Below are 121,896 nucleotides of genomic sequence, written 5' to 3'. Positions count from 1 at the left end.
TTCAATTAAAAAATGGGCAAAGGTCTTGAACAGACATCTTTTCAAAAGAAGCCACAAAAAAACGATCAACGGGTATAGGAAAATATACTCAACAGGGTATATAATCATCAGGGAGCTGCAAATAAAACCATGAGTTAGCACTTCAAACCCATTAGCCTGGTCATTATCTAAAAGATAGAGGTTAGTACTGGTGAGAGTTTGGGGGGGGGGGGACACACCATTGGAGGCCATGTACATGTAAGGACACTACGGAAAATAGTATGGAGGCCTCTAGAAAATCAAAAAGAACATAATTATGACCCAGACGTTCTTCTTCTAGGTATGCATCCAAAAGAATTAAACCAGTATGTTGAAGAGACACCTGTGCCAATATTCATTTCAGCATTATTCACAAAGGCAAAGGTATGAACTCTGCCTATTGTCTAGTGTCTATCCATGGCTGAATCAATAAAGAAAACAGAAGGTGCATGTGTGTACCATTTGTGGCAATATGGGTGAACCTTATGGGTATTATGTTAAATGAAAAAGCCACACACAAAAGAAAAATCACCGCAGTCTCACTATGTCTAAACAGCTCTCAAACAGCGTGGGGATGGATGATTTATAGTCTGTGGCATTTTGTTACAGCAACCTGGGCAGAACAAGGCACTCCATGAAATAATTCCAGTTATGAAGATGAGTGAACAGATTTCAGGACACCAAGAAGCCATGATTTGCTCCTGGAGGCTGCTGCTGCGACCAAGGCAGAAGGACCCTTCTGGTCTCCTGCTCACCAACAGGCAGCTCACTCGTGGCTCCACGACATCCCCTCTGTGTCTGCAGTCCAGATGCAGTGGTAGAAACAGCAGGCATGAAGGCCCCTCAGGGCTCCTATGGCTCAGTGTCACAGCACTGTGGCCACATTCCCAACAGAGCTCAATTCCAAAGCCAACACATTTTCATGAAAATATATTTAATCTTATTCAAATTAGGAATCCCGTCTCTCTCCCCAGTTACTTTCAAACAAAGGCCCCTTTCTCAAATGTTGAAAATGGTAAGAGACGATCTCTCTCCTGTTGATTGGAAGGTACATAATCACACACTTCTGATGGCTGACCACCCACCAGGTCTTTGCTCACCAAGGAGGGAGGACATCACTGCTATGGTTGGAAGCGTGAAGAAGTTCTTACCTATGGCAGTTAACACTGGTGTAATGGATAGAGGAGCGGACTCTCGGGGGAGGGTTTCATTGAGCAGAGACGAACAGAGAGTAATAAAAAGGGGAGGAGACACTTCTGAGAATACTGGCTAGTGTTCAGCTGAAGATTAGTCGGTGAAAATCAATGTCCGGTGATCAGTAACTCAAAGACAAGGTAGTTCTCTTTTTGGTACTACTAACTTCCCCATGATCCTAGATTCCAAATTATAGAAAAGGATAAAAAGATTAACAAATGAAGAATGTAGGAACTCCTGGCTCCGTGCCTCCAGCAATGGCAGTGCCCACTTGCTCATCTTGGCAGCACCCTCATTAGAGGTTCAGGTGGCTGCTTTACCAGGCCTCTGCCAGCTGGGGCCTGGTACCTCGTTGGGTCTAGCACCAACGGTGGGTCTCCGGTGAGGCCAGCACCTACTGGGCCATCTTGCGGATCATGTAGTTCAGGATGCCTCCATTACGGAAGTAAGTGAGTTCCACATCAGTGTCGAACCTCATCACGGCCTGGAAGGTCTTCCCAGTGTCCAGCTGTAACGGCAAGGAGGCAGAGTGCTGCTGAAGGAGGGGCCCAGACACCTGCCTCCGGGAGATTCCACCTGGCTGCCCACTAGCTTCAGGGACGGTGTGGTCCATATGCCCAGGGCCAGCAGCATATGGAACCCGTGGTCTCTGCACTCAGCCAGACCTCCTGGATTAGCATGTGTGTTTCAACAAGACCCCCGGGGACTGATGTGCCCACTGAAGGCTGAGAAGCACTGCAGAATTAATGATGTGGGTAAGAGGCATGTGGGAACAAGTAGTCTCCCAGGACAGCAGCTTGAGTGACACCGTGATGCTTTCTCCTAAGTCGTTTCTGGACATGCTCTAGGCAGCAGAGGTCTCACTGAGGCTGCTCCTTAGGCAGCTGATTCAGCTGCTCACTGGGGTCATCCTGGGCTCTCAGCCGCTGCCTCTGCAATGCTGTACCCTTGGGACTCTGGTGTCTGGCACTTTATTCCTGCCTCCCTAAGGACGTGTCATCACCTCCATATTAGTTACTTCCGGTTGCTGGGTCAAACGCCATGACCAAAGCAACTCAGGGAAGAAAGAGTTTGTCTTGGGTTGTGGCTCCAGAGGGATAAGACATCGTGGTGGGGAGGCATGGCAGCAGGTGGCAGGCATGGCTGCGGGAGCAGGAAGCTGGGAGCTCATCTCCTCGACCACCCAAGTGCCAAGCAGAGAGAGGGAACTGTAATTGTGAGACTCTGAACTCTCTGCCCCCAGGAACACACTTCCTCCGCGAGGCTGCACACCTGAGCTGCCCAGGCACCATTGGTTACCCAGAGTTCCAGTGAGGGAGACTGGGGGACACTTCTCACTTAAACCACAACCGCTGTGCTAATTACAGCTTGGGGCCTCAGATGAGGCTCATGGAAAGAGTGCATACAGGATCTGCTGATCATATTTTCATTAAAAAAAGAAAAAAAGGGAAACTTTTAGATAACAGGAAAGTGTTACCTCTGAACTTTGATGACTATTTGGGCTGAAAGAGACTGAGAGAATGGGGCCAGCCAGGGACAGGAGTTCAGAGGGGATCGATGAATACTACGAACTACGACATAAGCAAACTATGATAATCAGCAGGTGTTACCTATGCCGTGAGGAGGTGGACAGTACCAGTAGGCTTCACATCTAATGCCATGCCCAGTTAACCCCTCTCCCTCCACTGATTTCTTCCTATCGAGGGATTATGAACAACAGGCTCTTGCTTCACGTCCTACCTACAGAAGCTCTGCTTACCTTTATCTGAACCTTCATGCGCGGCTTAAGGTTTTCAGGAATGTCGATAGTATACCGTTCCCGACCCGTGAGGCCCAGTGAGTCCGCAGTTTCACCGGGGAGATACTCAAGGGGGATCACCCCCATCCCGACCAGGTTACTGCGGTGAATGCGCTCATAGCTCTCTGCCAGGACAGCTTTGATTCCCTGAGGAGCCAAGAGAGAAGTTTGGACATAGCTCCAACTTTTTCTTTAAGAGATACACAGAAACTTGACAAATTCTTCAGAAATACTCACAGCTAGATTCTCAGTACCTGCCAGTTGTTCATCTAAAACGCTATCTTCTAGTTATCAATAACTTAGTAGCGAGTCTTACCCGATTGCCTACAATATACCAGCCCTCTATAAGCACTTCCTTGAATTCTCTCCTGCCCTCCACCAACTTGGAGGCCAGCAGATGTGGTTACTGTCCCCTCTTGCTAAGGGAGTTTTACCGTGGGATCTAGTATTTGAACCCACATGGTCGGATCATGCACTTAACCACTTTGAGATACAAGAGTCCTCAGCTAATTTGTATCTGCAGCATATATCCCAAAGCAATATAAAAATTCATTTTCTTTCCCTTGGGTTTTCTTTGACTGTGGGCACATATCAGCAGATACCAAGGGTTTAATCAAGAGAGAATAATGCACTACCAAGCAAATGATTAGTGTGTGTTACTTTCACAGTTCCTGTTCCAGGACCAAACTGCACTGAACAGCTTTGCTATGAAACTTCCTATGAAGGATCTTTTATTGTTAGGGTGTAATTGGCAAAATACAGCAGTAACCAATAGAGCAGAGAACTGGATTAACTACATTTTCCTACTAGTTATAAATTCCTGGATACCACCTCAGATCTACTGCACCAGAACCTTGCAGGGGTGTGAGGTGCAGAAATGTGAGTGTGTAAGTGTGTGTGTGTGTGTGTGTGTGTGTGTGTGTGTGTGTGATTTCATCTAAGTTTCAAGAACCTGGTTGTTAAGTGGTAGGTATTGATGCTGCTGCATACTGGAATCACCAGGGGAGGTTTTTAAAATCCCAGTGTCCAGACCTTTACTAACTGAAGTGGGCTTTCCCAGGAGAACACCTAAAATGTCCCCACACGTATTTCAAAGTCAAGAAACACTGGCAGAATAGGGTTTTTTGATATAAACTGTGCAGCCCCTCTGGTGGTGAGACAGTTCAATGGGTAAAGGTGCTTCCATCAAGCCTGAGGTCCCACAAGGCTAGAATCAACTGCAAGTTATCCTTCCTTTGACCCGTGGCTGTGTGGGTACTCATGTGTATGCACTTGCATATATGTGCACATGAGTGAACATACTAGATACATGTAATTTAGAATAAAAGCACCTACTCTTACTTTAACCCAACTCCCCGCCCCCCCACCCCCCACCCCCCCAGACAGGGTTTCTCTGTGTAGCGCTGGAGCCTGTCCTGGAACTCACAGAGAACTTTGTAGACCAGGCTGGCCTCGAACTCACAGAGATCCGCCTGCCTCTGCCTCCCAAGTGCTGGGATTAAAGGCGTGTGCCACAGCTGCCCGGCTTAACCACATTTCTAAAGAAGCCCAACTCCTCACTGCTCCCTAGAGTTTACATTTACTCTTTACATTCACAGAAGACACTAATCTTAATAAATTATGTGTCAGAACATGGTCCAGGGATGGAGTCATGTGAGGAGAGTTCTGAGTGCTTGTGAGAACACTCCAAGAAACAAGAGCCTTGTGACCTCAATTTCTGCTTTGGACTGTGTTTTCGTGCTCTTTTCAGGTGTATCAGACAGGAGTGAGTTTATTTTGGATTACTCGTCATTGCTTGTTCTTATTATTCAATTCAATCAAATGTTTAAATTATCCTTTGTCTATCTCTGTAGAAAAACATGTTTTTCCACATGCAGTTTGTCCTTGTGATTGTACACAGCGTGAACTCATGAGAGCTCTACTCATGTGACCTTTCTTAACCTTCACAGGTTAAACTGTCTGAAGCTCTCAGTAAGGTTGGCTACTGCATGAGACTTTAGTCCACCTCACTTACTGGCTTCTATTCTCCCAGGTCCCACTGCCTCTAGAGCAGTGACAATTATGAACGTCATGCTATTTTTTCCTATATATTAAAAAAAAGAAAACTGCATATACATTTCTGAATGTGTTAGGCCTCAAAGGCTTTCCTCCAATGTTATCTACAGATACCCTTGGAGCTAATGGCTGCCGGTCCCAAGCCCACCTGGTGAGCCAGTTCTTCTTGGGTTTGCCCTTTAACAGGAAGAAGTCTAGATCCACAGAGAAGCAGGCTGGGTGAATATCACAAGCTTTCCACAATCTGCTCTTTCATAATGTCTTGGAAATAAAGCCATGGCATTTCTTCCCAAGTACCCTCCCTGCTCCCGCCCCAGTTGAGAGGCGGCCCGACCAGGAAGCCTCTGCTCCATCATACCAGCAGGAAAGGGCCTTTGGCTGCCCAGTCTCGGGAGCTGCCTGAACCGTATTCTTTGCCAGCCAGAACAATCAGGGGAAGTCCAGCCTGCTGGTACCGCTCCGCAGCATCGAACACATCGAGCTGAGAAAGAGGAAAGACAGCTCAGTCAATGAAAAACTAAAATCCTGCCCATGTGCTTGGTCTCTTGGTTCCCAGTTGACTCTCATTTCTACCCAACTGAACTTTACTTCTGACTAAACATAACTGCTGTCCAATTTTATAGATTCAAATCCTAGAGCACCAGAAGCAAAAGGGGAAGTACATCAGATTTTCTTTTTCTTCTCTTCCACTGACTAAACCATTTGAAAGTTAAAAGACAAACCCATGAAGCCTGGGTTTGGGCCCAGCACTAGAGGCCCAACAGTGGTCTGTTCTGAAAGGTAGCAAAAATGCAAGGTGCTATGTCTAGAAATGATGTCAAATGCAAAGTCTTCTTGCCCCTCCAGGTGCAGGCCAAGGCAGGGGCAGCAGAAGGCAAGCACAGAGGCATGCACAGAGGCATGCACAGAAGCTTGCAGCCACGGGCCAGGAGAGGTCTGTTAGTTTAATAAACGAGAAACATCTTCCACAAACACATTTGCTTCCCACAGGACATTCTGCCGAGTTGAGAGTTCCCCAGACATCTGATGGGATCACCAGTGACTATGAACAATTATTTATTCGCAGCTAAGTGGATCATAAAATAAAGCCTCTTAAGAGGGAGTCAATTGAAAGGGGCTCAAGACAAGACTTTAGTTAAACTCTAAACTAGGGTTTAACTCAACATGTTAATATTCTGGGGATGGGTGCGACTGGGGTTCATTTCACGTTACCACCTAAATCTGGAAAGATGCTGTATGACATGATTAGCTAGGACTCATGAATATGGAAACTGCTATGTAACAGGAAGTGCCTTCCTCTGCCCAAGCAAACTGGTGGGATCCGAAGGAAACAACCTGCCTGCCACTGCAGAGACAGTCATCTGTGTGAACTAACTGTGGGAGTCTGTGTCTTAAAGTCAAGACTGCAGCCTCAGAATCCCGCAGGAAGCAGCCTCCGTTACTGTAGGCTGCTGCTCCCTCTACAAGTTTGTACAACTTTTCCTAATTTCTATCTTCATTACGAATGCTGTGACTTGACAAGGTCTTTGCAATCACGTGGCTAGTGTTCGGTGTGCCTTTTCAAAATACACTCCTTGTGTTGTTTCTTAAGGAATTTCCTTCCTCTCTCTCTTTTCAAAGACTTAATTTGTGTGTATGGGCCCAAATGTATGTCTACCACCTGTGTAGAGGGACCTGTGGTGGCCAGAGAGGCGCCTGGCCCCCTGGAAGTGTTGCTGCAGGCGGTTGTGAGCAGCCTGATGTGGGTGCTGGGAACATCCCGGGGAGCAGCAAGTGACATCTCTCCAGCTCCCGTCTCCTTTGTAGGACCTCCCGTTAATCAGATGTGTGAGTTCAGTCCACCTTCTTGAACTTTCCCTTTCTCACTCTTCTGTATCTCCAGAGATTTTCTAAAGAGATCAGCCTTGCCTTTGAATCCTTTAATGTTTTTTGTCTTTCTTTTTCTTTAATGAACAGAGATCTTGGCTTGTGATTGCTTTTGCTAAAAAAAAACAAAAAACAAACAAACAAACAAAAAACAAACAAACAAACAAAAAACAAACAAAACAAAAAACCCACAAAAACCCTCTTCTTGGGGATAATTGTTTTTCTTAACATTTTCTACTTTTTGCAGAGTCCCTGTGTCCTGCCTCCTTTCCATCCCATTTGCTTGCTACACTCTGTTTAGGACTGTTGTGCTGGTTAATTTTACATCAACTTGACACAAGATAAAGTCCTGTTAGAAGAGGGAACCTCAGTGGAGAAAATGCCCCCACCAGACTGGCCTGTGGGCAAGGTTGTGGTGATTTTGATTCATGATTGATGTGGGAGGGTCAAGTTCACTGTGGGTGGAGCCACCCCTGGGCAGGAGGGGGCCTGGGTTGGATAAGACAGCAGGCTGAGCAAGCCAGGAGGAGCAAGCCAGTAAGCAATATTCCACCATGCCTCTGCATCAGCAGCTCCTGCCTCCAGGTTCCTGCCTTGGCTTCCCTGATGATGATTTATAACCAGTAAGTCAGAAAAACTCTTTCCTCCCCAAGTTGTTTTTGGCCATGATGATTTATCACAATCATAGGAAACAAAGTAAGACAGTTATTGAATGGGCCTGTCTCCCTTTCATGTAATGCTTTCCCCCTGGTCTTCAATGTGTTATCTTTCTCATATAATAGCTTATTATCCCCATTTATTGTTCATCTGCTGTCAAGGTCTCTCCACTCTCAGCAGAAGATGGACACCCACTCCTACCCCTGAAATAGTGCCTTTTCACCTTTAACTTAGGAAATTAATCTTTCATTATCTGATAAACAAGCACTGTGACTTTCTCTGAAGATGCCAGGTAAGACAATACTGATGTCCCTCAGGGCCCAGCAATAGTTCCCTCTAGACCTATAATCAGACTAAAAGCTAAGCAGGCCCCTAGAGAGGAGATAGAAAATGCAGAACAGATGTAAGAGCTCCTTCTCCAGCGCCTTGCCTGCCTGCATGCTGCCATGCTCTCCACCATGATGATAATGGACTAAACCTCTGAAACTGGGGGCAGGAACGGCGAGCTGGCCTCACCGGCCCCTGAACAGATATCTCCAACCTAGAGAACATGTTGCTGCTGGTGGTGCTCCAGGAATTCTCAGCTGCTGGGTGAGTGTGCAGCCCTGACGACTGCTTCCATTCCATACAGCTGAAGGAAAAAATAACATCATCCTATCACACAAGAATGGGACATCATGGACAAGTTATGTGTCCTAGATAAGTGTCCTACCAACTACACCTCTAAACTCAGGAACAGGAGTTTTTGAGTTTCATCAGAAATTTCTGCTGCAACACAGGCCTGCTGAGGTGGCCTGAGGACCCCCATGACAGATGAGCATCCATGAGATTAGCAGGAATAAGGAAGAGGTGAGCTGGCTGTTGGCAAGTACATCTCATCCCTCTATCTCAAGTGAAGTCTTCGAGGCATTCTTTATCCCTTCCCCAGGGAGCTAGGAAATGACTGGACTCCCCTGTCTGTGTGTAGTTTAATATAAGTGCCCGTTAAATTTCTTCTGCAATTTAGGGAACTCTTATCTGATTGGTTGTTTTGGTCAGCTTTAGGATATTGGTCTGAAAAGGGGCCATAAATTTTGTTTTCAATTTTGTTTCTGTGCCTTTTATGCTTTAATATGCCCCTGCAGACTTGCTGAGCCTGATGCTCAAGCTGGGGAGAGAAATGGTTCCAGAGAAGAGTCATCCAACCTCTGAACGAATTTCAACCCAAGCAAGAGTCTTGACCTTTAAAGACCTGAAGCCTAGCTGGGACTTAACTAGTATGTGGTGTCGTGTTGAAGGTTCACATGTCTCATCCGACCCCTTTCTTCAGCAGATTCCTTCTGCATGCCCCCCATCAGGGCTCACCCCACTCTAGCTGCAGGGTTTGACATTTGATTCAGAACAGACTATTAGAGAACTCACTTTCTTGGGGTGAGAAGGGACCACTGAAGCTGAGCCAATCATAACCATCCCATGGGTCCAGCTATGCCTGCAGCCCAAGATTCCCCTGGAAGTTCCCATTACACAAGACAGACCCCACAGTTAAGAGACTTTGGATTTTAAAGATAACTTGGACTTTGAAAGTGTTGAAAAATGTAAAACCGGGATTTTTAACATTGGACTGTGTTTTATATTGTGATATTAACATGAGATTTGGGGAGTAAGCAAGGAAGGAAAGGTTATGGCTGAATAGTGTATGTTTGTAAATGTGTGAAAGGTGACAAGGGGTGAAATGTCTTAATTTTTGCCAACTCGACACAACATACTTGGAAAGAGGGAATCTCCATCAGACTGGCCTGTGGACCTGTCTATGAGACATTCGTTGATATGGGGAGGCCCAGCCAACTGGGGATGATGCCATCTCCAGGCAGGTGGTCCAGGGTGTATACAGAAGCAAACTGATCAAGCCATGGGGAGCAAGCCAGTAAGCAGCACTCCTCTATGGTCTCTGTTTCAGTTCCTGCCTCCAAGTTCCTGCCTTGAGTTCCTGTCCTGACTTCCCTCAGTGATGAACTGTTTGTTACCTGGATTTGTAAAATGAAATAAACCCTTTCCTCTCCAAAAAGAAAGAAAGAAAAAAAAAAGAAAGAAAGTGCAGAACAGAATGTAGATACAAAGTATAGATAGAATACTTATAATAGATATTTAGAAGTTGGAAGAATTCTCACATTGGTCCCCAACCTGTGTGAGAGGGCTATTGTGGTTGGAAAGACTAAATGGAAGCCTTTAGAGTTGCCTCTGTCAGGAAAAACAGTGACTCAAAAACAGTATCACACCTCTAGAAAAATTAAAGAAATTAGTGCCACCATCAAGGACTTGAAAGATGCTGGGACGGTGGATCCCACCACATCTCCCATTAATTCTCCTATCTAGCCAGTGCAGAAGACAGATGGATCATGGAGAATGATAGCTGACTATCAAAACTCAATCAAGTAGTGACTCCAGTTGTAGCTGCTGTACCAGATGTGGTGTGTCCTTACTTGAGCAGATGAACACATCTCCTGGTACATGGTATGCAGCTATTGATCTAGCAAAAGCCTTTATCTTGGTACCTGACCATTAGAACCACCAGAAGCAATTTCCTTTCAGTTGGCAAGGCCAGCAGTATACCTTCACAGTTTACTTCAAGGATATATTACTCTCCAGCTCTGTGTCATAACTTAGTTAGAGGGATCTTGAATGTCTGTGTCTTCAATGAACTATCACATTGGTTCACTGTATTGACAACATTTTGCTGATTGGACCAAGGAAGCAGGAGGCAGCAACCACTTTTGACTTGTGCCACCTGCATAGCATCCTGGACTTGTTGAAGAGCCTTCTTCTATTATTCTAGGCCCCACACAAAGCTAGCAGTACATATGCACATCAGAGGATGGGAAATGAATTCAACCAAAATATGAGGGCCTTCCACCTCGGGGAAATTCTTAGGAGTCCTGGTGTGGGGCAGGCAGGGATTCCTTCTAAGGTGAAGGATAAGTTATTGCACCTGGCCTCTCCCACCACCAAGAAAGCAGCCCGATGTCTAGTGGGTCTGTTTGGATTCTGGAGACAGCACTTGGGTGTGTCACTCCGGCCCATAGACCAAGTGACTCGGAAAGCTGCTAGTTTGTGTGGGGGCTGGGAGAGGAGGAGGATCTTCCACAGTCCCGGCTGCTGAGGGGCTGGGAGAGGAGGAGGATCTTCCACAGTCCCGGCTGCTGAGGGGCTGGAAGAGGAGGAGGAGGATCTTCCACAGTCCCGGCTGCTGAGGGGCTGGGAGAGGAGGAGGAGGTTCTTCCACAGTCCCGGCTGCTGTGGGGCCGCTCTACCACTTGGACCATGTGACCTAGCAGACCTGATGGTACTTGAGGCGTCAGTGGCAGATAGGGATGCTGCTTGGAGCCTTTGGCAGGCCCTGGTGGGTGAATCACAGAAGAGACCTTTGGGATTTTGGAGCAAGGCTCTCTCATCATCTGTAGACAGCCATTTTCTCTTTGAAAAACAGCTCCAAGCCTGCTATTGGGCCTTAGTAGAAACTGAATGTTTGACAATGGGCCACCAAATTACCATGTGACCTGAGCTGCCCATCGTGAGCTAGCTGGGTGTTATCTGACTCACCAAGTCATAAAGCAGGACACGCACAGCAGCAATCCATTAATAAATGGAAGTGGTATATACATGTTTGGGCCTGAGTAGGTCTTGAAGGCACAGGCAAGTTACATGAAGAAGTTGCACAAATGCCTTTGGTTTCTACTCCCATTTCAATGTCATTTGCTGCCAAGCATGCACCTATAGTCCTATAATTGGTTGACCTGTAGCCCTAGAGAAGACTAGGGCCTGGTTTACTGATGGTTCTGCATGTTAGACACCACCCAGAAGTGGACAGCTGCAGCCTTATAACCCCCTTCTGGAACAACCATGAAAGACACTGGAGAAGGGAAATCTTCACAGTGGGCAGATCCTTGGGCAGTACACACGGTCATACATTTTGTCTGGTAGGAGAATTGGCTAGATGTGCGGTTGTTCACTGATTCATGGGCAGTAGCCAATGGAGTGGCTGGATGGTCAGAGACTTGGAAAGAACATGATAAAAATTGGTGAGAAAGACATCTGGGGAAGAAGTATGTGAACAGATCTCTCCAAAAGGGGCAAAGTATGTGAAGATACTCGTGTCTCATATGAAAATGTTCATCAAAAGGTGACTTCAGCTGAGAAAGTTCAGTAATAAAGTAGACAGAATGACCTGTTCTGTGGACAGTCAGCCTCTTTCCTTAGTTATCCCTGTCATTGCCCAGTGGGCCCATGAACAGCGTGGCCACGGTGGCAGAGATGGGGGTTAGGCATGGGCTCGACAGCTTGGATTGTACTCACCAAGGCTGACTTGGCTACAGCTGCTGCTGAGTGCCAGATCTGCCTATAGCAGAGACCACTCACATATGGCACTGTTCCCTGGGGTGACCAGCCAGCAACCTGGTGGCAGATTGATGACTACACTGGACCACTTTGTTTGTAGAAAGGACAGGAGTAGATGTTTATTCTGGTTAGGGATTTGCCTGTGCTGCATGTAATGCTTCTGCCATAGTCACCATCCTTGGATTTACAGAATGCCTTATCCACTGTCATGGTATTCCACACAGCATTGCTGCTGACCAAAGACCTCGCTTCACAGCTAGAGAAGCATGACAGGGGATCCATGATCATGGAATCCAGTGGTTTTACCATGTTTCTCACTGTCCTGAAGCAGATGGCCTTATAGAAAGATGGATGGCCTTTGAAGACACAGTTACAGTGTCAATCAGCTGGCAGCAGCCTGGAGAGCTGGGACAGGGTTCCCCAGCAGGTGGCATATGTTTTGAATCAGTGTCCAATATATGGTACAATTTCTCCGATAGCCACAATCCATGGAATCAGGAGTGGAAAAAAGAATAGTTCCACTCATTATCACCCTAGTGATCCACTAGGAAAAATTTTGCTTCCTGTTCCCTTGAACTTAAGTTCTGCTGACTTAGAAGTTTTGGCTCCAGATAGGGGAGTGTTCCTGCAGGAGCCACAACAAATACTTTATTCAACTGGAAGCTCAGACTTCAGCCTGGTCACTTTGGGCTTCTGATGCCTTTAAGCCATCAGGCTAAGAAAGAAATAACAGTGTTAGGAGGGGTGGTAGATCCAGATTACCATGGGGAAATTGGATTGCCTCTCCACATGGAGGTAAGAAGGGTTAAGTCTGTAACTCAGGAGATCCTTTAGGGTGTCTCTTGGTGCTACCATGTCCTGTGATTAAAGTCAATGGGCAACCACAACAGCCTGATCCAGGCAGGATGACAAAGACCCTTCAGGAATGAAGGTGTGGGTCATTCCTCCAGGAAAAGAGCCAAGACCTGTTGAGGTACTTGCTGAGGGTGGTGCAAAGACAGACTGGGTAATAGAGAAAGGTAGTTATAAATACAGGCGGAGGTTAGGTGGCCAGCTGCAGAAGAGAGTATTATAAATGACAGTGTTTCTGTTACATTTTGTTAAGAATGTGTTTGTACAGATATTTGTGTTTTCTTCCCTTGACTTTTTTTTATATGATGTAATGTAAAATCAATTAAAAGAATATCAGTGGTTGTCATGTTTAAGTTTGAGATACTAAAAGAATGCCCCTCAAGGGAAATGCTACCTATTCTAAATATGCATGTTTGCAATTTTGGGTGGGATAGTTATATAATGTTAGGCGTAATCATGACTGGTCATTGCTTTCATTTGGAATTTAAGCATGGCATAAGGTGATATTACTGTATGTCAAGCTGACCTGGGCTGGACTTGGGATGGGTGTTCTCATGATGGGTGTTCTTGTGATTGGTGTTCTTGGTTGTCAACTTGACTACATCTGGAGTCAACTAAAACCCAAATGGCTGGATGCACCTGTGAGGGATTTTTTTTCTTAATTAAGTAATTTGAAGTGGGAAGATCCTCTTTTAATCTGGATCTGTGAGATGGGAAGATCCACCTTTAATCTGGACCACACGTTCTGCTGGCAGCCTGTATAAAGGGCATGGAAGAAGGAAGCTTGTTCTTGCTCTTATTGGCAAGTCCGTTCCTTCAGTGGCATTAGCGCCTATTCTTTGGGATTCTGGTGTATACTGAAGACCAGGTGACACATTCAGCCTTGTGGACTGAGTAACTACTGGATTCTTGGACCTTTCATAGACTGTAATTGTTGGACTAGCTGGACCACAGTCTGTAAGCCATTCTAATAAATCATATATATATATAAATTCTATAAGTTCTATTCCTCCAGGGAACCCTAATACAGCAACCAATATCTGATTTGATTTAAGACCCATTCCATGAGATGGAACTCATCCTTGACACCAGTTGGGTGACCAAGAACTTGAGACTAGATAGTTCAGGAACCTGGAGGAAAACCAAATAACACTGTTTTGCTAAAGAAATGAAACAATAAAATGACTCCTGATGACATTCTGCTGTCCTAATAGGTCAGTGCCTTGCTCAGGCATCATCGGAGAAGCTTCCTTCTGCAGCACATGGGAAGAAATACAGAGGCCCACAGCTGGACAATGTGCAGAGTGAGAGACCTTGGAACACTCAGTCCAATGGGATGTGTCCATCAGATCCCTCCCTCAGGGCTCAGGGAACTGTGCAGAAGAGGATCGAAAGAGTGTAAGAGCCAGAGAGGCTGGAGGACACCGAGGATTCAAGGCTTTGGAAACACAGCAGGAAGGAGGCACATAGGAACTCAGAGAGACCAGGAAGCACACACAGGCCTGCAGAGATGTGCAGCAGGTAGAGTCCCAGTGCTGAGAGAAGACGTGCACCTAAGTCCACATCCCTAACCCAGGATCTATCACAACTGATGACCACTTGCGAATGAAGGACTTGTTTTCTTCAGTGGAGTCTCACTGGGGATACAAACCAATTTTAAGGGCAGGTCCCATGTCTAGCAGTAGATGGCCAACACCAAAGTAACTCAATGGCATCTTTGGAGGCTGTTTTTTGTCTCATAATATTTTGTCAGGGCATTTTTTTTTTTTTTAAACTTACAGGGTCCTTTGTGTATATATTACAGCTTCCGTAATATAGGGTTTTATAGGGTTCATGGGTGTGCGAACATTTTTGGCTTTGCATCTGTATGTGTTTCTTTTGCTTTTTTTCTTCTGTTTGCTTGTTTTGTTTTCCTTTTTGGCTGCTTTGAGAAAGGGTTTCTCTGTGAAGTCTTGGATGTCCTGGAACTCACTCTGTAGACCAGGCTGGCCTCGAACTCAGAGATCCACCTGCCTCTGCCTCCCGAGTGTTGGGATCAAAGGCATGTGCTACCAATGCCCAGCCTGCTTTGTTCTATTCTAATTTGTCTGTTTTGTGGATCTGGATGCGAGGGGAAGTGGAGAGGAATGTAGAGATCTTGTTGTTGTTGGGGAATTGTAATCAGAATATATTGTATAAAAAAAATCTATTTTTAGTAAAAGAAAAAGAGAAGAAAAAAAAAAAGCGAAGCTGGCAGGCTACACTCCTTGGGGACCTGCAGATGTGCTACCATCCTAGATCTTATAGGCTATCCCATCTTGTTTGAAGCCTCAGAGCCACATAAGGCTGGTGTTATTCCTAGGTCACAAATTTATAGAAAGGGCCAGAGAAGTAAATACCTGGAGCTCAGTCCTCACCTCAGGTGGCTCTGAGTACAGACCCCACCCCACACACCCACATCTACAGACAAACAACTCCAGCATGTGCGCCAGCCTCAAGCAGCTCCTTCAGGACTGGGCAGGACCTCAGGGGGCTTCCATGGCCCTTCCTTTTGCTGTGGATGCAGTAAATTAAAACAAATACCAGTGCGGACACACCATAGCTCTTCTCGAGAAATACCCTGAATAATCTGGAACTTAGTCTTTAAGTACTTTAAATACATATGAAATTTCACCAGAGATTTTTTTTTTTGAGCTCAACTTCCACAAAATGAGACTTAGTTGAACTATGGTACCCAACTGCTAAGCAGCAAGAAACTGTAATCTCTACCAGGCTAAAAGGCACAGATATGGACACACGGCAAGAACTAGGGAGTCAGGCAGGCGCCGCTGAGAAGACAAGAAAAGGCACTGTGAAGAGTCAGGCTCCGAAGCCTGACAGACACTGGTTTCTGGAGGAAGAGAGACTGTACTCACTGTTTCTCCTGAAGGAAGATGCACAGTCTGAGGTGCCTGCTTGTTCAGAAACTTGTTCAGCAGGCGAATGTTGGCAAACGTCCCCCGGGCCATGATGGCGTCGTTTCCCCGACGGGAGCCGTAAGAGTTGAACTCTCGTGGCGTCAGGCTAAGGACAGAAGCAGAAGGAGCTCTTTAGTGACGTGAGAAAAGAGGAAACAGCTTACACATAGATGAGAGAGTGCCATAAAGCTAGCATGTTACTGAATCTGCCAGGGACGGCTCTGCAGGCTGCTCTCAAAGCCTCAACTGGGAGAGTGAACCAGGGGCAGAGAGGGGCAGGAATCAGTACTCTCCAGTGTCAACTCAAGAGGCTTTCAAATCTGGATAGAAAATTAGAAGGAGTTCTTCAAGGAGTGTTCATCCTCTTAACTCAGCAGGAAGTTCACACAGCAGGAAGTTTCACATATAGGGTGAAAACTGACTTAAAAATAACAGGGAGGCCAGTCAGATGGATGGGAGAATGGGAGATGACTAGATATGCTCCATAAACTAAGCTGAAATAGGCCTGAATCTGTCCCTGAATAATCAGGGCCCCAAGGCAAAGGGAAGCAACACAGTGGCAATACAACACACAACTTTGCAGAGGAAAAGAGTCACCGCAGGCCAGAGGCACAAGAGTGACGTCGGCTCCTGTATCTTATGCGTGAGAGCCAATGAAAGGAACTTTGTACGTCAAGAAGAGCATGGTTCAGCAGACCCAGCAGCCAGTTCGCTGGCCTGTTTCTCACAACACTGGGGTGGGTGTTAACGCGACTGAACTGTTGGACCTGCATTTGGTGGTTAAGAGAGCTTCCAGTTGGCTTTCGGGAGCAGGCAAACATGCCTCAGAACCCCTGAAATCCTAGCCAACATGTTTCGGGTTTGTGCGTTGGGGAAGAGGGGCATTATAATTGCTTACATTCACTTCCCTAAAGAGCTCCTATGTCAAGACAATCGCCCCCGGAGAAAAACGTGTTCTGCTTTTCAGATTTGCTCCGAGCCCCCTCTCCAAGAGAACTGATTCGGAAGGGAGGACAGAAATCAGGAAGTTTTTCCTCCTCACAGGAGTCTCACAGGAATCAGACCTGGGAACCTCCAAACTCATTATCTGTACTTAGCTGGCAGCAGATGACACCGAGGTTCCTACAGATATCGGGGTGACCGGGGGTGGGGGGTGAGCTGCACACTCTTGAGGCAGTTCTGTCCACACCGTCCCAACAGGACATGACAATGAATGTCTGGATATACCACTGCTGGGTTTCCAGCAGGCTCTCCGTGGCTTGGGAGAGGGCTGACGCTGGAGCCTAACGCATATGCTGGCTTAGGAAGCTGTCGCTCCTGGTCACTTGTGATTCACGGGCTCTCCTATGGTGCTAGCTAGGCAACAAAAGCTGGAAAATAACCTCAGTAAGGAAAGAACACAGTGTGATCCCACAGGCACCACGTGAGAGGAGAAACGCCAGCTTCATCAAGGTTCCTCCCTTGCCTTTGGCCTCCCTGCCTCACCCACACTCACCCTCGGTTGGTCAGGTAGCGAGCAGCAGGACTGTTCCTTGCAATATTCCCCGCCGGAGAGATATGGTCCGTTGTTACTGAATCGCCTAAATTTAGCAGCACATAGGCATCCACTATAGACTTGGGTGGCTGGAGATCTAACGTCTACGGAAGAATGCACAAGCCAGCATTTGCCCAGGTTTCCCAGACAGGTCACCAGGTGAGCTCAACCAGGTGAACCAGACTGAGAGCGCCACATCAATGCACGGAAAATTCCACTTTACTGGCTCACAGCAACACTGTTCACAATTAGAAGTAAGGTAAACTGAAAACAGTCACATCTGAACCTTGGATAGAAGGTGAAGTATTGGCATTGGCCCTCAAAGGCAATGGGAATGCAGATGTAAGAACATTCTTTCTGCACCTCTATATAATTCTTCAGGTGCCAAGGACAGCTGGGATGCTGACTTCTCCTCCCACCCATTCCAGAGCAATCCATCATGGAGTGTAAGATTTAAACACATTTGGCAAGTCTTGAGGATATTCTCCTGGACCAGTCCTGCAGACCTTAGCTGGTCTTCATCTGGGTGGCGTCTACTCACTAGGATGTCCTTGCACAGCCACACAGAACCTCTGGCCAGAGAAATGGTGCCTACAGCCAAACCTCCTAGCTTCCTACAGCTCTCCCAGCATTATCTGCTGGAGTATGCAAAGGTTTTGTTGTAATGGGCAGCCAGCACAGGGCTGTGGGGCAAGACTATACAAGGGAAAAATCCTTTAAAGAACTAATGCTAAAAAATAAAAAGCCAGGGGCCAGAGCGATGGCTCAGAGGTCAGGAGCACCAACTGCTCTTCAATTTCCAGCACCAAATGGTTGCTCACAACTGTGTAGGTCTAGGGGACCTGATGCCTTCTTCTGACCCCCTTCCCACTGTACACTTGTGGTGCACAGACATGCGTGCAAGCAAACTACTCGTACACACACACAAATGTGAGGCCAGTGAGATGGCTCCAGGTAAACATTCTTGCCACCAACACCAGGCCCGGTGACCTGAGTCTGACCCTGAGACCCACTGTGGAAGGAGAGAACTGATTCAACAAGCTGTCTTCTGACCTCCACACTATGTCATGGTACACCTTTGCCATGCTCACACACTAACATCATATACACAGAATAATAGATAAAATTTAAAAATATACTATCTAAAAATATAATAAAAATCATACCAAGTTTTGGAAGAAGGGTGGTGACTTAATGTATGTAGATTTGGGATTCCACGTGTACAGCTTTTCTGATGGGGCTGCCAAGGCATTCCAGCTTTTGTTTACAGTCTTAAATAAAAAAAGGGGGAGGGGGAGAATTAATCACATTCCAGGCTGGGAAAAACTTGATATATAAATACAAAACATTCAAAAGAGGTCTACTAAAAGCCACTTTGAGTGATAGGAGTCTTAAACAAGCCCTGGTAGAAAGGTAGGAACTTTCTATTCGCTCCATCCCCAGGACTCTTTCTCAGATGACGGCTCCCATGAAGACACGGCCTTCCCACCATTGCTCTGATGGTAACTGTCTACCAGGATGACCTGTGAAGACGCCATGGAGGCAGTACTGAGGGAAGCCTCCAGCCAAGAGCCGGTGGGGGTCTGGGGAACTCAGTCCACCCCCCAGGGTGGCCCTCAGTAGACCATGTCAGCCCAGGTGGGATGAGTTTTGCTTGTGCAGGCCGAGGCCCCTGTTGGGGAGTATTATTTTAAGGTGTGTTACTTTTGTTTATGTTGCATTTGTTTAACTCTGTGAAGCTGTGTTACTGTGCCTGTCTAAAACACCTGATGGTCTAATAAAGAACTGAACAGCCAACAGTGAGGCAGGAGAGAGAAATAGGTGGCGCTGGCAGGCAGAGAGGATGAACAGACCGAGAATCTGAGAGAAGAGAAGGACCAAGAGAGGAAGGAGGAGGACTTCAGGTGCCAGCCACCCAGCCACCCAGCCATACAACCAGCAATGGAGTAAGAAGGAAAGAAAAGGTATACAAGAACAGAGAAAGATAAAAGCCCCAAGGTCAAAGATAGACAGAATAAATTTAAGTTAAGTAAAGCTGGTTAGCAACAAGTCAAGCTAAGGCTGGGCATTTATAAGTAAGTATAAGTCTTCATGTGATGTATTTGGGAGCTGGATGGCAGGTCCCTCAAAAGAGTAAAAACAACCAACAACCGGCCCCTACTGGCTCTGCACCATAGACACAAAATGCTCTTGTTTCTAATTGCTAAGCTTTAGTTACTTTTATTTCCAATATATGTGTATATATCTTCTTTGTTTATGATTTCATATACATGGATACAATGTCTAGGGCGTATCCCTGTTATCCTCTCAGGTGTCCTCCAACTCTAATCACATTCCCTTCCTCCCCTCGACCACCCCTCATTTTCACGCCCTTTTCTTTTCCTGATGTGCTGAGTTTAATTAGCATTGCTTGTATGAACATGGGTCAGGAGGTGTACTGGAGCCCAGATACCTATCGGTGGCTACACAACTGAAGAAATGACTCCTCTTCCCTAGCAACCATTAATTGAGTGGATGGGGCCTCCTGAGTCCCTCCCCAGTTCATGACGGAACCAATGGATAATGAATATATACATTTAAAATTTGGACTTCCGGGTCACATGGACACTAGCGAGTAAAATGACAGCCACTGTGTATTTAAGTTGGCTTGGATTTTCTTCATAGATCCCTTAACTTGATCTTTGCAGAAACATTTTCAGTCAGAGGGCCGATAAGTTCCCAGATACTGTTTCCCAGTGAGTAGCTTGTGGAAGGGAGCAACGAGAGAATTCCATGCCCACGGCCTCTGTCCTATAGTCTTGTTCTCGTTTTAAACCACCACCCTGTCAGAAGACAGTGGCCAGAGGGACGAGGGTAACTGAGGCCTGGAAAAGGGGACTGAACACCATTCATTTTCTTCATTCATTCATTCATTTATAAAAGGAGACTGAACCCCACTCATTTTCTCCATTTATTTATTTGGAGGCAGGGTCTCACTATGTAACTCTGGCTGTCTTGGGACTCACTATGTGGAGCAGGCTAGTCTCCAGCTCCCAGAGATCCATCTGCCTCTGTTTCCCAGTGCTGTGCTGGGATTAAAGGCATGCGCCAACATGCCTGGCTTTCCTCCTATTTTAAAATGTACAACTTTTGTTCTCATTTCAACAAGTTGGCAATCCTGATTGTAATACTTTTTTTTTTAACCATTCAAATGATTCTTTGAGAGGTGCATTCAATCAACTGACTGCACTCCAGTGACTAAATCCAGTGACCATCACGGTGAAACTGCCAGAGAGATGGTCTGAAGACTGTTACTGAGGCTGTGCGTCACATCCCTGTCCCGATCTGTGGCTTGTAGGTTTTGTAAAAACGTGAATCATGGGAGAAGAGTACCCCGCAACCCTGCCCTGGTCAGAGGAAGAAATGCATGTCTCTCTCTGCTTCATGCTCCTGTGGCCTCAGGTCTGCAGCGATGGCACAAAGCTGACACTTAGCAGTGCGTGTGTGCACAGTGACGTGTCTCACCTCTATTTTCTGATAGACCTCCTTAAACATCCCCGGGATGACATACTGCCGTTCCACCGCCTGGATCTCATCTCGAGTTGGCCAGATATCCTTCAGAAACACTTGCTGGCCCTGTGCATTCACTCCTGGGGAAACACGTTACCATTTTCATTATCACACAGTCAGGTCTGTTCCTCCAGGAGCTGTGCAAACAGCGACTGCATCTCTTCTCATAGGTCACATTTCCATCAACTGATTAACACATAACCCGGTAGTACCTGCTCTCTTATTTAAAGACAATTACGGACAGTTTGGCCTCCAGCTTACAGGTTTTGTATTTGTTAATTCAGTGGACTATAGACTGAAACAGGCAAAGTGCCCGTGTGGAACATGCTCCCTCTCATCATTCCCTCACAGTGGGCGTGCAGCACCGACATCCTCACAGGTGTAGCGTGTCTTAGGGATGGTCTGTGCATAACTGAAATCTCTGTCATTTTCTGTTAGGCACTGAGTCACTGGCAGACTTCAGTACCCTCAGAGGTCCCTGAAGCCAATGGACATGGGGAAGGCTGTACAGTACTGTTCTTAACTGGGGACTCGAGGCCAACAGCACACTCATTCACAACTGAATGAAGCCTGTGTCAATGCCAGGGACATCATGGGCGTCTTGTGTATAGAACAGTGGACACTAATTCAGTATTATGCTCCAGGGCCATCTAAAAAAGCAAAATCATCACAAAAGAAACATAAAAGTGAAAAATGGCACTAAGTAGACTATGAAAAGGGCGTTTGTTTACTTACAGACTTACAGAACAAGAAGGCAGCGTGACTCCTGCCTGACTGCGTCACACTGAGCGTGTGATTCAGGGTGATTCAGCTTTCACCCTGTGCTCCTGTCCGCGAAGGGCCATGACAACACTAGGAATACTGACTGAGGGTCAAACACCTTTTAGGGAGTAGGCATAACCGTAAATGTAGAATCCAAAACCGACGAGGGTCAACGGTATGGCATGGCTAGAGTTCCATCTCTTAAAAGCAAGTCTAAGGATACCTCCACATTATCTAGTCTCCTTGGGCTGGAGTGAGGGAGGCATTGAGGGTGAAAGCCCAGGAGAAGCAGACAGAGCAGAGCTTTTAACTGAGAGAATCTGACTGAAGCGTGTTCCTCCAGGGCATACGGAAAAGCGAAGTCCATCCCAGGAGGCCAGAAGGAGGCAAAAGGCCTCTGAAGACTCCAGAATGGCAAGTTGCTAATATGTTTGGACCTTATATCCTGTTTGCCACCTGCTGCCCCAAAAAGAATCTTGCTTCTTTCCTTTGTGTTTTGGGTGTACACTGAAGAACAATTAAAAGACTTCTCTGTCTCCTCTTGTGAGAGCCAAAGTTACATTTTAAGTTTTAATTACTATGCCTAAGAGATCCATGAAACAAAAATGCCTCTGATCTGCAAGCCCCTTGCCCAAGGGCAATAGTTCCTGAAATGCTGGAGGCTATTGTTTATGGGAGATAACAAGCCACATGTTTTCACTTCCCTAAAGAAGTTTGTTTGACCCATCTGCATGAATGTGCTTGATCACATGTGGGCAGGAGGCTCACAGGTAGGAAATACATGAGGATGTATGCTTGCGCCTGATTGGATATAGGCTGGAAGTACATCAGGATGTATTGCCTGATTGAATCTAATACTTAAGTCATGGTAAACCATGACTCAGGGACAATCCCCCACACCCCCATGATACAGAGTTTCTCTGTGTAACAGTCCTGGCTGTCCTGTAACTCACTTTGTAAACCAGGCTGGCCTTGAACTCACTGAGATCTGCCTGCCTCTGCCTCCCAAGTGCTAAGATTAAAGGTATGCACCACCACCGCTTAGGGGCCATTTTTTCTGGGAAACCAGAGATGGGTCTGGCCAGAGCCCATCCATCTGTATTTAATTAAAGGTTGCTTCAAATTTGGCTCTAAATTGTGGTAATGGTCTTATTTTCGACCAGTGGGATTAATACTCTCTAGAGTCTTGTGTTTAGAGACAAGGTCTCACTATGTAGCTCTGGCTAGCCTAGAATTCACCTCTAGAGATCCTCCTGTCTCTGCTTTCTGAGTCTTGGGATTAAAGATATGTGCCACCATGCCCAACTTTCAAGATTCTGTACTTCATTTTGTATTAACAAAAGCAGCAAATCCTTCTAGTCCTATTTTTCAATTCATTGGAAAAAGATAGTTACAAAACCAAAACCTTACCCAAAGGCTCTTTCTCAAAGTCAATCCTGATGGTCCCTGCGATTGCGTACGCTATCACTAATGGGGGAGATGCTAAGTAGTTGGCCCGGGTGTTAGGATGGACTCGACCTTCGAAATTCCTGTTCCCAGACAGCACTCCAACAGCTACGAGGTCTCCCTGTGTGAGGCAAGAGTTCAGTTATCAACACTTATCAGTTCACAGAGAAGGCACTGCCTAGACTTCTCATGTCAGACCAGTTTCCACAGCATTCGGACAAAGCCTTCAGACACCCTTCCCTTACGTCTCCTGCTACAGGGAGGAGGGGAGGGAGGGGTATCCCAGGGGAGATGCTCCACAGGTCAGCATGTAACATCACAGCTTTTGCTGCTGGAGTCTAAGACCACGTGAGGCTACCCAGGAAGAGCAGAAGCTGACAGCTGAAGGAAGCCGTAGTGACAGATCCAGCAGGACTTTTCAGGGTTACAAATCTATGGCAACAGAAACCATGCCGACACCATGAAGTTTACGTTCATTTCTGAGGAGATGGGTCTGAGTTTGAACCAAGTTTCAAATGACCAGCAACACACAATTTTAGAGTCCTTTGCAGTCAAAAGCAGCATGCACTGACCTTTTGCCTGGGGCCAGGCACTGCTCAAAGCACTTTTTTATAATCGTAATTCTCAAAACCAGGTTCTGTCACTTCCAATTCACGGTTGTGGAAACCAAGGCACAAACCAGCTAATTTACTTACAGCTAGTGATTTCTCCTTGTGAAGTTTAGTTCTAAAGAGCATACCTCTGTTACCATATCCCGAATCTAAGGACTGTCATACACCTTCCAGAATTTGCCTTATGTAATAGAAACTCAAACAAGAGGTCTACAGAACGTAGGCTCCTCTGTCGTTACCTGAGTGATCGCCTCCACCACAGGCTCAGGAAGGGGTCCACTGTTGCCAATGCAGGTCATGCAGCCATAGCCCACCACGTCGAACCTGGGTATCAAACAAGGCACAGGCAAGGGCTGCTCTCAGTGAGCGCCTCTGCAGGAACACATCCCAGAGGCCACAGGTCGGGAACAATGGCAGCGGAGTGAGGTTAGGACAGGGCCGTTCTAGAGTTTTCCTTCCTAAGAAGGATGCCACTCACGTTTTTAAACTTGTAACACAAGGAGGTGAATGATCTAGACTATTTAAAAGCTGGAACTAGATGTGTCATTTAATATCCCCATCTCCTATTACTGTGCATTCCCAAAGGCTTTTGAATTTCATGAAACACATGGAGAAAACAGATGTTATACAAACTAGTAAATGACACCGGAATTGGAGGAACTGTTATGGTGACTAATCACTCATTCGCCTCAACGACTAGAATGTCTGCAGCCACGTAAGTAATTAGTTTCGCGCCAAAAGGCAGACTCAATTGCCCAGCCACGCCCAGCCCACGGTTCTTCTCAGTGCAAGTGAGGACCGGTGCCCTCTGCTGGGGAAAGAAGGGAATGCCACATGGAAGGAAGCACCATCCCAGGGGCCCAACCATCCCAGGGGCCCATGCACTCGGAAAGCTGGGGTTTAAGTCCATCTACTCAGTGATAAAAGGCTGTGAAAGTTCACAGGATCCGGTAGGGTGATAACCGGGACACAAGGACACAGGACTAGGACACAAACAAACACCCTCTCCCTCACCCTAGCTGGGACAGATAAGGCATGACTCCACTCTCTCGAAGGTAGTAGGTGACCACACCACTTCCAGGAGACAGGCTGGTTTTGACGTAAGGCTTCACATTCAGCCCCGCTTCCACAGCTTTCTTTGCTAACAATCCTGCGGGACAGTGAACAGAGACACAGCGTGGGTGGCTAGTTACTCTGATATGAAGAACACTTTAGGAAAAGGCCTGGTTTTTTCCAGTTACGTTTGTTGACCAATGGATCAAAAGCTCACTACCTAGAGACAGTTCATGCATGCAGCAAGCCCAGCTGAGTCATGGAGATGAAGCAAGAGGCAGGTGGACCTTTGTTCCTCTTAATAAACAAACCCCAGCCTGCCGTGGTGACTTACATCTTTAATTCCAGCAATTGGGAGGCAAAACCTCTGTGAGTTAGACCAGCCTGGGCTTATACAAACAAGTTCCCCCAAACCAAACCAAACCAAGCAACCAAACAAACAAAAGAAAGAAATCCCAAACCACTTAGGGATATCTTAGGAGTTTTTAATTTTTGGAGAAAAAAATGATCTAAAATTGTCTCTTTGGATTCAGATGAAAATTCTATCAGGAAAGGTCTTTTCTGAGATACACAAATTGTGTACTGATTGGAAGAGAACACTGGCAGCCAACGGCACATCTAGACCACAGATATTCCTAAAGCAGAGGATCAGAGGCCCTGGGCCCCATCAGGACCATAAGAGAATGGCGCATGCTCTGACTCAGGAAGTGTAACAGCGGAGAGGAAGAAATGAGGCAGAGAGAAGAAATGAGGCAGAGAGAAGAGGGGAGGTCATGAGGATACACAGGCCGTGGGCAGCTGCTGGTGTTCCCCAAGAAAACTGGCTTGTTCCAGATAAGTATGGAAAGTTGAGGTGGCAAAGATGACCTCTAAAAAGGTTTTCCTTACAGGCCCTTTAAGAAAGAACTATTGACCCTGGTCTCTGGACTCGAGGGAAGCTCTCAAGGTGGTGAAACATCAGAACTAAGGAGATCTTATAACACTGAACTCTACATTTAACTATTAACTACCTCACAGCATTGCACAACAGGCTGCTACACCGAGCTTCATCAGCCAGGGATCTGTGCCCTGGTCCAGCTGCAACTGCCAATGCACCAAAGTCTCCCTGCCAGGCTTACAGGGACAAAGTCCATGACAAGAGCTTCTTTTTCTGTTCTCAGGGAGGACTCAGAGGCTAGGCACTGGCAGAAATCCAGTTTCCTCTGCTTCCTTCTACTGATTTTCTGTGCTAATTACAAAAGGAAAGGCTGTCAAACACTATGAATTCCACTGCAAATATTTTGCTTTGGATGCTTTTTGCTGCATAGGAATTTTCTGGGCCAATCTGTCTGTGCATCTGTAAAATGTAAAATTCTACTCCCACACCCAGGAGACCCAGAGCATGGAAGCAGATGTGCTCACCTGCTCCCAACATCACGGATGGATTGCTGGTGTTGGTGCAGCTGGTGATGGCAGCAATGACCACAGAGCCATGAGCAAGAGTGAATTCGCTGTTGTTGTAGATAAAGGTCTTGTGGTCATCGTGATGGTCTGGAGCAACCTGAAAACCCTTAAATCCTTGCTGTGGGAAGGGAAGGTTGAAAATATTACATGCTAGAAGAAAGAAAACGGGGCACACACAATGTGCTATAATAAGAAAAAGTGCCAATTATTAACAAAACAAATACTTCTCTGAGTAAACTTTGAAATGACAGAAAATTTAAACTTCGCTTTATGCTTTTTAGATATGCACAAAGGCAGCCGTGAGTCCTGAATCTCGCTCAGCAATGAAGTGAGTAACAACCACTTCCCTCCCTCCCCAAGAATAGGAGACTAAATCTATTAATAGTTCAAAATTAGTCTGCAAAGTATATAGTGTAGTGGTCGTGGCCTGACGGAGACTACCGATTCTGATCTCATGGAAATCTGGAGAAAGGTGACTTGTATTAATATTGCTTTCAACTAATCTGATCAGTAATGTAAGATACAGCCGAACATCTGGTATCACGCTGATGCCTCATGGATAAACTCCATCTCAACCTCTCATTTGGGAGACACTCACTGAAAATCTGAACATCAGCCATCTTGCTGGGAGCTGTGCAGGGCAACAGTGGTTATGATGCAAATCTTATGGTCAAAGGTACAGATCAGTAAGGGAAATCACACATACTCAGAGAGTGCCATGGAGTTTCAAGTGAGGGAAAGATGAATTCCTGCTAGGAGATGCTCGGGGCCATGTTACAGAGAATAGTATCTGAACAGAACTTTAAGGATTGGACAGAATAGGATGTCAGGGGATGAAGCAGAGGCATGCACACAGAGAGAGGCATGAACAAAAGTCCAGGGACTTAGAGCCTGAGTCAACAGGGCGGACAACACTGCAGGAGGGGGCCTTTCACATCAAAAGGTCATATGCATAAACAGGGGTTGTTTTTAGTAGGCAGGCATGTGCTGTAGAGAAGCTGCTAGGCCCATAGCCAATGGGGGAATCATGAAGGGGTTTAGGAAGGAGAAGAAATGTCCTTGGTACCAGGCTTCAGGAAGATTCATAACAAGGTGGGGTGGAAGCCTGGGCACAAAGAAGCAAGGTACAGGGTAGAGTCCAGAGGCCCTACCTTGGCTCCAAGGCAGCTTTCAAAGTCCTTTTTCATGTCAGACACAGCAACTTTGTCTTGGGGTCTTTTTGGTCCACTGCAGCAAGGCACAACTGTTTTCAAATCTAACTCCACGACCTGTTCACCCAAACCAAAAGCAATTATAGAATTCATAAAGAAATAGCACAATCACACCAGAGACCTTAGAACATCCCAACAACCAACAGTCAAATAAACAAGCTGCCATGTTCTAAGTCAGGGGAGCCTGTGATCCTTTTATCAGGTCAAAAATTAATTTCCCAATATTAAGATGGGCATGGGAATAGCATGGGGCCGGCAGGGCTCTTTACTGCCTTAGAGAGACGGGGTAGACACCGGCTGCCTGGTCCTCCACTTGCTGCTCTGTAGAGTAGCTAACACGTGGCTCTTGCGGGGAGACGGCTTTCTACTGAGGGAAGGAGCCACAAGTCATCACTGCAGAAGACAGGCTGTCAACTCAACGAGTTCTTCCTTCCTGAATGATGCAGGAAAACTGGGACCCCAGATGGGTCTAGTTTACTCTCTAAACTTTGGCTGCTTATGGAAACATGGATTCAGTTTGTACCCCTAGAAAATAAAGCAAATCACTGGATAAACAGACCCACGGACGTGCTCACGCCTCCATTTCTCTCCAGGACTGTAATAATGATACCTAATAAGGTCTGCCATGCCTAAGTGTCAATCAGGAGTTGGGGGAGGGAACGCTCAACTCACGAAGGTTAGGTCAGCAGTCATATTAAGAAGTTACTTTGATATGTTATGTCCTTCACCTTTTCACTCTCCACTGTTGGCCACCCCATTCCCTTACCACGACAACACAGGCACTAACTTCCCACAATTCTGTCACCTGTGGAAAAACAGACACCCGCAACTGCTGCCTCAGAAAGCAGAACTGTGTTGTTTGGAGGGCGCTCTCATACCTGAGTGAAGTCTGGGTCTTGAGAGGGGTCGTTGAAATCTCGGAACATGCCTACAGCCTGAAGATACTGTTTAATGTGCTTTACTTTGTTCTCCTCTCGACCTAAATGGCGTTAGCAACAGATGAACACGTTACTATTTCCGGGTTAGAGATATGAACCGAGAGCCCATCTGCAGTTCTGAGGTCACGCCATCTACTGGGCACCTCCACCAACGTCTCTGCTCCTTCAGCTTCCGGGCTGCTGTTTATCAGGCACCATCCGCTATTCCTACCGAAGTGATGTGTACGGAACAGATTCTGGCTCTACTCACAGACGTGCTTCATCTTTTTGGTGACAGCCCTTACTCAAGAGGATCCTGAGCTGAAACCCACTGCTCGGGTGCACCCGTACATCTGCCCTCAATTTGCCACGGTCACTCTTGGCATTACCTTGTTAAAGTAATGACCCATCACCTCAGACTTTGGTGTGCCTGCCACTGTGTGCTAAATGTTTCAAATGAATTACTTCAAACCCTGTGCTTTTATCATGATCCCACCAGACAAGTACCGTTATTATTCTCATTTACTGATGAGGAAATGCTAGTGCAGGAAAATTATTAGGTAACTTCACTACAGAATACAGCTAGGAAATGGCAGGACTCACATTTGCATCCAAAGTCTAAAGTCTTAACTCCCAGTGCTCCATCACTAGAAACACAACCCAGAACCCACAGCTGTTCTGAGTATAACGGCCAGAGGCTATTTATTATTTAGCCTTGGGTGATTACACTTCTCTGATTCTAGGTTTTCCTTCCTATTATTTAAGCTAGTAATTTATCACTTTATACTACCAATGTATGAAGGGGAAGACAGTAAGTGAATGCCAGTGCCTGGTACCCGACAGGCACCCCAGAGACAACAGTTACCACCACTATGACCTTGTGTACCAATATAAAACAATTAGCATCTGAAAAGCAGTATACACATTTGGGTTCTGGGGTACCAGAGAGACTTGTTGTTCTTGGCTATCACAGGTCCAGTTCACATCTCCTTAAATCCACAACATACTTTGTCTCCATAGAGAGGAAATAAGTCTAACACAAGAGCATCATGTGAGCTGGAGGAGGCAGGGCTGGGATTCTCAGGGTCTCTGCTTTCAGCCCTCCCCTACCTGTCTGCAGTAGGTATGCGATGCTAACTTCATCGACCGGGAAGAAGGCCGCAGTCGCGCCGTACTCTGGGCACATGTTGGCAATCGTAGCTCGGTCAGCAATGGATAGCTGGGCCACTCCTGGTCCGAAAAACTCCACAAATTTGCCCACAACCCCAACTTGCCGGAGGTGCTATATGGTAGAAACAACAGGAACGTTTGAGGCTAGACAGCCGTGTTTAAAACACAGAACTATCTCTTTGCAATGCTCCCTAGAAGGACTGGATCCCAGGATGGCAAAGGACATCCCTGATCGTACTGTACCAACATTAAAAGGGCCACTGTGATGTGAACATTGGGGAACTGGGAAGAGGTGGGCAGGGACTCTACTAGTTCTCCACCAACCCTCCTGTAGATCTGAGATTGTACCAAATAATTCTTATTTTATAAAAAGAGAGAAAAGGAATGCCCAAACTATGAATTATACCAGATAAGTTGTTCTGAATGACATTCAGAAGGAAACACTGAAGGCATTCAAAAATGCCTTCTTTCAACCTAGATAAGTTTAGTTCTTATATAATCACAGTATTTAATAAATGATTTGTTTCTAAAGACATAATGCATAGCTCTTGCTACTACAAACCCCACAGACTGCCCATCTCCTGTCCTCTCTGCCCATCTCCTGTCCTCTCTGCCCATCTCCTGTCTTCTCTGCCCATCTCCTGTCTTGCTCACATAAGCCATCCCCCAGAGCTGAGGCTCCAGCACTGATCAGTTAACTGTACAAGGACGCCAGCCTCACAGGCAGCTGAGTGCATGGAAAAGTCCTTCAGCTACGTGCATTCTACCAAACTTTTGGGGTGAGCCCTGTTAGTCCATTTTTGAAAATGATTGTGACAATCTGTGGTATTCAATAAATCCAATTCTAAATTCCATAACGATTAAATTGAAGACAAACTTTTGGCTTTTTCAGCATGGGTTCTCTACAAAGACTCTATACTATATAGACCAGGAAAAAATTATTTAAAAACAAAGACCATGAAACTACTTTTTTTTTTTTTTTTTCCAAGACAGGGTTTCTCTGTGTGGCCCTGGCTGTCCTGGAACTTGCTCTGTAGACCAGGCTGGCCTCGAACTCAGAGATCTGCCTGCCTCTGCCTCCTGAGTGCTGGGGTTAAGGGTGTGCACCACACAGCCCAGGTGAAAGTACCTTTTTTTGTAAAGCAAGTGAGTTAAACACACACACACACACACACACACACACACACACACACACACACACACACACACACGATTCTTGTAAGAGTTTAAGAAAAAGCCCTAATAATAACTTCCAACTTGTAGCTACATCTGTTGCAATAAAGTAACTTACAATAAGAGAAGAAAGTGTAAAATTATTCATGGAACTAAGTTGCTATTTACATATAGAAAGATCCAGGTGGGGCCAGCAAGATGGTTCAGTTGGTAACTTGATACCAGGAATCCACAAGTGGAAGGACAGAACCAACTCCTAGAGGTCACCCTTGGTCCTCCACACATGCCATAGCCAGAGCTAAAAATGTAATAAAACTCAAGAGAAAAAGATCCATGTGGAAAAACTGTAGCAAAAGTGTAAAATATATGTGGGAATAATTTTCAACCTCAAGATTACTTCTGGGAAGGATAGGCTCTTCTGAACCACACATATATGCTAATTCTAGATAATCAGAAATTATAAATACACGCTAACCCATAAAAACAGCCTCTGAAGCAAATCTGACAAGACATTATTTAAAGTCTCTTTAAATCTTGGTGACAGGAGCTGGACAAGAGGCAGAGGCAGGTGGATCTCTGTGAATTTGAGGACAGCCTAGTCACATAGTAAGTTCTAGGACAGCTACCTACATAGGCTTGTCTCGGGGGGAAAAAAAGAAAAAAAAAAAGAAAAGAAAAAGAAGCATGACTTTAATTTCTGGGTATTTTATGTCACAACTTTAAAAATCAAGGAAAAGAATAAAGATAACCATCTAAACTTAACCACAAGAACCCTTTTTAATCTCATTTTATTTTTATAATTTTTCAACGTATTGTATCCTGGCGTCTCTAGAGCACACCCACTCCATTAAGTTTATTCTGTTTGTCATTGGTTTTCCAAGAGGCTTTGGCTTTGTGTGTGCGCATATGTGTGCGTGTACATGTGTGTGTGTGTGTGTGTGTGTGTGTGTGTGTGTGTGTGTGTCTATATAATCTCATTACCTTGGTAATGGTGAGCACGATGTCCGTGGATGTGACCAGAGGGTGGGGCTTCCCCATCAGCTTGTAGCCAATCACTTGAGGAAGCACCATGCTGATGGGCTGACCCAGCATGACAGCTTCTGCTTCGATACCACCTACACCTGCAGGGAAGGGCACAGCAGAACAACGGCGTTTCAAGCCCTCAGTATCCCTCAGGCACAGACTCAGGAAACCCAGGCGGCATGAGTACCTGGTACAGCTGTATTTCCCTAGGGAACACTCGTTTTTCTCTATTCCCTCTATAGACTGTGCCCTCCCCTAGTGCCCTGATTAAAATCTCTTCAGTGCCACACTTAATAGAGAGAAGATTTAGGAGGCTCCATTGTTAATGAACACCTAGCTGATATCACTTATGCAAATGTCCTCGAACTTAATTCAGTTTATTGTTCCAAATAGAGAGTGAATGTCTTGTTTTCTAGGCACTGAAAACCATGGCGGTCAACAAAAATGTGCCCTCCTCTGTGACCATGGGAACACAAGCAGTGAACGAGGTGTGTGCTCCAGAATGAGGTGCGTGCTCCAGAAGAGTGCCCTCCACAGGAATGTGGGAGAAGACTCACCCCAACCAAGAACTCCCAGACCATCAATCATGGTAGTGTGCGAATCTGTGCCCACGAGGCTGTCTGGGTAATAACATCCATCCTGATCAAATACGACTCTTGCCAAATACTCCAAATTCACCTGGTGAATGATTCCTGAGCCAGGAGGAATAATCCGCATATTGCAAAAGGCCTGGGAACCCCACTAGGATTGAACAACAGAAGGGACACAGTGAAGACATTTGTACTTGGTCATCGGCACACCTCTCCTCAAGCCCCACAAACATGAAAAACCAAACGGTGAAACCAAACTCTGGCCCATACCTTTAAGAATTCAAATCGTTCTCTATTTCTTTCAAATTCCAGGTCTTGATTCTTCTGTAAACTGTCTGTCCTGTCAGAGAGGAAAACTAAATGTATAAATTGTAAGGCTTCACATGGCATCCATCCAATCTGTTGTGATGAATCAACCAAGCAGCCACTGCATCTGCGAGCTTGCAGGCTGGTATACACTGTTACCAGCTGGAAAACTGAGGTAAGCCGCCAAAAACATGTAACAAATCACCTGCTTCAAGTGATTCCACCAAAGCCCTAAGACAGTAGAAAAACATGAGCTGAATTCCACTGAAACTTAATACCCAAGTCGCACTCTCAGGGGCAAACTCAACACCATGTATGGCAAGAGCAGCAGAGACACTTAAGGGGCCTTGCTTCTGCACCTGCTTCTCCTCTATGACCCCATCAGTCCTCTCTGCTGGGCCACATGGGGGTGGCATGCGCATGTGTTTATGCCGGAGACAGAGGACAGCAATGCCAAGGGCCCGTTGATGTCATAATCCCAGTCTCCTATCTTTCAGATGGGGGTTTTTGAAGATGGCTGCTCTCCATGAACAACTGCAAACCCAGATTACAGGCAGAGGTTTATTCAAGGTCATTCAGTAGAGTAAGTCACAGTCACAACTCTGCAGGTTTAGCAGAGAGAAGGCACATGTAATCTGTATATGATAGCTCGAGGAAACACTAACTATACAGCTAAGACCCAAGTCAAGCTCCACTCATTAGATAATCATTAACTATTGCCATTACTAGGAAACAGCTACTATTCTAACTACTTGATTGATTTTCTCATCGAGCCTCCATAATGATAGATCTTGAGTTGGGCACTACTAAAGCACACATTTTCATCCGAGCACAGTGAGATCCGCAGAAGTTAGGAAGGCTGTTGAGTGCTGCACAGCTAGGAACTGGTGAAAAGGGAACTGATGTCTGGGCATCTGGATCAGAGCTCACACTCTTTACCTCCTCCATTATTGCCTCCTGCAGGCAGTCATGGCGACCGTAACCACAGGAGGCGCTGAGCGCCCAGACTCCCAACTCTATACCCATCATCTCCCTGTGTCATCGTCACACCCCCTTCCCTCCACCTGCCGAAGCACCAGCAGTGGCACAGGAAAGCTGGATAACTTGTTGTGGTCGGATGACTGATCAGTTACAGAGCTGTCATCTGAACCCATGTCTGATTGTCCCGGAGCCTCCATTTCATACTCAACCCTTCTTTTCACTTCCAAATCAGCTATGGGAACGCAAAGGCTGCATTTTCATTACTTAGGTGGAGCTCAGGGCCTGGCAGGAAAGAGAAGGAACCAAGCAATAACCAAGTGCTATTATCAACTCTGGACATATAGCACCGGATGTCATAGGAGCAGGCAGAAAGGGCCATGAACTCAGATCGGCAGAGCTTCCAGAAGGAAATGACATCAATCCAGGCAGAAGGATGAAAGGAGCCAGCCAGGGAAAATCAGACAGACACTCTTTGGGAAGAAGATGTGAACTGAAGTTCCCTGAAAAAGGCCACCCCAATGCTGAAGGCTATGCTCAGTGACCACTGCTTAGAACTTTTGATTGGGCAGAGTTGGGATGTTGCAGACCTAGGGCTAAGATTATCTTAGGCCGCTGTTAGGTCTTTAACAGCTCTGCATCACCCACCTCTATTTCTAACCTGACATTCTTTTGACTATCAAGTAAAGCCTTTGGAATGTATTAACAGACCACTAGCTTACACCATCCAAGAAGCTAAGCACACCGGAGTTTCCTGCTTTCTGTTAGCTGCCTATCTGGTGTCCCTGCCAATGTATATGGCAGATGAACTGGCGGCTCATGAAGGTATTTATGGAACCATTTCCACAAGGCAGCATGCCAGTCAGGGGCAACCTGAATCTGTACTCCGAGGCACGGGAACTCATACCTGGCTCAGAAAAACTATCATAAACTATAACAATAAACTATACCTGGGCCAGAATAAACTATCATATTCCTTTTGAAGTGAGAGCTGTGTGTGTATAGAGGAAACAAAACAAACAAACAAAAAAAACCAGCCAGCTTGTATTACTTACCTGAAAACACATTTAGTGAATACACTGCCCCCTGCCCCCACTGTGACATGAATATTCTCCAAAAATAATTATTAGTTATTTTAATGGGATCAATTTCTGAGACACATTCGAGCATGGGGCAGGGGGTGTTCTAAAACTATAGCTCCAGAGCTGAATTCAGCTCAATATTTGTACATGCTTCATCCCCAAAGAATGGTTTTGCTTTAAAGATTGGGGATGGGTTATATGACAGAGATAGCATGTGGCTAGCAAAGCCTGAAATATTTAATTCTGAACTTTGCAGAAAAAAATGTATCGATTCTACTGAGAAAATGAATGTTGGAGAAAAGCAAAGAAAGACGCAGAGAAAGGGGCCCAGCTGAAGCAGACACCTCTATCAGCAGGTCCTCTGGATGCATGCAGCTACTCTGCATCTCCACTGTTCCTCTGTTCCTCCTGAGGACTCCAGCCCACCCCTCCTGCCTGTCTCTCCAGGCCCCGGTGCATCTGTGTCAAGGGGAAACCTGAGTGCCCTGACTTCCTTCCTAAATCATTTCCTCCATCCATTCCTCATCTAACAATCTCCCCTCCTTCTATTTAGCCCTACAGCTACCAAAGTATTTATCATAAACACAGCCCCCAGCTGGTTTCACATTCCCTTAAACTCACCTTTCATATCATCACTAGTTTGAGTTTTCTACATACACAGATTATTATCAGCTCACCATATTCTAATAAACTATAAACCCTTTGTTTCAAAAACCCAAGTTCTTCAGCCTGACGTAAACCTTGCTTTACCAGACCCTCCGTATTCTCCAGCCCAGCTCTCAGGGTCGCCACATGGCGGCTTTCATATGACTCTGACTCTGTCCTCTCCTAGGATGGACTTTTGGCTCCTTCCTCCTTGGTCTGTGTGCTTCAGGACCCTGACTGAGTGGCCTCTGAAGAGCCTTCTGGCTCCCAAGTCAGGGTTGTTTGCACCTTCCTGGAGTGACCACACTAAGCAATTGCATTGAAGTTATGTAGTCATTAAACTTCCTCTTTGAAATTGACTAGTTTATTGAATAAATACGGGTACAACACAGGTCTGTTAAACCTGTTTTACAGAGAAAAGAAAACCAAACACCAGAGAAGAGATCTCCAAGCATCGTTTCCACCAGTGCAGGCGAGACTCTGACTCATGTGGCTGCTGCCATCTATTCTGACACACAAGCACTTCTGGACTTTACCCTCCAGCATCAGGAGGCTGTGGGAGTCGAAGCAGGGAATGAACGAGAAGGCTTGCCCCAGAATATGGTGCGCAAAATGATAAGAAGCCAGAAATGCCCAGGCTGTTCCAAGCTATAGTGATTTCAGGTAAAAACCCAACACTATGAAAACAAAACCATATTGTGCTAAGTGTGGCTCAATTAGTCTTGTTGTGGTTATCAGAAAAAATGAACAGACCTAGAATTCAAATTTTTAAAATTTATTTTATTACCACTCAAAACTCTCCTAAATTGGCACAATCTAATGAGCCTTTTGTGTTTGGGGACAAGGTCTCCTGTAGACAGGCTGGCCTTGAGTTCTTGATCTTCCCATCTTGATATTCAAGGTACTAGGATTACAAAGGTGTCAACATGTAGCAGGTTTTCTTTGGGTGGCCAACCAGCTCCCAAATCATGTCATGGAAACATTAACTATGAATGCTCAGCCTTAGCTTACACTTGTTTCTACTAGCTTTTTTAAATTAACCCATTTCTTATTAATCTATGTGCTGCCCCAAGGCTCATTTACCTCATCTACATACTGTCCAGCCTGCTCTCCTGCCTCCTCCATGTCTGTGTATCTGCCTCCCTGCCCCAACCAAATGGCCACTGGCTGGTTGGGCCCCATTTTCTCTCTGCCCACCAGCCCCATCTATCTCTCCTCTGCCTAGCTATGGGTCATTCAGCTTTTTATTAGACCAATCAGGTGCCTTAGGCAGGCAAGGTGAAACAGCAACACACCTTTACATAGTTAAACAAATGCAGCATAAACAAAAGCAACACAGCTTTACATAGTTAAACAAAGATTCTATGATTCTATCCCATAACATCAACATGCCTTATTCCAATCTAGAGAACTTCTAAAGAGGTCTCTGAATGTGAATGGCCTCATAAACAGATGGGATGATTTCCCCATGATTATGTGATATAAATTCACATTTATAGTGTCTGAGACTTTCACAGAATAGAGCCTAGAAATTTATAAGTAGTATTTCCAGAAAAAAACAGCTTTCATGAAACCTGGTCATAAACTGTTGTGAAATTCTTGGGGAAAAGCCAGGGGCAGTTCTGAGATAAATGCAGGACACATGACAGCAACATGCTGGTTAGGTCCTCAGTAGCTGATGATGACAAGGAAAATGATATTCAGACTAGATAAAGAGCTCCCAACTATTGAAAATACACAACCCTGACATCTTTACCTGGCTTTCCCAGCTCATTTCAAGAATGGAGCTGGGAGTTAGCCCATAGCACTCACTTCCATAACAGTCAGCACATATCACATTTAATTCCTTTAGGGTTTTTTGTTTGTTTGTTTGTTTGCTTTTCGAGACAGGGTTTCTCTGTGTAGCTTTGTGCCTTTCCTGGACCTCACTCTGTAGACCAGGCTGGCCTCGTACTCACAGAGATCTGCCTGCCTCTGCCTCCTGAGTGCTGGGATTAAAGGCATGTGCCACCACCGCCCAGCCCATTTAATTCCTTTAAAGGATAAGGACTTCCAAAGCTGAAATTCAAAACAAACAAACAAACAAAACAAAACAAAAACCCATTAAAACCAACCAACAACCAACCAACCAACCAACCAACCAACCAATCTACCTACCTACCTAGCACAACTGGGGCTGGTGGTCTGACTCAGTATGTAAAGGCAGCTGCCACCAAGCTGACAACCAGAGTTCCACGCCTGAGGTGCACAGGGTAGGAGGTGACATGTCCCCTGATCTGCACGTTTGCACCACCCCCACCCCCACACAAATGCATGCAAAATAAATCATCCTAAACAGTTTTAAAAAACAGCTACTATGTGTGTGCACTAGATTTAAATGGGTATATGACATTCACCCTTGCATTTCTGTTTTCCTAATACCATTTCCATTAAGATCATGTAAATGAAAAAGGTCCATTAAAAAACAAAAAGGGTGGAAGTCAACACTTAAAGGGAAGAAAAAAATATCAAGTGATAGCCCAGAGGCATTGACAGCATGAGCACTTGGGATTTGAGGCCAGCGGGTCAGACATGAAATCACGGCATTCTGCCTCCAGTCCCTTCACCTTCCAGGAAGGAACAATGAAACCTTGCTGCTAAGGTGAAGTTGCTATGACTTTGGGAGGTGACTTTATTATTACTTATGAGGTAGGACTTTAGAAAATTCTTACTCAACTTCTTGTTTGCAGATCGGAACCATCAAGCTGGGCTCGTGTGATTTAAAGAAGGTACTGGAGAGAGAGAACACCTAAGGATGGTTCCAGGGCCAAGGGAAAGGTGAAGGTGGGGAATTCAGTCTCCGTGTCCAACATCTGTCAGTTCCAGGACAGGTCCTTTCTCTCCGTGTTGAATTTATCTGGTTTAAATATCTCAATATGAACTAGAGAATGGCTTATTCCTAATTTCCTTGGAGGGTATATGAAACCCACTGTGAGTCAAAGGGAAGAGGCAAAGAGTTTCTTTTTTCTCAGGCTTAACTTTTTCTTTGGGTTCATGATGCACCAAGTGCACTCCCTGGATTCTGCTGTGGTACAGGCTGACTTTCTGCACCTTCTAGTGCATCATAATGGGACTGGAAATGCACAGGAATGTTTACTATCTAGATGTCATTTAGCCCAAAGACTCACTCTCAACAACTCCAATTTAAGCAAAGACTTTTGGAGAATGAGGACTAAAAGTTCACTAAAAAATACTACAAACCTCAGTTATCTGTAAAACAAGTTAGGATTATAAATGCTACACATGTTTTGCTTAAGCAGCATTCACTTTTAAACATTTGTTAAGAAGTCATCGCTAAGTTGTGAGTTTGCAACTTTGTAAAGTCATATGTTCAATTTCTTTATAAAGACATTTTACTATCCACACCTTTGGATGCCGGGTGGAGGGACAGGTGAGAAGGAGAGATTTTGTTTGTCCCCATGGAAAGGGGGTATCTCAGTCATGTTAAGTTACCTTCTCTTTCCACCAAGGGATAATTTCAAGGTCACCAGCTTTAGTTATGTTAAGTGCCTATTACATGCATGCTCCAGTCCAGTGAACCAGCAACTCACTCGGCTGGACACGGGCTAGACGATGAGGGATTTCTGATGTGTGAATTTCAGCTGGCTAGGAAAGATGACATGGACCTTGGCAGGAGAGGGTGGGATGAGGATATAGCCCAGACAGAAGAGATGGAGGGCAGAACTAGTGTAGGCCTTATTTGCATGCACAGGGAGCCAGTCACAGAACAGTTTCTTGTGATAAAAACAGGAATAAAGCTGCAGTAGTTAAAAAACCCCTCAACTCTTCTAAAGCCAGACATGCACTTGCGTTGACAAGCTCTCATGGCAAAATGTACACGTGTGTTTTGATTCATTCTTCAAGCTAGAGTAAAGCCAGTAGATGCAGACCACTCCTTTTCAAAGCAAACAGACAGGCAATGATAGCATTTACATAATCCATTTCTCCCAGTATCATTCACTGGAAAGTCGATTTTCTGGCATCACCTTTAAAGATATTCTCAAATACGCATGCATGTTAAAGAATTGTCTTACATTTATTTATTTGTCTGTATGTGGGTATGTGTGGGCATGCGTGTGCCATGGCACTCATATGTACGTCAGGAAATGACTTGTGGGACTTGGTTCTCTCCTTCTGTCATGTGGATCCCAAGAATGGAACTCAGGTCCTCAGGCTTGGCAGCAAGTACCCTGACTCGCTGAGCTATCATGGGCCCAACATGTACACATATTTTTAAAACACGTGTATTCCAAGATTTTTCACAAAGAAGAAAACCAAGGAATCCCTTCTAACCCTCCTCACCTTCTGCTGAAATCAACCTGGATGGAATGATCAATTACAAGGTCAGCGGGACAGACAGGATTTATTTTCTCTGGATTTCCTCCCAATTTCTTCACAGCATCACGCATTGCAGCAAAATCAACCACAGCTGGCACACCCCTAGGGGGGAAAAAGCAAGCAGAAAACAGCCATGAGTGTGTGTGACTGGATTTTGCAGGTTTTGCCATTGTTAATACTGACAAGGGACTATGTCATCAGAGGCATTAGGAATAGGTGACTTAGAAAAGTGTAAGTTGTTCTAAGCATATTTCCTTGAGCAGAAATCACACAGGTGGTAAGTTGCATGACTGAGCAGAATGTCCTTGTAGAACTCCACCAGTAAATTAACTTGAACACAAGAAACTATGGGGAAGACGGGATGTTTGCATTCAAGAAGTCTGATGAGAGTGGACTGCTTCCCAGATCATTCCTTCAACTTTAGACCAGACTTGAAGGAGTGGATATATACCTTGGAATAAGACTAATCAAAAAAGTGAAAAGTCTTTTTAATGAAAACTTTAAAACACCAAAGAAAGAACTTGAAGGTACTAGAAGATGGACAGACGTCCATACTCATGGACTGGAAGAATCAATGTTGTAAAAGTGGCTATATTACCAAATCATCTACAGGTTCAATGCAATCCTCATCAAAATTCCAATGCTATTCTTCACAGAAATAGAAAAATATAATGTTAAAATCCACATGGTCAGACAAAAGACCCCAGGCTGCCAAAGCACCCCCCAGTGTCTTAGCTTCTTTTCTCATTGCTGTGATAAGTTATTGGCAATGTCACTTATTAAGGGAGAAAGGGCTTACTGTAACCCATGGTTCTCGGTACAGTCCTTCACAGTGGGGTACAGTGGGGAAGTCAAGGCAGGAGCCTGCAGCGGCTGATCAAGAAGACAGCAAAGAACACATGCTAAAGTGGAGAAAACACTTTAGGATGCAAGTGTGGGCAAGACATCTCTCAGCAGGATTCCAGTCTACCCAGGAGATAAGGCCAACAGCTGATAAATGAGGCCTCATAAAATGAAAAGGCTTCTGCACACTGAAGGAAACAGTCTATCAAGGGAAGAGACAGCTTACACAATGGGAGAAAGTCTTCACTGGCCATACAGCAGACAAAGAACTAACATCTAGAATATGCAAAGGTCTCAAAAACTAAACAAGCAAGCAACCCAATCAATAAACAGAATAACGAAACAAAAGGACAGCTCTTAAAAGAAGAAATATGGGGTTAGGGATTTAGCTCAGTGGTAGAGTGCTTGCCTAGCAAGCGCAAGGCCCTGGGTTCGGTCCTCAACTCCAGAAAAATAAATAAACAAATAAAATAAAATAAAATAAAAATAAATAAATAAATAAAAGAAGAAATACAAACTGCTAAGAAACACATAAAAGTGTTTAAGTCCTCACTAGCCAAAGTGAAGCAAGTTAAAATTACCCTGGGCTTCCATTTCACTCCAGCCAGACTGGAAGTCATTAAGAAAAAGAATGACTATATATTGAAAACATGGACAAAAGGGAACTGTGGACACTGGGTGGGAATGTGAATTAGTCCATCCACAATGGTAGTCAGTCCAGGGGTTCCTTTAAAAATGGAATGATTTTTAGATGTCCCATACAACCCAGCTCTGCCCTCCTGGTATTTACTCAAAGGCTCCAAGTCAACACGTCACAGAGACGCTGCACTTCAGTGTCCCAGCAGCTAAGTTATGCGAGCAACCAGATGTCTGAGAAAGAGCAGTGGATGAGAGCAGTAGTACACCACACAGTACCCATGTTTTCAAACCTGAAGTACACAATTAAATCGTGTGCAGGAAAATGAACACTACTGGAGATACTCTATGGAGTGAACTACGCCAGTCAGAAAGACAAATATCTGCGCTCTCTCATTTGTGGTTCCTAAATCTTATGTAGGTATATAAAGTTGTCTATGTGTAAATCACATGAAAGTAGATGTGAGGCTATTTAGGAGAGCAAAGGGATTACAGGACAGGGAGGGAAGAGAAAAGGGGCCATGGGAGGTATGGGGACAATATGCTTAATGGCCAGTACCTAGGCCAAAACCCCCCCACGTAACAATGTACCATATGTAAGGGTCGCACACAATTGAAAAGGAACAAAGTAGTAGTTAGAATTCAGGAAAATGGGCCGTCAATCAGATTTATACTGAGTCAGTCCTTCTCTCTTTAAAATACAAAATCTGGGGACTGGAGGGACGGCTCAGCAGTTAAGAGCACTGGCTGCTCTTCCAGATTTCAGTTCCTACATGGCAGCTCACACCTGTCTATAAGCCCACTTCCAGGGCTCTTGATACCCTCACACAGACATATATGCAGGCAAAACACCAATGATTGTAAAAAATATATATAAAAATAAATAATATGGTGATTTTCTTTTACATAAAGAAACTGGGTCCACTAAAGGAATCAGAATAACATCATTGCCAAATGAGAAGATTATGTCTGAGCAATTGTGCCGTCACTGGCAGCTGGAATTCCAGCATCAGTAGCAGGCTGCAGCCGAGGGTGGTAAGGCAGTGCCTCTTCTCTCCTCAAAGACAGCGCATCTGTGTGCAGGCACAACAGCCCGGAACTGGACCCTGCACGAAACTCCCCACACAGCTCTCCTGCATGCTCTCTTCTACCACCCCAGTGTGCTCGGCCCGGGGCCTCAGTTCTGAGGCTGGACGCCCCTGTCACTGGAGAGGTGGGATGACTGCTGGAGACTCAGCAGTCTGCACTTGTTCCAGGGGTTAGGGCCTCTGGCTTTCCTTTTGTCTCCCGGACACTGAGAGACAACGTTTTTGTTAAGTAAAGACTTTCTGGAGAGGCTGACGAGGGGGCGGAGGTGAGGGAAGTGGAGGCAGGCTCACGTAAAGTCTTGCAGGATGACGCGAGCCGGTCTAAACGGCACTTCTATGTTCTTATGCTGCATGACACTCCAGTTCAGAATGTTTTCAATGTCATGTCTCTTCACCAAAAACTCATCACAGTTCCGGACGGCTGCCTCCAGGAGAACTCTGATAGAAAACGGCAGGCGTCCTAGGAGTAGAGATAGAAAGCATTAAAATGAAAACTACAGGGCACCTTTTGTTCAGAGCTCTCTTTAAAGCCAATCTTTCGATAAACTTTATACAAGACATCGGATTATTCTTGCAACAGGGGAAGAGGGTAAAGTGATTGACAAGTTTAGGGCTGGAGAGATAGCTTAGTGGTTAAGAGCACTCTTCCAGAGGACCCAGGTTCAATTCTCCAGCACCCACGTGGCAGCTCACAACTGTCTGTAACTCTAGTTTCAGGGACCTGGCACCCATGGCAAAACACCAATGCACGTAAAATAAAAACAAATAAATAAATTTTTAAAAAGTGATTGACAAGTTTAAAATGGAAAATGGTGAAGACTATGTACAGGGAATGGATTTAAGAGACATTCAGTAATTGAAAATACTCAAAGACTAGGCTAAAACAATTCCCCGTTTACTTATTTATTTAAATGATTGCTTACTTTGAGTTCAGTAACACAAAGAAAAGTTCCCATTAAGTCATCACAGTTCACCATCAGTCTAGACTTTGTGTGGTATACAACAAGCAATATGAATTTTTATAGATACACAGAATAATATTTCTTGAGAAACTAATGCTCAAGAAGAGAGAAAATGACCCATTTACAATTAAACAAATAAACATTCAATAAGATGTTTATTTGAAAAAGTGTATGTGTGTGTGTGTGTTTGTCTGTTTAACCCACATTCACTCATTGTCTCCTCTGATCTCTTCCAACCCCCCCAAAGGCCAATTAGTTGCATAATCAATTATACAAACGTGAGACCAGTTGCTAACAGAGCAATTACATCATAGAGTGATGCACTCACCATATCTTGAGTCTTCCAATTTATTCAAATTGAAGAATCTCTTTCCTGGTTGTGCAGGGTCCAAGGGCTCAGCAAGGTGTGCAAATGGGTTCTTCATGATGATTGATGGTCACGTGTCCCTGATAAACAAAATAATTGGGAGGGATTAAGGGGAGAGTGAATATGATCAAAATATATTTTATTCATATATGAAATACTTATGACTTAATAAAAATTAAATTTTAAAATAGAAGATAATCTAATTTTTATTTTGGAAGCTGGGCTCTTTGTAGAAATGATGGCACACACTTACATAAATAAATCACTTATTAACTTTTCAAAGAGTGACAGTCTCAAAGTGTGTTTCTTGTGAGGCTACCATGTCTGAAAGCCAGCTTTGGCTTCTCCAAACAGCAAACGGTCCAAGTAGCTTCTCTCTTACTTCGACACCTTCCAACTCTTCCACAAACTTCGTGTAGGAAAAGGGGAAACGAAAGATGCATCTCACAGAAAGTCTTGGCCATATGAGCAGACCTTGAAGCTGGACTCATCTTTCAGTAGACGCCAGAAGGGCACACAGGTGAGTTCATGCTTCATATCAATCTTGTGATCCTTCTGCCTCTGTCTCAGGACAGCCACTACAGCTGGTGGAACTCTATCAAGCTTCAACTGTGGAAGTAGGGATTGGAGAGCCTGTTTTCTGAAACTGTCCTATGTGTTTCTATTCGGAAATCTCTGCAGCATTTTAATAAACTTGAATCCCACAGTTAGACGCCTTCCTGCTTTGCTCTGGCATCTGATGGTAAACAGTGTGCTGACAGGGGCGAACCCTCTCTTGCTCCCGCTATCTTTGGGGCTTCAGGTCAGGCTCCAACTCCCCACATGTGTTTGTGGGACCAGCTACCCCATCTCAGGAAGACACTATTCCCAGGTCCACCATACATATACATGGTGCTTTCATTCATCAACACAGCTGAGAGCAAAACACACTGAGGTGGGTCTCACCCTTCAATCAATCTAGCCTCCAATATTTTTTATTTTATTATATGTGTATGATGAACGCCCGCATGTATATTTATATACATATGTCCACCATGTGTGTCTGGTGCCAGAGTGGGTGTTTGATCCCCTGCAGTTGGAGTTGAGGCTGGCTGTGAGCTGCCATGTGGGTGCTGGGAACCAAATTTGGGTTCTCTGCAAGAATAGCAAGTAATCTTAACCTCTAAGCAATGTCTCCAGTCCCTCCCCAATATTTTTTTAACTTAAATGTAAAAGAGTGAGCATTTCCCCTGGTTCATCTCAAGGTTTATATGAGTAAATACTTTTTAATCAATACATTTCTAGAATGATCACTATGGCAGGATGGCATTACTGTACAGGATAGAACTGTTTGTGAGGATGCAAAGTGTGGTGTCTATAGACAGACGGTATCATTCTTCACTAGGGACACAAGAGCCCTTCTGTGCCGGGTTACCACAGGAGGAAGGCTCGGGTTTTATGTATCCTTTAGTATAATTTACATTTTAAACTGTGAGCACATACAAATTTTTAAAAAACTAGTTACAGATTTGAAGAGAAACAACTATGCACCTATCCAGAGTGCAGTACAGAACTAGTACGCAGAACCAAAAAAATCTTGAATTAAATTGACTGGAAACCTGTAACTCTTTGTGTACCCAGAGGATGCCATAAAGATAAGATTTCATATCTGAACTCATGTGACTAGGCACAACCAAAACACAGGTGTGCAAACAAATAGTGTCTAAGACTAGCTTTAGATTTATGCGTATAAAGGGCATATGAAGCATAAATTTCATATGGAGACTTCATTTCATAACTGAGAGATCTAATTGTGCACATGCAAATATTTCAAAAACCGAAATATTCTGAAAAGATATTTTGACACAGGGTCTCACTATGTAACCCTGGCTGGCCTGGTACTCGCTATGTAGCCAATGGTAGGTAGTTTTGCACTTACGCTAACAATCCTCCTTTTGACTCCTAGGTACTGGGACTACAAACTATGCACCACCCTGCCCAGGTATAATGTAAAATCTGGAACACTTCTGGTCTGAAGCATTTGATAACTGGCCTAGGTAGTCCCGGGAGAAGCTGTAAGAAGCACCAGTACGGCAGGGCCAAGGCACACTATCTTAGATTGGGTTTCTGTTGCTGTGACAAAACACTGAACAAATCCAGCGTGGGAGAAGAAAGAGTTCATTTCCTCTTACAACTCTGAGGTCACAATGCGTCATCCAGGGAGGTTAGTGCAGGAACCTGAAGGAAGGAATGGACAGACGGACGGACGTGGAGGACAAAGAGGAACACACGTGGCTTGCTCCCCATGGTGTGCTCAGCTTGCTCTTTATACAACCCAGGACCACCTGCCAAGGGATAGCATCGCCACAGCAGCCTGGGCCCTCCCACAACGGCGGGTTCTGTGCAATAGCCCTGGCTGTTCTGGAACTCACTCTGTAGCCCAGGCTGGCCTTGAACTCACAGAGACCACCCTTCTCTGCCTCCTGAGTGCTGGGATTAAAGGCGTGCGCCACCATCACCTGGCAACAGACTTGCATACAGGCCAATCTGATAGAGACATTTTCCTAATTAGGGTCCCTCTTCCCAGATGTGGTGGTTGAATGAGACTGTCCCCCAGAGGCTCAGATGCTTGAATACTTGGCCCCCAGTTGGTGGTACTGTTTGGGTAGGTTTAGGGGGTGTGGCCTTGCTGGAGAAAGTATGTCACTGTGGGAAAGCTTTGAGCTATAAAGCCACAGGTCATTCCCAGTCCCCCACAGCCACCTCTGCTTCCTGCTTATGGCTCAAGATGTAAGCTCTCAGCTTCCAGATCCAGCTGCCATGTCTCTAGACTGCCATCGTAGACTCTTATTCTTCTGGAGCCTTAAGCTCAAATAAACTTTTTTTGTCTTTAAGTTGATCTGGTTATGTGTTTTAGCAGATCATGAGAAAGTAACTAGTATACTAGCTAACTCTAGTTTATATGAAGCTGACAAAAAAAACGAGTGTGCACACCAAGGTACCTGTACAAGAAGAGCAGGCCGCACAGGGGGAGAGTGGCTTTAGTGTTTGTTCTGGTTTGCTCTTTCCGACAGGGTCTCGCTGTGTATCCCTTGCTGCCTGGAACTTGCTATGTAGCTAAGACTGGCTTGAACGCACAGAGATAGATCTACCCGCCTCTGCCTAAGAGCTTGAGTTAAAGGAGACGGGCACCAGCATGCCCAGCCTTGTGGCTTTAGTTTAGTGAGGGTTCATGTGAGATGAAACATCACACACATGCAAGAGATTTGTTAGCAAGTCCTTGTAAGTGGGGAACCACCAAGTCTAAAAAAGCATCCAACCACCAAATTCTAAAACACCATCAAACCACCCAAGTCTAAAAAAACCATCAATACTCTTTTTTAACAAGAAACACAGAAACTTGTCTATGGGAGTAGGTTGCAGATCTCTGGGCCTGGAAAATGAGATCAATCAATTTGAAGAAGGTATCATTTACAGACACCACACTGCCACATCCTTTTGGATTTGTCATCTACGCTATAGGCCTCACGTTTAAATGTTTCACCCCAAACAGTAGCAACTGCAACGGTAAAGCTGTTGTTTTTCCTGCCTAGCAAAAAAAAGGATCAACAGAAGAGCATCTCCAGGGGCTGCAGCTGGAGGAAGTGCTGGAAACACTCAAAGGACTGAGCGCAATGGGTCACTCATGTCTTCAGATGGTCATAAGTTCTGAATCATTTCTGTTTCCATGTCAAGTCCTAAAGGTGCCGGGTACCAGGAACCAACCAAAAATTTATAATAAAATCAGCTGCTACAATTACCAATACCTACCACCATTCGGCGAGGACCAATCAGCTGATTTCCTTAGCACTGCTCTCAGATGCCCTGGGTGCAACACCAGTCCCCACAGGATTCCTGCTACTCCACCCACCCTTCCTAGTCAGGTCCTGTTTTAGGATGGATGCAGTGACAAATATGGCTCCTTCGGAGAGTGGTTTGTATGAAGAGCTTTTACTGCCGGCCTCCCTTTTTCTCTAGGAAGCTGGTAACTCTAATAGTATTACCGCCACAGAGCAAACCCCACTTGCAGACATCAGAGGGGAAAGGAAGCACTTCCTACCACTGAGGAGAAGCAGGGACCAAGCCGAGTGCCCCCAGCTTCTCAAACAGTGGGCTGCAGCTCTGTATGGGGTCATATAACTGCATGTGGGGGTCAGGAAAAATTTAATGCAGTCACCAAAAATGAACTCGGAATCCAATGCGTAATGAATCTGAGGTGTTTCTGGCAGTCTTCACCCATGCGGCACAGAGTGACTTCTCTGCAGCCTTGGCTCTGAGCACACATGGGCACTGTGTATGTGATTACATCATGCCACACCAACCAACGTTGCCCAGGACCTCAGCTCAGATTCAAGACTACTACTGTACATTATGAACTGCAGTCAAATCTTTCTGTTCTTATGGAAACATAGTGGCTGAATTACGGAAAACAAAGACTTTTCATGTTTTTTTTTTTTTTAACCATCATTCTTGTAAGTATTAAATTAGTATATCTGAGTTATATTGTATTAAAATGTTTGACTTTAAAAAGTGCATTGATTGCTAACTTGAATTTGATTAAAAAAAACAACCATTAAATGAATTTTGGATTAGGATTTCAAGAGTTTCTAACAGTGTCTGAAATATCCCTAAGCATGTGTTTACCATTTTATACTACGCATTTATGTGAAGCAGCATTTTCAGCATTGATGGTTAAAAAAAATCAGGATACCAATGAACTCTGATTCTGCAGGACCAAGTATTCAGCCAAGATTTAATTCTTCATATAAAACAAAACATGAGTATCCATCCCATTAGTGTGAAAATTTGCTTTTTTCTTTAATAGATACCAATATATATATATATGTATATATATATATAATTATAATTACTATACATAACATTTGGAGTCTACGCCTTTTTCTACACCTATACTTGAGGTCATGTAAAATCCCCCCAGCCAAAAGGGACCTGGAGGTAGGGATAGGTAAAGCAGCCCTTATACTGTCTTCTACAGTCCTGGCAAGAACGATGTCTGTGGCGCACATGGGCATTCCCATGTCACAGCTGTAGGAAAGCAGCTGAGGGATGGCACACCATAGTTACCATAGGAAAAGGCAGGATGAGGTTTGAACTCAGGCTGCTTCCACCTCCCAACTCCACTTTATGGTACTTGGACTCCTGCTGTGACAGTGATGCTGGCATGACCAGGCTACCATCTGCCCCAGCTGAAGACAGCTATCAGAAACCTTCGAGGACCAGCTCAGTAGTGAATGGTGGAGTTACTCTTTCTTCTGGCACCAATTCTGAGCCATGTCTTATTACATGTCCCTGCCCATCTTTACTGAGCCACGGGTCAAAAACAATAGTAACTGTGTTAGAGCAGCTAAAAACTGGTTTTGCTTAGAGGTTGGGAAATAATGCCTCTCCATAAGTCTGGAGGACTTAAGAATCCAGGAGCACTCCAAGGCTCCACCCACATTATCACTCTTGGTGCAAACCTCCTCGAGGCCTCAGTGATTTGGTAATTTCACAAGAAATCCCCAAGTGACCACATTTCAAGGAGGAAGCGAGGGAGAAGACCTTTGGCTTGGGAATAGGTCCAGATCTAGCTCAGACTCTAGGCATGGTCAATGCCTTCTAGGTCAGCCCTTTCCCTGGTCAAACGCTAACCCATTCCTAATCCTTAAGTATTACCATACTCTCACAATCTCCCAAACTGCCCCGAGATCTGCAGCTTTGTCCAGGAAGCTGACTAGCCGGCTAGGGGGCCCTACCTACTTTTGAGCAAACACAGGCCCCAGCTTTCTGCTTCTCTGTCTGTGTTCTCTCCCCCGTGACTTTGCTCCAGCCTCCCTTCTCGGTTTGATCTAGCTAATCTGCATATAGTAACATTCTAAAGCAGGAATGGACCCAGACTGTGAACTGTGGATTTGGGGGCAAGACCAGCACATTATTCTAGTTTCTTCTGTTGGTAAAGTGGGAAGAGCCAGCACACAAGGCAGTAGGTTTAGGCTGCTGCCTTTTCCATTTCACAGAATGGGATGGTATTAGAGGCAAGAGGAAAAGCAAACAATTAAAAAGGTGAAAAGGAAAAAAAAAAAAACTTTATAACGCTATCTTAGGAATGAAGCTACAGCAATCATTTAGGGCCTGTCCTCCTTGGAGGCTTAGCTGAATCCTTGGGACTGTGGAACACTCACCTCTAGCTACTTAAGACAACAGAAAGCTCTAAGAGTTCTTCTACAACAGGATTGTATAAAGGGGTGCTTGCACTAAGTGGGAAACCTTCCCTGTACCTACGTTCTGAAAGTAAAGATAATTGTCTGGTAGGATGGTGGTTCAAAGCTAACCTACTGTGAAGTGATGACTGCATGAACCGAACCTCAGGATTCTCACAGTTCACTCTGCACAGGACAGGAGTGTACAAACACCGAGTTTTTAGAGGAAATCACAAAACAAACAAACAAAAACCTAAACACCAGGCACAAGGAGCTGAATCTGACTGAGGTAGATACCTAAGGGGGAGCCATGCAGGTGAGGAGTTCTGAGTCTGGGCTCCACAGTCTTGCTGGTAACTGTCCTCTGGTCTCAGTGCAGGATATGTGTGGGGATCTGGAGCTTTGCCTCGTGCATATCCAGCATGGGTTAACCTCCATCACACCCTAGGCACACCTTGGTTATTCGCACACATTGCCAAACAATGCTGCACCTTTGTACACAGAGCTCTAGCAGGCCCCTAATCTACTTAATAAATTGTTGGCTCTGAGTTTCTAGAAGCAGGGCAGCTAGGTGAAAGGATCTGTATGTCTCTACTTTTCCCCAGGCACTCAGGAAAGGCTATATTAGTGTAATGATCCTTCTCCGGAGCAGTGAATGGAGCTGCACAAACCAGGCAAGATAGTTTGTTCTTACATTTTACCACGTTGAGAGAAAAACAGGCAATCTTTACATTTCCTTAACAGCTAGTAAAGTTGAGTATTTCCTATTTGTCTGTTCTATGTGTGAATTTCTTCATTTGTAAACTGCTTATTCAGGCTGGGCGTGGTGGTGCGTGCCTTTAATCCCAGCACTTGGGAAGCAGAGGCAGGTAGATCCCTGTGAGTTTGAGGGCAGCCTGGTCTACAAAGTGAGTTCCAGGACAGCCAGGGCTACACACAGAGAAATCTTGCCCCGAAAAACCAAATGTAAATATAAATAAATAAATAAATAAATAAATAAATAAATAAATAATAAATAAATAAATAAATAATTCTAGCTGCTTATCTGCCAGTAAGGCCAAACTGAGTGACAAACTGAGGTTCGGTGACCAAATGCTCTCATCTCCAAGGAATGTGAGATACTAATGTGGGCAAGAGTCGGTTCTGCAACCTCAGAGAGAATGGGACTGCTCTTGCTCTCTCTCTCTGGCCTTGAGACCCAAGCTCTGTTAGATTTCCCCGGACATAAATGAAGCTCTAAAATGTGTTGCACAACTGACTCTGTGCTTGAAAACCCGAGAGCCTCACCGCCTAGAGCAGGGTAAGAGGCTCACCAGGTTAAAATGTGGGCGAAATGCCCGTCTAGGCGAAGGTGCTGTGCTCTGCGCGGCCCCAGACTCAGCTTCCACATCCAAGCAGCACTCTTACAAGAGGGCTGTATGAGAAAGACCGAGGGCTGCTTGTGAACGGAGGCCAGAGCATCTCTCTTGCTTGAAAAGCATGCTGAAGCCGGGCGGTGGTGGCGCACGCCTTTAATCCCAGCACTTGGGAGGCAGAGGCAGGAGGATCTCTGTGAGTTCGAGGCCAGCCTGGGCTACCAAGTGAGTTCCAGGAAAGGCGCAAAGCTACACAGAGAAACCCTGTCTTGAAAAACCAAAAAAAAAAAAAAAAAAAAAAAAAAAGAAAAGCATGCTGAGCCCTACTCTAGGGAGCATAAGTGCCAGAGGGTGCCTGCCTGCCGATTTTGTCCACCAAAGGCATATTTGTTTGGAACAGGTGATAAATGAGCTAACTGCCAGTGGTCAGGGTTAAAAAAAGAAAAAGCTGCCTCTTCTCGCTCTGACTCCAGCCTCCAGATTAATGAGGCCTATGTTATACGTCACTATCAGAGCTGAATCCTGTCAAGCTGCCTCACGTTTAAACAGGCCCTGCAGTCAACACTGCACTTGTACCCTTACAGGAAGAAGCAGAGGGGTGGTCCTGCCTCACAGAACCCCCACAGCACAGGGTGAGGGCAGAGTTTGGGGCTTTGGAGTTTGTTTGGGGCAGTGCGATCACTTCCTGGGAACTGCGTGTTCTGTCCAAGCCTGAGAGGGCAGGAATCACCCCTCTGGGGTCTGAAGCACAGACAGCGTACCTGAGGGATTGCTCACTTGGGACTTCCAGAGGAAAACAAGAGCAGATTACAGATTACTAACATCTGTGTGATGACAGGAAGCGGCTTCCTCAGCATGTCTCGCTGTGTGGCTCCTCTCTTCCTAACCCTTTCTAAACGCATACAGCCTGCATGTTCACAGCTCTCAACTCCAAGGTCAGAGTCACAATGCTTAGGGCTTGCTTCAGTTCACTGGACAGACAGCCATGATGCTGCTTCTTCTTCTTTCTATTTAAAGAGAGATGATTGGTCCTATTCCCAAACTGATGGTTCTGCTACTTATAAACAACTTTTTGTTGTTGTTGTTGTTAAAAGGAAGATTCCAAGGATGTCTATGTAAGAATTAGCAGAGGTCAGATGTCTCCAAGAAGGCAAAATTATCATGGTTTGTCCCCGGCTCTTCCGCAAGCAAAGCACTAGAAAGCTTTGCTGTTCCACGTGCCGTGGGTGCCTGTGGGAAATGGATTTTGTGAGATGGCAACTCTGACCCTTCCAGCCATTTGTAAAAGTGCTTTCAACCAAATAAAAACCTCTTAACTTACAACTAAAAAAAGGGGTCTTGTAGGACATTTATAACTAAGTAACTTAGAAAAAGAGGCCAACACAATTGTCTTCTTGGGAGAGAATAGAAGACCCCAGTGGAGCAGACAAGGTCTTGGAGAAAGCAATGGCTCCATAACAACAATCAGCTCTGAGGCAGGGCCGATGGCTCAGCGGTTAAGAGCACTGACTGCTCTTCCAGAGGTCCCGAGTTTGAGTCCCAGCAACCTCATCTCACAACCACCTGGAACTCCAGCTCCAGCTGACCCAATGCTCACTTCTGGTCTCTGCAGGCAATGTACACATTTGCACACCAACACACACACACACACACACACACACACACACACACACACACACTTAAAAATAAATCTTGAAAAAAAAATACTGGGTGTAGTGGTGCACACCTTTAATGTCAGCACTTGGAATGCAGAGGCAAGTGGATCTATATGAGTTCAAGACTGGCCTAATCTACACAGTGAGTTCCAGGACAGTCAAAGCTACATAGTGAGACCCTGTCCCTAAAAAAACCAACCAACCACCACCAACAAAACAGTCACCAGCTCCGGTAGCACCTTTCTCCTGAGCACTAACTATATGCTAGGTGCAGGGCGGCCAGAGAGGTGAAAGCATCCCTCTCAGAAAGCCTGCTCCACCCCCTTGCTTCTTGCTACATTCCGAAGTTAGTGCTCTATTTCCTCCAGTCTTCTGGCCTATTCTAGATACCTGACCAGATTGAGCCGTATATTTCTAGACTTCTCAGTAGATGTTAAAGAATTAGTTTTTATTTAGGTAGCTAACATTCCTGTGTTTCGCTTTCACATAAAATGCATAAAATAAGGTAGACTGCAGATCTAAAATAAGGTTGGCCAATAGGCTAAAAAGTAATCTCTAAGGAAAAAAAAACCAATTTCTGACTTGTGCATTCAGTGGATACTTCTTTTAATTATCTATTGCATGTCAGGGACTATTGCAGGTCCCAGGCAGACACCAGCGAAGAGACAGAGACAAAGCTCCCACCCTTATAGACCAGTACACACACAGACTGAACAAGTAAACAAGTGCACAAACAGAATGCGGGGTGGGGACCTGTTCTTGGTAGAGTAAAGCAAGGGCGGTAGGCAGCTCAGACAGAGGCAATGGAAGGAGGCTCAGGTGACCCAAGACTCCACGGAAGCCACGCAAGCAGAGAATTGAAGGCACAGCTTCTACATGCAATTCCCAGTTCAAGGTATGAGCAGTCTGCAAGAGGGTGAGAGCCCATGCAAAGGCCCTGTGAGAGGCCTCTGGTGGGGTGAGGGAACAGCATGGAGGCCATGGTGATCGAGGACAGAAGGAAGGCACAGAAGCTGGGACTGTGGCGGCGGCGGCGGCGGCGGCGGCGGCGGCGGTGGTGGGGCTACTTGAGGGTTTCCAGCCATTGCAAGGGTTTTGATAAAGACTTCACATTCCCGGCTGGCTACCTGGTTTAAATTATAGGCTTTCAACATAAGACTTCTTTAAAATTTGATGAGACACGAACTCAGTAAGAAAATATTAGATTATAATTAAGATGTGGCTATTTCCTAAATTGAACCTAAGTTCATTACTAAGTAACTCTGGAAATTCTTGGGACACATCACAGAAATGATCGTGTCTTACTTAGCAGATGTGCACAGGCTCACAAATAGGGTCAGGATTTGGAGGACAGGGACAAGCCACAGCAGTGCCTGACAAGCTCTCTCCTTTTGAGGGCTTCCCAATCCTGGAGGGAGCAGTGTTCATGCCCGGATCTCAAAGACATAGAATATAAATTAACCCAATTAATGTATTTTAAGTTAGTTGAAGCAAATCAAGACAACCGAAGACTCATTTTTCCTTTCAGTATCACTGGGTGGTACTAACAGTTTCTTTCACAACATGTTGCTGAATTTCAGCATTTATAGATTCCTGAGACACCTAGGAACAACAGCCACCTGGGACGTAGACCACTCATCCACAAAGTAGAGACTCTGAGGCAGAGCTCCTCAGGTTCTAGACAGCCTGCCTCATCCTCTGCTCGGGAAGGTCACCTTCAATCCCTCTGGGTATGTGGGTCTTCACCCTGTAGTTTCTGACGGTCATCAGTGGGCTTAGGAAGTGATGTCTGTAGAGACTCCAACCACGCTCTTCTGCATCTAAGTCGTGTGTGTGTGTGTGTGTGTGTGTGTGTGTGTGTGTGTGTGTGTGTGTGAGAGAGAGAGAGAGAGAGAGAGAGAGAGCAGAGAGAAAGAGAGAGCATGAGTGTACGTGTGTTGTTTTGTTTTTTTTTTAGACAGGGTCTTGATACACAGCCCAGGCTGGCCTTTCACTCTCAATCCTCTTGCCTCAGCTTCCCAAATGCTAGAATTTGAGCACCCCTGCCACCATGCCTGGCTTGCAGGTACGTTTTGAGGAGAGCAGAGGAGAGCACGACATATAGCAGGACCAGCTGAGGCGCATTCTTTAAGAAACCTGAATTCCTCAAGCCCCTGAGTTTATGTGGGGATGAACTTCTGACTTAAATTTTAGGATGAGAGAGGATGTCATCACAAAAGGCTGTATGTGCAGCCTTCAGCGATCTCCCAGGGCCACTTTTACCTTGGCATTCACCAGTTTTGGAGGCCCAAAGTGGTCTTGTCAGGGCCTCAGAACTGTCTGGACTCAGAGATGATGACTCATGCTAATGAAGTTCCCGGAAGCTCACTATCTATAAACCCCCATCTCAATGATTTTCCACGAGGCTTCTATCTCTTTGACCTTCGTATTCCTGCCCCAATGGCAGCATCACAGCGAGGGGGGTGGGTACCCTGAAGCCAGAGGCAGACATGTTGAGATAGGGACTGCCATGCAAAAGGTAGTCCCTCAGACTCTTGTTCCAGCTCAGTGAATCACATGTGGCATGGCTTACACACGACTCCCACTTCATTAGGTCAAAGATGTACTGTGGAATAACGTTTTTGAGCACTGTGAAGATGTGTCTTTGTGAAGGTGCCTTCTGATGGGTTTAATAAAGAGCTGATGGCCAATAGCTAGGCAGCAAGAGGTTAGGCAGGACTTCCAGGGAGAGAGAGAAGAGATGAATCTAAGCAGGAGAGACATGCCAGAGGACACGAAGAGGAAACAGGAGGTGCAAGATGGAAGAGAGGTAAAAAGTCATGAAGCAAAATATAGGTTAATATAAATGGGTTAATTTAAGTTATAAGAGCTAGTGAGACAATCCTAAGCTATAGACTGAGCTTTCATAATTAATAAGTCTTCATGTCATTTTTTATGAGCTGGAGGCCCAAAGAAAATCTACCTTCAAAGATGTAACAAGTAATAGAGTGACATTAAATCTTGGTAACTGTGCCTCTTTGGACTATCAAAGGAACATCTAACCTGTGGCCTATGGGTCACATGTGTCTTAGGATAGCTACGAATGTGACCTAATACATTTGGAGGTAACGCCACCATATTACAACATCTCCTGGTATGGGGACGGAACTGACAGGATTCACTCACGCATTTGCTATTTACAGGGGTGAGGAAGTCCCCACCCTCAGCTAGTCCTGGACTCAAAAAGAGGCTGGTGAATAACCACAGCAGCCAGAAAAGAATCTCACGCCTCCCACACGGCGGCAGTGGGCACAAGGTGATGAAGAAGCATCTAGGCAGAGCACCTCATCCATCATGGGAAAAGGCTCCAAGGGACACCACCATGCACCTTCCCGAATCACACCAAAGTAGCAGACTGATGAGAGAACACACTGGCAGAGAAACACTGGACTTAAAGACATAAAAAAGTGGTGTCGTCCGAATCACAAGTCCTTCTGGGTGAGTGGAGTATGGGGCACAGGAGGGAAAACTAGGAGAAAGGGATGGTCAAGGTTGAGGTCGTGAGGGACCCCACTCAAATTTACCCTGGAGACAAGGGGCAATGTTCGAGGCTTTTAGGCAGCTCCTCTCGGCCATGACGCTAGACTGGTGTCAGGGAGGCAGGTGCTTTTACAGTCACCATGCTTGGAAATGGGGGCGGGGTTGGTGAGGAAGTACAGGAAAGAAAGATCTAGGTGAGTTAAAAGTAGACCAGGGCAGGCGAGGTGGACCGAGGGGTCTAAGGTTATTACTGTCCCTTTTTTGGTTGAAGCATCAGAGTCAGCTTGGTAGGCCAGGAGCCCAGGGACGGGTGGGGTCAGGACCCAAGCTGGGAAGAACAGTAACAGCATGAGGCATTAGAGACCAGAAGTGGCTGCCCCCCAAGGATGTGTGGGTCACCACTGCAGCACCAGGCACCTCACGAGTACTGACAAAATCTTTAAGGAACCTATGCACAAAGACACCACTCTCTTATTTTATAGGTGACAAGACAGTAAGGAGGGGTAGGTCACCTGCTGAGGCCTCTGGGTGGTAACCTAGCTAGGAGTTAAACTCAGCTACAGTCAACTCTCTCACACCCAGGGTGCAACCTCTCCGACAGGCAGAGTCATTTCACATACAAATATCCAAATGAATAGTGCGTAAAAAATGAAACTCGCAAATAATAACGCCACCAGCACTAGGGCAGCTGGTGCAGGCAACACCATCCTGAGTGCCAAGGCTGGAGAATGGAACAGGACTCTCACCTTCCTTACATCTCCAGGGTGCAGCTCTCAGACATGGCAGATTCTGGGCAGTTCTTGACCAAGTCTATTCCCTGCTCTCTTCTCAACCAAAGACTCAAACTAGTGAATCAATCACGTAAGAGGCCAACTTAGGGTGACGCACCTTCTTGAACCACGCCACAACCTGTAACCTGTTCTGTAATTCTATCACGGTCCCAGGAAGGACGAGGAGGTCAATGAATAATTAAGTGTTCCATACAAGTCACTTGGAGCAACGGTCCAAGGCAAGCCATACAAAGACAAGCTTGCCCCAGTTGCTCAAAGGTCGGGAGAGAATGAGAGAGAACCGGAAGAGAGACATTCACATACATCTGCAAACTCGTCAGAGTGCTTGGGTACACTCTCGACTGCCAAGTCGTCAGAGTGCTTAGGTAAACTCTTGACAGCAAAGTCTGGGAAACAGTCGGCTCAGAGAATGAGCTGCCGTTCTGTAGTTAAAATGCATTCAGAGGTAAGAACCGTTGCTGGGTCGCTCTGACACACAGGGCCCAGCAAGACGGTTTCATGTCCATGCAAGTTGGTAACCTTTAATCCCCGATTCTTTGGTTTCTGATCTGCACTTTAGTCCAACTGCCCCTTAGGGCTATAGACAAGAATTCTTTCTAGCTTGTTAAACCCCACTTTGTTTCTTCGCATGTTTAAGGTCACAATGCCTGTCTGTACATCTTTGCCCACATGGCAAGGGGTGCTGGGATAACTGAGTTAACACAGTTAGCACAGTGCATTCTGGGAGCCCTATGACATAAGAGAATTGATGAGATTGTTACCCCCTTACTTTATAGGGCTTGGTAGGCTAGAAAAGTAAAGTAGATTATTTCTCTTACTAAGGATTTAAATCTATACCTTAAAACACATTTATTAAGCAAAGTCAAGAAGCACTTTTATCAAGTAAAAGTGACCCCATAAGATGTATTTTTAGGTATTTTTCCTGGGGTGGGAAGAAGCATTGTAAGGTTGGATAGACTTAAAGGCTCCAGATATATGTTAAAAAATAAACAAAAAAACAAAAACTCCTAAAAACAAGCAAAGCAAATAACTGGTCCATCACAACTCTTTAAAACTTTCAAAACTCTATGCAGATAAGGGAAACTTTACTTAGCCATGGGCAATGTACAAAAATGTATCTTTTATACTCATTGTTTCCCTCCAGTGATTCTTTCTAAAAATATTTATTTATTTATTTACTTACTTACTTACTTACTTACTTACTTACTTACTTACTTATTTAGAAGACAGGGTTTCTCTGTGTAGCCCTGGCTGTCCTGGAACTCCCTCTGTAGACCAAGCTGGCCTTGAACTCAGAGCTCTGCCTGCCACTGCCTCCCGAGTGCTGGGATTAGACGCCTATGCTTCCAATGCACTGCAAGAATACTTTTATTTAATGCATATGAGTGGTTTTGCCCGCCTGTATGTATGTGCACCATTTGGGTGCCTGGTACAGGTGGAGAGGCCAGAAGAAAGCATTGGAACTGGAGTTACAGATGGTTGAGAGCTATTATGTGGGTGCTGGAAACAACCCAGTCCTTTAGAAGGTCAGCTTGTGCTCTTAAACCGCTGAGCCATCTCTCCAGCACTTCCAAGGAGTCTTATCAACTCAGTCTGGCATGTATTTCTTGAGGATCTTCTTTGTGGTAATTACTAGGTACCACAGGAGAAAGAGAGATAAAAAGACACGCCTCTTGTACAAGGATTACAACCTAAGAGAAAAGACTAACATACGTGCACGTTTAATTACAGTAAGATAAGGGGAAGAAGAAAGATCAGCAGACAAAAATAGCTACAACTGGGATTTGAGGAAGGCTTTAGGAAAGCCAGAGTGGACTAGGGCAGAGGGAGAGCAAAGGCAGACACCGGGAAATGCAAGCAGGGCTCAAGGAGTCCCAGAGGCTCCACCTGGCTCACACTAGGCAGTTTAAAGAGAGTAACAAACAGAGGGCAACAAAACACAACAGAGGCATGTGTGTTTTTCTCCTGTTGTTAATTTAAGTAGCTGAAAATGGAGATGACCACTCCCAGCAGAGGAAAAGGAAGAGGGGCGGGTGGAAGGGGCCATGGATGAAAACGAGACTGGCCAGCAGGCCATGTTCGGATCCTGCGATGCCAAGTCACTCTCTTCTCCATGCGCTGTGTGCCCCAAATTTCTTAATAAAATAGTTAAATACGAGAGAGCGAGTTAATGGGGGCGGGGGGCGGGGAGAGGCAGAGGCAGAGACAGGGGTGGGGGATGGAAGGGAGGGAAGAGAGGCTGATTGACAGGAAGATGGTCAGCTGATGGCACTAAACCTAGGAAGAACCTTCTAGGTTCTCAGTCAAGAGGACAAAGGGTCACAGAAGACTCCAGGGGGAAGTCCACACAGCACATGTGACTCCAGCTGTCGGTGGGCCTGCTTTTAGTTCCCCTGCCTGGCTCTCTTAGTTCCCCTTTTCCCACTGGGAAAAAGATTGCAAAGCTCTGCTGCCAGGCAGGCTGTCGGTAACTCAGCCTAAGAATGGAGCAACTCTGTCCTCAGTGTTTGTGTTAAACAAGTGCCGAGGTTGGTTTAATCATAAGCAAGTCGAGAGTCTGTGCTGGAAAGCACTGATAAGCAGGGTTGAGGAAAATCCAAAACCCAAGTTAACCACACGACTAAAAGAAAACCACTAAACACTGTGGTGAACCTAGTTTCTTTACCCAGGTGTGTGTGCGTGCACACACCCACTTGAACACACACACACACACACACACACACACACACACACACACACATGTATGCACATGCACACACTCACATTTTCCCTCCTCAGAAACAAAGAATCAAAGGTAAATAGTCTTTTGAGACCTTTTATTTTAAAAACCACACATCAGATTTTTGCAACACCAGTACAAGGGTTTGTATAAGGGCCCATCAAGGAATAGTTTGATTTTGGGACCTCTAACCTCTGGCAAGAGCTTAAGTCAAACACTAGAAATGAATAATGAAATGTTTTGATTTGAGAGGGTTTGCTCTAAATATTTCGAGTTAATATATACTAGTATTACAGATACTAGTTCAGAAACGTGATGTGACAATGTCACTTGATGTGGTGGTTTGAATAAGAATGACCCCCATAAGCTCATATATCTGAATGCTTGGTTATCAGGGAGTGGCACTATTTGAGAAGGATTAGGAGGTGTGGCCTTGATGGTGGAAGTGTATCACTGGGGTTGGGCTTTGAGGTTTCAAAAGCACAACCCAGGCCCACTGTCTCTATCTTCCTGCTGCCAGAGGATCTGATGTAGAACTCTCAGCTACTTCTCCGGCACCATGTCTGCCTGAGTGTCATCATGTTTCCTGCCATGATGATAACAGACTGAACCTCTGAAGCTGCCAAAACAGTGTCTTTTCACAAGAATAGATATGAGGGGGCAGGGGTTGCCGCTCTCTTACCAAAGAAATCACCCATCTCCCTTTAAAGGCATAGGTTGTTGGGATTTAGTTTTTCTTTTTAAGTTGCAAAAACAACATATAAAGAATGTTATAAGATAGATGAGTATCTAATACAAAAAAAAAAAAAAAAGGAAAAGGTTCCAGGCTTGGTTTTACATGACTCCACTACTCAGAAATGGCTCCTCTTAACAGTTTAGTGTATCTGTTTTACATTTCTGAGGCAACTTCAAATTCACAGGTGTGAGATCACATATGAATACAACTTATGTATGTATACAGGTAACAAATATGCATGTATCTACAGTATGTGTACAAATATGTACATATATATCACATATAATAATAGTTATAATATACACATGTATAAGGAAGATTTGTCCCTGCCCCTGAAGTGAGGGTAACTGTTAGAGACGATACTGTTTTGTGCCTACAGTCAAAATCCACACTGTATTAGAAGGCAGGTCCATCCATCCCAGTGTAAACCTGAGATACCTCCAAGGAGTTGGGAGTAAGGATTTCCACTTATTGTGCATGCCAGATGGTCCTTCTGTGAACAACCTATTTTGGATTTTTCTATGATTGATTCTAAGCCCTCTGTAGTTCCTACTTCCATATATATCCAACTTGGAGATTCTAGTCCCAGAATTCCTGAAGAATCTTCTTTTCTTATAAAGAAGGTATCTTTGAAACAGGGTTCCTCTTTATATTCTAGTACAAGGGTTTATAAACTATGGCCCAGCACCTGTTTTTTGTAAATAAAGTTTTATTTAAACACAGCCATGCTCTTTGCTTGTATATTGCCTGTGGCTGCATGGTTGTAATTTTTGCTGTCTGCTCCTTTGCACAAGAAATCTGCTGATTCATATTAGTATATTCTAAACACAGTTTTTTTTGTTTTTCTTCCATCAAACATTTTGAAAGACTTGAATAACACACCCCATACCCTGTATCTTTGCTCAGGCTAAGGGGTCTGGTTTTGCTTAAAAAAGAAAACAGAAAAGAAGCCAAACAAATCAAATGCACCTTGGCTCTGACAACAGTAGCAGCGTGCTGGCCAATGTTTAGCAATTTGTTCCCCAGGTAGAAAAAGCTCAGAATGGAGCGCTGGATGATTTCCACAGTGTAAATATTCTCATCATGGCCCATTTCAAGCTACAGAACTGTAACACTGCTGAACACAGAGTTGAGAAGACATAGGCACAAATGCTAGCATAAATCCCTTTCAGGAAACCATGGGTGCTTGGGACATCTACTAACACTAGCTTAACTGTGAAGACAGAGACACTAAGGTTCTGAGAGATCAAGCATCCTCTACAAGGCTAGTCTAAGAACTGACGTCAGGTTGGAAGGGATTCTCCCATCCAGACTCTAGCTGCCTCATGAAGAAGTATTTCCTCCTAAAAGGCAGAGCAGGCAAAACATGACAAAAGATATTTGCCAGGCACATGGTAATAAATATTGGTTTTAACTGTCATCTTCACTGTGTGGGCCTCTGGTTTCCTTCACATATGCTTCTGAAGCACACTTTACTGGGGGTATTTCTCGTCTGATAGGACCATGTTTCATGTATACATGCAGACAGGGAATTGTCTCAACTGACCAGTCGTTACCTATGCTCTTGACCCAAAGTCCCAGACAGGCCCCACATCATTTACACTTGTTAATTTCCCAAAGTCCAGAAGAATTGGAAATGAGTTAAACACCTTCTCAAGGGATAATTAAGGGAGGCTCCACCATCACAGTGGAGTCATAGGCAAAGAATACAAGTGCTCAGAGTTTAGATCCTAACCCTCCTCTCCCATCTGTGGGAACAACAACACATGCACAGATCATTTCCATCAGCCAAAGGGCTTAAATTGCTCCATCAAAACATGCTAGAGATGTCTTTCTGTATAAATAAAATGCTGATTGGCTAGTAGCCAGGCAGGAAGTATAGTATAGGCAGGACAAAGAGAGAAGAGAAGGCTGGGAACTGGAAGGCTGAGTCAGGAGTCGCCAGCCAGATGAAGCAAGACGTAAAAGTACAAGTAAGCCACAAGCCACGTGGCAACTTATAGATTAATAGAAATGGGTTAATTTAAGATGTAAGAGCTAGTCAATAGTTAGCCTGAGCTAATGGCCGAGCAATTTTAACTAATATGAGCCTTTGAGTGATTATTTTATAAGTGGGCTGCGGAACTGTGGAAGCCGGAGAGGGACTGGAGAAAACTCCAGCTACAAAAACACGACAGCCTCTTTGGGTAGAGGATAGAGAAGTTTGTTTGCTTTGATATATGTAATTGATAATATGTGTACAATTTGTATTTCAAATTTGTATAGACAGAACATAAACCAAAGGAAACAATCTAATAAAGGATCCCATCTACTACATAAACACGATGGACGATTGCTTTCTAGTGGGGGGGCAGAAAATATTGTTGTGGAATATTAATTTAAGATGTATTACATTTGTTTATGCTATGGAGTATTTGTTTAATGGTGGTACATTTGCTTGATTAAATAAAACTAACCTGGGTCAGGAGACTGAGTCAGCAACTAGCTGACAGGAAGTGGCAGGGAGGAAAAGGTATAGTTAGGGTTCTTAAGTGGGGGCTGGGCAGAAGGACACCCTGTTTTGGGGGGAGACGTGAGCTGAGAGAGAAGGTTAGCTACTTGCTATTCAGCCTCTCTGAGAGAGCAGGATTGCACCTCAACCTTTGAATCCTGAGTTCTATAGAGGGACAGAGATTTAGACGACGTTTCCTTCAGCAGCCCTGACAGAGCCGGGGCCTGAGGGAACAGAATTCCTGCCTGGCTTTGGCCAGTGCAGCCGAACTGCTCCTGGTAGCTGTGGAGTTGCGACTGCCGATTAGGACAGCAGTTGCTTAAGGGGCAGCTACTCAATTTAATGAAAAAACAACAGAGGACCACTCGTAGTGATAGCCAGGGAGGTGGAAGTGAAAGAATTCAAAGCCGGGAAAGCAAATCTCAACAAATTCAGGTCTAGACAGAAACTACAAACAGAACTGAACATGGGGAGGCAGGAGGTAGGAGCATGCCACTCTGATATTCTACTTATTTATTTGTTGTTTATTTATTTATTTTGGTTTTTGAGACAGGGTTTCTCTGTGTAGCCCTGGCTGTCCTGGAACTCGCTCTGTAGATCAGAGCTGCTCTGGTATGTTGCCTGTGGCTGCTTTCACACAGCAGCGTAAGAACTGCATGGTTGTAACATTTGTTGTCTGCTCCTTTACACAAGAAATTTGCTGGTCCACATTAGTATATTCTAAAGACAGTTTTTTGTTTTTCCTCTCTCAAACATTTTGGAAGACTTGAATAACACATCCCGTACCTAGTATCTGGCCTCTAAGTCACAGAGATCCTCCTGCCTCTACCTCCCGAGTGCTGGGATTAAAGGTGTGCGCCACCACCACTGCCGCCACCTGGCTCACCACCCTGATATTTTAGAAATGACCTCTCAACTACTTGGTAATCTTACACCAATCCCTATACATTTGGCATGGTCTCTCTATACACACTTCTCAGAACCCACAGATCCGGTTTGTCACATCAATCCTGCAATCCTGATGCTTACATGGGTCAACTCAGCAGGCACAAAAACAACCAAGGCACACATGAACATTACTGAGTTTGCAGAAGGCTGCAGCCACCATCAAGGGTGGGGATCTAGGACTTAGTTCCCAAGTGAGGTCAAGAGTGGTCGTGCGTATCAGAAAAGTTAACACTTAACACTCTCCATGGTGCTGGGTGGAAGGTTCATAAAAAAGGCAGCGAACCCAGTGAACTATGCCTCCCAAGCACACGCTACCTCAATAGTTCTAAAGTGTGGTGCAGAGAACACCGAGGTATCTGCGAGGTCAAAAACACTTCCAAACAACACGAAGATGTTACATTTTCCGGAATATATTTGAAAGTCTCCAGAAGCGACACCACATGTCATACTGCAACAGACTGAATGCAGAAGCAGATGTAAGAATCCACCTGTCAGCCGGCGGTGGTGGCGCGCTCCTTTAATACCAGCACTCTGGAGGCAGAGGCAGGTGGATCTATGAGTTCGAAGCCAGCCTGGTCTACAAAGCGAGCGAGTTCTAGGACTGTTACACAAAGAAACCCTGTCTTGGGGGGAAAATGCACCTTCTTCTAAGCAGAGATTTGCAGAAATGTAAAACAATGCCACTATTAATAACTTTGTTTTGTAAAATATAAGACTTTAGAAAATGTTATGTTAAATATAATTGGTCTATTCTGAATTATTGAGCATATTCTCTGTCTATAAGTTTTATTTATACACGGCAAATATCAATAGGTACAACCCACATAACAAAGGTTCCTTAAGCACGCAAACGGTCCTAAAGTCCAAAAGTTCAGCAACTTCTTAGAGGCTGGGTTTCTCAATCAGTCACCATGGGCTCTGAGCCCAACCGTTCCACTGAGGGGGTCTCTCGCCCTCATCCCACTTCCCATCGGCTCTAGTGGAGACTCCCTAATCTGCCCGCCACAGTCGCAGCCTGCTCTATCCCGTAGGCCAGGCCTGGCCTCACAGGCAAGGCGAGAACTCCCGGGGCGCCGAGAAGAGCCACTCCCAGTCCAAAGCGTCGCAGGCTGAGGAGCGGGCGGAGAGGTCACCCCAGGAGCGAGCTCCGCGGCCTCCCCCAGCTCGTCCCGTGTCCCCGCGGTCTGCAGCGTGTAAAGGCCTGCACGGACGCCCCGGAGGCGCGTGGTACTCACCGCTCACTATGGGGCTCCGCGAGCACACAGCCGGGTGCTACCAAGGACCCTGGCCGAACTCCGCGATCCTCCCGATGAGCGGTCCTCCCGACACTCCTAAAGCGAGGCGGGACGGTGAGTGAGCGGGCCGGAACCAGCTGCAGCAGGAGAGGGGCGGGGCCTGAGCCTCACTATGCCCAGAGGGGCGGAGCCTGAACACCTCCTCCATTCAGAAGCGGCGGGCCATCGTCGAGGGGCGGAGCCTGGACCCCCCACCCTTCGGAACCTTCAAGCCAAGGCAGAGGGGCGGAGTCGAGGACCTATCCCGCCCCAAGGGCCTGAACTTGATGCTGCGGCCAAGGGGCAGAGCCTGGGACGCCTCCTCTTTTCTTTCCAGAACCTGAAGGCAGGCCATGATCGAGGGGCAGGGCCTGGGATCTACCCCGCCCCGAGGGCGGGCCCTGGAGGCGGAGGCTGAATAGCGGAGCCTGGGCTCTCCAGGCCCAATTCTTAGATCGGGAGAATCTGGGCCCCAAGCTGGGGCAGAGCCTAGCATCTGCTTTGTCTGGACGGCCCTGGCGGGAGTGCCTGAAGCTGAAGGCCTAGGAGCTTTGGCCCTAGATCCCCCTCGGCTCCGCCCCATAGGCGGGAGAAACTAGACTTGGGCTGCGACCAGCATTGCTAGTGGCTCAGTCCCAGGAAGTGGATAGCTGACTTGTAGGCTTTCCCTTGCACCGGAGAAGGCTGTCTCTCATGTGGCGCAGAGGGTGATGTGTAACTGCCTGACTGGTGCAGGGAGTCCGAAGAAGACAGGCATCCTTTCCCACCTTTCTTTAAAAAGCTTGACGGTATGTACAGGCTTCTTCTTCTGAGTGCCTCAGTACACTACACAATCAGCCATCTCCGTGCCTCCAGGTCTGCCCCTCCACCTTGTCCTTTTCTTCTTGTTCCCACCCCAATTATTGTTTTGTTTAGGGTCCTTCGTGGGGTTTTAGTTGTTTAGGGGTTTGGTATAGTTTTGAGAAAGAATCCCGTGGGGCCTGGGCAGGTTTAGAGCTCACTGTTCGGTGGAACTCAGTCTGACTTTGAACTCCCTGCACCCACCTTTCAGGTGCTGGGATTCAGGTGTGCCCCACCATGCCCAGCCTTTTTAAAAAGTCAGTTTCCCTGTTTTTACTTGGACAAGGCATGGGAAGTGGACATCAGGAATATTCTTTAGAAATAGACTCTCACCATTTCTATGGCTTACCTAGGCAAAAATTTCTATGTATAAAACTTTTTTTTTTAACCTATAGCGACCCTTTATAATACATGTCCACTGATCTAGTCCGAGCAACGAGGCTGGGTGGGCCTTCCGTATGTACTTTACATGCAGTTTAGCCTCTCAGGTCAATGTGAATTCAAAGACATGATTAGCTCTAGATGAAAGGTGGTAAGGTTTTCTTGTCCAAATTTGGAAAAATCAATGTAGATTTCTACTCATAGGCTAGGCTGCAGTTCCAAGCTGTCAAAGCCTGAGGCTTATTATTGCTCCAGGTACTCAAGGAAGAGGCCTATTGCTCAGGATTTAGAGTGCCCAGCATGCAGCAGGTAGAGTTACCACTCTTGAACCTAGGTGTAAGGACCCTTGCTGTTCAAGAGATCAAGCTCTTGGTCTACATTCTGTTCTCCAGAGCCCCTCCCTGTTCTGGAAATCCTTTAGCCACTCTCTGGGGTTACAGCTCGGAGCTCTTGGAAGGCTCTGGAACTCTTAGCTGCCTTCTGTGTTAGTGCTCTGAGCTTTGGTGGCTGGGTCCCTTGGCTCATGGTCTTTGGCGGCTGGGTCCCTTGGCTCATGGTCTTTGGTGGCTGGGTCCCTTGGCTCATGGTCTTTGGCGGCTGGGTCCCTTGGCTCATGGTCTTTGGCGGCTGGGTCCCTTGGCTCATGGTGACTCTCTGGAACTCTTCAGCTACCTCCTCTCAGCCAATGCCAATGCTGCTGCCATCGCTATCAGATATGGACATCTCAAAGTCTTATCTTCCCTCAGTACAACCTGCCTAGCTTGATAAAGACCGTAAGTAGGTAAAGAGATTATTTATGGGGTGCTGTTACTGTGCCTAGTATGGAAATCCCAGGAGGCAGGACACCGGAAAGAATCCTTCCAGACTAATGAGACAGTTAGGGGAAACAGCCTGCTTACATAACCAGAAGACCAGCATGGCCTGCTTGCGAATGGATTGTAATCCCACCAGTTACAGCCCTGCCTGTGCATAGCTCTACCAACCCCAAGTGCTGAATAAACAAAATCACAGGCTTCACTTGCAAACCAATCACAAGCCTCACAGTGCACCAATCACAGTGTTTTGTTTTGTTTTGTTTTGTTTTGTTTTGTTTTTTTTCCAGAGTCAGTAGAGAGTTACTCCCGTCTCTAGTATGGAGAAAGAACAGCTTCCCAATGAGCAGGATCACAGCGTTTACTGGCTTTGTCTTGCAGAGAGCACTCTTCCAAAGCCGGTGCAGTTCGCTGAAGAGGCCATGGCTGGAGCAGGGTCTCCCAGAGCAGAGGTTTTAGCTTAAGCCACAGTCAGTGGTTGCAGTGTTCTTCGATGCTGGGAATAGCTGCCTGTTGAGTAGCAGTATCCTCCCAATCTTGCATTTTGGGGTAACTTCTTAGCGTATGAGCTATAAAAAGGAAGGTGAAACAGCAGGGTATTTTAAGACAGGCTATTTCTCCACCCTGCAGGGACAGGAAGTACTCAAAATAACTTCAGGAAGTCTCTGAAACCGACCAGATTCTCTCTCTCTCTCTCTCTCTCTCTCTCTCTCTCTCTCTCTCTCTCTCTCTCTCTCTCTCTCTCTCTCTCTCTCTCACACACACACACACACACACACACACACACACACACACACACCAAACATACAGAAGCAGTAAAAACTGTTCAGAATCACTCTCAGACAAGCCAAGCTGCCTAGAAGAAACAGACCAGCAGAGCTGCCGGGAGGAGATTCAGACCAACCGTGCCACCTAGACACAACACTTTCCAAACCACTGAATCGCCTGTACACTGTGCATTGTATTTTAGGTCTCTAGCTTTTGTGAGTTGTCATCTGTGTTAGGGTGGGATTTGATGGTGCAGATGTCTTTGAGTCATTTCTGCTCCTGTAAGTGACCCCTCACACATATTTCTGTAAGTAACACAAATAAAACTCATGGGTTCACCAAGTTGGACTTTGACAGTATCTGTACTTTGTTTTCTCATCAATTTCCTGTCCGGAGTGAGTAGCCATTTGGTCACATCTCCCCAGGAATCGTGGCTCAGCATTTTCCCATGGCATCTGTGGTACATTTAAAGCAGCCACAGTGCCCTGATGACAGTCTTGCCAATTGCTAAGATGAGCTGCTTGATAGATAGATCCCCACCCAAGGCAGCTAGATACAAGGAACATATTTGACAGCTGTAAATCTAAAGACCAAACCTGTCTTGCCCCCAACAGCTTAATTTATTAGGAGGGACAGTAAGCATTTGAAATGTGTTTGCAATCAAGTCATAGTGTTTGTCTTTAACCATGCTTAGTCTCTAGCCTGAAGTCCATGGGGAAGAGCTGGTCTTTCTCATCTGCCTGGCCAGTCTACATAATAATTGAAAGGGACTCCTGCACAGTGGGAGCTCCCTTCTAGACCCCGGATTAGGCACAAGCCATACCCAAACACGTGTTCTCATGGAGAGATCCTTTATTAAGCAAGGAAGAAAAGTTAAAGTGGTTGCTTTTTGAGTCTGGCAGAAAATGACCTTGTAAGTGTAATTTATAAGAGTAGAAAAAAAAGAGGGGAGGTCTGTGTTAGAATGGACCAGGATGCAGAGGTAGAGGAGATAGGGGATGAGGGAGAAGGGGAAAAGGAAAAAGGAAAGGGGGAGGAGTGTTTGTCCTGGAGAGACAAAGGACCACCTCTGGATAGAGAGGAGACAGATGTGGTGCCTCTGGATAGAGAGGAGACAGATGTGGCACATGGGTAAATGACAGTTTATAAAGGTAAAGGGGGAAACCCTTTGTTAGGATGAGGTTGTAGCTGGAGTTTTCTCCAGTCCTGTCCAGCCCCACGGATCCTACAACTGCTTATAAAATAATCACTCAGGAGCTCATATTAAATTGCTCGGCCATTAGCTCAGGCCTACCACTGTCTAGCTCTTACACTTAAACTCAGCCCATTTCTATTAATCTATACCTTGCCACGTGGCTCATGGTTTACCGATAACTTACATCTTGCTACTCATCGTGGCAGCTGGCAGCATCTCCTCATTCAGTCTTCTTCCACCCAGCATTCTCCTCTCTTCTTGTCCTGCCTACACTATCCTTCCTGCCTGGCTACTGGCCAATCAGCATTTCATTTATCAATCAACCATAGCAACATATATTCACAGCATACAGGACATCCCACAGCATGAGGTGTTTAATTTTAATTGGGTATGTTAATTAGGTGTGCCAAAGGGGGCTTCTGATTGCTGGACCCCATGATAGCTGGCCCTTGGTAGTCAGCCTCAGGTGGAGGAAGTGGCCAAATAAGGGAATAGACCTTGGTGGCTAGATTTAGGAATGTAATCTAACAGTTTTTTAGCAAAGCAGAAGGAATTGGGGAGAAGGGCAAGGCCTGCCAGAGCCACGTGCTGGAGTGGGCTGGTGTCCCTTCAGTAACACTTTCCAATGGAATAGAGCCCTGGTGTTGAATCTTTATGTGTCATTCAATTCTTCTAACCATCAATGAAGAGTTGGCAGGTATGAAATATGCCACAGTGGATTCAGTCCTCAGTGTATCTGACTTTCATGCTTCAATATATGCCTCTCCCATCATGATAACCAATGTTACCCCATACTGTTTTTAATTTTGAAGGGGAGATATAATTTATTGTATTCCAACAGAAGAGGACACTTTCCACCCACTTCCCAAATTCTTGAGTGCCCACCATATTAGATGTTCACCATGAACCCTAAAAGAAAATGTTAGCGTCCTCCTGGGAGTTAAGACGACAGTGTGTGGAAGGCTGGGAGTAGGGTGAGGACAAGTCCAGCTGACTTGTCTCGAGGCAGCCCTGTCTTGAGGTTCAGTGACAACATGGACATAACTGATTACCAGTGAAGAAAATAATCACAGATATGAAGAGAAGGAGACAGATAAATATGCCTGGCGAAGCCTGAGAGGAAATCGTTCCCATACCCTTCTATTCGGCTGCTTGTTGACATGCCATCAATGACATCGTGTTTGGGGACAGAGTGGCTTCTCTTCCATTGCCATCCTTGTAGCTACTCTGTGGTATTTGACTGGGGTGATTAATCTTAGAAATTTTAATTTCCTATAGGCTTTTCCAACTCTGTGCTTTCATGATCCACATCTTCATTTTTGAATCCTTTTTTTTTTGAGGCTCATTCACTGTTCTCTTCTTCGCCTTGGGTCACATGTTACTGTGTAAGCTGGTAAGTTTTCCTTTGTTACTATGCAAGCTCCCTGCCACCTCCAGCTGGAGTCTGCTATGTCTCCACCATATTAAATGTATTATTGGAAATAAATTTCAACCCCCATACTCCCCATACAGGCTAGAGTCCCTACTCACTTATGTTACTCAACCTTCAGATCTCCACACTCTTTATTTCTAGTCATGCATAGCATCATCACCTGGATGTCCCAAAGGCGCCTGTCATTCATTATATCTCAAATGGGAGTTTAGTGTCCTCTCTACTCTCTGTTTATCCAGCCAGTTTCTATGTCATCCTGGATTTTATATATTGAATTTAAACTTCATGGTTGGTTGAGAAAGCTGAACATTCATGGGCTTGAGAACCTTGTGACCATTATTACATAGATTCTGCCTACTAAATATTTCTGTCATGGTGCAAAAAGTTCTAGTACCCTAGAAGAATGTGATGTTTTATGACTTTTCGAGATGAAACTACTGAAGTGGGGTGAGTGCTCAGTTCTGCTTTATTGGCCAGCAGTAGAAGGGCCTTAAGAGGTTACCATATTTGAGCTAGAAACCAGAGCCTTCTATATGAGAAGAGTAATAAAGATTTTGTTGGTGTCTTAGTTTGGTTTTTGTCACTGGGGGAAACACTGGCCAAAAGCAAGTTGGGCAGGCTAGAGTCTATTCCATCTTATACTTACAGGTAGAAGTCCATCCCTGAGGTGACAGGCAGGAATCTGAAGGTAGGAACTGAAGCAGAAGCTATGAAGAAATGCTGTTTATTGACTTGCTCCACATGGCTTGCTCAACTTGCTTTTTTTTATACAACTCAGGACCACCTGCCTAGGGCAGCTACAGTGGGCTGCTCCCTACCACCACATTGATCATTAATCAAGAAAATGCTCCCACAGCCTCGTCTAAAGACCAGTGTGATGGAGGCTTTTTCTCTCTTGAGATTCCCTCTTCCCAGATGAACCTCGCTTGTGTCCAGTTAACAAAAAACTAACTAGCACAGTTGGAGGCCTGTGAAGCTAGAAGGATTGCCTCTTTCTGTTCTACACTGATGTTGTAGAATATTAATGTGTTAAATTTGTTTATGCTATGGAACATTTATTTAATGGTGCAAGGATGTATTGTATACTTGTATGTTTCATTTGTTTAACTCTGTGAAGCTGTGTTACTTTGCCTGTCTAAAATACCTAATTGGTCTAATAAAGAGCTGAATGGCCAGTAGCAAGGCAGGAGAAAGGACAGGCGGGCTGTCAGGCAGAGAGAATAAATAGGAGGAGAAATCTGGGGGAAGTGAAGATCTAGGAACAAGAAAAAGAGGAGGAATCGAGGGGCCAGCCACCTAGCCACCCAGCCAGCCACTGAGTTAGAATGAAAGTAAGATATTCAGAAGTAAGAAAAGGAAAAAAACAAAACAAAACAAAAGGTAGACAGGATAATTTAAGAGAAGCTGACTAGAAATAAGCCAATCTAAGGCCAGACATTTATAGGATAGAAGAAGCCTCTGTGCGTATTTATTTGGGAGCTGGGTGGCAGGGCCCCCAAAAGGGCCAAAAGAGTGAAAAACAAACAACTATACACTGACTTCATTAGAGTGATGTGTGGCTTGGGGACACATCCTGAAAAATGCATCAAGATATCTTGAACATAAGTGCTAGAATGGTATGCAGCCATAGTTATATGGCAGCCTCTTGAGGATTAAAACATCACAAGGTGCATTACTGGTCATGTTTAACCTGGATTTACTCAGTTTGCCGAAGGAGCCTAAGAACTCTATCTAACTGACTTTGTATCATGCTTTGCCGTTTATAGTGTACTTTCCCATCCCTTTCATAGGAAAGAAGGGGCATCAGAGAAAGACAGTATACACAACTTCACAAGCCTCAGAGTGCCCTGAAAACATATACGCTACACTCATAAAGAGGCTGAGTTAGAAGTTCACACTAAAAATATAGTTTCCCAGGTACCCTGTCCTAATGCGTCTGACTCATTACCTTGGGGGTGGAATCTGTACTCAGATTCTGAGGAAGCTAAAATTTTGCCACACACAATTCTATTCTAGCATACATTTCTATAGATTGGCACCAGGGTCCAGCTACCTGGGAAGATATACTCCACGAGGGCAGGGAAGCATGCCAGTTTGGTCTTGTTCCTGGAGCAAGGAGCCTGACCTGTCACGAGGCAGCATGGGTCTGCTGACTCTGGCCTGCTGTCACCGGCTCTCCAGGGCTCGCTCTTTGACTCCTGTTGGCCTCTATGTTGTTCAAGTTTCTCTTGCATAACACAGAGGAATGAAATGTGCCAATGAATAAAGTATAAAGTCATCCTCCTGAATTCCTTATTTGAGGAGACTTATGTAGCTGGAGAATTTCTCTCCAGCTCCTGCCAAGCCCCACCAGTCCTGGAGCCTACTTATAAAATAAACACACCGACTCTTATATTATTTAAACTGCTCGGCCATTAGCTCAGGCCTACCATTGTCTAGCTCTTACTCTTACACTAAGCCCATTTCTGTTAATCTGTATGTTGCCACGTGTTCCATGGCTTTACCTGTTGCCTCTACATGATGCTCCCTTGATGGCAGGTTGGCGTCTCCTCCCTTTCCCAGGTACCCTGTCCTAATGTGTCTGACTCATTACCTTGGGGGTGGAATCTGTACTCAGATTTTGAGGAAGCTAAAATTTTGCCACACACAATTCTATTCTAGCATACATCTCTATAGATTGGCACCAGGGTCCGGCTACCTGGGAAGATATACTCCACGAGGGCAGGGAAGCATGCCTCTTCCCCTCTGCCTTCCTCTCCTTTTGCTCTCTACTCTCTGCTAGTTGGGGGTGGAAGAAAATATTAAACTCACTATTCTCCTTAAGAAAATAAAAAGTGTCTAAAAAAAAAAGAAAAGAAGAAATGGAATGGATAGGTATAAGGTATTATGGTAGATTATTATATATTCTAGTAAACAAATTTAGTAAAATGGCAGCCTTAAATAATTTGCACTGTTATGGATTCTTATATGTTGATACAAATGTAAACTATTTTTATATTCCTGTTTAAGATAATTTGTATATTGATACAAATACAGAACTATATTTGTTATAATGTACATATATTTCTACTCTTATTTGAGATATTTGTATATTGATACAAATGTAAATTTATATCTGTCATACTGTATGTATGTTCTACTTCTGTTTAGGATATTCTAGCTACTGATATATATTTAAGATTATTGTCATACTGCATATCACACTATATATACCTACCTCTGTTATATTTTGTGTATTTTCACAATTTTGAAGTCATTGTCCTTTACCGTAATTTGCTTATAGACTGTTTACCTTGTTTACATGAAGTGTTAGTCCTTAGGTTATTTCGGTAGATAAGACATAGATTTATAGTCGCCTATGCTTGTCATCTCTATAGTTATGGTAGTTAGGTTATCCAGATTTATAGATACATAGGTCGGATGGACAGGTAATCTTCAAACACTTCATGGACCTAGAGAATATGGCATTTAAATAAGTTAGAATTCTGTTGACATGAAACACAATTGCTCCTGGCAGCACCAATTTGATCCCAAGAGAACATTGGACTTCTAAGACATTTCCATTTAGAAGTTTGTCTTCTTGGCACAAAATGGCCTAGTGGGCAAAGAACTGCCCTTGCCTTGACTGCTGACAGTATGAATGCTGTCCTTTCTGGACAAGCAGGACACAAGGAAAGCGACCACTGTCGGGTAAGATGGTCTTTCAGAATTCCTGCTTCTAAAAATGGTCTGTCAGATACTCTAGGCCTGTAGCCAGTTTGAATGCACCAACAATGCTGAGAAACATTAGGTGACTGTCCAGGCTGCCAGCTGTCTTGGTCTACTCTTACAAGATTCCTGAAAGTTGCTTGCAGCCATCTACCATTTCTCATGTACCATTATATTCCTTCTCAGGTCTTTGATGGGAATGAAGATTAGCAGTTATAGTTACAACTTAGTATATATATATATGTGTGTGTGTGTGTGTGTGTGTGTGTGTGTGTACATATATATGTATATATATAATATCTTAGAACATATTAAGTATTAGATTCAGGCTCTTTAGGATAGGACACCTTTTGGAATGATCTTTGTAACATGCCATTTACCTATGCTCCAGACTTCTCTGGATTTTAGTATGTGTTTCTTGCTTGATATTGTTCGCATTGGTTGTAGTTCCATCTTATATAGGTCAATATCCCTCATTACTCCTGGACAATATTTGATAACCATTCCTTTGTATATAGTCTTGTATTAGGTTAGAACCTTCTTATTTAGACAAAAGGAGGAGATGTAGTGGGTAGCCATTCCAGCTTTGATCTGGAAGTTCCAACCCCCATCGAGGCTTCAGTAACTGTCACGCCTACAAGGCAGGGCCAGGAGGGGACCCTGAAGACCCAAGATCTGGATGCACTGCCTCGCTTGGTTCCTGGACCCTGGATGCTGGAGGTAGACCGAGCAGAGTTCTCCAGAGAACACCGCTGGACTGCGCTATGTCTTCCCTAGACCCTGCCACCTACCTATCCCTTTATTTGTAAGTTACGCCACTAAATAAACCTCCTTTTTTAACTACGTGGAGTGGCCTTAATAATTTCACCAATAGACTTAAATATCTAACTTTTTTCATTATATGTATGTTTTTTTCCATGCCAGAAAAAAATTGAAATGAATATTTGTTTATTCTTCTAAAACTCAAAAAGCTATAGTCATAAGGAAAGGCAGGGCTCAGTATCATCTTTGCACCATATAAAATTCAACCCTGTCCCCCATCTGCCATGTACTTAATTTCCTGTTCTTTCATACTGCATAAGTACCTCAAGAGGCCTCCCCAGAACCCTCAGTCAGCCACTGATAATAAAGCAGAATTTCCCTCAATATAGACAAAAAAATTCTTATTAAATGCCCATCCAAACAACAATTGTTTGTGCTCTGAAAGTTACCAGTACTGTTTCACAAGGAAAACTGAGGTTCAGAGTGGCCATGTTAGTTTCTTCAGGTCCCCAAATTCCTAATGGTGATCTTCGTTTGTGTGAAGACTCAGCTAACTACAGAACTCATGCTTTCAACCTTTATGAAACAAAAGAGTCAGATGCGCTGACATTATGAAGTATCACTATTGTTACTTACAGAAAGAGCAGGAATTCGATATTCTGGGAATGAACTGCAGTCCCCATGTGGCCTACAATGCCTTATGAAGCCGTTTTCAGGTCTGTTCTCTCTGATTGTCACACAGCACTCCTAGCCATAGTCCTGTCATTTAGAAGCACCAGGGTAAATAGTCCTTCTGGGTGGTGGGGTGTTGGAAACTAAGGGCAGCTCCCCTGTGAATCTCAGGATTGTTATATAATTACTAAATGTCCAGTGTCCTTCATGGATATTAATTTTCTAGATTCCTTTTAAATGCACTGCCTTTTTCTTTTTCTTTTTTTTTTTCAAGTGAATAGGAAAATGTCAGGATTGATCTACCAAATCTACACAGGCACTGAAATACAATGCTGTGACCCAAGGCAGCTGCTGCTGATTTATGTTTCCAATTAAATGATTTGGTAGCATTGACAAATGAAAAGAGAAAAAGCAGCAAATTTGTTGCTTACTTGGCTCCTTTCTATTTCCAGTTCATGAAAATGGCTTCCACATGTAGGTTTAAGTGCTGGGAAAAACTAGTTGTGGACTGGTAGTGTAGTTCAGTTAGCAGAGTGATTTTTAATGTGGAAGAGCCTCTGTCATCACTTTCCCCTCATTCTTGGTGACCAGCAGCAACAAATGACAATTCAGAATATAACATCTTGTCTATTCCAAGTTCATCCACGGAAGTACCAAGATTAAGTGAACAGGAGAGCGGTCGTCTGCTGCCCTCTGTTGACGGAATGTGAACATGTAAACACATTGTCGGGGAAAAGCTGAGTGTGGTTTTAGCATCAAGAGAGTAACAGTTAAACAAAACATTAATGGGAGTTGGAGGGATGCTTAAGAGTGTGTACTGCTCTTGCAGAGGACCTGAATTCAGTTCCTAGCACCCATATCAAGTAGCTCACAAACCCCTGTAACTCCAGCTCTTGGGAGGATCCAACATCTTTGGCCTCCATGGAGTACTGCACTCAAGCATACACACACACACACACACACACACACACACACACTAAAATAAAATAAATCTTTTTTTAAAGAATAAATATTAACAGATTAATGAACTTTCTGTCCCTTAAGTCTGTGTTCATTGACTGTCCCAAAGGTCAGAGTAGAGATAAAAACATTTGGTCAGCAAATAGACTTTGTTAAGAGCTTGGTATTATGTGTCCCAGAATGATTATGATTATATTAATTAGTACTTTGGGGTGCCTGTGGGATTTATTGCTGTTATTATCTTCCCAGAGCCCTTTGTTTATCATTTTAATGTTTACCCAAACTTGGAGAGTGCTCATCTTTGGCATATCAAAATCTACTGTTGATTGCGACTTTTGCTTTTTCCTGGTGATATCCGGTTCATAAAACACTAGCCACTTTACTCCTGCTTTCACTCCTATGCCACTATTGCCTTGTATTTTATGCTCCTAGATGCTGCTAACTCTTCAAGGCATTATTATTGTTCTATGTGGTTAGTATTTATTTGGACTTACACATACACTTTCTGGCTTTGTTGTTCTTCATTCATGCCCAGCTTTCTTCAGAGGTTCTGGGCTCCTCCTATTCAGTTAATCGTATTTCTGAATATTTTCTCTAATATCTGTTTGCTGCTGACAATCTTCCCACAAGATTCCTTTGAGGGGAAATGTCCTTCTGACTCTCTTCCTCTGCTCATCTTTGTTCTCCCTCTGCCCCTTCCTTTTTTTCTGTTCACAGGCTTTAGCCCAGGCTGGCCTTGTGCTCAACATGTAGCTGAGGATGGCTTTGAACTTCCAGCCCTGTATTTACTTCCCGAGTGCTGGAATCACAGGCGTGCACCACCATGCCCAGTATACGTGATGCTGGGGATCAAACCTAGGACTTCATGCATGCTCGGCAAGTGCTCTACGAACTGAACTACAGCTCCAGCCCTCAAATATTTTTTTTCCAGCTCTTAAAAATGGCCAGAGCTTTGGCTACCATAGTGTTTGTTGAGAAATCCTCTGTTAGTCTAAATCTCCCTTCTATGAGGGTTGATTTCTGTGGATATTTTTAATAATCTGTTATCTTATTTTTCTGTTTAATTTGATTTTTCTAAGGATTTATTAATTTTTCTGCTGGATTCCTGTCCTAGTTTGCTTTCTGTGGCTGTGGTTGAGCCCTGACCAAAAGCAGCTTTGGGGAGGAAGGTGTTTACTTGGCTTACACTTCCATAACATAGTTCATTCCTGAGGGAGGCCAGACAGGAGCCTGAAGCAGAAACCAGGGAGAAATGCTGTTTACTGACTTGCTTTTCTGGCTTGCTCAGCTACCTCTCTTATGCAGCCAAGGCCCAAGTGCCCAGGAATTGCCCTGCCCGTATGGTCTGGGCCTTACCACATCAATCAGCAATCATGAAAATGACCCACAGACATGCCCACAGGCCTCTCTGACGGGAGCAGTTTCTCAACTGAGATGACTTTTCCCCAAGTATATCAAGGTTAATGTCAAGTTGATAAAACTAACTATGATAATATTCATAAGGTTTGAAAAATCTTCTTCATAGTCGGGCATGGTGGGGCACGCCTTTAATCCCAGCACTCAGAAGGCTGAGGCAGGCAGATCTCTGTGAGTTCGAGGCCAGACTGGTCTGCCAAGGGAGTTTCAGGACAGCTACGGCTACATGGAGAATCCCTGTCTCAAAAAACCCAAAACTAAACTAAACCAAAACAAAAATCTTCACGTGACATGAAGACAGTGGACATCTGGCTGGATACACTGCTTGCTGAGTTCTCAGCAATGGCCTGCTTAACATTTCCTAGGTTAAAGGGACAAGACACAATGATTCTTCAAAAGTTAAAAAAAAATCCTTTCTAGTAGTTACTTATTATAGCTACAGTGAATTGCCAGGCACCTAGACGTTCAGAACAGTGCTAATGTTTGTCTTATGTTTGGTGAGGCAGAAATGTGAAATGGGCTCCAGTGGGCTGAAGCCAACTGCTGGCAGAACCGTCTTCCATCAGACCATGCAGGGAGAATCCGTTTCCTTTTCAGCCGCTAGTAACTACACGTGTTTCTGGCTGGGTCCCCTTCCTCCAGCTTCAAAGCCAGCAGTGGCCATCACCACGCCTCTGACCTCCATCTCTACACATGTGCTCTATCTGTGCAGTCTTGGTGCCCTTTTATAGGCTCTCTGGGATTATATTGGACCCACTCCAGGGAGATTATCCTTATTCTTCACACCTCCTGATGTAATTTAGTCACAGCTGCGCGATTCCTTTGGCCATGGTAAGTGTGGTCAGCTTAGTGTTCCCTGCTGTGACACAAACGCATTGCATGTGCTGTGCTTCTTTAGATCCCTCCCCTTCGCCATGGGCAAAGGCAGCCAGTGCTCCAGGGTGCCCATGCTGCTTTTTTTTTTTTTAAATCTTGCATGTAGAGACTCCCATGACTCAGGCATCTTGCATCTTCTTCAAGATCCACGAAATAATAACAGGTTTAATCAACTGCAAGCGAATAAAATACCAAACCTGGTATTGGTGGGCATCTGGATTTTCTTTCTTCCTTCATCAATACTTGAATACCTACCTGTCTTTATTAACTACTTGGTTCCCTTTCAGTCTAATTCTTCTAGGAAAGAGAAAATAAACATTTTATTTTTGTCATCAATCATATTTACTTAATTACTGCTAGTTTTCAGAATAATAAGTCGCATCCCTTTGAGTTTTGGAAAAGACCAATGTGCTGTTCTTAGTATGATGAACTCATGAATCTAGACATGTTGGTTTCAAATATCTACACCATTATTTTGATTGAGGGTTCAATTCATATAGCTTTACTCCGTGGGACTGTCTTCAGGTTGGCTCCTGAGTCCTTTTGATAACTTCATTTCCTCACTCATTTTGTTTGATGTATTCCCCAGACCTAGAACCTGCCAATTCTCCATGAAGCCCCATTTCCCCTTATTAGGACATGGTCTTTAGAGACAGTAGCCTGAGCACTGTGGAATTCACTGCTCTCAGGCTGATCTCTAAGGGAACAATATCTTCAGCTTTTTTTGTTTTCAACATAAAAAGTGCAGAAGCTTTGTTTTTTATCTTTGTAAAATTTTACAAACTGAAGGTTGGAGAGATGGTTCAGTGGCTGAGAGCACTTGCTCCTCTTGCAGAGAGTCTGAGTTTGGTTCCCGGTACCCATGTTGGGTAGTTCATGACTAGCTGATAAACTGTAACCTTGAACTGTGGGCAAAACCAAACCTTTCCACCTTAAATTGCTTTCATTGAGGTTTAAAAAAAATTACAGGAGGAAAATTAACTCATACACTATCTTTTCTTCAATTTGATATCCTTTTAGAAAATATATATTTATTTTTAGTTGAGGAAATCAATGCATTTTGCCAGACTTTTCCCTAAGAATCAAAACATAAATAAAAAAAAAACATTTTTTAGGTGTCACAGTAGTTCATATGTATCAAATCTCAAAGAATATTTTCTGCTGAGGAAAATTATTCAGACACATGCTTAACATTTTAGATATATTACCCATTGGGTTTTTGCCATGTTTGATGGAAATCTGTAAGGGCTAGGTTACATATAAATAGCAGTGTTATTAACAATCACAAAATTAATGAGACCAATAATGAGCTCAAATGTGTAAAATGCCAGAGTTAGCATAAGCACCATGATGCCTCTGTGCATGGCATTTTTATTTTGCCACAGGGAAAAGTTCTGTGAGCTAATTCCCCAAGTGGAGCCAATACATTATTACTGCAATTAAACTGCTCATTATCTTAGTTGTTTTTGCAACTTTTAGAAAGAGCAAAAATGAAGCACTCTTGAAGGAGACATTTGTTGTTACGTAGTAAGTAAAAGTAGGTTTGAACAGAGGTAAAATTAGGAGCAATTCTGCATAGCACTCTGTCAATTGCAAGGGTAAAACACATTTACTGAAAAATACTTTGAACACCCCCTCCCCACACACACACTGTTCAAAACTACACACAATCCTATATTCTATCAATGACTTATGACTGCCAAAAAGTGGTTCAACCTGGTTCTGTAAGTGAGGAGCATGGAATAGATAGTTTTAAACAAATATAATGTCTTAGTCAGTGTTCTATTACTGTGAAAAGACACCATGACTGAGGTAACTCTTATGAAAGAAAGCATTTAATTGGGGGATTGCTTAGAGTTTCAGAGGTTTAGCTCATTATTATCATGGTGGAAAGCATGGTGGCATGTAGGCAGGTGCTAGAGCAGTACCTGGGAGCGGCATGGTCATCTGTAGGCAGAGAGAGAGAAGCCTGGGTCTGGCATGGGCTTTTGAAACTTCTAAGCTCACCCCCAGTAATACACTTCCTCCAATAAGGCCACACCTCCAATCCTTCCCAAATAGTGCCACTCCCTAATGACTAAACATTCAACTATGTGAACCTATGGGGGTCATTCTTATTTAAACCACATAACATCAGAAACTTTGGGTGACAGAAAGCTAATTGAAAACACAATTTTTGCATTGTTATGGTATGGGCACATAATAGGATACTACCCAACAATGAAAAGGAACAAATTGTTAATACATGCATCAACATGAATAAGTTACCACATAATTATTCAGTAAAAAAGTTCCATACAAGTACATTCTGTGTGATTCTTTTATATAAAATTTTAGGAAATACAAATTAATCTGTAGTAACAGCACCAATGGGTTGATCTGGAGTATTTGGGGGACCACAACACAACAGAAGAAGGAATTTCAAAGAGTCATGAAAATGTTTTTGGAGGTGAGTGATACATCTATCATTTTGATTATGCACTTTCATAAAACTGTGTAGGTGCATTTTTTTTTTTTTTTTTTTTTTTTTTTTTTCAAGACAGGGTTTCTCTGTGTAGCTTTGCGCCTCTCCTGGGACTCACTTGGTAGTCCAGGCTGGCCTCGAACTCACAGAGATCTGCCTGGCTCTGCCTCCCGAGTGCTGGGATTAAAGGCGTGCGCCACCACCGCCCGGCCTAGGTGCATGTTTTAGTTAGATTTCTTTGTAGTTTGGCAAAACACCAACCAAAATGAACTTAGGAGAAGAAATAGCTTATTAGCTTCCAACTCTCAGGTTAGTGGTCATGACTGAAGGAAGCCAGAGCAGGAATTCAAGGCAGGAACCTGTAGGCATGAACTGAAGCAGAGACCGTGAAGGGATGCTGATTATTGATTTGCTCAAGGCTTACTTAGTTTGTTCTCTTATGTAATCCAGGACCACCTGCGTAGGGGTGGCACTACACTCAGTGGCTGGACCATCCCACATCAATCATTAATTGAGAAAATTTGCCTACATATCAGTCTGTTGTTGGAGGCAATTCCTCAATTGATGTTCCTTCTTCCCAGATGACTTGAGATTGTGTTAAGTTGACAAAAAACAAACCAGCACAATTGACTCCTTGTCAACTTGATACACAAATACTTGACTATTAAAACCATAACTTTTCTTGTCTATCTGTAAGATCAAATTACTAAACACAATATAGCTTTAAATGTCTTATAGTCTTTAAAATGTTCAGACACCTTAAAAGTTCAAAGTCTTTAAACTGCAGGCCCCTGTAAAATACAAAAATTAGTTATATTCTCTTTCCAAGAGGGGAGAACAAGAAAACAATTACAATCAAATCAAAGCAAAACAAAAAGTCCAACAGTATAGATAGTCTAGTGTCTGACATCTGGAATTCACTCACAGTCTCTTGAGCACCTGAGGGCTTTAGTAGCTCCACTTCTCTGGCTCTGCCATCCACAACATCCACAGCTTGTCCTGTAGGCTCAGGGTGGCTCCGTCCACACCTACTACTGCCCTTGGTGGCATCCTCATGGCTTTTCAATATTCAGGATTCTCCCCTGAAACTGAGGCTTCACCTGCACCATTGGCTTCTTCTGATCTCTCTTGGGAGAGTCCAACTCTGCAACAGAATGTCCAAGTCAGCTCCCGTTCATGACCCCTTCACACCTGTAAAACCACTATGGGTAGGTTATTTTCCACATTCTGCGGTCAGTTTGCTGCAGCCTTTGCTTTCCTTTAGACCACAGTGTTTTGCCTTCTGATTCTGAGCAAATACTTCTAGAAGAGTTCAACTCAATGATGATGAGATCTTATTAATCTCAGCTACTTCTTGAGCCTCAGCTGAGAAGAAATCAGAGATCCTTAATTAAAAATACTATAAACAACTCTGATAGAGTCTTTGAGGCACTCAACTTCTTTCTGAAATTTCACAAACTGGGCCTCTATTGTCTGTAGTTCTTTAAAAATTCCTACCTTGTGAGCTCCCACTGGATAGCTTATTAAGCACAGCACACTTAACAGTTTTTCCAGCCCCAAATTCCAAATGCTTCACAATCTTTCCCCAAACGACATGGTCAAGTGCATCACAGCAATGCCCCACATTCCCAGTACCAGCTTCTGTCCTAGTTTGCAGTTATAAGTAATATCCTGTCCTATATTTTGGTTATAAAGGAGAGAGAGGAAAGGCTTTATTGGGCTTATAGATTATAGACATCATTGAGGGAAATCAATGCAGGAACTCAAGGCAGGAACTGAAGCGGAGGCCATAGAAGAATGTTATTTACTGGCTTGCTTTCCCTGGCTTGCTCAGCCTGCTTTCTTATACAACCCAGGACCACCTTTCAAGGGGCGGTGCTTCCCATAATGGGCTGGGTCTTGTCACATCAATCATTAATTAAGGAAATACCTCCTCAAACATGCCCACAGACCAATCTGATAGAGACACTTTCTCATTTGAGGGTCCTTTTTCCCAGGTGACTCTAGTTTTTGTCCTGTTGACAACCTAACTAGCACTGTTAGTAAAAACAAGCATATAGAGTCTATTACTTTGTTATAATCTCTAAAAAAATTTAAGTTGCTTATTTTAATTTCCATTAAGTTATAATCCTGGCCCTATTGCTGAAGACAACACTTATATATTTTATTGAACAAGGAGAAGTTGACCTGGTGCCTAACTAGAGCCTTCACCCCATGGACTACCAGAGGAAAAAAGCAACTGTACTGGTCGGTTTTGTGAGTCAACTTGACAAAACTAGAGTCATCAAAGGAAGGAGCCTCAGTTGAGGATATGCCTCCATGAGATCCAGCTGTAAGGCATTTTCTCATTTAGTGATCAATGGAGGAGGGCCCAGCCCATGGTGATCCCTTGGCTGTTGGTCCTGGATTCTATAAGAAAGTAGGGCTGAGCAAACCATGGGAAGGAAGCAAGCCAGTAAGCAGCACCCCTCCATGACCTCTGCATCAGCTCCTGCCTCCAGGATCCTGCCCTATTTGAGTTCCTGTCCTGACCTCCTTTAGTAATGAACAGCAATGCAGAAGTATAAGCAAAATAAACCCTTTCTTCTCCAACTTGCTTTTTGGTTATAGTGTTTCATTGCAGTAATAGAAACCTTAAGTAAGACAGAAGTTGGTACCAGTACTTGGGTATTGTTGTAGGCCTGACGAAATTTTTTTTTTTTTAAAGGAATTTGGACTTTGGTACTTTGGGTTTGGAAAGCAGTAGAATGCTTTAAGCACTGCTTAATGGGCCATAATAGTAGAAGCATGGAAGACAGAGGTGCCAAGACTTGTTTGAACGGTTGCGGGCTCACTCAAGAGGTTTCAGAGGAGAAGAATTTTAGTATGTTGCCTACAGATCATTCTTGTGATATTTTGGTAAAGAAAGTAGTTGCCTTTTGCCCTTGACCAGAGTCTGCATGAGGCTAAAGTGAAGAGTTTTGGATTAATTCCACTGACAGGAGAACTCTCAAAACAGCTTAGTATAGACTCTGTCGTGTGAGTATTAGTGTGAATATTGAATGAAAATTTATAATGAAAAGTAGCAAGCTGAGCAGAGTAAATTACAAAAAGTAAATTTTGAGGAGAAAAAGATCACCAGGAAGTGGAATGGAGCTAAATCTTGTGTTCAAGGAGATAAGTTGATTAAGAAACGGAATAAAAGGAATAGTGACCTCAGGACAAGATCCCACCCAGTTAAGTTTCCAATTTGTGCAAAGAAACTAAAGAAAAGCTTAGAGTCAGGTGTGGTGGGGCACACCTTTAATCCCAGCACTGGAAAGCCAGAGGCTGGCAGATCTCTGAGTCTTAGGCCAGCCTGGTCTACAGAGCAAGTTTCAGGACAGTTAAGCTTAGGTAGTAAAAGACAGAAAGATGGTGAAGATGTAATTGAATGAGGGGGCCATGTCCCAGCCCCAGTAATCAGCAGAACTTGGAGGCTTCAGCCGTGTGGTTCTGGCTTTAGAGTTAAGGATAGAAGGAAGGAGTTATGGAATAAAGCCACTGAGGCCAGGCATGTGTCAGGGATGTCCCTGAATGGAGGCCTAGTAGAGAGGCCATTGCTTAAAGCTGTGAAGTTGAAACCTGGATTGCCTTGGAGAACCCAAGATGTTAGAGATGCCAGGGTTGTGGAATACCTGCCAAGGAGAGCTGGTAACAGGGAATGGAACCAGACCAAGAGAAAGAAGTGTGTTGCACTCAAACCATAATGGAGTTGGAGATCTGAGAATGTTTTAACATCAGACACAGAGATGCAAAGTTTGGAGTTTGCCCAGCTGGTTTTTGGTCTTACTTTTGTCCAGTATTTCCTCACTATTCTCCCTTCCCTGCATTTTGGAATGGTAATGTATATCCTGTGCCATTATATGTTGGAAGTATGTGATCTGCCTTTTGATTTTGATTTTTACAGGGGGATTACAGTTAAAAGATTGCCATGCATCTCTGTAGACTTTGGACTTTGAAACAAGTTTGAGACTGTTATAGACTATGGGAACTTTTAAGGTTGTACTGAATGCATTTTTTTCATTATGATATGGCTATAAGCCTTTGGGGGCCAGGGAGTAGAATGTGGTGGTTTGAAAGAAAATGGCCCCCAAAATGAGTAACACTATTAGGAGGTGAGGCCTTGTTTGAGGAAGGGTGTACTGTGGGGGCGGGCTTTGAGGTCTCTTTTACTCAAGCTTTCCTCAGTGTGACAGTCAGTTGACTTCCTGTGGCCTGCAAGATGTAGCACTCTCAGCTCCAACACAATATCTGCCTGCATGCTGCTGTGCTCCCCGTCATGATGATAATGAGCCACCCGAATTAAATGTTTTCTTTATAAGAGTTGCCACGGTGTCTCTTCACAGTAATAAAAACTCAAACTAAGATGCTGAGTTTTTTTATTTGTTTGCCTGCTTGTTGAGAGAAAGAGAGAGAGAGAGAGAGAGAGAGAGAGAGAGAGAGAGAGAGAGAGAGAGAGAGAGAGAGAGGGTATGGAGTTAAGTGGGTGGGAAGGTGGGGAGAATCTGGATATAGTTGAGGGAGGGAAAACCATAACCAGAATATATTGTATGAACATTTTTTTCAATGTTAAAAAAGTTATAGCCCTATCTCAGATGACAAGTCCTCAGTGGATTTTTCCTTCATTGTCTTCATAATTTTTCCACTGTGTGCCTTGAGTGGACTTCCTTCCCACTTGCTGTTCATGGGAGTTGACTTCTTGAAGAGCTCATAAGGGCGTACTTGCATATGCTGGTTTCATAGAATTATCGCTAGTACCCAGAAGTTATGGGCTAATTTCTTAGACTGATATTCCCCCACACTGAGCATGCTACACTCTGAGTGCCATCACCCGAGGCACTCCACTCTCTCAGGAGACTGCTGCTGATTTGATTTGGATGCTCAGATGATGCTCAACTCTTCATTTTGGGTTCCTGGAGATCTTTCATTCTCTTTTTACTAGAACTTCTTCAGATTCAAGCTTGAAAGAATATCCCTGCTCCCATACCCACTGCAATGTGTCTAGGCATTCAGAGTGAGAGAATTCAAAGCTTCTCACTTCACCATTCTGACAGAAGCTCACATTTACACACAGCGTTCCTGTTAGCTTCTATTGTCAACAGTCCTTGGAAACTCCTGTTGTCAAGGCTGCAATGACTTTACGTTGCCAAGCCAACAGTCTCTCCTGGCCTCTTGACAGCAGGGGCCTCATTTGCCTTCTAATTGCACTCTTCCTTTTACATCAGCGGCACTATCTCTGGATATTCCATTTATTTCATTGGCTGCACTCATCAGTTCCTTTTTCTCTTCTCAACTCTAAATGTTGTCTGAATAAAAATGGAGTGATATGTACCAAACGCCAGCAAAATAACACAAATAAAGGTAGAAGGTCATCCCGAGCTGACAACAAGAAATATCAGAAGAGACTACCAGAACCATGACTTTGTGCTAGGATACAGTATTACAGGACAAGTACTCCTATAGGAACATCTGCCCAACAGCTGTCTGTCCCTCCCAGATTGATGCCATCTTTGTTATTGATTTTTGTAGTCAAGGATAATTATTACGAAACAATCTAAACAACTCTCTTTGTCTGTCTTAGTTAAGGTTTCTATTGCTATGAAGAGACACCATGACCACAGCAACTCTTGAGCATAGGAGACCTCAAAGCCTACCCTCTACTGTGGCACACTTCCTTCAACGAGGTTACACCTCCTGATAATGCCACTCCCTATGAGCTTATGAGGCCAATTACATTCAAACTACCACATTCCATTCCCTGGCTCCCCTAAGTTTGTAACAATATCATAATGCAAAAATGCATTTAGTCCAAAGTTCAAGAGTCCTCATAGTCTATCACAGTCTCAACAATGTTTGAAAGCCCAAATTTCCAAGTCTTTTCTGAGATTCACGCGCAATTTCTTAACTGTATTCCCCTATAAAATCAAAATAAAAAAGCAGATCACATACTTGCAACCTATAATGGCACAGGATATACATTACCATTCCAAAACAATGGGAAGGGAGCACAGTGGACCAAATACTGGACCAAAGCAAGATTGAAAACCAGCTGGGCAAACTCCAAACTCTGCATCTCCATGTCTGATGTTAAAATTCTCCTCAGATCTCCAACTCCTTTCAGCTTTGTTGACTGCAACATACTTCTTTGTCTTGGGCTGTTTCTACTGTTAGCAGTTCTCCTTGGTAGGTATCTCATGGCTCTGGCATCTCTACCATCTTGAGGTCTCTGAGGGAATCCAGGCTTCAACTTCTCAGCTTCAAACAATAGCCTCTCTAGGCCTCCATTCAGGGACACCCCTGACATATGCCCAGTCTCAGCGGCTTTCCTTAGTGGCTCCCTGACTCTAAAACCAAAATCATGTGGCCAAAGCTGCCAAGTTCTGCTGCTTACTGGGGCTGAAACATGACCCCCTTGTTCAGTTATATCTTCATCAGCTTTCTGTTTTTGATTGTTACGTTTGCTACCTGTAGTGGTTTGAAAGAAAATGTCCCACAAAGGGAGTGGCAATATTAAGAGTGTGGCCTCCTTGGAAGAAGTGTGTCATTGTGGGGGTGGGTTTTGAGGTCTCTTTTGCTCAAGCTTCCCTCAGTGTGACTGTCAGTTGACTTCCTATTGCCTCTGAGTCAAGATGTAGGGCTCTCAGCTCCAGCACCGTGTCTACCTGCATGCCGCCATGATCTCTGCCATGATGATAATGGACTAAACTTCTGAAACTGTAAGTGAGTCATCCCAATTAAATGCTTTCTTTATAAGAGTTGCTATGGTCATGGTGTCTTTTCACGGCAATTAAAACCTAAACTAAGAGACTACCTAAGCTTGGCCATCCTTGAACTTGCTCTATAGATCAGGCTGGCCTCAAACTCAGAGATCTGCCAACTTCTGCTTTCCCAGTGCTGAGATTAAAGGTGTGCACCACCATACCCAGCTGTAAGCTTTTCTTTAGTTCCTTTTCACAAGTTGGAAACTTAGCTGGGTGGAATTTTGCCCTGAGATCACCCCTCTCTTTATTCCATGTCTTAATTTGTTTACCTCCTTGAACACAGGACTTAGTTCCAGTGTATATTTTGGTGTTTCTTTTCTCCTTAAATCTTACATTTTGTAATTTACCCTGTTCACCTTGCTCCTTTTCATTATAAATCTTCATTAGAGTTACCACTAATAACCACATTACAGATTCTATATTAGGCTGTTTTGAGATTTCCTTTGCCAATGGAATTAATCCCAAACTCTTCACTTTAGCCTCAGGCAAACTTTTTGGGACAAGGGCAAAAAGCAGCCACATTCTTTACCAAAATATCACAAGAATGATCTCTGGGCCACATATTAATATTCTTCTCCTTTATAATCTCTTGAGCAAGGCCCTCACAGTTCATCAAATCACACTCAGCACTGTCTTCCATGCTCCTACTGGTATGGCCCATAATTAAAGCATTCCAGTGCTTTCCTAATCCAAAGTACCAAAGTCCAAATTCCTCCCAATAAAAGCATGGTCAGACCTATCATAGCAATACCCCAGTCCCTGGTACCAACTTCTGTCTTAGTTAGAGTTTCTATTGCTGTGTGGAGACACCATGACCATGGAAACTCTTTTTTTTTTTTTTTTTTTTTTGGTTTTTCGAGACAGGATTTCTCTGTGTAGCTTTGTGTCTTTCCTGGATCTCACTCTGTAGACCAGGCTGGCCTCAAACTTACAGAGATCCACCTGCCTCTGCCTCCTGAGTGCTGGGATTAAAGGCATGCGCCACCACCACCTGGTGAAACTCTTATAAAGGAAAACATTTAATGTGGTGGCTTGCAGTTTCAGAGGTTTAGTTCATTATTATCATGGTGGGACATGGCAGTGTCCAGGAAGACATGGTTCCTGAGAAGGAGCTAAGAGTCCTTGATCCACAGGAAACAGGAAGTGAACTGAGATGCTGGGCATAGCTTGAGCATAGAAAACCTCAAAGCCCACCCCCACAGTGACACACTTCCTCCAACAAAGCTATACCTCCTGATAATGCCATTCCCTGTGAGCTTATGGGGAACAATTAACGTTCAGAGTACCACATTGTTTTATCTTTAAACCCCCTGATTTATTTTGCCTCCTTGGATATTTCTACATGTATTTCCATTACAAGATTCATTCCCAAATAAATGAATCATGTTAGGAGACTCCCTCATTTGTTACTTAGATTGGCATCTGCTTGACCTAATGTTGGAGAGCCTCAGGATTCTTCTGTGGGACTTCTCTTCTCTTTCCCTGGTGATCTTACCCAGAATATTTGTTGATTACTTCCAAAACTACCTCTCCAATTTATATCTCTTAATATCCAAAATCATGTGATATTTTTTTCCCACTGAACTCTTCTCACAAGAAGGAACTCAAATTACATCCAAATTTAATGGGTCCAGAGGAAAACTTCACCCCTTCTCTCTTCAGGAGCCTGCTCTACTTCTCTCCAGCCTTCATTATCTCAGGAAACATCATGACCCTCCTTTTCTTGAGCTGAAACCCTAGGAATCATTCTTGGCTCATCTGTTCCTAGAGTCTTGTCTAAGGATTGTCAGTTTTCCCTCCAAATTATCTCCTCATCTGTCTACCCCCACCCTTATCTTTACAGCTATGTTCTTCCCTTAGCCCATCCACAACTCCTTTCTACCTACTTGATAGCTCCTACCTGGTCCGTCTGCTTCCAGTCATTTCCCACTACAATCCATAAAATATTGAGTTTCCTTTTAAAATATAAATCAGGCTGCATTGTTCTACATTAAGTCTTCCCTATGGCTTCACATGGTATCTGAATACAATCCAAAAACTTCATCTTCAATGAGCTCTTACAACATTTGAGTTTTGCCCCTGATATATCTCATGCTATGGTTCTTCCTGGCATGTTGGCTTTGCCTGTCTCACTGATACTTACTCTTGCCAGATTCATAGCCCACCCCCCTGAGGCTTCTGCTCTTCTTCACATGGCATGCTCTTCTTTCCTCCAGTGTGCTCCCTGGCATAACTGATTATATGACTTCTTTGTCATTTCCCTCATGGTTCATCTCACAATATTAAAAAAAAAAGATTTTTTGGTTTATTATCACCTTTCAGAATAACAAACAGGAACTTTAAAAAAATTAATGAACTTTTAAGAGTAATTTAGGTTCACAGTAAAATTGAAGAGAAAATACAGAAAGCTGTCATGTGTCACCCCAAACTCCCTCCCCACTACTGACACCTGGCACCACAACGCTGCCTTTGTTGCAGTTTCATGACCCAACAGGGACATACCAGTGGGTGCACAGTTCACACACTTTATATCAGGACTCACTCTATGGGTTTGGATAAACATATAATGATATATATCCATTGTTACACATCACACATACTACAATTCACATTGCTTTAAAAAATCCCCCAAACATTGCCTATGTGTCCCCTTCTTCTCCCCACTCCCTATGGATCTTTACTGTTTCTCTTTACAGAGGCTAAAACAGGCGGAATCACACTCTATCCAGCTCTTTAAATTGGCTTTTTGTTTCCATTTAGTAATCTGCATGTCTGTTCGTTCATGTCTTTACATGGCTTGATAGCACATTCCCCTTTAGAGCTGAGTGATATTCTAGTGCTTGGATATACCACAGTCAAGTCTACTTTGGTTTGCTTCCAAGACTTGGCAATAGACAAAACTTCTGTAATCATTTGTGTGTGTTTGTGTATATATAAGATTTTGAATAATTTAAGCAAGTACCAAAGATTATGATTGAATATTTAGAGTATGCTTAGTTTTATGAGTAACTGTCACATTTTTTTCTCAAAGTAACTATCATTTTATATCTCAGTTAGAATGAAAAATCCCAGCTATCCACATCCTTGCAAGTATTTGGTGATGACTGTGTTTCGAATTTGGGCCATTTTATTTTTGTATTAGAGTGTTTCATTTTTGTTTTAAGTTGTAATTCCTAATGACATGTATTGTTGAACATCCCTGCATGGTTTCTGTGTATGTTCTGTGATGTTTGGGTCTTTTTATTCTTTTTATAATTATTATACAAAATAATGGATTTCATTTTGCTGTTTTCATGTATACCATTGCATTTGGCTCATATTCATCCCTGAGTGTTCAGGTCTTTTCCTTTTTTTTTTTTTAAAAAAAAGCAAGTTATTCTCTTATCATTAAATTTTGTGTATATTTTTGTTAATAGACCTTACCAAAGTGTTTTTTGCAAATATTTTCTTCCAGTCTGTGGCTTCTCATTATCATGACATTATCTCTCACAGAGAAGGACTTTTTAATTTTAATGAAGTCCAGTTCTGTTTTATTTATTTCATAAACCATGGCTTTGTGTATCTAAAAGGTCATCACCATACCTAAGGTGTTTTTGTTTTCTTGTTATGATCCATATTGAGTTAATTTTTGTTGAAGCTCTAAGGTGTGTCTAGAGTCATGTTTTGCATATGGATGTCCAGTTTTTCTGACACTATTTTCAAGAGGCTGCCTTTATTTCATGATTTGCATTGGCTCCTTGGTCTCAATCACTTGAATAGATGCATCCAGGTCTGTTTCTGGTCTTTCCGTGCTGTTTCAATTGCACATTCATCCCCACTGTCTTTGTTATCTGTTGCTTATAGTATCTTTTGAGTTTGAGTAATGTCAGGCTTCCAACTTTGTTCACCATGTAGTAGGCGCTTCTGGATCTTTTATCACTCTATACAAACTTTAGAATCTGTTTGTTGATTATAAATCCTCAACCGATTCACACTTTTTTTATGTCTTCAAGTTGTATTTTATTTGACTTATTATATGCTCTGTTCATTTTGGCTGAAAGGCAAGTCTGATAGACTGGGTTAAAAACTTGCAGTAAGTAGAACTTTGGTAGTGTGCTGGTGAGGGGAAGCCTTCTGCAGTCTCATGATTAGGCTTTGGTCTCTTGGGAAATCTGTGCCTTTAGACTGGGCATCTTAGGATTTTCTGCATTGAGTGGGGTTGGATGATTAGAGCTGAGCTTGGGAATTTTTTCTCTTCTCTATAAAGGTTAGTCTTTGATAACCTACAAGCAGTCTAGAATCTGGTAATATCTTGGTATCTTTTCCATTGAGGGCAAATCTTGGCATATTTCAAAATTGTTAATTTTTCCTTCTCCTTGCTGGAAGAATGTGGGGTATGTCCACTGACCATCACAGTGAAGAACTGGGGATCCCTGACACCAGACTCCACTCCATGGTTGCTTGCAACTCAGTCCCAAGCCTCTCAAGCTTCTAGCCACCAACCTGGACAGTTCAGGCTTCCCATTTGGCTGCTTCCCCTGGAGGTTTCAGTTTGCCAGTTTCTGGTTCTTACAAGCTGTAGTTCTCTGAGTCTTCCTGTCCATCTCTCTAGTTTTGGGGGATGGCTTGCTTGGAGACCTCATTTCTCTGGTGAGCTAAGAAGAGATATTGAAGTTGTTTCTTTTGACACTTAGCTTCCTGTTAGGAAAGAGTCGTGACTCTGAGCTCCTCACGTGATCCACCCAGTCTCTAGGTATATTTTATTGGTCTTTCTGTAGGAACGAACCTGTTATCTTGCAGGGCCACCCTTCTGCCTTGCCTTGCGGTGACCGGGAGCCATCGCTCTCCTCTCTGATGTGCTGGCTGCTCTTTTCAAGTCTCCGTCAATAGTGTGTGGGGCTTATAGGGAGCTGGAAAGACTTGGGAAAGAAAGGACTTCCTTTTCAATTCTTGTTGCTTCTATCCTGCAGAGTCTACTGAGGAGCTGTAGCATTTCTTGCTGTTTGTGAACAACCCTGGTTTTGGTTCCCTGTAGATTCCTTAGGCCACAGATTTAGTGAAGACAGGAATTATGGGAAATCATAGCAAAACCTTTTCTTCTTATAATGACAATGACCCCCAGTAAAAAGTTACCATTTGTTGAGTGCCTATTTAGTGGTGTTTATTTTTCAAAATATCATCTGACTTAATAGCAAGACAATTACTACATGAAGAAAAAAACTCATGAGGAAGAAAAAAGTGACTACCTTAAGGTTTGTATTTTGTATAAGTGGAAGAGCTGGATTTGTTTTTTGTTTTTTGGTTTTTTGAGACAGGGTTTTTCTGTGTAACCTCCCTGGCTGTCCTGGAACTTGCTTTGTAGACCAGGCTGACCTTCAACTCACAGAGAGATCTGCCTGCCTCTGCCTCCTGAGTTCTGGGATTAAAGGCGTGTGCCACCACTGCCCAGCTTGGATTTTTTTTTAACATTTATTTTTATTTGTGTGTTTGTGTGGGGTAGGGTGGGGGGAGGTGTGTGTACATGTGAGTACCAGAGGAAGCCAGAACAGGGCATTGGATCCCCTGTGAGCCATGCAGCATCGGTGTTGGAACAGAACTCTAGCCTCTGCCAGAGCAGCAGGTTTTCTCAATCACTGAGCCGTATCTCTAGCCCTGAAGAGCTGGATTTCAATCTCAGGTCTGAAGAGGATATATATCCTATATAACACTACAGACATAGAGAGTCACACAGACATCAATCATCACAAGAGCTTCTAGAACATTTTCCAGTTTGATACTTTTCAAGGGTGGTGAATTTTGCTTTAGAGGACACAGAGTTACCGTGTCAGAAGGAATGCGTTCCTCAAGGTGAAGCCTTGTTGTTGGGGGGTGAGACGGGTTCAGGTTCCGTATGTGGCATTGATTTCTGGGGCATAATCATGAGACCTGTCGGCCCTTTGGACTCCCCATTTGTTTCATCACATGTAACCTGTTCTAAAAATGAGGGTTGGCATGGTGACATTTCCAGGATTCCACTAAGCCTTTAAAACATCATTTCAAATGATTCTCACATTTTAAGTTATTCTCGGTTAAATCTATGCACCATCCTGCTTTGTGCTTTTGTATCTTATTTGGGGGGAAATCTGGTTTGGCTTTCTTCAAGAGGTAGATATGATGATCTAAGCAGCTCCTTGGCTTTGTGTTATAGATTCATAAACTCCCGGAGGCAAGAAAGCTTAAGGCTGGGAGATGCATTTAATTACCGACAGTGGAGTTTTTTGAGAGACAAGATGAAGAATGTATCTCCATAGAGTTACAAGGGAACATTTCATTCCAAGATAGTGTTTGCTATATTAAATTGTGCCAATAGATGGAGAAGTTGTTCCATAGAAATCAGAAAGCCTGGCTCCTTCTCTGAGGAATAAAGAAATTTAGGTTTCTGGCAAGTTGAAATGAATTTCCTTAATAAAAATGAGAAGTAGAAAAACTAGGTTACTTATAAATTTTAACAAGAAGTAGTATTAACCAGGGACAAGAATTTCACTAATTTCAATTAAGTGTACATGAAACTCTTACTGCTTATACTGTTTTTGAAATTTGGCCATTCTACTTTTAACTATGTGTGCACATATGTATATATGCATGTATACCTGGCCTTAAACAAAAAGGATATAAAATAATGTGCATACTTTTATACTATAGCCAGGCAGTGGGGGCACACAACTTTAACCCCAGCACTTAGAAGGCAGAGGCAGGTAGATCTCTGTGAGTTCAAGGCCAGCCTGGTCTACAGAGCAAGTTCCAGGACAGTCAAGTCTACAAAGAGAAACCTTGTCTCAAAGAACCAAAACCAAAACCAAAACCAAAACCAAAAACCAAAAACCAAAAACCTTTATACTAAAATAAAGATAAAATACAACCAAATAACTAAGTTTAGAAAAAAAAAGTTGGGCAACAAATATGTCCTGGAACTTCCTGAAAGTCAATGGGGAAATCAGCATCATTTGTATAGCCCCATGTCTGTAACATAAAGACAATCAGTGGTACCACTGGTATACTAAGACTAGAAATTATATCTCTTAGAATCATGAAGAAGATATTGGGTGTGATATAACGAACAAGGTCCTTCTACATGCTTATACTTTTCTCATGGCTGACTCCTACAGTTTTAGCTGGTGTGAACCCCACAGTGTTGTTCATTAAAGGGGATCAGGTAGAGGGGCAGATGAACACCAGGTACCCCAAACACTTTCTTTAAGAGGTAGACATGATGATCTAAGCAGCTACTTGGCTTGTGTAGTTATTTTGATTCTGTAATTTAATGGATATAACCAATTTGGAATCCATCAACTCTTGATAAATATTCCCCACCCACCCCTACATTGGTGTGTGTTTGTGTACATATATGTGTGCATATGTGTGGAGGCTAGATGCATCATGTGTCTTCCTTAGTCCCTTCTGCACCTATTATTTTTAAAGATAGGCTCTCTCCTTGAACTTGGAGCTTATTGATTGGCTAGACTGTCTGGCCAGCAAGACCCAGGATTCTCCTGTCTCCAACTCCCCAGTGCTGAGATTACAGGCATGTGCTATACCAAAATTTCTGTATATGTGATAGGGGTCCAAATTCAGGTCCTCATGGTTGTGTGGCAAGTATGTTATTATTATTATTATTATTATTATTATTATTATTATTATTATTCCAACTGAATCATCTCCATAGCCTTTGATACTATTTCTTTAACTGAGGTTTTGGTAGGGACAGAGGGATGCTCTGAGGACCGAAGAACATACCACCTGGCAACATTTAGCCCTGAACCTGTATCAATAAAAGCCATCCATGCTCACCCTAAACTATCAACACCTTCAGCCAAATGACACAGGATGGCTGCTGTGGTTGACCCAAGTTGACCTCTGTGTATAATCTGCAAGGCACACTGGTGCCTTTTTCAAAAGTCTCTTAAGTAGCTCACCTTGTCATTCCCTTCTGGACAGACTCTCTCCAGCCTTGTTTACTCTTTAACTGTTCCAGACCTCCACAGCGTCGACATCCTGCGGTACGTGCAGCCTCTCTCTTGCCATCTTGCTTGGTTCTCCACTGTCTCCCAAGCTCCAGAGGGCATGGCTTCTCTGGGCCATGAAGCATCAGCCGGGTCTTACTGTCCCAAGCCTTTACAGACCACTGCTGTGACAAGCATACATTGCTTTCTGCACAGTGTTTGGGACTGGAAGCTGACCTGAGAAGGTTTTTCCAGCCACTGGGTTTATGCACACCTAAGCTTTCTGCCTTCAAACACAGGACCATTGCAAACCAGGCAAGACGTGACTGGACGCTACTGAGTCCTTCTCTCAACCCCCCCCACAAAGGCCCCTCCTCCTCCAGACCTCCTCTCACCTCCACTGTATCCATTCCAACACAAGAAAGAATATCTCAAACATTTTGTAGTCTATCACCTGAGGATATGCCAACAGGGTGTATTTTGGCCTATATTTCTGCATGCAAGTTGAAAAAAAAAAACATATGCCCCGAATTCTGTTTTGTTTCCATTAACCTTTCTCTGAGAAATTACTGACCCTGAATATTGGAGCTGCAAATGGATTCTTTTAACAAGTACCCTGTCAGGAGGCAACCCCTGTGTGTTATGGGCTTTTAGCCTGCAAATGCTTTTCCTCCATTCATCCGATCCCCTAAGAAGGATTTATTTAAGTGACTTTTCATGTATGAGGGTTTTAGAAAGATCTCTATCTCTGCTGTTTTTAAGGGACCCACATTTGGAAAAATTTACAGTTCGCCTATTTTTAGGGCTGGTGCTGGCTGTTTAAGATGTTGCCTCTTACTCCGACCTGTTTGAGATCTTCCTGAATCAACGACTCTTTTGATTTCTCTCCAGGCTTTGCCTGTACCCGGTGAGTGCTCAGACTTGAGTGAGATATTTGCATCCTGGAATAGTTTGCTGTCATCCATTGCTGTCATCCTTGAGAATACCATCTGAAAGTCTCCCCTAGCTCAGGGCAAGCGGAGTTGTCACTGTCTTGAGTCAGAGGCTGTGAGAAGAGGCGGAGGCACGATGTGGGCGGGCGGCTTGATGCTAGGTTTCACCAGAATGCTGATGTCTGTGTTGCTGCTGGTGCACAGGTCTGGGTGGGAGACAACTCCTGGAGACCAAACCTTGCGGGCAGCCCATAGCCTGGAGCCTTGACTCATTCACCATTTTCAGGCGATGTTGCCAACCACCCAGGGCTGGGAAGCCCCAAGCCCCAGCCAGTCTCACAGGGGCTGGCCCTTTTACTAGTTTCTGTTGTGGTAAAAATAAAGATTTTTTTTTTCAAAAGCTCACTATAAATAATGCCCTGTTTCTGTCTATTAGCGTATTAGTCAGGGTTCTCCAAAGAGACAGAACCAATAGAATGTGCACGTAGATGTATGAGAGGGCGTATGAGGGGATAGGCTCACACAATTTGGCAGATGCTAAGTCCCACCACAGATTATCTGCATGCTGGAGACCCTGCGGTGTGGTAGTGTGGCTCAGTCCAAGTCTCCAGACCTCAGAACCAGGGAGGCTGATACAACTCAGTGTGAGGCCGAAAGACTGAGGACCCAGTGAGAGGTCACAGTCCTGGAATCTGTAGCTTGAAGTCCAAGGTAGGAAGAGCCTAAGTATACTGGCTCTCAGGATGGGTAGGAGAGGACTAACTCAGTTTCTGCATTTATTCTCTCTACAGGCCCAGATCTCTGGATGGTTCCTATACACATTGAAGAGAGGTCTTACCTCCATGGCCCACACAAACTCACATGCTAACCTTCTCTGAAAATGCCCTCACATACCCCAAATCCTGCTTCCCCATGTTTTTTAGGAATTCCTATTCCAGTCAAGCTGTCAGCTAGAATTAACCACCAGTATTAGTGACTACATTTTGAAAATCACTGGAATTTTGGATTTACATCTCTCTGTGTGTCTAAAATTAGGGGTCAGTCAAGATACAGGAAAACAGAAGAAAAGACACTGGGAATGCAATAAACAGAAAAGGAGCCCCCAAAGCCTTGCTGGAGAGTCACCCTAGAAGAAAAAAAGAATCGCATTTTGGTCCCCAAAAATCTCTCACTCTCTAAATTACCAACAGTGTCCTAACCCCTAAACTTTGATTGTAACAAGTGAAATGAGGCAGTCTTGTTTCTAGGTAGCAGGTTGGATTGCCACTGAGTCTCTCTGGAATACCTGGGCCTTTGTTAAAAGCTAAGCAGAGCTGACACCAGATGGTATCTGTAGGGTACATTGCAATCTCTTCACACACATTACTTATATTTGCATTTGTGGAGTATAACCCATGTGGTGAAACTAAACACTGCCTAAAAGGCCCTATGGAAGACCTTAGAGCACAGCATCATCATCTTGGTTTCTGTTACCCTGGGCTAAATGAGAGCCAGGAGTCATGGCGGAAGAATGTGGACAGATTGGAAGTCAGGAAGATGGCTCTAACTTGGCTGGGGGCTTGTGTGCTTGTGTGTGTCAGCAGTAGCTAGCAGATTCTTCCAGATGGGATGTTTTTTCACCACCCCCTCATTACACGGAGTGGGATTTAGTTGTCAGTTTGGGTATCATTGGCTTTTCTATGTGCCAGGACTAACTTCTAATGAGCATGTTAGATCAAGGGAAAAAGAGGACCTATTATACCCACGTGGTACCCACTGAAAATGAAGCTGAGAAATGGTTCATGATTGGAGGAGACTGGGGTGAGATGGGGACTGAGGTGTAGTGGATAAAGGGAGTTGAAGAAAGAAGAACAAACAGTCTGTTACAGAGGCAAGCAGAAATGAAAAACAGACTAGGAGGGAAGAGAAATGGGAAGAAAAGAGGGCCAGAATTCAAGAAAGAAACCAAACACTGGCAATTAAAGACAAAATGTAGCTAACACAATTTCTGGTCCTAATAAAACTCAGAGAGTGGCTGTGCCTTGTCAGTTATATGTCCCACAGTCCCGCGAACCCGACCTGGGCCCAACACTGGGTCGGGCAGCAGGGTAACAGCTCAGCAAGAAGTGGTGGTTAGGTACCTGCCCTGCCCTTGCAGAGGGAGCCTTACAAGTGCCCCACCCCCTCCCCAGGGCTGTTCTCTCAGTGCCTAGGCTGGGGCTGGTTTGTTCTGTTTGCTTGGAGGGAGAGCAGTGAACAGGAAGATAAGGAGGGGAGAAGCAGAAGATGAGCATCCGTCCCCCTACATCTCTATCTCTCCATTTATAAAATGGTAAAATCTAATAGTGGATCTATTAGTAACAAATCTAATAACCCAAACAGTCCTCGTGGGGAGCTGGTGAGATGATTCAGCAGGTAACTGCTGTCAACCCTGATGACCTGAGTTTGATCCTGGATCCCACATGGTGAAAGGAGAAAATTGACTCTTGAAAGATGTTTCTCCATCTTCCACACATGCACTAGGGTATGTTTACATCCATACACACTTCACACACAGTACAACTAACTAACTAACTAACTAACTAACTAACTAACTAACTAACTAAGTCTTTGTGATGATTAAGGGAGTAATATAGTAAGGATCTACTCAAAAAATGCTATTTTTGTATTTACAAAGTGCACACAATATCAACTCAGAACAGCTTTAATAATTAAAGTGCCAGGTAAAAAACAGTACTCAGAACTTGAAATGCACACACACGTATACTGTACTTCCTGAGAGAGGGGTGGGGAGGGAGAGAGGTAACTGCTTTGGGAGAATAGATGTTCCTTTTCTCCTGTGCTCGACTATATTTCTACAGAGAGCCTAAATTACCTTTTGAAATAAGACATGTTACTCTTTAGAAAGCTGAATTAGTCCTAACAAGGTCCATTATGATCCCTCCTTTTCATAGCTTCCCAAGTGTGAATTCAATAGGGTCTAACATTAGTCCTTCCCCCAACTGTCCCCGGGTAAATCCATGCCAGGTGGGAACGCTGGTGGCCACCCACTGGCATCTTTCTGCTCAGAGAGAGAAGCACACTTACGTTCTCGGCAAAAGCTAAGCAAGTTACTCTACCCTAGATGTCTCACCTGTGCTTGAAGAATGGGACCTGATGTTTGTAACAAAAGACTTTCTCACAACTGTGCTGAATAAAGAAGCCGAGGATTGCAGGCGGCCTTGGCTCCGTCGCGACTTCCCAAGATCTGAAATCGGAAGCCCTGTTATTTGGAAGGCTGTCTCTTTGAGTGTGCTTTTTAAGTCTGTAGGCATGACCACAACGTTTTGGCTTTTAGCAGAGACGCTCCTCTGAGGGGGCTCAGTGGAGCAGCTGCTTTAGATTGCAAAGCGTCACTCTCCAACTGAGTGTACATATGAAGCACACGGGGGGTGGGGTGGGGGGGGGGAGGTAGCTGAGGGTACCCAAATGCAAGCATTTGCCAGCCAGTGATGCTTTCTCTGGAAACGGGAGCTGTCATGGGGTGCTTGCAACACTTCTCTGCCAGAATCCATACTCACCAGTACTGCGATGTAGTGGGATCAGGGTGGGTTTTGGTGGAAAAAATACTTTTGGTGATCAGAGATGAGGGTGGAGTTTGGGAAGGAAAAGGATGGTGGCATTGGTATCCATTGAGGTCTTCTGTGGAGGTGGGGATTACTGATAGAAGTATCAAGTCAGACATTTGTGTGGTAACCACCTCTGCATCAACTTAAGCACTGCTTCCTATATTGATCTGCTTTGGCACACACTCTTGATTTTGGGCAAAGGTTCAGCCTCGCCCATGTTGCCAGAGGCTGTGTGTGTAATAGAGGCATCACATGCCGTGACAAGCCTGTAGAAAAAGGAGTCTTTGCTGATACAGATCAAACAGGGGCATTTCCACTGAAAAGTGCACCACTGGTTATCTTCCTGCATCCCAGCAGGAACTTGGCAGCCCAGAGTCACACTCAGCAGCTGTCCAGGTATGTTGACACCCAGTGATGCTGACGGATGTGGGACCTCATGCCCCATAACAGGCCCGCTCTTAGGTGGAGATGCAAGCAGGGGGCCTAGGATTGGAGCTGCAGAGCCCGAGTGCTGGCCTCCCGGGCTGTTCGAGCCTCGGGCATGACTCTGATCCTGTGTCGGCCACTGACAACTGAAAGCTGAAGCAGGCATTAGTCATGCCCTTTCTTCATTCTTCTTCTGGCTATTGTCAGCTCCTCTTGAGGAGCCTAGGAGGCAGGAGGCAGGAGAGGGAGAGGAAAGTCAGGCAGCTGCTTCTTCTGTTAGCAACTCTATTAAAACGTATCATGGGGGTGGGAAACAAGGGGTAGGAACAAAACTTCTGTCATCTCCTTACCTCTGTTTTCTCCGTGACTTATCGCTGAGGCCCAACGGCGCTCCTTCCATACACAATGGACACAGTCTACGACCCTGTGTTAAATACTTAGTGAGGAGATTTTGTGTCCATCTTAGTGTGTGTGTCCGTGTCCATCTATCTTTTTGTCTAACTGGACTGGCAAGCAGTTTGGTACTTGAGGTTTTCTACTTTGCCTTTTGCTCTTCAAATGTGCTCGGGGTGGGGTGGGGATTGGCTGACAGATAAGTGTGTATAGACCATTCACGGCATGTCCCCCATGCACCAAACCTGGAACAGCCATTCCCCTTACCGAAAGTGCATCTCTGCCTTCATGGATTTAATTTAATCAGGGCTACAGAAAATTAAGCAGACAATGAGTGTCTAGTGCAGTAAGTGCTCTGACAAGGGAAGTCTCTGGTGCTTTGTAGCTTGTTGCTTGGCCCTTGAGAGTGACAAGGACCACATTCTGGAGGAAATGTTTGCAAATTGTTGTAGTTAATCTTGACTGTCGACTTGACTTTGGAGTCACTATGAAAACAAGTCTCTGGGTCTTTCTGTGAAGAGATTTCTGCATCAGGTTGATGGAGATGGGAGGCTCCCCCTCAGCGTGGGCAGGACCGTTCCATGGGCTGGGGTCCTGAACTAAGAAAAGGAGGGACCTGAGCAGTGGCCTCCACAGCTCTTCATCCTGACTGTGGCCCCAATGGGACCAGCATTCTCCTTCATCTGCTAACATGCTTTCCCCACTATCATGAACTGTCCCCTCAAACTGTGAGCCAAAATACGTCCTTCTTCCCTTAAGCTGCTTCTAGTCAGGTGATCTGTGAGAGCATGAAGAAAGGAAGTAACACACTTTCTATCGGGAGTGTGGAAACAAGGAGAACCGGCGGGGGGCGATGAGTGTTCTGAGCAGAGGACCACTTGAGCCACACTTGGAAATTCCCTTCTATGGTGAGCGAAGAGTTAAAAAGTTATAGACAAGATTTTGCTTTATAAGTATGATTTGAAAGATGGTTATTAATAGCTTTTTGCATATTCTTCTTCTTCCTCATATAAAATTGAATAGAGAATATCTCTTCTGGTTCTTCCCTTTTCATACCCTTTAAATTTCTCTTTATGATCACTACACACTGAAAAAATAACAATGGTCTAGTTATTATTCATCTGACAAATATTTTAGTTCCATTCATGTCAACATATTTAAACCTTTATATGCTAATGTGTAGAAAGTTTGTATTAACCTATTTCATACTAAGAGAGAATTCTTGTCTGTATGCCTACCTTATGGTAGGTACTGGATTACAAAGACGGATAAGTGGAACCTCTTCCTTCAGGTTCTGGCAAGAATTACATGTCAGGCCTGTGTTAGAAATGGAGGTGGTGTGTGTGTGTGTGTGTGTGTGTGTGTGTGTGTGTGTGTGTGTGTGTTTGTGTGTGTGTTTCCTGCATGAAGGTTTGGGGCAGCTGTTATCCATGACATTGAAAGAGAATATGACCTTGATTCAGAATGTGTGGGTTTGGAGAAAGAACACTTGGCTATTTTTTATTTTTCTATCATCTGTGAAAGAAAAGGGACTTGTACATAAGACGACACTAACATCGACAAACAATTAATAGGACCAAGTCTCTTTAACAAGGGGCACATACAATCAACAGATTAATTAGAAAGAAGACTTACCTTCTCACGAGACCCTGCCTCGCAAATAGAACCGATCTTGTTCTACATACTGTTAAGACTTTACTGTGCCAGCTCTTCTCTATGGGATTCTTAGGATAACTCACGCTGGTTTTTAGGCTACAAACCACCTGTCCACATTGTACAAAAAGACAAATTAACAGTGACATAAATCTAATGGGTTGTTTATTTCAGAAGTAGTGAAAGCTAGAAAACCATGGCAACTAATGTAGTCAGAGATATGCGAAAGTGACTTATACTCTTGGCAAAAATGTGTTTTTAAGAAAGTGTGAAAAATACTGAAACAGTCACTAACAGTTCTAGGCAATTTAACTTTTTCTTTTTCATGCATGTGGAGGAGTATTTGTGATTTTTCAATAACACCTCTAGTTAGACTTCTAAGTTCAGCAGAGGATGCCTGGTCAGAAGCCCAGGGATGGGGCTAAGGAACTGACTCACTGGGTAAAGGGCTTGCTGCACAAGCATTGGGACCTGAGTTCGAGTCCTAGCATCGGTGAAGAGATGCAGGTGTGGTGATGCATGCCTGTAATCCAGAACCAGGGAGATGGAGACAGGAGAATCTCTGGGGCTTGCTGGTCAGCTAGTCTAGCCAAACACCCAGCTCCAGGGTCAGAAAATACGATGGAGAGTGATTTAGAAAGACACCTGACCTGAAAGACATGGCCTCCATATGCGTGCACACATGCGTGCACACCCCCAACATTTACTTACATATAGACTACACATTCCAACATGTGCATGCATACACACTGTTACTGCTTTGAAAGAGAACGGCTCCCATAAGCTTAAATTTTTGAATATTTGGTCCTCAGTTGGTGGAATTGTTTGGGAAGGATTGGTGGTGTGGCCTTGTTGGAGGTATGTCACGGGGGTTGGGGTGGGGGTGGACTTTGAGGTTTCAAAAGTCTCATGCCATTCCCAGTCATTGCTTTCTTTCTGATTTCTGCATATGGATCAAGATATGAGTTCTCAGCTGTTTCTGCTGCCATGCGTTTGACTCACTACCATGGGTTGTAACCCTCTGGAACTTTAAGCCCAATTAAACACTTTCATTTATAAGTTGTCTTGGTCATGACATTTTGTCACTGCAATAGAAACATAACTAAGACATATACCATATACCCAACATATACGTTCATATATATCACATAGAGTTCTCCCACATTAACTTGTATGTACATATATTTGCCCACATCCAGGTATACATGACCAAGAATATGTTTTATTATGGAAAGAGTGGTAATGAAAACATCCCAAGAACCTACAAAGAGCTCAGTGTGTACTGTGTGTTGTCAGCTCCAGTCCCCTCCTTGAGAAATCTATCTCTTGAGACCTACGTGGATGCTATTTGGTCACAGGAAAAATTACTGTGTCAGTTCCCTTATTTGCAAAATCCTCGCTGTCAAGGCTGAGTTTGTGGATGGCAGAACTGCTGTGCTGTTGATAGATTGTTTTTAGTTGTATTATAACTCAGCGGATGCTTAATCAAACAAAGCAACATCCATCCATCCATCCATCCATCCATCCATCCATCCATCCATCCAATAAATAGTGGTACCAAATTTCTGCTTCAAAACAACTGGAGAAATAGAATGTACTACATGGAATTAGCTTGCTGTCTGGTAATTGCTGCTGGACTATATCAAAGGTTATCCAATCAAAGGCAAGGGGAAGGGCTGACCTGCCTCCTCTTAATTTCCCAGCTTTAATTCACTTCTGGGATAAGGTGTGTGTCTTCAGAAGGTCTTATTTAAAATATGGCCAACTTTTTCGGTGGAAGCAAACTAATTCTTTAGATAATGAACTTCCATCCTGAAGTAGGGTGAGCACATGTTCAGTTCTCAGAAGAACCCAAGGGTATTTTGCAGAATATAGTACATTGTGATAGGAGGAGTTGGGAAGGCATGGGGATTTGAGGATTGTTCCAGGCAGCATTGGAGCCTTGTGATGGAGTGGGACAAATGAAGGCATTAGTCTCCACAGTGGAAGACGAACTCTACCACAACACTTGGTTTCTAGGCTCCACTGAGGGGCAGAATGGCTTCAGTTTATACAGTGGAGCAAAACATTATCCCAAAATTCATTGGCTTGAAATAGTGAGAAGATTTCTTTTGAATGTGGATGAACAGATTAAGTAGGGCATGAGGAACCCTTGCAGCTCATGTGACCACTGACTTACTGCCGCTATGGATTAGTTTGCACTTTATAGAATTCGATATAAAGGGAATCCTATAGCCATTACTGCTTATGCCTGGTTCCTTTCGCATAATATAATTATCTCCATATTGCTGTGTGTATTGAACACCCATCCTTTCTATTGCCGACTAGCTCACCACTGCATGGATGTATCCCACTTGTTTATCTCTTTATCCCTTGATAAGCCTTTGGGTTATTACAAATAAAGCTGCAATGAAAAAATGCTATAAAAGTATTTGTGTATGTTTTTATTTTGGGGGAAGACTAGCAGGCTGTGTGGTAGGCACATTCTTACCTTTTAAATATGTTCTTAAGCTGTCTTCCAGATTAGTTTGTATCTTCTAGAGTTATATATGTAAAAGTATCATCAAGTACATATTATCTTTGTTTCTGCTTCTACTCAGATGTTTTTCTCAGCCTGTCTGGCAGGTAGAGAACTTAGGATGTTGGTATTATGGCACAGTCCAAGTCCAAAGGTCTCAAAAATTGTGTGTGTGTGTGTGTGTGTGTGTGTGTGTGTGTGTGTGTGTGTTGGAACTCAGTCTGAGGCAAAGGCTTCAGGACTCAGAGAGCTTCTGACAGAAGCTTCCAGGTCAAAAGGCTGAAGAGCCTGGAGTTTCAATGTCTAAGAATGGGAGAATAAAAGTATCTTGGTCTGGGAGGCCAAGAAAGGAAGACAGAAAGGTGGTCGGCGGTCGTGGGAATGCAGGTGGGGAGATATTGGTCTGTTCCATACAGAGAGTGATCTACCGTAGCTGTGCTTCAGTTTTGAATTAGTTTATTAAGCACATTGCAAGCGAAAGTGAACGAACAAACAGCAACAACACAGAAGCCCCAGATACAAAACATCATCAACTAGGGTGCTTGCAACATCCAGGAGAGACTAGTAGTAGTAGCCCAACAGGGGGCGCTAACAAAAGGACAATGTCTGCCAATCATCTGCTTACAAACTTTAGTTGAGACTGACTCGGGAAGCCCCTTTAAAGCAGCAAGCTAGAGTTCTGATTAAGAGTCTCAGGTACAGCAGTGTTCCCTCTGGTGAGGCTTTCAAGTAAAGGAAGAGCGCACAGTCAAAGGGATGCTTACAGTTATCCAGCAGAAATGCCTGGGGGAAACCTTGAGACCCTCCCGCTGGAGTTTCTGCTGGAGTTCAAGGCAGAACAGAGCGTTCTCTTTCTGGATGAGCTTCTGCCTTCACTTCCCCACGATTGGAAATAGCTCATCTTTTAGCTATTCTCAAGGATACAATGTTTTTACTCTTGGGCTGTGTCTTAGTTTGCTTCCTATTGTGAAAACCACTCCCAAAAGCAATTTAGGAAGGAACGGGTTTTGTTAAACATCGAGACACGTCAGGGTAGGAACTCAAGCAGAAGCAGCAGCAGGAAGCACACAGGAGTGCTGCTTACTGGCTTGCTCCTCACGGCTTGCTCAGCCTGCTTTTTTATACAACCCAGGACCACTAGCACCAGGTGGCACTAACTACGGTGGGCTGGACCCTCCCACATCACTCACTAATGAAAAAATGCCTCCACAAGCATTCCCTTGGGCCACTCTGATGGAAGCAATTCCTCAGTCGAGGTTTCCTTTTCTAGAGTGACTCTAGTTTGTGTCAAATACCAGCACAGGCCATTTTGCTGTTCTGTTCTTCTCTCTCCACATTACAGAGCATCAGGGTGTTGCTGAAATTCCTTCTGGGGTGGGGGCATAAAGCAATGTCTACCCACATTCTGGGGTTCCAATGACAAATGGTGGCACCGATTCCATCACAGTTCACTCTGGGGTACCGATGAGTTTATTAGTTTTCCTTACAGAGCCTAAGTGAGAGGTTACTTACAGGGGTGTGAGTACATCTCCACCAACTAACTGTCCACACCTGGAAAGCCTTACCCAGCAGGGCCGAGGGCTTCCATGTAGCCACATGGATAGAGCCTTTACTCTACACTAGCTCCTCCCCCAGGCCACAGGCAAGGTTGCCAGGTGGTAGGGGGCAGCTGGATACTCAGAATCTTGTGCCATACTCTATGCCTCTGTGCAAGGGATTGCTTTTTTTTTTTTTTAAATCTGCTTCAACATTTTCTTTCAGGAAGGAGAGACGACACACTTCAACGTAAGAAAAGCCCTGTACAGTCCAGGTCTTTTATTTCGTTTTGTAAATTAGGCCATGAATTCGTAACCACCAACAGGCCCAGATTGTTGTAAGGGGGGGGCACAGCTGAACCCCCCAAGGTGGTGGGTGCTTGGCTTGGAGAACAGTCACTCATGACACAGAGGGACAGCCCATCCCAGGACAAGAGGTCTTGGAGAATACTTGAAATGAGCCTGATGGAATCTAGGACAATCACCCAGTGTCTGCAGTCAACAAGTTTAAAGAACACATGATCATATACCAATATAATGTTCATGATGCAGGGGAGAGGGAGGGGAGGGGGAGGGAGGAAGGGGAGGGGGAGGATGAATGGGAATTTCTGTCCGTGGATAAAAGGCAGATTTTTGTCCATTTTGCTGGCCCATATACTCCAGAGATAAACTCACAGGCATAGCCAGAAATAATACCAGATATCCCAGTCTCTTAATCCAGCAAGGGGACACCTAAAATTAACCACCAGAATGTTCTTAAGAATTTTATACTTTGAGTTCTTACATTTAAATCTGTGATCCCTTGTGAGTAAAGTTTTGTATATGGCATGAGATGAGACTCAACTTCATTCTTTTTTTTTTTTCTTTCCCAGTGTGGCTCTTAAGTTGTCTTTGTACTACATGTTGAAAATACTGCTTTGTGAAGAATAATTTTCAGGATTACCTGTGTATACTTGATACATTTTTTTTTCTATGTGACACTGAAATCTCTGTTGAGCTAGCTTAATGGCCAACTTTATGACTGAAATTTTAGGGCAAAAGCTGGGCTGGTACCCCCTGGCCCCCAACAGGCTAGTGCTGTGGGATGGTCTGTATGGCAAATGTGTTGCTCTGATTGGTTAGTAAATAAAACACTGATTGGCCAGTAGTCAGGCAGGAGAAAGTATAGGTAAGACAAGGAGGAGAAGAATTCTGGGAAGTGGAAGGCTGAGTCAGAGACACTGCCAGCTGCCACCATGACAAGCAGCATGTGAAGATGCCAGTAAGCCATGAGCCACGTGGCAAGATATAGCTTTATAGAAATGGATTAATTTAAGAACAGTTAGCAAGAAGCCTGCCACGGCCATACAGTTTGTAAGCAATATAAGTCTCTGTGTTTATTTGGTTGGGTCTGAGCGGCTGTGGGACTGGCGGGTGACAGAGATTTGTCCTGACTGTGGGCCAGGCAGGAAAACTCTAGCTACAGGCTAGGTTTGGCCCTCTGGTGCTATTACACTAATTAAAAAGTTAGGTGATGGTGACAAACAGAGGAAGGAGAATGGTCAATGCAGCCATGTTGAAAAGAGGAGCAGATAAAGTCCATCTTGGGGATATTGGAAAGAGCTATTGTTTTCAATAAAGGATGAGTATGAGATGGAGCAAGAGATAGTCATAACAAGGCTGTGCTGATGTAGCTGTGATGGTCACCCCTACTCAGTTTCTGCAAGGTGGTCTGGAGAAGTCCTAGCCACTTGAGGGGAGAAAGTGGTTCTTAGGAGATGATGGTTTCTTTCCCATCACTGTCGTGGATACTTGCTCTACAGTGGGCGTGGTCTGTCTGATGATGTTCTGCCACACCCTTCCAACTCCTCCTTCCTTCTCTTCTCCCTTCTTTTCTTCTTCCCTATAACCTTTATCACTGCCTATACGTGCATAATGTAGGGCAACCCACTGGATCATGGACAACCTACTAGAGGTTATACCTCCAACAAAGAAAAATCTCCTTCCTCAGCAATGGCTCCTTGGTGAGAGATGAGGTCTCAAGAGCTCCTCTTCTATCCCTGCTGGAATCTTGACTCGCTTGATCTTATGAGGATTTCTGCAGGTAACCACCAATGCGAGTTCATGAGGGCAGCGGCCTTGTCCCGTCCAGAAGACAGTATTTCACAGCACTCCTCTCCATCCTCTGACTCCTACATTCTCTTTGCCTCCTCATCTATGGACATCCCTGAACCTTGGGTGGGGGCAGTTGCTAAAGATGTCCCATTTAGGGATAAGCACTCAACCATCACTAATTTTCAGTATTCTGCCCAGTTATGAGTCTGTATTAACTGATGCCCACTGCAAGGCTGTGGGAGCAACAAAGGTCAATGACCAAGGTTGAGAGCAGCAAAGCGCTGTAGAGATAAACTTAAATGTTTAGAAGGCAGTTTTCCAATATGACCATTTGCCAAAACAACAGTAGCAGGCTTCCCAGCTAGAGTCTGTGATCTCCCTAGCCACGGGCTTTTGACCAGGTTTATAGTATCAGCCATGAATTCCCTTCTGTGGAGGTCTCAAATCTGTTCTAAAAGTGTCTGATTATCCCAGTAACCTTCATACCACCGTGGGCACATCTTGCTTGGCAGGTCGGTATTGTAGCATGCAGAGTCCAGCGTTGTGTAATACCACTAATTGCCTTCCTTCCCCAGCAGCGTGCACAGCACCTTCTGGCTCTTTGAAAGCCATCCAGCAACGAGGAAGGTTTCAGGTCAGCTCCAGACTGGTTTCTCTATGTGCTGCAACCAAAGTGTGTGTTATCTCCAGCAATAGGGCCTTACCACCTAGTTATGGTGGAGACACACGAGAAATGCCAATAGCCCATGCTCTTTTGGGAGCCTCTGGGGCCTGCCTGACCAGTAGCTGGTAGGGAGGTATCTCATGTCTGGTTATGAGATTTTTCTGTAATAACTCATTTATTCTGAGAACAGCATTGTCTACCCATGTAGCCTACCTCTGTTCAAACTCCTCTAAAATATATATTTTAAAACTAGTTTACAAAGCAGTGAGTGTCTGTAAAGCTTTTTAATACATCTTTAGTTTTGTTACCCCATCACTACATGAACCCTAATATCCCCCTCTGCTTTCATCTCACATGCCCTGTTTCCTCTTGAAGGCCTCTTCCTCTTCCTTTCCCATGGACCCTTACTGGCTTCCTTGATTTTTTTTTTTAAACTAGTGTGCTCATTGCTGTAGCTAGAGTTTTCCTGCCTTGCCCACAGTAAGGACAAATCTTTGTCACCCGCCAGTCCCACAGCCGCTCAGACCCAACCAAGTAAACACAGAGACTTATATTGCATACAAACTGTATGGCTGTGGCAGGCTTCTTGCTAACTGTTCTTACAGCTTAAATTAATCCATTTCCATAAATCTATACCTTGCCACGTGGCTGGTGGCTTACCGGCATCTTCACATGCTGCTGGTCATGGCGGCTGGCAATGTCTCTCTCCGTCCGCCTTCCACTTCCCAGAATTCTCCTCTCTCCTTGCCCCACCTACTTCCTGCCTGGCCACTGGCCAACCAGTGTTTTATTTATTGACCAATCAGAGCAATTTCACATACAGACTGTCCCACAGCACTTCCCCTTTCTTTTTTTTTCTAAAGGAAGGTTTTAACTTTTACACATCTCCAAAGTCAGCTTGGTATATTTGGGAATTTGGACGTAGCTTCTCTTACTACTTCCTGCTGGAGGGGGGCGCTGTATCTTATGGGGACACAAAGAAAATTTTAGGATCATGGAGTAGTCCGTGAGACTGTATCGTCTGAGCCAGTTGCCTTGAAACAATTCTGGATGTTGGATCATCTGGGCCATGGTGTCATCGGAGACCTTTCAGGTGGTCTTGGCTGGTCAAACATGATGTATCTTAATCTGGAACAAATCCATAGCCTTTGGCTTTCTGTGGAAACAAAAGCAGAGCCTCTTTTCCAAAGCAACATATCCTTATAGCCAAATTTTGAAGTTAGGGTACCTTTAAAATACACATTTTGGCATAACTCAACAGCTTTTGTAATCAAATGTTTCTCTTCAGTTACGAATATCAAAGAGAACATAATCCATATTCTCTGTGTGGTAGCCATCTTTATGTGGCTTATGTTTTATATTACCTTGAGCCTATTGCTTTAAACTGCAGCCTTCTAAGCCTGAAACGGCGCTGTGGCTGCTGGCTCCACCCACTTCAGCTTCCCAACATGGCGGTGGTACGTTTTCCGCCAGCTCTGGGAGCCATCGTGGGTCTGTGCTTTTATCCAAGCAGCGTGTAGCCCAGAAACCTCTTTTTGTTTTGTACTAGTAAAGGTTAAATCCACCACGCAGCTTAATGTGCCACTTGCAGAGGCCTCATTCCCGCCATACTGCAGGTTAAGCGCACACGCTAGGAACCCGCCAGTAACTCAAACCGGCAGCTGCTGCTCATTTGAGAGAGACAATTAGGAAGCTGTTTTTAGCTCCGTTTTAGAATCTTTTCTCAGGTTTTAGGTGGAAACTCTTGCCCTCTCGTTGGGCGCCATTTGTAGCTAGAGTTTTCCTGCCTTGCCCACAGTAAGGACAAATCTTTGTCACCCGCCAGTCCCACAGCCGCTCAGACCCAACCAAGTAAACACAGAGACTTATATTGCATACAAACTGTATGGTGTGGCAGGCTTCTTGCTAACTGTTCTTACAGCTTAAATTAATCCATTTCCATAAATCTATACCTTGCCACGTGGCTGGTGGCTTACCGGCATCTTCACATGCTGCTGGTCATGGCGGCTGGCAATGTCTCTCTCCGTCCGCCTTCCACTTCCCAGAATTCTCCTCTCTCCTTGTCCCACCTACTTCCTGCCTGGCCACTGGCCAACCAGTGTTTTATTTATTGACCAATCAGAGCAATTTCACATACAGACTGTCCCACAGCACATTGCTTTAATTGAAATTTCTTAAGGAGAACTTTGGAGATGCTCATTGCACTGTTCTGGAAGGAGCTCTCTCTATTTCATTTCAGTCCACACACGTATCAGTAATAAAAGTCAACGAGTGTCAGCAAGATGTTTCAGCAGTTAAAGACATTTTTCTGCCAAGCCTGATGACCTGGGTTTGATCCTAGGGACCCACAGAACGGAGAAAGCAGCTTCCCACAAATTGTTCTCTGACCTGGACAAGAACACATGGCATGTATACACCCTCCCCTATAAAATAAAGAAATGTAGTAGAATTTTTTTCTTTTTTTAAAGTCAATAAGGAGGCTGATGGTTAGTTTCAGGTATTAACTTGAAGTTAGTTTAAAATGCTAACTTGTAGCCAGGGGTAGAGATGTGGTTCAGAGGTTAGGAGTGCTTACTCCTTCTTACCCATGTCAGGCAGCTCACAACCTCCTGTAACTTCAGCTCCAAGGGTTAGGATACCCTCTTTTGGTTGCCTTGGGCATCTATAAACATATAACGTTGACACACACATAGACACATAAATAAAAATATTAAAAGTAATTACAAAGTAATTCAATGTTTAAAAAGAAAAAAAATTACCACCTGTAATTACCTGGGAAGAGAGTTCGATTGAGGAATTGTCTTTATCAGGTTGGCCCGTGGGTATGTCTGTGGAAGAATTGTTTTAGTTGCTAATTGTGTGGGAGAACCACCATTTTGTGCACTGGGTCTTGAACTACTTAAGGGAGAAGGAAGCCGGCTGAGCGCATGCAGAGTAGGCAGAGGGAACCTGTGTGTGTCTCTCTCCACTCTGGACTGTGGATGTGACGCTTTGGGTTCCCACTGTGACTTCCCTGGGATTGTAATTCCAGGGCCGTTCCTCCCTGACCCATATACTTTTGTTAGGGTATTTTATCAGAGCAACAGAGTTGAGACTGGACTAGCCGGGACAGAGCTCTGGAGAGGAGTGCTTTCCTATCACGTGTAAGCCCCTGGGCTGCACCCTGTGTATCCCCAGCCCCTCCCAAAGGAGGGGCCAGAGAGGAATAAGGAGAGAGCAGAAAGATGGTTGTGTACCCAGTGGCCCCAAGACAGCGGACAACGGCACAGTGTGGCTGCTCAACAGGAAGAGTCTGCACAGTGAGCTGTTGTCCCAGCTGGAGCTTTTCCTTCCCGGGGAAACAGGAAACGGGAAACGGGAAACAGGAAACGGGAAACGGGAAACGGGCAACCGGTTAGAGCCGGAAGAAGAAAGTGAACCCCACCAGTCAACAGCAGTGCTTTAGTGCAGAGGAGTTCAGGGCAAGTAAAGTGGATTATCTTAAGTCCATGAAATTTCAGGAAAAAATTGCCAGATCCTGCAATTCACTTCTGATTCATCTCATAGTAGAAAATACATTAGACTTTGAAAGTTCTTGTACAGACTTGCATGTTATGCAAACTTGCTCCGGGGCAGAGAAGACCCCAGTGGCAGCTCTCTTCAAACCTCTTCACCGACGGACAGTGGCTGAAGCTCTTCCTCATGCATCTCCTCTGCAAGTGCAGGGGCCCACGGCAGCGAATGCGGACAGTGCCTCGTGAGCCAGAGAATCTTTTACAGAAGACTGGATGGTGCGTTTATTAGCTTCAAATGATCCATCGAGAAACTTCAGACTGTGAGCCACTGGGTGGGAAGGCTCCATGGGGTGAGTGACAAACAGGGCGTGATTTCTGACCACAGAGGTTCTCGGTTTAAATCTAGGTCAGTTGTTACATCTACTGACATGTCCTCCTTCCCCCACCAGAGTGACATTTCTGTGCTCGCCAGCATCCTGCCTCCTCCCACTCCCCTCCTCATGGCCTTCCAGGAATCCATTCTGTGTCGGCCCAGTATAGTCAGTGGCTCTGAATCAAGGGGCAAGTTTACCATCTGTAGATCAGTTGACATTTTGGTTAGTACCCTGGGGTGGGCTATAGTGATGGTACCTGCCACGGTATGTCCATGTATAGGACAGCTGCCCGTACCAAGTGACTATCCCTTTACACATGTCCATTGTGCTGAGATTGACAAGTGGCTGCAGTTTGTAAGATGAGAGTGGGGAGCTTGTAGCTACACACGCAAGATAAGAAAAATGGCTAACATATCAGTCAGAGAGCTGTGTGAGAAGCGCGTTTCTTAAGACCATTTGTAAGTAGCGGTCTGAGGGCTTAACATTTTCATTTGCATTTTTTCTTTTCTATGTTGGTTGCTGAGAAGAAAATCCAGGAATCATCAAACAATCCATTTATTCATAAGAATAACTGTCAAAAACACACGAAGAAAGCCGAGCAGAGAGGCACATCTCTTCGGAAAGGCGAGCTCAGCCCTCTTCAAGGATCTGCCATCAGAACAGGCACAGCCTTCCATCAGGGTTGTTTCAGCCCTCAGAGTAGCTTTGGGATGTGGCTCTGATTTGCCCTTCTCTGTTATCGGCAGATTCTCAAGACAGTGCCACAGGAACAGAGGGGCAGAGAAGGCAGAGGGGTGACAGGCACAAGGTCAACTGGACTTCCTGGCTTTCATAGAGACGGCAGTGCTGTCCAGCCAGGGCTTACTGCTGATGATGCTGGGACCCAATGCTAAACGCCAGGTTTGACAGGAGCAGTTTTATTGTCTAGGAGAAAGTGGTGGGGGTCGTGGGGACATCGGATCTGACAGGTTGTAATAAGGTATTTTCTGGCCTGTTTCCTGTAGCTGTTGACAACACTCTTTAAAAATAATCTTTTAGCTATCTGACAATTTCAGAGATGTACACATTAATAATATCCATCCTCAACTCTCCCTTCCTACTTCCCGTGGTTATTCCTCCACATGTCCCCCTCCATCTTCATGTTTTCTCCTTTTGCTTCTCTTGTAACCCAGCTGAGTCTGATTGGTTCTGTGTGCTGGAATGTTGGTTGTTCTAGTTGGCTTGATCTTATGCAGGTCTTGTGCAGGTAGCCATGGTTTCAGTGAGTTCCCAAGTGCAATGGGCACGCCACTCCCAGAACGCAGCATTTTATGGCACTCCTCTCCATCTTCTGGATCCTACATCCTTTTCGTACCTTCTTCTGTGACATTACCCAAACCCACGTGTGTGCACATGACTGTATGCTTGTATGTAATATAGATGTCCTCTTTAGGCCTGAACACTCAACCTCAACTGTAACTTATTAGCACTCTGACCAGTATGAGCCTTTGTAGTAACCGATTCCAGCTGTAGAAACAGATTCTCTGGCCAAGACTGAGAGCTGCATTAATATATGGGTATAAGCATAAATACTTAGAAAACAATTTGTCAGCATAGGCATTTAGTAAAGCAACAACACCTCTCTTCTAACATAGACTCCGAGGCCCTGTTCTCTTTCTTCAGGTGACAGGCTTCTGTGTCTGGGCCCTGATAAGCAGCATGCATGACAGCATTTAGAGATGGGGAGTTGCCATGAACACAATCACATGGCAGTGTGCTGTGGGATGGTCTGTATGTCAAATTACTCTGATTGGTCAATAAATAAAACACTGATTGGCCAGTGGCTAGGCAGGAAGTATAGGCGGGACTAACACAGAGGAGAAAAGAAAGAACAGGAAGGCCGAAGGAGATACTGCCAGCCGCCGCCAAGACAAGCAGCATGTGAAGGTGCTGGTAAGCCATGAGCCACGTGGCAAGGTATAGATTAATAGAAATGGATTAAGCTATAAGAACAGTTAGCAAGAAGCCTGCCATGGCCATACAGTTTGTAAGCAATATAAGTCCCTGTGTTTACTTGGTTGGGTCTGAGCGGCTGTGGGACTGGCGGTAGACAGAGATTTGTCCTGACTGTGGGCAAGGCAGGAAAACTCTAGCTACAAAAGTGGTGTTGGCATACCTCTGCTGAGGCAAGGATCCTGTGGAAGACAGGAAATTCCTGACAGTGGCCAGAAAGAAGGAAGGAGATAGCAACTTTCAGAAAGATTGATTGGAACTCAACTCTTGTTCACATTCGCTAGGGATTTTGAAGGGTTTTTATTAATCCAAAACTATAGTCTGAAAAATTTTATTAAACTGCTCATGAATGTTATATTTGTCATGTCTAAACATGTAATTATTGTTAAAAACCTAGGAGTTTCTACTAAAATCACACACATACATACACACACGCATACATATTTGAGAGGGGAAGAAAATACTTTACCTGATGATAATAATAAGAAAGTTTTGTTCTCAGAAATTTTAAGCTGTTTGTGGTGGTTGGGGCATGCCTATAATCCCAACACTCAGGAGGCTGAGGCAGGATGATGTTGAATTCCAGGCTACACAGTAAAACTATCTCAAACAAACAAACAAAAAGTTGAGTGCAATTTGAAAATTACACTCCTAGAAGTTACTGCAGAGTTTCTGATTCAGGTCTGGCAAGGAAGAAATAATTTTTAACAAGCAATTCAGGGACCATGGGAAGAAGTGGACTAAAAAATAAATAGAAAACCAAGTTCATGGAACTAATTATCAGGGAGAAGTTATCAAAAGACCCATGACTGATGTCTTCAGAGGGTCTTAAGGACTTTGAGGAGATGCTTCATTGTACACACAAGGCGATATCACTCCTACATCTTCAGCTGCAGAGTGATTCCAGCATGAGGTTGTTTCTTCTTGGCACTACTGTTGGTGGGAAGCACATGGGATTGAATGAAGCCCGACTTTACTCTCATGGAAAAAAGCTTAAGCTCTAAAGACAGAGTGTTAGCAGTCATATTTAATTATGCTTGTGGGTATCTCTCTGCCTGAAACAGAAGGGTCCTCTATAATCAGCAGACATTCTTGTTTGCAATTAAGAGAATTTACTTCGCTCAATCAAAACACAAAAGGGATTTATTGAAGAGGAGAAAGAGACTATTAAAGAAAGCAGAAATGTTCACAAGAGCACTAGGTGGACCAGAGTGCTCTGTGGTCGAATCCAATGCTCTGATGCATAGGGGACTGCTTCAGGTTGACCCTACTACATTGCTGTAGGAATGGACCCACATGCTGCTGGTGCTGGGCCTGGACACAAGGAAGATGATGTCTTCTGCATAATGCTTTCTCTGCCATTTGGCAAAAAGGTAGAGCTACCATACAGAGCTCTCCTCTTGAAAGCTAGTATTTCATCAGGAGCATCTGCACAGCACAGGGAATCTGTCACAAGCTGTTCAGTGATAACGTTGACACTGGTGTATATGGTGCCTAAGGGATGGTGATTAGGTTTCACGGATTTTTAAAAGCCAGATTTTTAAACTGGTAACTTGAAATGGTACAGGAAGAGAATTTACATCACAGAAATTGGCCATTTCCAAATCAGGGTTTTTTCCTAACAGTGCAAAAAAAAAAAAAAAAAAAAAAAATCAATTGTGAAATATTTACCAGATTTCGCTGCAATGAATGCTGGTTACTTTGTTCTCATAACCCTCCTGAGGACGTGACTTTAAAGGAGAGGAGGTCTCTAAGCATAGGACTGTTGGTTAAAACAGTCATTCACAGCAACATTTACTTCCTTGGTTAAAGCATCTTTGGTACCTAATAATACAGAGTGAGGTAGAAGCTCAAGTCTGCATCACATTAAGCCAGGATTTACAGCCGTGTCTCCCTTTGATGGGCATCCTTTCAAGCAGCTCTGTTTTTCCTAGAATGACTATTTATTAAAAGATGAAAGGGAATCATGTTGCCTTTGACATGCCACTGAAGCAAGGGGCCATGAGCATCCTCGCCAAGTGTACTAGTCTCTTAGTATAGGGTCCCCAGGCATTATTCCCCAAAGGGAAATTGAGAGAATGACTCCAAAGATAAAACAACCATGGCAGAAATGGTCACCCAGGAAATCTGAGAGATTATGAAGGGAGAGAGAGAGAAGAGAGAGGGAAGAGAGGGGAGACAGAAAGGGAGAGAGAGGGGGAGGGAGGGACAGAGAGTATTAAAATGAGGGACTTAGCAGATTCTCGAGAAAAGATTTTGATGTTAGGATCTCCTCTGGGAAGGAGAGAAAGTGGGCACGCTCGGGTGGAGAGGCAGACCTGCCTCTAGAGATATTGGAGAGGAAGAGGATACAGATCCTGAGTGGTGTGTGTGTGTGTGTGTGTGTGTGTGTGTGTGTGTGTGTGTGACTTTCCCACTCACCTTAATATTTTTTATTTTTCCTTTAGTCTTTTCCTGTCTATTCACATCTTATATGTTGTTAATATACAGGCTATATTCTTCTTAATCTTACATAAATTATTTCTCATCACCATTTGTTGTAGGAGAATTGTTTCTACGGCCAACCTGCTGTGCCAATAAAGCCCCCTTGAATCAAAGATGGAGTCCGGGATTGGCTGACCAGGAGTAGCCATAGAGATGTTGGAGGACTGAGGAAGCCAGGTAGAGAGGGACAGGAGGGGAGCAGGAGAGGCTGAAGGGGATTTCCAGGGCTTTTAGGTTGGGAAAATGTGGAGAGTAGGGTCAGCTGATCGCCCCCCCACCGCTCCTTAGATCTATCAGGTTTTTATCCCAGTTTCTGACTCCTGAGTTTTCATCAACACTAGCACAGTTAGGTAAACGTTGTATCTACTGTCCAGTGAGCAGCATTAGTAAACCACGCCAAGGCAGTGAACCCACCACCTCTCCGCTGCCATCGCCACTGCCGGCTGTGTGAGTCTCCCTCCCCACAAGCCCTCCGTGTGAGTCCGAGTTTTTCCACGGAAGTCTTTCTACAGCAGCCTCCAGCTGCTGTCCACTCCAGCCCCAAGTGTCTCTGGGGTTAGCCGCCCACCGCCAGCCTGTGCCCCCACTTCCCACCACGAAGGCTTTCCCTGGATCCCTTCCCTGGGTTAACCTTGGCCAGCTTGGCTGCCTTGACACCCGCTCACCCCCGCTTGCTTGCGTTTTTGCTGCTGTTGCCACTGCAGAACGCGCTCGGCCCCTGGCTGCACAGCTACATGAAAGCAGCTGTGGGCGGCCCTTAGCCAGGCGAGCCCGCTCTGGAGGGCTACCCACTCCCTTCACAGCTTTGCCGGCACTATAGTGTTTGTGCTGTGGACAAACTCAAAAGTCATCAGATCTGGTGAGATACCTGGGGATTCTTAAAAGGGGAATTCGGCTTTTTTTGTTATTAGAAAAAAAAAGAGGGGAAAAATATTTCCCATGTTAAGAATCAGAAATATCACAATGCAGGGAGTTAGGACCCTGTTTAGTGCTGTGATGGATGGCTTGCAAGTGGAAAAAATAAATAAATGAGGGGATAAAACCACTTAGCTGAGATTGACATAATACCAATTTTAATTATTATTAGTTTGGTAATCTGTATTATATCCTTAAAAATGGTTTGATAAGTGTGCCAAATATGAAAATTTGACTGATAAGATATAAACCTTAGAAAGACTTACTATTGATAAAATGCAAGCTTTTGAAAGATTTACTATTGATAAGATATAAACTTTAGAAAGATCTGTTAATGAAAATAAGAAAAATATTCAGGCACAGACAGAGGAATTTAGAGCAGAACCTACTGCACCATTGCATTATGAAATTGAAGAGGAGCAGCCCAAAGCTATTAAAAAACCAACTTTAGTTTATCCAGTTACCAAACAAGAATGACCACTAGATGAGAGGCATCCCCAAGGCTATGCAGAAGTTGACTGGAATCCTGTAGAAGTTTTAGATTTGAAGATATTTAAAGTAGCAGTTGTTTTGTATAGCATGCACTCCTATGTGAACCAGATGTTAAATTCATGGGCAACTTGGAACAGAATTATTCCACAAGACTGGAAAGACTTAGCTACAGCAATATTGGAAATTGGCCTCAGTTACAATGGAGAACATGATGGAAAGAGGAAGCTAGGTCCACAGAACAATGAGGTAGGACTAGAGGTATGGGAATTGCCCAAGACCGGCTTCTTGGTGAAGACCAGTATGCTGCTTTGCAAAGACAGTTCAGATTTGATGACCACACCCTGGCTCTATGTCATATAGCAGCTTTGAATGCTTAGAACAGGGTTGAAGAATCAGGAAAGAGGATTGAATCAGCTCAAATAAAGCCTTCACTGATTTTTTTTTTTTTTACAAATACTGACTTCAAATGTAAATAAAGATGTGGTCATCCCTAAACAACAGGAAGTAATTTTAAGAACATTATGCCAACATTCTCAAGAGGTGGGGTGGGTAGTTTTTGGTCATTTGGTGGATGTTCGTCATTGCTTGTGGGGGTTGGTTACAAGATGTTACTGGTCATGGTCAGGGAGGAAACTAAGCAAAGGAGATTAGATTCAGGGATCTCGTTCTGAAAAGAAAAAAGGGGGGATTTAGAAATGATCAGATAAAAGGGTAGATTATTGAGTCTACTTTCAAACTAAAAAAAGCAACTACTAGTCTCAAATATTTTACATTAGTATGGATTTTTGTATATTGATACAAATTCAAGGTTACTTTTATTATATTGTATATGTTTCTATTTCTTGTTTAATGTATTCTTGTTTAATGTACCTATGCAACTCATTTAAAAATGTAATGCAGAGTTCTAGTCTCTGAAAGCTATTTAGGATAATAAAGAAGTACAGGTTAGTAGTTAGTCGTCTTCTCCTTCTCCTCCTCCTCCTCCTCCTCCTCCTCCTCCTCCTCCTCCTCCTCCTCCTCCTTCTTCTTCTTCTTCTTGGTTTTCTGAGACAGGGTTTCTCTGTGTAGCTTTGTGCCTTTTCTGGAAATTACTCTGTAGCCCAGGATGGTCTTGAACTCACAGAGATTCACCTGGCTCTGCCTCCCAAGTGCTGGGATTAAAGGCGTGCGGCGGCGGCGGCGGCCACCACCCGGCTAGTAGTTAGTCTTCTATAACAATCGAACTTATAGTCATGTTAGATATGTTTTCAAAGTCAAATAGACATATTTTAAATAGTCTTCAAACACTTCAGAGAACTATAGACTATGACATTTAAAATGTCTCAATAACATAGGGCTTCTCATGACAATGAGACATGTCTGCTCCTGGCAGCACCAATTTTCTTTAAAAGAGGATGAAGGGCATCAAAGAACCTCCATAAGGCATCTGCTTTTATTGTGGCAAGGTTAGCCACTGGGCAAATAAACTGTCCTTGCTTTGACTGCTGGCAGAATATCGTCCAAATTGGACAAGCAGGACATAAAGAAGACAACTGCTGAACTTTGCCAAGGCAAAGTAGGATAATCCTTCAAAATTGCTGCTTCACAGAAAAATCTGTCAGATATTCTAGGCCTGTAGGCTGAAGATGGATGCCCCATTGTTGCAGAAGAACCTTGGGTGACTGTCCATATAGCCAGATATCTCTGTCATTTTAGTTTTGGAAGTTGCTTGCTCTGCACATCCTGTTTAATCAGGTAATACTATATCCTTCTCAGAACTCTGATGGGGTTGAAGATTAGGTAGTTATAGTTCCAGTTTTCCTTGGTTTCGATAGAAAGTAAATCAGGTACAAAACTTTGGACTCACCAAGATAGGACAGATAATGGAGTATTTTCTTTGAATTTGCCAATACTAATGGACTGGACATTGTGAATGTACTTCTTACTTGTTAATTGTTCTTATTGTATATAGTTTTACTATGTTAGAGTTAAAACTTCTCTTTTTTGTTGAGACCAAAGGGGCAAATATTGTGGGAGAATTGTTCACACTGCCAATCCTCTGTGCCAATAAAGCCACCTTGAATCAAAGACAAAGTCAGTGGTTGACTGACTGGGATTG

General features: G+C 44.3%; 1 protein-coding gene across 1 annotated transcript; it reads right to left on the bottom strand.

Moving 5' to 3' along the window:
- Positions 1 to 935: 935 nt before the first annotated feature.
- On the bottom strand, positions 936 to 65,344 carry Aco1 (aconitase 1). Its single transcript, XM_006975323.4, has 21 exons — positions 65,181 to 65,344; positions 43,475 to 43,593; positions 42,476 to 42,644; positions 39,582 to 39,719; positions 32,500 to 32,569; positions 32,197 to 32,380; positions 31,598 to 31,737; positions 29,384 to 29,555; positions 28,235 to 28,335; positions 27,297 to 27,413; positions 26,104 to 26,263; positions 24,664 to 24,799; positions 23,889 to 23,973; positions 23,003 to 23,159; positions 20,786 to 20,910; positions 18,448 to 18,552; positions 17,243 to 17,385; positions 15,706 to 15,853; positions 5,424 to 5,546; positions 2,972 to 3,157; positions 936 to 1,720 (listed from the first exon to the last, which is right to left on the bottom strand). The coding sequence occupies exons 2-21, from the start codon at positions 43,569 to 43,571 to the stop codon at positions 1,607 to 1,609; spliced, it is 2,670 nt and encodes an 889-aa protein (XP_006975385.2). The 5' UTR covers positions 43,572 to 43,593; positions 65,181 to 65,344; the 3' UTR covers positions 936 to 1,606.
- Between the last annotated feature and the right edge of the window lie 56,552 nt (positions 65,345 to 121,896).

Source organism: Peromyscus maniculatus, chromosome 2, assembly GCF_049852395.1.
Source record: "Peromyscus maniculatus bairdii isolate BWxNUB_F1_BW_parent chromosome 2, HU_Pman_BW_mat_3.1, whole genome shotgun sequence".
In the NCBI taxonomy this organism is placed as follows: Eukaryota; Metazoa; Chordata; class Mammalia; order Rodentia; family Cricetidae; genus Peromyscus; species Peromyscus maniculatus.
Note: the sequence above shows the minus strand (reverse complement) of the source record. Positions and strands in the feature narration are given on the sequence as shown.

What these genes read in the sequence shown, in the direction of transcription:
- Aco1 (XM_006975323.4), bottom strand. Translation starts at nt 43,571, where the DNA reads ATGAAGAACCCATTTGCACACCTTGCTGAGCCCTTGGACCCTGCACAA. An exon ending in CAGGTTGATTTCAGCAGAAG is followed by an intron (nt 32,570 to 39,581) that starts GTGAGGAGGGTT and finishes CCTCTCTGACAG; the next exon opens with GACAGACAGTTTACAGAAGA. An exon ending in CGCATACCTACTGCAGACAG is followed by an intron (nt 28,336 to 29,383) that starts GTAGGGGAGGGC and finishes AACGCCATTTAG; the next exon opens with GTCGAGAGGAGAACAAAGTA.